This window comes from Onychomys torridus, chromosome 6, assembly GCF_903995425.1.
Source record: "Onychomys torridus chromosome 6, mOncTor1.1, whole genome shotgun sequence".
Lineage (NCBI taxonomy): Eukaryota > Metazoa > Chordata > Mammalia > Rodentia > Cricetidae > Onychomys > Onychomys torridus.
In genome coordinates, this window is record NC_050448.1 from 92,311,773 (window position 1) to 92,438,014 (window position 126,242).

At 41.2% G+C, this 126,242-nt stretch overlaps 1 protein-coding gene across 1 annotated transcript; it reads right to left on the reverse strand.

Moving 5' to 3' along the window:
- Positions 1–2,331: 2,331 nt before the first annotated feature.
- On the reverse strand, positions 2,332–74,937 carry Agl (amylo-alpha-1, 6-glucosidase, 4-alpha-glucanotransferase). The gene is made up of 34 exons (XM_036190378.1): positions 74,747–74,937; positions 74,039–74,188; positions 57,973–58,183; positions 56,318–56,484; positions 55,282–55,485; positions 52,871–53,052; positions 52,624–52,735; positions 51,975–52,098; positions 51,219–51,321; positions 51,033–51,130; positions 49,649–49,788; positions 47,859–48,046; positions 46,002–46,125; positions 41,708–41,871; positions 41,198–41,299; positions 40,947–41,102; positions 40,681–40,831; positions 39,023–39,147; positions 38,824–38,936; positions 38,348–38,482; positions 29,390–29,520; positions 24,818–24,954; positions 24,440–24,573; positions 23,454–23,629; positions 19,630–19,732; positions 16,727–16,952; positions 16,261–16,372; positions 12,603–12,738; positions 10,685–10,797; positions 9,851–10,062; positions 8,117–8,214; positions 4,524–4,611; positions 4,289–4,422; positions 2,332–2,622 (listed from the first exon to the last, which is right to left on the reverse strand). Exons 2-34 carry the CDS (start codon positions 74,118–74,120, stop codon positions 2,505–2,507), a joined length of 4,599 nt encoding a protein of 1,532 aa, XP_036046271.1. The 5' UTR covers positions 74,121–74,188; positions 74,747–74,937; the 3' UTR covers positions 2,332–2,504.
- Positions 74,938–126,242: the final 51,305 nt, after the last annotated feature.

A 126,242-nucleotide genomic window follows, 5' to 3' on the forward strand; every position in this document is an offset into this window, starting at 1 on the left:
TAGTGGCAGAGTTGCAGTTGCTGGTTCTGAAAGTCATGGCTTAAAAGGCAGCAACAATTGAAAAGTACATGGGGGTTGGGATTTAGCTCAGTGGTAGAGCGCTTGTCTAGCAAGTGCAAGGCCCTGGGTTCGGTCCTCAGCTCCATAAAAAAAGAAAAAAAGAAAAAAAAGTACAACAACCCACCCAAAATAATGAAACCAAATATATTAGAAAAAAGCATTAGCTCTAATGGCGCATTATCATTCCCTTATCATCCAGGGTTGATAGAAATAGAAAATAATGGCCCAAACCAACACTGATTCTCTGAATTCACTACACGGGTGCACGGAGGGCTTAGCAAATGAGGCAAGTTTGACTGATCCATTTAGGACTCTTAGGGATTATAGAGTCTTAGGTTACCACTTTTAATCCAAAAATAAAGAGACAGAATGTAACTTAGAAAAATGAAGCAACATGAAGCAAGGCAAAACCAGGACAGATCAGCTTTGGTGATTAGATGCTGTCCTGTGTCTTTATATTGCTCAGTAATGTAACGGAAAGTGAAAATGTCTTTGGCTTTTTCAGAAAGGACGTGTTCACATCACATCCATTTACTACTGTATCTGGGTGTTGGTAAAATGTGGATAAAATTCACTGTAGTTAAGATCTGTCAAAGGAGTACAGCTGCTAACAGATGCAGGGACGCATCACAAGCTTACCTCACTCCTAATCTTGACATCACTCCAACACTCCCGACTCTCTCTGCTCCTCTTGGTCCTGAACCCCGTGCATCCCCATCTCTGGATATCAATCACTCACTGACCACAGGGGAAAGTAACTGGTAAATGACGGAGGAAAGCAAAGCCAGTCCTTTAGAAAAGACTTTTATTTTGACACACAGACATATAAACATTTGCTCACCAGACAGAGTAGCTGAAGACACAGTATTACCACAGGCGACAACACTCATCAAAATGACAGGCTTCATGTCTCCTCAGGCATCTCTGAAAACTCACCAAGATGTCACAGCATACTGGTTAAATGGGTAAGTTTACTTTTCATTTAGTACGTAAGATTGATTTGGATCAGTGAAAACCCAAGGCACAGACCATTTGTGAAATGTAAAATAGAAACAACTGTTTCTGCAGCATCCCGAAGGAATGAAGTGTTCTACCTAAGTGCTCTTGAGTCAAATGGCAATTACCCTTTTACAGTCTAAAAGCATCACCTCAATTCCTGTGGCTGGGATAATGTCAAAGATACCTTCTGAGACTTACATAGAGCATGCAACACACAGCACTGTTCTTTCATTAATATCCTCAAGAGGAGCACTGTACCCACCAAAGCATTTTCTGAGGTGGGTCATGACCCTACTGTAGATAAGCTAATATGGCTAATTTGAAATCCTTCCTTCCTCTTCCTCCCCCTTCATACTCCCCTCCCTTCTCTCTTGATGGCTTCAGGGATAGAATTCAGGGCTCTAACACATGCTAGGCACTCACTCTGCCACTAAGCTTCATCTCTAGGCTTTCTTTCTCCTGCAAAATTGTCATAAATATGCCCAGTAATTTCCATTTTGAAAATGTACACTATCTCATAGTGGGAAATTGGAATGAGTCATGACTAATTTTACAGCATTGTTTTATGTCTTAATGCTCTGTTTCATATATCCAATTAATCTTTAATGCAATGTTATATACTATGTTAAGTATAGTTGGCATTCCTTGTATTGAAAACGTAACTTACCAGTGAAAAATAAAGCACATTTTGAAGCTCTGTGCTCTATTTAAGAACATATACTGCATGAGATTACTTCCATCCTTCTACACTCCTAAAGCATTACTAATGTGCACTGATTGCATTATGCCAGGCATTGAGAATGCTGTACCAAAGGGTAGCCACTAGTGAAACAGTCTATGGAGAGTGCTGATACACAGCAGGGCTTAAGAGCACTTCCCCGTCTGTCCACGACACACTCATACAAATTGAAGATGATACACGGTTTCTTTTTTTACTCCGATTTGAAGAATTCTTTCTGAACACAACAGCAGTAACCTTCTATAGGAAATGATCGTTTTTCTTGGATTCAAACCAAAACAATGTGAAAATAATAGGCAGGGGATGTAGATCAATTGGTAGAGTGCTTGCCTAACAGCATAAGGCCCTGGGTGTTGTCCCCAGTACTGCATACACTGGGTGTGGTGGCACACATGATATTCTTTAAGAAAAAAAAGTCAAAAGGAGAAAAATAAAAGTCACTAATTTTTGTTTGTTTTGATTTTTGTTTTTTTGACACAGGGTTTCTCTGTGTAGCCCTGGCTGTCCTGGAACTCACTCTATAGAACAGGCCGATCTTGAACTCACAGATAGCTACCTGCCTCTACCTCCCAAATGTTGGGATTCAAGCAGTGCGTCACCAGCTCCTGGCTATGAGTGAAATTTTTAAAATGAGTTGAGCTTCTATTTCATATGAGCTTGCATTCACATCAAGTGTTCACACACTGCCTACGTATCTATGAGCCAACTATAAATCATAGATGGTCTCAAGAGCAGTGGCCATAGACCAGGCTTGCGTCTCACAGCTGAAAGGACAGTACTGGCCATTCTCATTGGTGAGTTCTGGAAGTCCTTTCCATGGGGATCTGGAAAAAGAAAGAAAAGCATTTTATGAGGCATAATTTAATGTATATGAGCAAAGTATGCAAGTCCTGATGATTTTTGCCTTTTACTATAGAAGAAGCATCAATTAGTCATTTGTTACAAAATAAACAATATTCTAAAGGTATAAAGGTATATATACCAAGAATTTATATGTAAATCATCTTTTGATATATTCTATTTTGTGATTTAATACTAGCACATACAAATGAATCTTTCATCATTATTATTTATGTTTTTGTTTATTGAGCTAGAGTCTTGTGTAACCCTCGTTGGCTTGGAACTTGTTATGTGGCTGAGGCTGGACTTGAAATTGCAGTAATCTTCCTGTCTCTGCCTTCTAAGTGCTGGTACCACAGGTGTGTTTCACTAGGCCCAGCTTCATGATTAAAACTTAGAAAAAAAGCTATCATTCCAGAAAATATATAAATATAGATATAGATATCCTCTCAGACATAGTTTTAGCCTTTTTTGTGTTTTGAGATAGGGTCTCATGTGGCTCTGAACTCACAATCTTCCTGTTTTGTTTTCCCATGTGCTGAACTTATAGGCAGATGCCCCCAGGCTGGCAATAATTTCAGTCTTTCAGAATAAGTTTATGACTCAAACTGTAAATATATAAGAATATTATATGTGAACTAGATAGAACTAGAAAACTAAATGAATAGTGTAGAGACATTGAGAGTTATAATTAGGAAAATGCCAATTAGTTCCTTATTCTACAGGACACCAAGCCAATTGAAGACATACTTATTCTCGAATACTTAGTCCGTTTTGTACAGTATCTAAATACTGACAGCAATCCCATGAGATAGGTGCTGTAACTATTGCTACATTTGAAGAGAGAAGAGGGATGCATGGAAGTCACATAACTACTGACAGATCTCAGCACCACCACAGACTGTTAGTGCATCTAACTGATGCTCTGTAAGGAAGCAGAGGCAGTGTGGCCGCTTAGACATTTAGTCCAAGCAATCAGAAGTAGACACACTTAGGTGTAATCTGGATATGGAGTATTAAGGTAGACTTTGGATGAGTTTCCACCATCTTAGAAAAATACACAGCATTGACTCTGTTTAATTTACCTATCATCAGAACAAAGAGTATAAGAAATACCATTTGAAGCCAGTGGTGGTGGCATAAGCCTTTAATCCCAGCACTCAGGAGGCAGAGTCAGCCTGGTCTACAGAGTGAGTTCCAGGGCAAGCTCCAAAGCTATACAGAGAAACCCTGTCTTGAAAAACCAAAAAACAAAATAAAACAAAACAAAAACCCAAAAAAACAAAAAACAAAAACCATTTGAAATAACAGTCAAGAGACCAACTGATATTCTAAGGCTAATGAAAATTATTACTTGATAAATGAATCACCTCAAAAGACCCAACCTGAATACTTCTGAATACTTCAAGTATTTTTATGTATTTTAATCATGTCCAAATTATCAGTTATCTTGAAAATTAAAGACTATTCCACAAGTACAGATCATAAAATATAAGATCCTCAAATTAAAACCAAAATACTTAAGGGAGATAAAAAACTACATGGTTGAGTTCAAGTGCAGATGCACACAGCATGAGAAAGGAATTCTGAGGCAAGCTGTTTACGGGTTATCTAACACGCTGACTGGACATTAGTCATGCAGTAACTTACCTCTCAAGATGAACATAATGTCTGGAAAGGACATTTTTGACCAAAAACACAGTCTTTGCAGCAGTCTCTGGGCCCATCAATTTTGAAAAATACAACTTTGCACGAAGAAAATACCCAATAGGCCACAGCCACTCCTGAAATATGTAAACATAAAGGGAAAAAAGAATTATGAGTATCCAAATTTATTTCAAAGCCAACTTCAATTGAAAACTGAAAAGAGAAAAGAAGTTCTTACAGGTCCTTGGTGGTAATTGAAACCTTTAGCGAGATTGTAGTTGTCATTGTCTAGGTCATTATCATAAACTCCACAGTAAACCAGATCACTGCAAAATGATGGGAGTCTGAGGTCAGCAAAGGCCAGGCATCCCGGAGGAGGCATCAGAATTTCAACAGCAAAGGCCAGGACAATGATCATCTTCCCTCTCAATCTACAGAGCGAGCTTGCTCGGCATTAGTACATTACTTAACACAAAATTTGTATATATTGAGTACAGAGGACTTTAATAATGTGTTCAAAAAGTCAAGTATCCTTATGTTTTCCTTCATATTTAGAGCCCAGATGTTAATTTATATACAGTTGTTGGTTATGATACTAGAGGAAGGAGTATACAAAGGAAAAACGAAAGGAAGAAAAAGACTAACAGGTGGTCAGGGAACCAGGAGAGGAGTCACAGAAATATGTAGGAAAATGCCATAATCACACCTATTTGTATGCTAATTTAAAAAATAATAAAAAATATTGAGGCATCTTGTCTTCAAGGAACTAGTCTATAGTTTAACCATCTCACTAGGCTTTTAATAATATGTGTATAACACTGGGCAGTTGTGGCGCACACCTTTAATCCCAGCACTTGGGAGGCAGAGGCAGGCAGATGTGTGTAACATTTAAAATGTCCATACAGTTATTTGAATCAGTAAAACATTAAAGATAAAGTTTCACTGGTTATAGAGCAGAAAGGCATTTATTTATTTATGCAAATCATTTATCTTGTGATACCTACTGATCAAACCTAGGGTCTTATCTGTGCTAGGCAAACATCTCACCACTTAGCTACATCCTTAGTCCATGCAAGAGTCTATTTTATTTAAAAACAAAATTAGCATACTGTCAGATTATAACAATCAAATATACATACTGCTATAATATATAGAATTTGTAACATAGTTATATACTGAACAGTGTTACAAACACTGCCAATGGATGAGTTCTGCATATTGAGATTTAATTAAATTGTAACTTTTAAAGTCCTGTTTAGTGATCCAAAATGTCCACATGTGCTTTTACCATAACCCTCAGTTCTGATCAGCACAGTTTTCTGTTTGTTTTTTGGGAACAGGAGTTTGAGACAGGGTCTCACTATGTGACCTTGGTTGACCTGGAACTTCCTCAATAAATCAAGCTGGCTTTGAACTTATAGAAATCTTCCTGTGTGTGTACACCTGACCAGTTTTTAATCTGCTCTGAATATGTAAGCATACAGAAAATGACAAGTATTTGCATATAAAATTTTGCACATAAAGGATGAAATCGAGCCAAGCATGGTGGAACTTGGGAGGTTAAAATAGGAGGATCAGGAGTTCAAGGTCGGCTTCAGCTGTGTAAGATTTAAAAAAAAACAAAAAGAGCTTGGTGTGGTGGTACACTCACAAAAAACACCCATAGACATAAAAAAACAAAAACAAACCCCCCAAACCCAGAAAGGCCATTAGAAATTTAATTTATAAAAGTGAAGACATTTGCATATGCAAACTGTAAACTAAAACAGAGCTACTTACTGATTTAAGTAAAAAGGGTAGTGTAGTTATAGAGAGAGACTGCTGGAAAGGACACACTTAAGCTTTCTTCTATCATCACTACCAATAACTAGACAGTTGCGCATTATTCAGCAGTGTGGAAGGAACTATGTAGCAGGAATCTTAAATGGTCTTATTAATAAAATCAAACCTGAGGCCAGTTATTGGGGTGAATGCTGGAAGATCAGAGAAGCAGATCAAGCCACAGCTTCCTCACTTTGCCAATTCCTCAGCTGATCTTGTTTCCTCAGACTGGAAGCTTCTGAGTTCTCATCCAAATGGATCTCAGCTGAACTGCTACTCAAAAGCCTAAAACCTTAACCAGCCAAAAGCTTAACCAGCTTTAGTTCCTGGTCTTCATGCCTTATATACCTTTCTGCTTCCTGCCATCACTTCCTGGGATTAAAGGCGTGTGCCACCATGCCTGGCTGTTTCCAGTGTGGCCTTGAACTCACAGAGCTCCGGATAGATTTCTGCCTCCCAAGTGACAGGATTAAAGGTGTGTGCTACCATTTTCTAGCCTCTGTATCTAGTGGCTGTTCTGTTCTCTGACCCCAGATAAGTTTATTAGGGTGCACAATATTTTGGGGAACACAATACCACCACAGAACTATCAACAAAACAAAACCCAGATACTGTTGCTGAGCTCCTGGAGAGATGGCTCAGCAGCTAAGAGTGCTTGTTGCTCAGGCAGAGGACCTGGGTTCAACTCAAGCACTCACATGGTGGTTCACAACTATCTGTAACTCCAGTTCCAAGGGATTCCATGCCCTCTTCTGGCTTCCAAGGTCACCAGACATACATGTGGCACACAGACATATATAAAGGCAAACCACTCATACACATTAAAAAAAGAGAAAAAAAAAGATGGCCTTTAATTGCAGGGTGTGGTGCTGGGGTCTTAGCCCGGGGTCTTGCATGAGGTAGGCATGTGCTCTACCATTGAGCTCCATCCTCCCAACAGCTCTCCCCCGCCCCAAGACAGGCTCTCCTGTGGCCAGGCTGGTCTCCACCTGGTTAGACAGTGGAAGATGACTGTCAACTCCCAATGGTCCTGGGTACAGGTATGTGTCATCATGCTGGCTTCAAGAGATATTTTTAAAAATGATTTACTTTTGTTGTCTTGGGAACTGAACTCATGAGATTTTTTTTTTGTGACAGTGGTACTGGGAACTGAATCTAGGGCCCCCTTCCACACACCAGTGAGCTACATCCCTAGGAAGATGGGTTTTGTGTTTTGTTTCTCTTTGTTTCTTCTTTCTAGACAAACTTGCTTTTGTTCCTTTTTAGACAAACTTAGGTAGCTGGAACTCCTGTGGTCCAAGCTGGCCTGGATTAATCAGCAATCCCTCTTGCTAAGCTTCCAGGAGCTGGTGTCATTGTACTGAGCCTCCACACTCAGTTTTGGTTCTTGAGACAGGGCCTGGCTAGCAGTCCAGATTGACTCTGAACTTGTGATCACCTTGCTTCAGAATCCCTAGTGCTAAGACTCAGATGTTAGGCACCAAGCTTGAGTCTTCTGCAATACCCCCAGAGGCCAGAAGAGGGCATCAGATTCCCCTGAGCCTGGAGTTACAGACTGTAGTGGGTCATCATGTGGATGCTGGGAATCTCTCCGGGATTTGTGATTATATGAACACAAATTGCACAAAAATGAGTAGAAATGACTTGAGTAATAGACAAGAGGGGAATGACGCTTGATTCTTGGATAAAGGGATTTAAAGTAACTTCTTTTTCTTTATACACTGTTGGTACTTTTTAACATCTACAACCATCATGTATTACTTTTACAGTCAGAAAAGAAAAACTATTCATGACATTAACTTTTATACATTTAATCTTTCTAAGTTAATTAGTGAATACAGGAGAAACCAGAGGCATGTTTAATACACACAACAAAGGGGCAGATGTTTTCAAAAGTTTGAGTGTGTTTTTTGAGAAGTTATTTGTAAATAAGTACAGGATGGTTAACATTAATCTATGTGGATTAAACACAGTATCAACAGCCTTCTTAATACTTATATTCCAACTTACTCTGGATCTAAAGTTTTCATGCCAAGGGGACCAAGCAATTTTTTTTCTACAATTTCCAAAGCCTTCCAAGCTTTTTCAGCAGTAAAGAGCTCAGGGGCCTGATAAAGGTAAAACAAACAAACAAATAAATAAACAAACAAAACAAGCATTTTAATAACACAGAAAATTAGTTCTTACCTATATAAGTTAACTACATAAGTTACCTATATAAGTAACTGAAAAGAAAGAAAAATTTAAGAATTGGTATGGGTCAGAATCTGAGAATGGACATCAGACAAATCTAATCCTCCCAGGCTGAATCTGAATGCCTTTCTCAGTCTGAGAAGCTGGGAAGGCTCACAGAGTGACCATTCCCTCAGGGCACCACAAGAAGGAGTTCCAGACCCCAAAAGGGAACCACAGCTCCCACAAAGGCAGAGGTTGCCTCAACCCATCACTTCATTTGCAGAAGCCCCTTTAAGAGTACTTGAACTGTCGGGCAATGGTGGCACTCACCTTTAGTCCCAGCACTTGGGAGGCAGAGACAGGCAAATCTCTGTGAGTTTGAGGCCAGCCTGGGCTATAAAGTAAGTTCCAGGACAGCCAGGGCTGTTCCACAGAGAAACCCTGTCTCTAAAAACAAAAACAAAAACAAAACAAAAAAGGTACTTGAACCTCTCCCCCTCTCTTCTTGGCCATAATGAATTCAGAACTTGTACTCCCACAGTGTATGCACTTTCCTGGGATATGTGGAAGGGAGAAGTCTGCATCCACGTTAATAGTGAAACGAAGTGAACCATGAACCAAACCAAAGCCACCTCTGCAAGTTTACACTGTCATACCACTATAATCGGCAATATTCTACTTAGTAATCTTTTTCACAGCCAAATACCTAGGGAGGCGTGGACAGACACAAAGCTTTCCCAGTCCACTGCCCTTACGGCTTTATTTTTAGACTGAGATTTAACAACAAAAGAGAATCAAGAATTCTTAGCTAGGTTGCTGGAGAGATGGTGCAGTGGTTAAGAGTACTGGCTGCCCTTTGGAGGTTACAGGTTTGATTCCCAGCATCCACATGGTGACTCACAACTGTCTGTAACTCCAGGCTCAGGGGATCTGATGCCCTCTACTGGCCTCTGGGAGTATTGCATATACATGGTGCACAGATTTACTGCAGGTAAAACACACACCCCCAAACAGTAAAATAGTTAAATAAATTATTATAATAATTTATTTACTTGGTATTATATATTATTACTTATTATAAACAAAATAATAAAAACCATTCTTACCCAAATAGACCTAATGAGAGGACAATGCAAAGGAGACAGAATGTGACTATAAGTGGCCTGTGCTGAACTTTCCCACTGGGGCACTGGGAAGCTGTTTGCAGCACCAGCTTGTGCAATACAGATGCCCGAGCTTTTAGGAGGCAGGGGTGAGGGCTGAGGCTACCTGAAGCCGCTGCTCTGGCCCAAGCAGCCTAACCCATTCAGCCCGGGTGTGCCACAGAACAAGGACTGTGGAGTGCGGGACACTGCCAAGTGTTTTGTTTCTCACCATCCACTGTTTTCTGGTTTTGACACTAAACGTTACAGATCAGAGGTGATATGCATAGCTAATTCCTGAAACTATATAAAATTTTCCAGAAGGCAGTAACTTTTTACAGTGAAATGGAGCTTAACAGAAGGACAAACAGTCCCTTAGTAAATGTGTCTTGATGTTTCTGAAGTTTGAGAGTAATACATCACCTACCACGACCATTGCTATGGTGAAATTAGGCCTGAGCTGATAGTCACACCAAGGACTTGAAGCTCCATAGCTGTCCTTGTAGATGCCACGTTTGTGAACCAGATTCGGATGCTTCTCGTTAGGGTCTGAAGGGTCTTCAGAAACATGAAACAGCTTTTCAAAGCTGTTCTGTATTTTTCTGTTCCACTCATCATATGAGACTGTTACAATTTTTCCTGAAAAGCAATAAGACATGGCAGTTCATCTCAAATATCTGCTATTGTCTAAACTCACAGTCAGCTTACTTATGAAACAAATCATGTATGTGGCTACTCTGGAGCGAGATATGCTATAAATTCAAAGACTGGGCACCTCTCCTAAAAAGAATGTAAAATGGCTCAGGAATAACTTCATATTCATGACATGTGGAAGAACATTTCACATATATTGAATCAAAAATACAATTAACTTTATCTACTTCTTTTTACTTTTTAGAAAGTTTAATGTTGTATGGGTAGCTTAGACATTATTTCTATTGCATAGAAATTGTTTCAGAAAGAGATGTCAAGATTCCAGACTGTTCACAGAATGTAACTTGCTCACCAAGTGAGGGAAAGGAAAGTGCAATAGGGCGGGCCTTCCTCCCAGGTCAGTGGGGCGCTAGTGACCAGCTTGGTTACATAAGCACCCCACTGCCTTCCTCTCTCAGGTCAGTGGGGCTCTAGTGACCAGCTTGGTTATTAACTTCCACATTGATAAATTAATTATTTTTCTTTCTTCTTAAAATTTTGCATCTTCAATCCATTGATGGAAACAAAGGTCACCTTGTATAGTTCCTTGTAAAACAGAACAGCTTACCATGTCTTCTCACTCTGACTTCATTATAAGGGAAAATATTTCTCCTGGACAATTCCAGCAACCAACGAACAGCAGATTTACACATGGCCACGATTTCTACAGCAGACCCGTCTCTAAAATTAAAAAGACTTATTCTCTATGTTGAACTTATTTAACCATTATTTAAAGGGGCATTCAGTAAGTAATTTTGGGTTGGGGATATAGCTTAGTGGTAGAATGTTTGTCTAGCAGTAAGGAAGTCTCTGGGGGCAACATAGAACCGAACTGAACCAAAACAAACCAAACCACCACCACCAATAAATGTTGGTGAATATTAAAACCAATTCATCATACAAGCAACTCTCTGTCCCCACATCTTCACTATAAAGTAACATGTATTTTATCATATAAGAAATCTCTTCCTTTACTATTATAGTATTGCTTATGTTCCTAACATTTTAAAAAAGACATTTTTATTTTGTGTCTATATGTGTCTCTAAGGGTATGTACTACATGTGTGGGTACCCCCAAAGTCCATAAGAGTGTTGGATCTCCTGGATCTGGTGTTATATTTGGTTGTGAGCCTCTTGTCCTGAGTGCTAGGAAATGAGCTTACAGACAGCAGCAAGCTCTCTTCAGAGCTTGGCATCTCTCCATCCCCTCCTAACATAATGCATATATAAAAAATGTATCCATTTCTTTATTTTTGAGACAGGGTCTTTTTATTTAGTCTGGCTGATCTGTTTGAAGATAAAAATCTTTAATATGAAAATAGCTTCTGGGCTGGAGAGATGGCTCATCTATTATGAGCAAATACTGCTCTTTCAAACAACCGTGGTTCAGTTCTCAGCACCCACAGTGGGCAGCTCACAAGTGCCTGTAATTCCAGTTCAGGAGAATCAGATGCTCTCTTCTGGCTTCAAGTAGAAAATAGTTCCTGAGCTTCACTCAGTATCAAGAACTTCTAATACATGTTCATAACTTTTGAAACCATAAATGAAAACCTCTTAAATAACCAATTAGAGATAAAAGGTTCAGAAAATAAAAACTTTTTTTTTTTTTCCTGAGACAGGATTTCTTTTTGTAACCACCTTAGCTGTCCTGGAACTTGTTCTGGAGACCAGGCTGGCCTCAAATTCACAGAGATCTGCCTGCCTCTGTCTCTTGAGTGCTGGGATTAAAGGTGTGCACCACCACCACCAGCTAAAAAACATTTTTAAAAGATCAATTTCAACTAGATATTTTCCATACTTGTAAAGATAGGTAGGAGTAATAGAATCTTTACATTGTACAAAGTTCAGATTAAGAAGTGAGTGTTTTAGCCAGGGATGGAGAGATGGCTTAGCAGGTAACGGCCCTTGCTGCCCGGACTGATGACCTGGGACCACATGGTGGAATGAGAAAATTGACTTCTCCTACAGGTTGTCCTCTGACCTCCAAACATGTGCTGTGGCATGCACACAACCCCCACCCCACATACCCCACAGAAAATTGTAACAGTTTTTTTTTTTAATTTTAAAGAAAATGTCTTAAGCACAGGGATAATGAATTATAAAACGTTTGAGATTCTTGTAGAGGTGCAAACCCCCTGAGGTCTTCTGGATGAGAACAGATTACTTTCCTTGATGACTTAGACTAAGAGGGCTGTTAATCTGTATAGGGGAAAGGAAGGGCTGAGTGGAGGAGGAAACGGAAGAGAAGGAGGAAGGATGACAGATCTGGACTGATTTAACTCTAGATCATGGATAACAGAACAGAAGACTCCATGAGTAAGTATGTTTGTCTTTTTTTTCCCTTTTTTTTGCCAGAGCTGAGGACCGAACCTAGGGCCCAAGCGCTCTACCACTGAGCTAAATCCCCAACCCCGTAAGTATGTTTGGAAAAGGAGCTGGTGCATTACAAGAGCATCATTGCAGAAGCGGCGTAAAATGAACTCTACCTTGGGGTGGCTGGGATTCCTCTGTTTCTAGCTCGGTCACTTTCTCCCATTTTATCCATCCATGTGCCACAGTTGAAGCGATTTCCTCCATAAACAAATCCCGTTTCTTCATCAACCCCTGCAGTTATATTGAAACCTAAAAAGGCAAAATAAGCCACTTATAAAACAGTCATGGCGGCACAGGTTTGCAATCCGAGGATGCAGGAGGCAGAGGCAGGTGTGTCAGAACACGGTCCAAGGAATGACGCGTGGTGAACAGAGCCTTGGGGAACTTCGAGAGAGGCTCCAGAGAAAGGCAGAGGGCCTTTACCTCAGGTGCACTTTGTTCCCTGGGTTGTTCCTGGATGTGGTTTTGTGCCTCTTGTGACAAACATTTAAATTCAGTTGATATGATATGTTTATTCCTGTTGGGTGTCAGATCACAGCTATGACCAATTTGGTCAGCATACCTGAATCTGGATAAAATCTATAGTACATGCCAGCCAATTGTGTTTAACCTGGTCTGTCCTAAGAAAGCTCTGGGAAAGGGCTACTCTGTTCATATTTAGTATGAGCTTACTGATGTTTATTTTCATGTTACTCTGAACTCAAATAACCTTCCTTGGATCATTGCTTTGTTACATTTGTGTATAAAAGTACATTAAAATGGAAGTAAGGTGTCTACAGCATTAGACTGTAGTCCGCCCCATTCTTTCAGGTCCTCAGATCCCAACTCCAACAGAGGAGACCTAAACAGGTCGACAGAAGTCAACACAGGAGGGTCACATGAGTTTGAAGCTGGCTGACACAGTGAGCTTGAGGCTAGGTAAGCCTACACAGTGAGACTCTGTTTAAATCAACAATAGCAAAGAACTAAAAATCATTACATTTTATGATAATACATACATATACATTTCATTTCTCTTTTTAAAAAAACTCGTGTGTACACGGAACTGCATATCATGATGTTCATTCTAGAGCACTGCTTACATTAGCAAAATCATAGGTCACCACTTAGCGGAGGAACGGTTTAATGTGTGTACACTAGAAAATGCTGTCCTTTAAATTAACAAACCGGATGCACAGGGAGCAACTGATGAGTCAAAGACAAAATGGTTTAGTAAAGAAGTTACAAAAGGTTACATAAAAAAAAACCAAAAACCTTTTCAAAAGCTGGGCCTTTAATCTCAGCACTCGGGAGGCAGAGGCAGGTAGATCTCTGGGAATCTGAGGCCAGCCTGGTCTACACAGTGAGTTCCCAGAAAGCCAGGGCTACACAATGAAACTCTGTCCCAAAAAGAAACAATCAGTCAAACAAACAAACAAAACCCAAAACTAAACAAAAGAAAACAAAAAAGAAAATATAGTAAAATATTAATATATTTCATTTCAATGCCAGATTCAAAGGAAAAAAATATTTTGTTTACTTAAAGTTGCAATGTTTCATAACAACAACAACAGCAACAAAACCCTAAAATGTCTCAGAGACACCATAAAAACATTCTTTAGATTCTAAGCCTATTTTCAGTGACTTCTCTTAGTGAAGGATAAGAATGTATCAGTGATTCTTACCAATTAACTTAGGTAAATATTTGTGTATTACTACTATACATAATAAATCATCATGAGTTTGAGACAAGTTCTAGGCCAGGGAAGGCATCATGGCAAGATCCTGTCTTGAGTCAAAAGTTACATACTGAATATTCAATTTATATAATATTTTCAAAGCCAGGTATATAGCCCAGACTTTTAATCCCAACACTCAGGAGGCTGAGGCAGACAATCACTGTGAGTTCAAGACTAGCTTGGTCTACATGTGAGTCCCAGGACACCCACAGCTACATGGAGACCAGTCTCAAAACAAACAATGAGTTTATAAACATGTTCAAAATAATGACAACAGTGTAGGGAGGCAGAGATTAGTAGAGAGACACGGGTGGAGCTGGAGTGGGTCTGTGGGATGCAGAAAATGTGTGTGGTGCTGCACTAGGTCTCCATCTTTAGATGGTGGTGGGTCCATGAGTCCACAGCCCAGGAGTTGATGTGAGCAGTGGTGGAAAATGAGTGGGTCTACAGTCGGGCCTGCAGCATCATACTGCACTTCTTGATCCTGAGATTTTACTTCAGTTCTATTAGACATCCTAACGGGTGGGGAAGGGTTTGCTGTACCCTATATATCACTTTTACAAGTTTTTATGGATCTGTAATTCTTTAAAAATTATAATTAAAAACTCATATAAATCATATTTATAAGACTAAAGCAAATATACACCAAAATCATCAAAACCATTCCCAAAGTGAGTAGGAGTGAGGGGAAATGAGATAATCAGCCTGGTATTGGCTGGCCTTAGGCTAAATGAGTTAGGAGATGTAACTACTTTAACTTGATATACAAACACAGCACTATAGAGGTGCTGGGGCCAGCCTGGTCTACACAGAGGAAAACATGGCTGACATCCTCCCTCTGCCCCCTAGCAGCTCTGGGAAGCCAACTTTCTAGTCCTCTCATTTCATAAAAATGGGAGTAATGTAACATATTGTTTTACTTAAAAATTCTTTCTGGTATTTGTATGTGTAGAATGCATGCATGTGTTCCCATGTGTGTGCTGGTGAACACACACACATGTGCAAGTGTGTGTAGGCCCAAGGTTGATGTCAAATCCTCCTTGCTCCCCCTTCTATCTTTGTACAGTCAGGGTCTCTCAACCAGACCAAGCTCCCAGTATGCTACGCTGGTCACATGAGCTGTCTTACTTGTTCAGGGACACCATGCCTCTGCCTTCGGAGGCTAAATTACCATCAGGCTCACCTGGCATTCACATAGGTTCTAGAGATCTGAAGTCCAAGTCTCTCACTTGTTCTCCACACATTTCAACTGCTGAGCCATCCCTCAAGCCCAGTGTAATTTACTCTTAATGTCTCCAGGAGTTAAGGAATGACATTGATAAAGACATCGTAATACCTGACACATAACACTCAATTCACGGTATTATAATTTTTTCTTCCTTCTTATGTTTGTTTGTTTGTTTGTTTATTTATTTATTTATTTTGTTTTGTGACAGGGTTTCTCTGTATAGCTCAGGTTGATCTGGAACTCACTCTGTAGCTCTGTCTTCTGAGTGCTGGGATTAGAGACATTCCTCACCATACTGGGCTTTCTGTTTATGTTTTTGAGACAAGGTTTCACTATGTAGCCCAGTATAGCCTTGAACTCAAGACAGTCATGTCTCAATTTCCTGAGTGCTGGATTATAGGCATGTGCCACCATAACTGTCAGAAAAAGTAATTCTAACATTGTGATTATAAGTTGTAACACCAGGGGCTAGAAAGATGGTTCAGCAATTAAAAATACCTGTTGCTCTTGTGGAGGACCCAAATTCCATTCCCAGTGGTTCAAAACCATCCCTTTCTCCCGTTCCAGGGGCTCTTCTGACCTCTGGAGGTACCAGGCATGTATGTGGTATACATAGATACTTGCAGGTAAAAAACACACACTCACACTCTCTCTCTCACACATATAAAATAAATCATAATGCCAATATTATCTTAAAAATTGGCTGACAAAAGATGTAAACTTTTATCTTTTCTTTAGCTACATAGACTGGAGAGATCAGGAACAGTGTTTGCCTTTCTTAATTGGACGGCACCGGAAGTCTTAACCATGGAGTTGATTACATACCCTCATCTTTCATGTTCCGGTCTATCTGTGGACCAGCATTCCTCTCTCGGAACTGAATGCCCTGCATGTGCCTTTGCATAGCTTCCTGTATGACTTCAAACAATGGTTGATCCTGATGGAGACAGCAAGAATGTTTCCTCTGTTAGAAATGGATTACACTCTTATTTCCCCCTAAATCCCTCTACTCTAGTAACAGATAGATTACTGGCGATATACTTTGCTAGAGGAGGAAGTAAGGAGTGGGGTGGGGCTGGGAAAAGCAGCGTTTCCGTGCTCCCACACTGTGTGTGTTTAACCAAGGAGCAAGTCTTACCTCTGTGACTTCTCACAGTGTCAACACTAAATAAAGGCTGATACTGATTTTTTTCTTGATATTTGCATTCTTATGACTTGGATTCTTAATATTTTACATTAAAAAATAAAGTTACATTTCATTAAAGACTATATATTAAGAAGTGATTTTTACCAGTGTCCCGGCAGGCAAAGGTGCAGAATCATCCGTTGGATACATTCTGGAAACTGGGCATTTGAGGATGTCTAGACCATTTGGAACCATATTACAATAGTCCTGAATACACTGCAGCCACCACCACACGGCATCCCGACAGTTGTACCTGGCATAAGTTCCTTCACCCAGGAGGTTAGGAATAAGACCATGCCTCAGGGTACCAGCAAATGCTAAAATAATATTCCTAAAACAACAGAAATAAATGGATCATTTTCTATGAAAACACTTATAAAATTGAAGGAAAAGAAAAAGGTCACTTTTTTTAGGGGCCTGGGAGATGCCCCAGTTCCCAGCCTAGCTTTTCTCTCTGGTAATGGGGGGGGGCTTTCCCTTTCTTTAACAAGTTTTTCATCTTTGGGGTCAGGTTCCCAGCTGGGATTTACAAGGACTGCTTTAACTTCTATTTTTAAAAAAGACGTATTTATTTTTGTTATCTGTGTATCGGTGTTTGCCTGTGTGTACATGTGTGTACCACATGTGTATGGAGCCCACAGAGGTGAGAAGTGCGATGGGTCCCCTGGAACTGAGGTACAGATGTTGTGAGCTGCCATGTGGGTGCGGGACTGAACTCTCCAAGAGCAGTGAGTGCCATTAGCCACTGAGCCATCTCTCCAGCCCTAACTCCTGTTTTTAAAATTTGTTATTTTCATATAGAAGTAACCCTCTAATTACTTTATTACTTGAAACAGTAGATATCAGGAACAAAGTAAATAGGTAAGAAAATGAATGAACAGAAACAGGCCTTAAAAACCGTAATTTCTCCCAGCACACAGAAGGGAGAAGTAGGAAGATCTCTGAATCCCAGGACAGCTGGCCTACATGCTGAGTTACAGGATGTTTAGAGCTACATGGGAAGAGCCTGTTTTAAAACAAAGAAACAAATACAACAAAACCCCAAACAACAACAGCAAAAGTCAATGATAACTCACATTAACAACTGAAAAATGAAAGTTTGTCTTCTATGGTATTATTTCAGTACAAACGAGAACTTAGCCTGTAAGATGGAGTTGTACTCAGGAAGAGCTTGTATGGTCTAACTAGCATGTGTGGTTGAACTAGCAAAGGTAAGTGGAGAAGGCTGGGCCTTATTATGTCTCAGTTTAATACTCATCCTCCCCACCTTCTCTTTGGTTTTGATGTTGGTTTCCTGAGACAGGGTGTCTCTGGGTAGCCCTGGCTGTCCTGGAACTCACTCTGTAGACAGGCTGGCCTCTGTCTTGAGTGCTGGGATTAAAGGCATGTCCCACCACTCCCTGGCTACTACTTATCTTTAAATAGTGCCATGGGAAGCTTTTAGTCTAGTTTTGTTTATAGGCCACACAAAAGTGATGGACCATAGTATGACAATGCAGGATCTAGATGGCTGAATGTAAAATGAAGAGACAGACATTTGTAACAGCACACAGAAGTGATAACCAAGGGTGGGGACCATTATAGCAATGATGGAGCGTTCCCCATGTGGCAGAGAGCCTTTCGGGTATTTTAACTGCACGAGTCATCTAATGCAGGAGGTGAGTACTCTGACCAGCCCACAGAAAGCATGAAGGGAGGATGCCATTTGTCGGTGGTCTGAACCAGCATTAGGAGCTCGCCACACCACAGGCAAAGGCCTTTGCCACTGTATGTTGCTGAATCCTGATTGATTATACCTGACTCTTACACCATGGACTTAGGGGATCTAACAGGTAAGCAAACAGCCCGGCAGAGCAAATTTTAAGACGTTTTACTATTTTATGTGTGTGTTGCTGTTTGGCTTGTGTCTATGTCAGTCTTCCTGGAGCAGTGCTGGCTGAGGCAGAAGGTGTCAGATCCCCTGGAAATGGAGTTACTGATGGTGTTCCAAGAATGCTATGTGTTTGCTAAGAACCAAACCTGAGTCCTCTGGAAGAGCAGCCAGCTCTGACGCACTGAACCATCTCGCCAGTTCCCAAAATTCTCACAAGTATTTTTTGTTATTTTTTTGTTTTTTTTTGAGACAGGGTTTCTCTGTGTAGTTTTGGCACCTGTCCTGGATCTTGCTCTGTAGACCAGGCTGGCCTCCAATTCACAGAGATCTGCCTGGCTCTGCCTCCCGAGTACTGAGATTAAAGGCGTGCACAACCACCACCTGGCTTCAAAAGTATTATTATTATTGTTGTTTTTATTATTATTATTGTGTGTGTGCGTGTTTGTGTGCATATTTGTGCCACAGTACATGCGTTGAGGTCTGAGGACAACTTTGTGAAGTCACTAACCTCTATGTGGGTATTATAACTAGTAGTATATTTATCCTTTTCTTTTCTTTTTCTTTTTTTTTTGAGACTAGTTATGTAGCCACGACTGTCCTGGAACTCACTTTGTAGACCAGGCTGGCCTTGAACTTACTGAGATCTGCCTGCCTCCACCTCTCTAGTTCTGGGATTAAAGGTATGTACCACCATGCCCAGCTAACAATACTCTTTATGAAGGTAGAAAATGGTTCTAAAAAAATTTTTTTTTAGATAAATTCACAAATACTGAAGATGATCTGACCTATCATGGAACCTAGTAACTTCAAAGTTGTCTTCACTTTGAAATTCACTAAACCTATTAAACAAGCATATGAAAACTAAAACTTTAGACTCTGAAGCCTATGAGAAAGCTCAATGGGTAAAGGTGCTTGCTCCCAAGCCTAAGGCTGAACTCGGTTTCTGGAACCCACATGTTGGAAGGAGAGAAAAACGACTCCACATGTGCACCATGGCATGCCTGTGCTCCCCCCCACACAAACGCAAACCAAATAAAAAACAGCTCAGGAAGTCATACTTTGCCAATGTTGACAGGAGATGGGTGAGGGAACACGGAGCTGCAGATCTGCCTGGCAGCTCTGCAGAGCCTCTTACCGGGCTTCTAAGTAGCGTCCAGTGAGCAGCAACATCCCTCGGAATGAGATGAAAGTGTCCCTCCCCCAGCAGCGGAAAAGACCGGAAGAGAAGTGAGGCAAGCCTGGCAAAAGACAGCAGAGTGGTGTGTCAATCATAACATTATGCTCCATCCCACAAACTCCATCACCACACGCTTTAGGTTTGGATTAAAGGGCAAATTAGAAGGAGCCTGCAAACCTTCCAAAATCCTCTACAGCAAAATATATGTCTGCACTTCACATCAGCTTTTATGGGATGAGGCTCTATGGGCATATCTGACTCTGAAAGGCATCTGTGACCCAAAGGAGATTAAAGGCAGCGCTCAGCAAGAGTTCTACAATTCAGTTACATCTCAGCTCTGAACATATTTTAATTTGTCTTTGAATCTAATGAACTAAAAGCTTAAAATTAGAGATCAAATATTAACATATAAAATGACATAATACAACTTTAAATATACACTTTGAAAGATTCTGTCCTGACTCTAAGGGCAATAAATAAATATAAACAAGAAATTATTAGTTCAGTGATAGCTAATTAAATGTTTATTAATATATCTACAGTGAAAGTCTATCACCAAATTTCCCATTATTTTACAATAGATGGAGAGACAGACAGTGCTATACTTACCTCACACACATGTATGTATATAGTTATATACACTATATATACTACATAACTATATGTAATACAGTAGATATACTAATAAACTATAGAATATATGTACTATATATAGTACATAACTGTATATATACTTACCTCACACACATGTATGTATGTAGTTATATACACTACATATACTACATAACTATATGTAATACAGTAGATACACTAATAAACTACAGAATATATGTACTATGTATAGTACATAACTATATATATACACTTACCTCACACACTATGTATGTATATAGTTATATACACTATATATACTACATAACTATATGTAATATAGTAGATATATGTACTATATATAGTACATAACTGTATATATACTTACCTCACACACATGTATGTATGTAGTTATATACACTACATATACTACATAACTATATGTAATACAGTAGATATACTAATAAACTACAGAATATATGTACTATATATAGTATATAACTGTATATATAGCTATGTCAGAAATAATTTTAAGTCTTAAGTGTGGTGGTATTGTGTTCCCCAAAATATTGTGTGTTCCCTGAAATAAACTTATCTGGGGACAGAGAACAGACAGCCACTAGAACAGAGCCAGAAATGGTGGCTAGAAAATGGGTCAGAGCAAGCCATAACAGAAGTTGGGTGGTGGTGGTAGACACCTTTAATCCCAGCACTTGGGAGGCAGAGCTAGCCGGATCTCTGAGTTCAAGGCCACTTTAGAAACAGCTAAGCATGTGACCCATGCCTTTAATCCCAGGGAGTTGGGGCAGAAAGAGAAAGGTATATAAGGCATGAGGACCAGGAACTAAAGGAGTTAAGCATTCAGGCTTTCGAGCACAGTTCAGCTGAGAGCCATTGGGATGAGGATTCAGAAGCTTGCAGTCTGAGGAAACAAGACCAGCTGAGGAACTGGTGAGGTGAGGAAACAAGACCAGCTGAGGAACTGGTGAGGTGAGGAAACTGTGGCTTGTTCTGCTTCTCTGATCTTCCAGCATTCACCCCAATAATCTGCCTCAGGTTTGATTTCATTAATAAGAACTTTTAAGATTCATGCTACACTTATGTTTTCATATAAACAATTTCTGAAGATAGAATCTTCATATTACTAACTTGAGCATTCCAAATAAGAGTAAACAGAATTAAAAGCACCATTAGACATATTTTTTATGTTGTCTCCAAAATGATGTACAAAATACCCTCAAACACACTACGAGTTATTTAATGGACAGAGAGCTGAATTTTTGCCACTGATTACAGTGTAAGAAGCTAATACGAGCACAGAAGTCTGAGCACAACAGACTTTCCTGTTGTAACTAAACATCTTACATGCAACATGTGCGGACTCAAGAGTGAGTCTGATTAGCATGCCTTAAATACCAGCTGTATACTAATGTTTAAAATGAAGTGACCTGGGCATCACGGTTCGAACCTCTAATCCCTAAGTTCAGGAGGTGCAGGCAGCTGAATCTCCAGTTTGAGGACAGTCTAAGCTACACAGTAGGTCTCTGTCTCAACAAGAACTACAAAAAGTGAAAGCTGGGAAACCTTTAGCACTTATATGTAGACATGTTTGTTACTTTTTTTGTCCTCTACAAGTATACAACTTATAAACCAAGTATTTTGGGGGTGATTTCTATGCTGTCAATTATCATAAATGTTAATTACATTTTTCCTGCAATACTATTACAAAAGGAGGCATTACCATTTTAAAATGAACTCCATCAAAACCTAGTGGCAAATCTGCATATCATTTTACTTTTTTTCTAGTATAAATTAGGCAAAATACTCCCTTAAAATATTAGAATACTAGGACCTTTATTTATATTTGTTACACTACATATAAATGTTATAAATGTGATCACCACATGATTTGTAAATAAATACATATATTCTGGGGTATTTAATAGTAGCAGTGCACAATCACACAGGTTGAGGTTATTATTTTATGCAATAGGCTTTTAAGAATTGGGTTTTAAACCTGAGTTTTCCCCACAGGTGTGTTTTTCCCACACTGTTCCAGTTCCAGCACCTGCTTGGACTTGGGAAATGATGGCTACCAGAACCATCAATCAAATGAAAGTCTGAAACACAATTAGAGAATTTAAATTGACTCTTCGTTTTTTTTTTTTTTTAAAGATTTATTTATTTATCATGTATCCAGTGTTCTGTCTGCACATATCTCTGCAGGCCAGAAAAGGCCGCCAGATCTCATTACAGATGGTTGTGAGCCACCATGTGGTTGCTGGAAATTGAACTCAGGACCTTTGGAAGAGCAAACAGTGCTCTTAACCTCTGAGCCATCTCTCCAGCCCAGACTCTTCATTTTATTCCTCCTTTTAATTAAAAACTATTTTGTGCGATGCTGAGGAACTGAACTTCTTAGGCCTTGCACTTACTAGGAACTGCTTTCCACCTTAGCACTAAGACATGACTTTCATGACCACTGTCAAGGAAGGAAAGGTCATGTTGTTGGACACCACGAAGTCTTTTATCTGACCTGAACCAATGAAAAACTGAGCAGAGGGAACCACACAGACAATATTACCTCTTTGCTGTATTTATATACTTCAGTTTCATTTGAAAAGCTGTAAACTTTGAACTTTACTTTACCAAAACCCCAAGAAGCAACGGGAAGTTCTAAACTTTAGTGGCCTCAACTACTCGAGACTTTCTCAAAATACAGAAGTGTATTAAAAAGAAAAGTCTTCCTTTGGGCATGTTTTATTGCTTGGATGTTTTAAACCTACTTGCACGAGATGGTACCAGTAGATATGGCTAGCAGTACTTGATAGCAATGAAGACGTGATTAAAAAATCATTTAACATGTTTCGTGTTTGGTAACTGTAATGTTACAAAAATTAAGAAAGAAAATCAGGGAAACTGTATTAAGCTACATTTAATTATAGATATTTAAAATGCCAAGAACTGGAATTTAACAGACACCTGCAGAAGAAAGGATTACCCAACCACAATAAGAACACATCTAAGTGTCTAGTACATAGTTACAACTAAATAGTGAGAATTATTATCATGAGTGAGCAGCTCTTAAATCATCAGCTTACTAAGCAGTGGCTCAGAAACCATCATCTCCCATGGGGTTTCCTTGTTGGACACCACAAGCTTTTACCATTTGCTGCCTCTAACATCCTTACCTGCAGCCAAGGAGACACAGCACTGCTCCTTCTCCTTCGTGATCTCGTTTAGCCTGTAGGGCACATCTGGGAGCACCGGAGAAAGAAGGGGCAGACAAGGGCACTTCCCCACTCCACACATCTGGACGGAACCCAGTGAAAGGTGTTTCACGAAGGTTGAACCATTCCGAACAAAGCTGTAACCAAGTGGCAAGTTGAGAGGTCATCTGCAGAAACACTACCTTGTCAGCAATTTTATTATATGTCCTTTTGCCAAGTGATTTTTCTACAGAAATGTGTAAAATGGTAAAATACTTTTATGTATGTCATTTAACAAGTTAATGAATAAAACAAGTAATATAAAATAATTTTGTTTTTTCCATATCATATTTCACAGGCTTTGTAGACCAGATTTAAATCCCACCCCTAACCTCCCACCCCCAGCTGGGGACTGGACCCAAGACCTTATGCTTGCTAAGCAAATGATGCTCTACTGAGCTAGACACCCAAACATCCCCACCAATTTTTAAAACTGTATTACCGTATATGTGTACATGGTGTGTGTGTGTGTGTGTGTGTGTGTGTGTGTGTGTGTGTGTGTGTGTGTGTGTTTGTGTGTAGGGTGCTTATCTTGTGTGCATGAAGCCCTGAGTTTGACACTCAGTGCCTTATAAACTGGATGCACACCCATAACCCCAGCATTTGGAACTGGAGGCTGGAGGATCAGAAGATAAGATCATCCTTGCCTACACAGTGTATTCCAAGTTTTCAATATATGAGACCCTGTCTCAAAACAAAAATAAACCCCACCTAAACTCTACATTTGGTATTGCATGTTCCAGACTAAAGGATGCTAACACTACTGTCCACCTAAAAAGTTTCTCAGCTCCAAACCTGTGATATGATAGTTCCTTACGTTTTGGTCTTTTTAAATCATGTACAAAATGACTTTCTATATACAGATTCCACACAATTATGCCCATTTACTCAAGTTATATTGGGTATACCTTGACATCTGCTTCCATGCTACATCCAGCAGAGTGGTGTATGCACCAATTAATATAGCATCAAAGTAACAGGGGATAAGGTATCGTGGGATCTGCTTCAGGTAGAAGAACATAGCCTGTAACCATTTACCAACCTGTTATAGAAATAATTTAAAAGTTAATTTGGTGTGTTTCCAGGCTAGGTATATTTTAAGAGTTGAATCTACACATGCAACTTTGCTAGCCAGTAACCCATTAATCATCTGACTACTCTTTAAACCTGAAGGATGATCAAGAAAGGAAAATAGTCCAAGGAAACTTGAATACTATCTGTAACAGGCTAACATATAATTATTAGTGTTCCCTTGATTGCTTTGATTAGAATATCACTCTACTTACTTCAGCAATATTTCCTGATCGTGAAATAAGCCGGCCACTGACATAGTCAATCATCCAATCTCCAGACCTCAAATTTTCACAGAATGGATGTCCCAAGTCATTCTTTGGTCTTATTTCTGCCAACACGGACATTAATCCTGGAAATTCAGACATTATTACTCTGTTGGAAAAGTCAAAATGTTCTCATTGCTTAGCTTGTGGTCAGTCTCCAAGTGTTTGGGGTGAACATATATACAGGCAGACATAAAGGCTGCTCAGTCCACAATGGCACTTGGTATGGTTGGAGATATGAATCAGGGTTCCTACTTCACCCAGGCCACAGAGCCACAGAAGGAATCCCACTGCTTCAAGAACAAGAGAGAGCTTCCAGAGAGGGAGGACTTCCAGGACTGTGCTCATTTGTTTATATTTAATATTATAATATTCAAATGCAACTGGCATGATTTCTCTACCCCAAAGCATCAAATGGACAAGCCTGGGTATTTCTGTGTCAGTAAGTGGTAGACTAATATTTAGAAAAGAATTAAGGAAATCACAAAACTGGTTTAAGAGGAAGCAAGATCATAATGAAACAGCTTCAGAAGCAGCTTTTGGAATATAACAGGAAATACAACTAAACAAAATCACTACTTGAGCTATTGGACATACAATGATTATTTATGCAGACTTCTCTGCTAGAGTCAATTAGCATTCCTATGCATACAGCAGATGCTGTAACTTTGTTACAGGATGATTATACTTTCATCACCCAAATAATCATTTCTACCTTAAAACAGAATTTACTGAATTTTACATGTGTGGCATGTTTTGAAAAATTAAAAACAATGAATTTAAGATGTAAGTTTTTTTCCCTTCAAGGAGTTTCAAAACAAGATGGATAACAAGGCAGCGTAAATACTGTTGTAAATGTCCCACCTATGTCCCGGTGCTTTCAGGGAAGGGGCTCGCTGCTCAGCACTGGCTGGTGCCCCTGCTGAATCATGGAATGACAATGAAACTCTTTCAGAAAACAGAGCTGACAGCGACCAGTGGGATGCAATGGCTGTACAGGAGGTAACAAGAGGGTAGAAAACTGGCTAGCTGGTTTAGAGAAAGCACTTGGGTGGTAACTATGGAGATTAAAAGGATATGGTATGTCAAAGTGAAGCCAAGAATCCACAAATAACTAACTGGTTGTTGAGAATCTGGAGCAGAACCATGAAAAAGTTTCCTAGATTCCAAAATAACAGAACACAGGGTATTGTAAGAACTGGGGAATGGAATTTTGTTCAAGGCAGGAAAAGGTCAACGCGGTGGCTGAGTCTGACTTAACTTATGGCTGTTATTAACAGTCTGCTAGGAAAATGCTCTGGGCTGCCCAAACTGTCAATGACTGACATAAAGTAAAAACTAATCAGATAAGGGCAATTTTATTTAAAAAGAATGAGCTGAGCCATTTCATGAAACATATAAGAGAATTAGCAAAGAACCAGAACAAGGACAGGAAAGGAGATTTTACCTTAAAACTGGTAACATACTTAAAAACTTTTTCTACTTTTATTCATGTGTATGTGTGTCTCTCTGTGTGTGTGTGTTATGTGGTATATGAAAACAGTGCCCAGGGAAGCCAGAAGAGGGCATAGGTCACCTGAAACTGGAGTTTCATGCAAACACGCGCACCTCAGGGTGCTAAGAACTGAACATAGGTCCTCTAGAAGAGCAGCAAGTGTTTTTAATCTGAGCCATCTCTCCAACCCTAGCAAATGATTTCTGAGTGCTTATACTCTGAACCAGGCCTAAGTATTTCATGAATATGAGCTGTTTTAATTCTAATCATGACCCCTTGTGGTCCATGATTACGGTGAGGAAACTGAACCATGGAGAGTTTATCTACTGCAGGGTTCTATAGCTGGTCAATGTAGGGGTCTAGTTTTAAAATCTGGCTCCTTGTCTTTGTTTTTTTTTTCCCAAGACAGGGTCTCAATATGTAGCTTTTTCTGTCCTGAAACTCACTTGTACACCAGGCTAGCCTTGGATTCACAGAGATCCACCTGCTGGGATATGTTTCTTAACCACAGTGAAAACATTCACATACACAAAATAGACTAATTCCAGCATGAGGTAATATTTTCTAAAGACCTAATAAGAAATACAGTAAATAAATACAAGTGTCATCCTGAGGACAAAGAAATTACTGTGATAAGCAATAACTAAGAAAGGCTTCATAAAGCTGGCTGTGGTCATACATGCATGTAATCCCAGCATTTAAGAATAGAGGTAGGGGAGGGGTTGGGGATTTAGCTCAGTGGTAGAGCACTTGCCTAGCAAGCGCAAGGCCCTGGGTTCGATCCTCAGCTCCACATACAAAAAAAAAGAATAGAGGTAGGAGGGTCAGGAGTTTAAGGTTATCCTTAGCAAAATAGTGTCTTTGGGGCCAGCCTAGGCTACATGAGACACTCTCTCCAAAAATAAAAATGAAAAAGGGCTATATAGAAGATATAAGAAATAAGGTGGTCTTAAAATATCTTTTGGACTTTACTTTTATATTGTATGTATGAATATTCACCTGAATATAAATATGTACCCCATGTGTATGCAGTGTGTGTGGCATCCAATCCTCTGAGACTGGAGTTACAGATGGCTGTGAGCTACCATGTGGGTGCTGGGGATTGAGCTCCAGGTCTTTTGAAGAACAGCCAATGCTCTTAACCATTGCTCCAGCCCATAAGATGGTCTTTAAAGAAAGCTCAGACTTAGCCATGATGGAAATGCAAATTAAAATTACATTGAAATTCCATCTCATTTCAGTCAGAATGGCTGTCATCATGAAAACAGACAACAGGGCCAGGGAAATGGGCCAGGTGGTAAAAGGCATGCATGTGCCCATATTCATGCTTACACAATAATAACAATAAAATTAATTTAAAATAGAAAATAACCAACAAATGCTGGCAAGGATGTGGGTGGTGGTGGAAGGGAACCCTTCACTGCTATTACTAATGGGAATGTCAGTGTGGGGCCTCCTGAAAACACTAGAACGAGAACCACCTTATGATCCAGACACACACCACTCTTGGGTTCATAAAGAAGGAATCTTCAGTCAGCACCCCACAGAGATTGCATATGCACATGCACTGGGGCACTATTCACAAGAGCTAAGATAGGAAAAGTGGAAGATACATACAATGGAACTTTATTCAACTGTACAGAATGGAATTGTGTCACTTGAAGAAAAATACATGGAACCAGAAAGCATCACATTACATGAAATAAACTAGACTCATACAGAATATTGCATGCTTTCTCTCATATGTGGATTCTAAGTTAAAATCTCTCTCTCTATCTCTCTCTCTCTTTTTTTTTTTTTTTTTTTTGGTTTTTTGAGACAGGGTTTCTCTGTGTAGCTTTGCACCTTTCCTGGATCTCACTTTGTAGACCAGGCTGGCCTCGAACTCACAGAGATCCGCCTGCCTCTGCCTCCCGAGTGCTGGGATTACAGGCATGTGCCACCACCGCCCGGCAAAATCTCTATTTTTATATCAGGCTCATATGGTAGCTCTATAAACACTTATATATTTCAACTATATAGGAAAAACCAAACATGCAGCAAAAAATTTCCAATTAAATATTTTATTTACAACTCAGTCTCATTTGACTTTGAAAAAGTAGCATAAACTCAATGTCAAGGATATTGTTTTGTTACATAATAAACCAAGACAAGAAATATTTATTGAGGTTAATGTTTAAGAGAAATAAACGTCCTTAATAAACTAGCAGTTTTAGGGAGCACTTACTGAATGAACACTTTGTCACATTCTGTTTTTAGTATTTTATATGAATGATCTCATTTAATTAAGTAACATTACTTACAGTTTGTTTTTTTCTCCTGAAACAAGGTTCCCCTTACAGCCCAGGTAGCCTCAAATTTTCAACTGTCCTGTTTCAGCCTCCTGAGTAGTTGGGACTACAGTCTTGTTCCACCATGCTTGGCTATTATTAATACTGTTTTGTTTGAGACGGGGTTTCACTGTACAGCTCTGGCTGGCCTGGGACTCACTATGTAGAACAAGCAGGCATTGAACTCACGGAGATCCACCTACTTCTGCCCCCCACATACTGAAACTATAACCATACACCAGAGGTGGCTCAGTGGTTAAGACCACTTGATGCTCTTGCAGAAGATCTGGGTTCAGTTCCCAGCATCCACATGGCAAAAATCCACTGTATCTCCAATTCTAGGGGTTCAAATACCTAGTACCTCTGATAGGGGAATCTAATACCTTCTACAGCTTTTGCAGGCAAAAGGCATGAACATGTATGCATACATACATGCAAGCAAAACACTCACACTCTTAAAATAAAATAATCTAAAAAAAATAAAGCACGCATTACCACATGCCTGGTTCTAGTACTCATACTTCAGTGAGGCAGAAACTGGAGTTAGAAATGTTATGCTATTCACTAATGGTCAATCAACAAGGAGCCATAAGTTATAATTTGAACTCAGGTGTCCATATTCTAGGCTTACATTCTTATTTCTATGAAGATGACCACTAAAGAAAAAAACAAAGCAAGCTTTGTCCTTATACCTACCTTGGAGTCCTGCATACTTAAGGGACGACCAGTTTGGTATGTTATAACAACCTCCACCATCTTCCTGTTCTTCTGATTCACATCGGTAAAGTACCTGATTTAGCTCAGCCAAAGTCAATTTAGAGGCAATGCTAAGAATTAGAAAATCAAAGTGATTAATAAATACACTGACATTTCATTTACGTAAAGTAAAAGCAAAAGAAAATCTGCACTATAAATATTAAATGTCTTAGAAATACATCATTCTAGTTACTTTTCTGCCACGATAATAAAACACTGACCAAAACCGACTAGGGGTGGGGTGGTGGTTTGAATAAGAAGGACCCCCCAGGCGTGTATATTTGAATACCTGGTTCCCAGGCCAGTCTGTTCTACGGATTTCCTCAACTGAGGTGCCCTTTTTGCAGGTGACTCTAGCTATAACAAGTTGACAATAAAACCTAATCAGTACATATATATCCTAGGAACTCAGCATTTAAGTAAACATATACTATCATACTATATCACAAGTAATAATTAAGGGGCAACATGTGTTAGAAATTAAATAAGAGCTAATGTCACTCCTAAACTAAGTTAGTAAACCTAGAGGCAGCCAAAAATAAAGAATTTCATCTATGTGTCTATGTGCATGTGTATGCAGGAGCCTATGGAGGCCCAAAGTGGGCATTAGATTCCCTCAAGCTGCATCACAAGCAGTTGTGAGCCACCTAACATGGGTCCTGGGAACTGAGCGCTGGTCCTCTGCAAGAGCAGCAAGAGCTGTTAAAAGCTAAAAAGGACTTATTGGGAAATGTTATCATTTTTACTATTCTCTACAGAGAAAATATTTTCCAGTTTCAAATAACCCTGGACTTTTGAATTATAACTTGTTTTTATGTTCAAGCTATCTGTGTATTACTTCTCCTGCAGTGTACTTGAAATGTTTTTACATTCAAATACAAGGACAAATACTACAGAATTGTATTACAGATGGGCGGCAGTGGCACACGTCTTTAATCCCAGCACTCAGGAGGCAGAGCCAGGCAGATCTCTGTGAGTTTGAGTCCAGCCTGGGCTACAAAGTGAGATCCAGGACAGGCTCCAAAACTACACTAAGAAACCTTGTCTCGGAAAAAAAAAAAGAATTGTATTACATGAAATATATATAACATACAAATTCACAAAACAGAAAGATGAGACGTTGTCTCAAGAAGGAGAAGGAGGAAATACAGAGCAATGGTTTCCTGACTACAGAGTTTCTGTTTTGTGTGATGGAAAGCCATAAACGGACAGTAGTATCAGGACATGATATCATGAATGTAATAAGTCAACACAATTAATGTAATTAATGAATATCATAGAGTTATTGAATGGATGCTGCGAATGTAATTAATGAATAGCACAAATGTAATTATTATGAGTATAACTAATGAATAGCATGAGTGTAATTAATATCTTCAATGTAATTCATACCACTGAATTGTGAACTTAAAAATGGTTATAATTGCAAATATTTAAAAGATACGGTGGAGTGTAATCACCACACATTATATGTGTGTATGAAATTGAAGACATGAAATTAAATTAAAAAGTGGTGATGGTGTCATGGCCCTATGAGGATGCTGGACTAAAGTCTATCAATCTGTGCAAACGGGCAAATTGTACACTATGTGAATTATTTGTCAACAAAGATTTTATAAAATGTAAAAATGGGAAACACTATTACAATGGAAGGAGGTTGGTCTCTGATAATACACTAGATGGTTTGAAAATGGAACAATTAAATGAGAGGATAATTAACTTAGATGGGATTGATGTAATGTCAATTATAAACATTATTGGTTTGATGATTCTTACTTTATCCCTAAAAAAGTTGGTTTATATGAGTGCCAAACAAGATACAAGTCTTAGAAAAACTTATTAAAACAGATCATAGAGATATTCAGATCCAGACAGAAGAATTTAAAGGAGAACCAATCTCAACATTGCATTATAATATTACAGAGAAAGAGCCTAAGGTTTTCAAACAGCCAACCTTAATTTATCCAGTAACCTGACAGGAACTGCCAAATGATAGATATCCCCAACACTGTGTAAGCTGAATGGACTCCTGTGCAAATGTTAGATTTGAGGAAATTCAAAGAAGTAATAGTCTCATATGGCATGCACTCACCGTTTGTGAGGCAGATGTTAAACTTATGGTCAACTTGTAATAGAATCATCTCTCAAGACTGAAGAAATTTGGTTACAGAAGTCTTAGAGGCTGGTCCTCAATTATATGGAGGACCTGGTAGAAGGATGAGGCTGAACAATGGTGTAGGGGTAGAGGTGTTGAAATTTGCCAAAAACAGCTTTTTGGGGAGGATGATTATGCTGATATACAAAGACAATCTTTATATGATGACCACACCCTAGCTTTATGCCACATGGCAGCCTTGAATGCTTGGGACAGATTTCAAGAAGTAGGAAAGAAAATTGAATCTCTTACTAAAGTTATACAGGGCCCCAAAGAAACCTTCACTGATTTCTTACAAAGACTGACTTCAGCAGTAAATAGAATGACACTAAATTCAGAAGCCAGACAAATAATAATTGAATCTCTGGCTTTTGAAAATGCTAATTCACAATGCAAAAGGGTAATTAGACCATTAAAAAGGCAAGATCAGCACCCTTGAAGGAATGGATCTCAGATACAATCAATGTTGAATCTCATGATCATGGTGATGACTGAATAGGAGAGTGATTTCCAGAGGTTTGAAGAAAAGTGGTAATGTCAAAAGTTTTAATTGTGGTAAACAAAGTCACCTAAAAAGGGACTGTAAACACGGAGTTCCTAGAAATAATGTTTTTTCAAGGAATAATTCCAACAGAATGCCCCTCCCTTCTGGATTATGCAGAAGGTCTGGCAAAGGCAGACATTGGATTAACGAATGTTGATCAACAAGGGACAGACAAGGTATTCCCTTGCCTTTCCCACTGGGAAACACTCTGAGGGGCCTCTCAAAGGCCCCCAGGCCAAATTCCATTCAGTCTTTTCCTGTCTTCGCAGAAGAAACTCCTTCCCAGAGCAATTAAAGAACCTAATGCCTATTGTAAAAAACCATACTGATCTGGATGATAGAACAGCTTTAGAAAGTAAAACAAAAATTTAAGTAGAAACCATAAATCAAAATTGATAGATTAGATTTGGAAACTCCCCAAAGTTAGGGTTGGGGAAGGGTTTTGTTTTTGTCTTTTCAGGAAAATAAAAATAACCATCTTGAAAAATTTAAAGATCGCTGGACAAATAAGCATCCAAAGACGGAGAACTATCTGGAAAAAAATACCAAGTAAAGAAATAATCTGACCTAATATAATCTTTGAAATCTTCAAATGGATGTTGGGGCTCCACAACAATGATTCCACATGGACTGTGATAACACCATTAACCTGACAAACACCACCCAAAGATTGGTTTTGGACTACAAACTGCTCAGGACAATTTCAAGATGGCTAGTTGAAATGATCCAGCTTCACAGACTCCTCTAGCTAGAACGTGACAAGCCCTGCACTTTCCTATTATGCAGAGACAACAAATGATACAGCTACCTCTCCCAGGACTTGACAACTAACCCAAAATGTTTCTTTTCAGGATCCGCTAAAGATGCCATCGTCCCCCCAGAGAGTAGGAAGTAATTTTAAAAATATGACACCAGCCGGGCGGTGGCGCTCGCCTTTAATCCCAGCACTCAGTTTAATCCCAGCACTTGGGAGGCAGAGCCGGTGAATCTCTGTGAGTTCGAGGCCAGGCCTACAGAGAGAGATCCAGGACAAGCACCAAAGCAACAAAGAGAAACCCCGTCTCAAAAAACCAAAAAAAGAAAAAAAAAAAAAAAAAAAGAATATGACACTCACAGTCCCAAGAGGTGAAGTGGGGTAGTTTTTTTGGTCCTTCAATGGGTTATGAATATTTGTCATTGTTTTGGTGATTGACTGCAAGTTGTTATTGGTAATGGTCAGGAAAAAAAGCCAAACAAAGGAGATTAGATTATGGGTTCTTGTTTGAAAGAGAAAGAAAAAAGACGATATAGATATGATAAGATAAAAGGTAGATTATTGAATCTACTTTTAAAAAGCAACTATAGTTTTAATTATTTTACATTGGATTGGATTTTTGTATATTGTATACACTGATACAATGTTGAGATTTTTTTTTTTTTTTTTTTGGTTTTTCGAGACAGGGTTTCTCTGTAGCTTTGGAGGCTGTCCTGGAACTCACTTTGTAGACCAGGCTGGCCTCGAACTCACAGAGATCCACCTGCCTCTGCCTCCCGAGTGCTGGGATTACAGGCGTGTGCCACCACCGCCCAGTGTTGAGATCATTTTTGATGGAACATACTGTACATACATTTCTACTGTTGTTCAAGGTATTGTACCCATATAGTTCATTTAACAATGTAATACAAATTGCTAGTCCTTGAAAGTTATTATTACAAACTATTTAGGATAACAAAGAAATGCAGGTTAGTAGTTAGTTACCTATTATAATTGATCTTGGAGTCTTTTTAGGTATGTTTTCAAGGTCAAACATATATTTAGATAGACAGGTCATCTTCCAACACTTCAGAGGTCTACATAATATGGCATTTAAGATGCTTTAATAACCTAGATTCTTTTTTTTTTTTTTTTTTATGACAATGAGACAAGTCTGCTCTTGGCAGCACCAATCTACTTCAGAGAAGATGATGGACATCAATGAAACTCCATATGGAGTTTACTTTCTTTGTGGTAGAAGTTAGCCACTGGGTAAGAAAGTACCCTTGCCTCAACTGCTGACAGTTTGCTGTCCAAAATGGACAATCAGGACATAAAAGAAAGGACTACCAGCTGGGTGGTGGTGGAGCACGCTTTTAATCCCGGAACTCAGGAGGCAGAGGCAGGTGGATCTTTGTGAGTTCAAGGCCAGCCTGCTCTACAGCACAAGTTCCAGGACAGGCTCCAAAGTTACACTGAGAAACTCTGTCTAGAAACAAAACAAAACAAACAAAATGGACTGCTAAACCTCACTAAGACAAGGTAGGAAGGCCTTTAGAAAATCCTGGTTCACAGAAATGTCTGTCTGATATGCTATTCCTATAGGTTGAGGATGGATGTCCCAACATTGCAGAGGAACCTTGAGTGACTGTCCAGGCAGCCAGCTGTTTCTGTCATTTCTCACAGTTTTTTGGAAGTCACTTGTTTACATTTCCTGCTTACTCAGTTAACAGTATTTCCTTCTTGGGTCTCTGATGGAGTTGATGACTAGATAGTTATAGTTTCCTTGTTAACAATTTCAGAAAAGAAACTCACTAAAGAGGTATAAAGTGTGTAAGTTTGAAAGACACCAAAGGTAGTTTTTGGTTGGTAATACAAGTTAGGATAGAAAGTGAACTAGATACAACACTTTGCATTCACCAAAATATGATAAATAAAGGAGTATTTTCTCTGAATTTGTCAATTGTTAATGGGCTAGACATTATTAATGTAATTCCCCCCCACCCCCCACCCCGAGACAGGGTTTCTCTGTGTAGCTTTGCGCCTTTCCTGGAACTCACTCTGTAGCCCAGGATGGCCTTGAACTCACAGAGATCCGCTTGCCTCTGCCTCTCGAGTGCTGGGATTACAGGCATTCACCACCACCGCCCAGCTTATTAATGTAATTCTTGACTGATATATTATATATAGTTATTGTACTTTTTGTATAGCATTTTTTAATACTAGTTATAACCTTCTTTTACTATTGTAGACAAAAAAGGGGGAATGAGGTGATATATTTGTAATCTAAGAAATAAAGCTTGCCTGAAGATCAGAGGACAGAGTTAGCCACAGAGGGGTCAGGCAGAGGTGTCACACATCTTTAATCCTAGCACTCTGGGGACAGAGGTAGAGATCTGTCTGGATTTCTGTGATTTTAGGCCATACTAGGCCACATGAGACTAATCCAGTCTAAAGAGAAACAGAACCAGGCAGTGGAGGCACACACCTTTAACTCCAGCACTTGGGATCACAGACCTTTAATCCCAGCATTAGAAAGGTTGAAACAGGAAGTGATATGGTTAGGAAGAGAAGGGAATATAAGATGGGAGGAGACAGGAATTCACTCTCTTGCAGATCAGGCTAAGGAGCTGGTGAGGTAAGAGGTGGTGGCTGTGGCTTGCTCTGCTTTTCTGATCTTTCAGCTTTCACCCTGACATCTGGCTCTGGGTTTTTATTATAAAGATTTAGGATTCGTGCAACAGTGTGGCTTTGTTAGAGGAAGCATGTCTAGGGGTGGCCTTTAGGGTTTCAGAAGCCTAAGCCAGGTCCAGTAGCTCTCTCTCTTTCTGCTGCCTGTGGATCCACATGTAGAGATCACAGCTCCTTCTCCAGCACCATGTCTGTCTGCTTGCTCTCATGTCCCACCATGATGATAATGGACTAAACCTCTGAAAATGTAAGCTGCCACCCCAGTTAAATGTTTTCCTTTCTAAGAGCTCCTATGGTCATGGTGTCTCTTCATAGGAACAGAACACTGACTAAGACAACAGTTGAAATTGTATTTTCTTAGTCTTCTTAGTTGCCCAGGTAATTTCACTTCACACAACCAGCTTTTTCTGTGAACACATATCCTCTTGAATATCTCCCTTTCTCTTGTTTTGTTCTGTCTCAAGTTAGAAAACTGTTGTGCTTTGCTCCCTTCCTATAGCTCCAGTTCAAGAACCAGGACCATCAAATAAGTGAGCAGGCCCAGTGCCCTTTCCTCTCTAGGACAGTATTTCCCGGCACATAACCAGTAGACTCCTTGCACAAAAAGCACGCAGGAAGCTTTAAAACACAGACTTTTCTGTTCTTACTTTGAAATAATCTGAGTAGGTCTAAAGAGAAATGTCTTTTTTTAAAAAAGATTTATTTGTTTATTATGTATACAATGTTCTGTCTGCATATATTCCTACACTCCAGAAGAGGGCACCAGATCTCATTATAGATGGTTGTGAGCCACCATATGGGTGCTGGAAATTGAACTCAAGACCTCTGGAAGAGCTGCCTGTGCTCTTAACCTCTGAGCCATTTCTCCAGCCCAAGAAATGTCCTTTTTTATATAACATGCTAGAGACATGCACAACTATTCCATCACAGACTTTTTTGGTAGGTAATTGCTTCACTAGAATATTTTGAATTAAGATCCTCAATGTATAAAAACTCCAAAACAACCAAAATATTGAACACTATAGAAAAACAGGCTACTGCATAAAATGACATTTAGCCAAATAAATACAAATGGATAAAACATTAGTTTAATATTTAAGACGAGATGTTAAAGTATTTCATATTTACCAATTTGATTAGTAATCCTGACCAGGTACTATGTGTCAAATACTGTGCCAGGTGATTTACATAAATAATTCTTACGACTCTTTATAAAAGAAACTCTAATTGTAATAACTGTTCAAAGTGTTACTTCCTCTTTTCAAATTTAATTTAATTTGATTTTTTTTTTTTTTGAGATATGATTTCTCTACATAGCCCTGGCTGTTCTGGAATTCACTTTGTAAACCAGGCTGGCTTCAAACTCACAGAGATCCACCTGCTTCTGTCTCTGCCTTCCAGGTGCTAGGATCAAAGACATGTACCACTATGCCTCACTTTTATTTTTTGCAGGATCTAATGTAGCCCAGGCTGGCCTCAAACTCACTATGCAGCCAAGGATTACACTGAACTTCTGATCATCCTGTTTCTTCCCTTGAAGTGCTGTGATTATAGGTGTATATTCCTATGTGGCACTAGGGAATAAACCCGGGGATCTGTACATGCCAAGAAAGTATTCAACCAACTGAGTTACAACCCTAACCGGTCTATCTTCTCACAGCTCGTCAGAGTCTGAAAGAGAATTCAAACCCAACTTATGCTCTATTTTTTGTTGATGTTTTAGAGACAAAGTCTCACCAAGTATTCCTGGCTAGCCTGGAACTCTATGTAGACCACACTGGCCTTGAACTTACAGGATCCTCCTGCCTCTGCCTACTGAGTGCTGCATACTTTGTGCTCTTAAATATAACCTTATAATAATATACGTTCATTATTGGCAAAGATGAAACTCTTACATAAAGCTGAACATGCTCATTAATATAATCTTTTTTTTTACAGAACTGATTAAAAATTCCAAATATGTGATATATTCTAACCCCAAACTCCATTTCTAGAAATTTAACTTACTGCCAGTGATAGCAAATATGCTAAGCAGCTATCAGATGTCAAGCATGGTGTCACATGTTTTCCATGTCTTACCCTGTTTAATTTTAAGGGGTAAGTACTACTATTAGCTCCACTGTCCAGAAAATTCAACATAACTTGGCCAAGATGATACTGACAGTGTTGAAGCTTTAGCTAAACTTAGGTCTAAAATGGATATTCTTTAGCACTATGTGGTACCACATAGCAAAGGAATATTTAAAAGCTTAGCAAAAATCAGGGTACCAAGATACACACAATAAGGAATAATTAGAAGCACTCTAGATATCTTAGAGTGGATAATTACTAAATTTATTATGACAGAGCTATATATAAAATAATAATATGTTCACACTAAAAATGATATGGTAATCAGTATAATGTATGCAACTAAATCTTAGAGAGATTAGAAAAATCATGCATGTGCAGGCAGATATATATATATATATAGATAGATAGATAGATAGATAGATAGATATAGATATAGATATAGATATATAGATATAGATATATAGATATTTAGAATCCATAGAGAAAGAATACATAAGCATGAAAAGGAGCACCAGTGAGCACACACACAAATGATGAAGTGATAGGCTGAAAAGTTAACAGTGGCTGATGCTGGCATCAATGGCCTGCAGACCACACTTTAAGTAGTAGCAAGGAGAGAAAGCACGCTTAAAACTGCCCAGATCAGGTTGGGGTAGTGCATCATTGTTGAGGTGTTAGATCTATAAAATAGGGAATACTTACGAAGCGAAGGGGGTTTTTAATATAGGATGTGAGTTGTCAACAGCAAGGCTTCCAGATTTAAATTGAGAGCTGAACTGGGTCAGGTGATTTCGAAGAATTCCAACAGCGACTTGAGCATGTGGATCAAGACTAACTCTGAATAATGTTGATTTAAAAAAAAAACCAAACAGGTAACTTTTAGTTTATTCAAACCTAACAAGATACACAAACTATTTTTTCTAGATCTTTAAAAAATGTTATGTGCCTCTGTGTGTACAAATTGAATGCGTGCAGGTGCCCAGAGAGAGCAGAACACCTCAGATTCTCTGGAACTGGAGGTATAGGTGGCTGTGAGCCACCTGACATGTTGCTGGAAACTGAATCAGGTCCTCTACAATATCACCAAGCACTCTTAACCATTGAGCCATCGCTCCAGACCCCCCCCAAAATATTTTCAATATAAGTAAAGTCAACCATTTGAACTCTAATTAACATACCTGAATATGATAACACTTCCTGGTGATAGATTTTCAAATTCTATTTCCTGAATATATTCATTGGGACCCTTTGTAGAAACTCCAGCTTGTTTGACAATTTTACTTTCATGAAGCTTGAAAAAGATACAGAAAACCCATTCATTAACTAATTTAAATTTCTTAAAATATTAAGCACAGTGAAAACCAGAACCCCAAATACCTGGATGTGCTCTCTGAGCTCCACCGCCACGTCTGGCATTCCATTGATTGAGCTCCCATCTTTTTTATACGGTTTTGAATTCCTCTCCACAGTTCTAGCTTCAAGAACTACTTCTTCAATTTTGCCTAGGAAAATATAAACATTTTAACAAAAACTATTCTAAAGTACATTCAAAACTTAACGTTAGGAGAGACTCTTTAAAGATCAAATACTCACACAAGAGATGAAATTACCATTTAGTGAACTGGATAATGGAAATGTTCTGAGAATGGTCAGGATCAACACAAATCTTGAGACAGAATGTGTTCTCCAAGAGTGCTCTAAGATAACTATGGAGCTGGGAGTGTAGGTCAGTGGTGCAATGCATGCTTTGCATGAGTAATACCTTGGGTTTAAGACCCAGTACCAAAAAATACTAAACAAACAGAAGAAAAACTTAAGTAAGGATATTAGCAAAGACTGGAGCAGACCACTAAACATAAATACATGAAGTTAAAGTGGGTTATGAATATTTGACCCTAAAATTCTTTAGGTTGACAATTTTTGTTTTTGTTTTTTGAGACAGGGTTTCACTGTGCAGCTCTGGCTGTACTGGATCTCACTCTGTAGACCAGGCTGGCCTCAAACTCACAGAGATCTGCCTGCCTCTGCCTCTGCCTCCTGAGTGCTGGGATTAAAGGTGTGCACTACCACTGCCTAGCTAGGTTGACAATTTTTAAAAGTTGAAGTCATAGATATTTAGCAACTAGCAAGAAATATAGAATATGGGCTGGGGATGGATGTGTGAATCTGTAATCAGAGCAACTTGGGAGGCTGAGACAGAACAGCACCTTCAAGTCCAGGGCTATCTGGTAGATTTTAGGCTAGCCTGTATGACTATGGTCCTGTCACCTTAAAAAAATACATACATCAGACACACACACACACACACACACACACACACACACACACACACAGAGTATGGTTGTTTTTTTAGACTCTTCATTCTATTAACAAGCAGTTGCTATTTGTGTAAGAGTATGCTGTGTTATACTACACTATCTAAAATAGTAAGGAGTAAAATGCAGACATCTAGCAAAAAGTCAACCAACAATAAGGGAAGATCTCAGGGACATATGAATGTCAAAGAGAGACAGACTATGTACTTAGAGGTAGGACTTCAGTCCTTGAAGGCTATAAATAATAACAATATATAGGTAGGTAAGAAGACTACATGGAGAATGGTGAAAACATCTACTTGGCTGAATGCGAGACTGACAGAAGGCTAGAATGGTAGATGAGGATGGGTTACATGAGCAGTCTTAATATTTGCCTTTTAAATATACACACGTGTATATATGCATATATATAGTACATGTATATATGCTATGTACACGTAAAAATGGAAACACCGACACATATGTTATCCACAGTATAAGGAAACACATGTTTATATATATTAGGAAAAAAAGGGATACATTAAAATGCAAACAAAAATATTTCACAACTCAAACAATGTTAACGTTCAGGTATATTCTTGTCTAGATTTTGTTCCATGCAGTAAAATTGCTCCATCTAAGTTCTTTTCTCAACCAAGTTTGTGTGTCATGTATGACATATAAAGACAAAGTGCCAATGTAACTTCGTGATGTAATCTACCAGTGCTCGGGTTGGATTACCAGGGATGCACATTTGAGGCACTTCTTTGCTGTAAAATGAAGTCTTGGGATTCCTAAAAGCAGTCCTAGACACAGCGACAACCGACTGGTGGGTGCTCGGTGAGTGCCTCGTCACCGCCACTATGTCCTCATCCACTTGGTCCACGTACACCTGAGAAGTGGGGAGAATCTGCTCAGAGCCACGTCGGGAAACAAGGGCTCAGTTCAGAAGGCCTTCCTTTGAAATGGAAAGTCCAGAGGGCAATTTTTAAAATTTCATTTCTCACCTGAATGAAACCCTTGGCTCCCAGCTCTTGATGGAGTCTATTGATGGCACATCTGGCTGCAATAATCCCACTCTGGACATTAACATCTCCTGCACTTGATGGCGACGCACCAGGATTCCACTTAGTATAAAATCGTTCTTCAGCGACCACTGAAATCTGAAGAGGTAAAGCTTGGTCACATGTACATGATAATTACAATGAAAACGTGGATAAAAATGACCAGTGCTGCTGGTCAAGTGGATTAAACACACCTGATGGGGCACTAGCTCATCATAGCCTCTTGTACTTCCACTAGCACAGCATGCCATGGAAACAATCGTGGTACTTGGAAGAGCATCGTAGGCTGACCTGTGCTAGAAAAGAAGAAAGCAAAAGCTACGTTCCTTCAAATGCGAAGTGACATGCACACTCCATCAGCCCAGCGACGCCAAAGAACAAGTACGGACACGCTCTGTAAGGCACGTGACTTGTTTCAAAACAACAAAACACTTTAAAATCAAGGCATTTCAGGGTGGGGGATTTAGCTCAGTGGCAGAGCGCTTGCCTAGCAAGCACAAGGCCCTGGGTTCGATCCTCAGCTCCGGCAAAAAAAAAGAAAAAAAAAAAAAAATCAAGGCATTTCAACCACTGAAAAAGTATGTGGATATCATTGCCATCAAGGACCAGATGTGTAGTTAACAAGCCGGATACATCTACACAGATGGCTAAATATTAAAACATTTAGCAAAATAAGGCAGCATAAGAAACAGGTTGGTGCTTACCACAATTGGACACTCATTATCGTGGGTAATGTCCATAAACAGGGCATGCGCAATAGCTGGCATCAGAGGCCTCAAACAGGGCTGCACAAAGGACCCAACAGGTTCCCCTCCGTACCGGTAAACTAACCTGCCCTCTTCATGACTGTTGTATGCACTCATTGCCTCTGCAGACAGAACAGAGCAGTTTAGTAACCCTGTTTCTCACAATGTCCAAGAGAAGGCTAGATTCTGAGCATGACTGACTTCCAAGGCATATCAACATTATTAACAGTGGAGTTAAGTCATTAAGCAAATGTCACCAACTCCAAGTGACCAACACAACTACAACTTAACTGGAGAAACAACTTGAGTAGAAAAAAAAAGGGTCAATAGCTGTTAACTGGGATGCTGATTATATTAAATCTGTGGGAATATATCTAAAAAATGCATCATATAGTAGTAGGTTAAAACAGATCTGTGTATTTTCAAAATATACAAATATGGTTCTGGTTTTGAGTCAGTAATTTACCACACCTACCTTACTCCCTTTCTCACTCACTCTTTCAAATCAATTAATTAATTTTGTGGACATATTGTGTGTGCACAGGTGCCACCATATGTGTACAAGTCAGAGGACAACTTTCAGGAGTCTGCTGTCTCCTTCCACCATGTGGGCTATGGGGACCTAACTCAGATCACCTGGCTTGGGGACAAGCATCTTTACTCACTGGGTCATCTCACCAGCTTTCTTTCCATTTATTATCTATCTATCTATCTATCTATCTATCTATCTATCTATCTATCTATTTTTGGTTTTTCGAGACAGGGTTTCTCTGTAGCTTTGGAGCCTGTCCTGGACTAGCTCTGTAGACCAGGCTGGCCTTGAACTCACAGAGATCCACCTGTCTCTGCCACCCGAGTGCTGGGATTACAGGTGTGTGCCACCACTACCCAGCCCCTTTTATTTTTTGAGACAGGATCTCAAAAAATGTATCCTAGACTAGGCTGGTAGTCTAGGTAGTGCAGGCTGGTCCTAAACATGTGATCCTCTTGCCTCAGTCTCCTAAGTGGTGAGATTACAGGTGTAAACCATCATACCTGGCTTCACTGGTCTTTCTGTTTGAAATTAAGTATCTTAGTACAAACTAGAAATTTACCTGTTAAAAGGAAACTCATTAGGTATTGCATATACAAGCTATTACATGCCTTATAATCCACTTAAACAAAAGCAAAGCATCTCATGCTGTGGAACAATCCTCTTGTACACTGTAAAGATTTGTCACTCGAACGGGTTTAATAAAATGCTGATTGGCCAGTAGCCAGGCAGGAAGTAACCAAACTAAGGATGATGGGAAGGAAATAGGCAGAGTCAGGAGTTGCCAGCTAGATGAAGAGGGAGCAGGAGATGTACATGCCATGCTAATAAAGGTACCACAATGTGGCAAAGCATAAATAGAAATATAGGTTAACTTAAAATGTAAGAGCTAATTAGTAATAAGCCTGAGCTATTGGCTAAACATTTATAATTAATATAAGCTTCTGTGTGGTAATTTGGGAAGTGGCTGCTGGGTATTTGGGAACAGGCAGTTGGGACAGGAAATATCCCTTTACATATGGCGTTCCAATGTGTGGCCAAAATCTCCACATAAAACCCGACAAAGCTTAAAAAAGGATTCTAAACACATAAAAATAGAGTCAAATTCCACTTCTTGGTAACTGCTTTTTCTCTGGTGGGGTCTGTTTGCTGGCAGTGAGTAGAGGCATGGCTCCTTTAAGAGATGGTATCCTGACAGCGTTAACAGCAAAAACCATGCAGCTCTTTTAAGAGGTCCTGTTACCAAACACTTAAATGGTGTTTATGAGTAGTGGGTGGCACAATACTTGATGGCAATGTGGACCCAGAAACTTCTCAGAGTTGGGGTAATAAACGTGACTTGCTGGTACCTCCACCATGAAGCTAGGCTCTCAGAACCAAAGAATGAGGTGTAGCCAGCCACTAAAGCCACCACTTTGGTCCTAGCCATGCCTCTTAGCAGTTTAAAGATTCATGTGGTCAGCAAGATAGAGATATGCAGTAAAGACAGATTAAGACAAAACAAAACAAAACAAAACAAAAAAAACCAAAACCATCAAGACCTCTAAATGGTTCACAGTGTGTTTAAAAATATATGTAGGCTTGGGAGAGAAAAGAAAAAGGGTAGAAAAAGTCCTTAAAAAAGAAAGAGTAATAAAGAAACTATAACATGTAAAGATAGAAAATAAACAGAGTCTGGATTATGTATATTATTGTGTTGTCTTTAAAATTTTTGGCTAGCCAGGCGGTGGTGGTGCACGCCTTTAATCCCAGCACTCGGGAGGCAGAGCCAGGTGGATCTCTGTGAGTTTGAGGCCAGCCTGGGCTACCAAATGAGTTCCAGGAAAGGCACAAAGCTACACAGAGAAACCCTGTCTCGAAAAACCAAACAAACAAACAAACAAACAGATGTGTTACTCTGGAAAAGAGGTTCTGCTTTTATTTCCACAGGAGAGGCTCTGGATTCATAGTGGGCTAAGAAAAATCAGGTCTGATCAAGAAAGACCCCCTGAAAAAAAATCTCTGATGGGAACAGATGACCCAGATGATCCTTCATCTCAGAGCGCCTCTGTTGCAGTTTCCTCTGAGTTCTGCATCCAGAACAGCTTCAAGGCTGCTGCTGAGATGATCCAGCCTCACAGACTACTCTAGCCAAGACTTAATCATTATCCTAAATTTTCACAGGGTCCCTCAAAGGTTATCAGCACCCCCAATCAGCAGGAAGTAGTCTAGAGAACTACGCCTGCATTCCCAAAATATTGGTTACAGATGTTTGCCATTGTTTAGAGGGGGTGGTTAAAAGTTGTTATTGGTAATGATCAGGAAAAAAAGCTGAACAAAGGAGATTAGATTCAGGGATCTCATTCTAAAAAGAAAAAAAAGGGGGGATATAGAAATGACAGGATAAAAGGACAGATTACTGAATCTACTTTAATCCATAAAAAGCTATTAATCTCAGAATATTTTACATTGGTATGGATTTTAGTTTACTGTTCCAAATTTAAAGTTAATTTTTCTACTCTAGCTTAGGTTATTATGCTTTTACAGCTCATTTAAAAATGTAATGTACAATTAAATACAGATTAATAGTCATCTATAATAGTCAAACTTATAGTCATGTCAGGTATGTTTTGAAGGTCATACACATATATTTAGATAGATGATCTTCAAACAATTCAGACTTACAGAATATGGAATTTAATATGTTTAATAACCTAAGACCTTTCATAACAGTGAGACATGTCTGCTCCTGGCAGCACCAATCTACTTCAGAGAAGATGATGGGCATCAAAGAAACTCCACATGGAGTTTGTTTTCTGTATGACAAAAGCTAGCCATGTGGGCAAAGAAACCGGCCATGCCTCACTTGCTGACAGTTACTGTCCAAACAGGATAGAAGGACACAAAAAGCAATGTGATGGCCGAACTTTGCCAAGACAAGGTAGGACAGTCCTTCAGAATCCCTCTTCACAGTGAAGTCTGTAAGATACGCCAGGCCTGTAGGCCAAAGAGGATGACCCAATGTTACAGAGGAACCCTGGGTGATTGTCCAGACAGACTGATGTCCCTGTCAATATGTAATATTTCACCCTTCTGGGGTCTTTGATGGAGTTGAAGACTTAATGGTTATAATTATAGTTTTCCTTAGTTATATGGATACAAAACTTTAGGCTCACCAAGATACGATAGATAGTTAGGTATTTTCTCTAATTCTGTCAAATACAGATAGACTGGCTACTGTAACTGTAATTCTTACTTGATAACCATTTTTGTTGTATATAATCTTACATAATTTTATAGTCTATGTTAAGGTTAAAACCTTCTTTTTAATTAGACAAAGGGGGAAATGCTATGGAATAATCCTCTTGTACACACTTGAATTAGTTTAATAAAATGCTGACCGGCCAGTAGCCAGACAGGAAGTATAGGCAGGGCGACCAAACTAATGATGAAAGGAAATGGGTGGAATTAGGGGTCATCAGCCAGATGCAGAGGGCGCAGATGGACGTGCCATGCTAGTAAAGGACTGCCATGTAGCAGAGCATAAACAGAAATATGGGTTAACTTAAAATGTAAGAGCTAGTTAGTAATAAGCCTGAGATATCATCCGAACATTTATAATTAATATAAGCTTCTGTGTGGTAATTTAGGAAGAGGCTGCTGGGTATTGGGGAACAGGCAGTTGGGATAGGAAACATCCATTTACAATCTCAGACAGGAAATGGACTTCAGTGAGCCTACCTCTTATTAAGGAACTGATGCCCAGTCTAGTAACAAAGATATTGTCCAGCTCTTCGCTTCCTGTGAACAGCTCAGCCACTACATAAAGATTGGGCTGTAATTTTCTAGCAGCATCCAGCATGTACTGCAAAAAGCATAGTCACAAATGTGAAAGACAGAAGAGAGCAAGACGGAGAGGGGAGGAGGGGACAAGACTAGGTGTGGATTTGACATGAGATGCGTACAAGGGAAACACAAAAGAAATACCAAATAAAGTCTGACGTGCACATGTGAGACAGCATGAAAGAGATCAGCACTCGTGGAGGTCCGAGGGTTTACAGAGAACAACAGTGAAAAGAAGATTAGGTTTGCAGACACAGGGACAGAGGGGAAGGAAAAAGAAAAAAGGAAAATGTTAGTGTCGTTAACAACACAGCATGTGACACTGCAATTCTGCCAGACTTCCCCTGTTTTTGTTTTTAATACCTCTATTAAGATTATTAATCTCTGGGTGGCTAATTAAGTCAGAACTGATAGTTACATCTGATGGTGAATTATTTAGTAAAGGTTAGGCTAAACCCATCCTGTAGATGACAACAAATGCCAGCACCTTACCACTTCTACATGTGCGTGTGTAATGCATATGTAAGATTGGTGCTACTGATTTACCAGAGAAACAGGTAATAGTGGTTAATAATCAGATTGTTACCAATTTTTTTTGAAGGAATTCTTATGCAGAGGTTAGTAAAATACCTGCAATTTTATCAGCTAAGAAGTAGAATCCTAGAGGACTTTGCCATTTAAAATTTAATTTGCTATATAACATTATAGCAATGTTACAAATATGGCTTTTTTACTGTTGCTAAAAGCATAGCTGAAAAAGACTCTCTGCTTAATTTTTAGAGGTAAATAATGTTCTACCAGCCTGGTTAATGTTTCTTATCAAATCCCCCCCAATTAAAACCATCTAGAATCACAAAAACACATACACACACAGAGAAAATGTGAACTAAATGAGTTAATGTTTTTTATATAAGCACTTTTTCTTTTCATTTTTTGAGACAGGGTCTCTCTATGTAGCCCTGGTTGTCCTGGAACTCACTCTGTTACCAGGCTGGGCCTCAAACGCACAGAGATCCCCTGCCTCTGCCTTCTAATGCTGGAATCTAAGGCATGAACCACTAAATTGGGCTTATAAGAACATATTTCCACAAACTGTCACTTTAAAAACTACTAAAGATAAAGTTATAAGAGGTGAGTACTGACATTGCTCAAAGGCCCAAAGAACAGATTACAGTTAGCTTTCATTATGTTTCTAAAGATGACTGATTAAAAACGAAATTAAAAGCCAAAGTTGAATAATCACTATAATGTATAATACACTATTCAACTTTACATTTAAAATACATATTGGAAATAACCTAAAAGACACCTTAATATTTTATATATTGTCAATAAAGTTATCATGCATATTATTACATAAAATTATAATCTTTTTTTCTAATTTAAAAACTAACTTACTAAACATTTTATAGCCTAGTATTCTATAACAGTTATATCAAAAGATTGTTAGAGGCTGGGCATGGTGGTGCACATCTTTAATCTCAGCACTATACAGGCAGAGGCAGGTGGATCTGAGTTCGAGGCTAGCCTGGTCTACAGAACAAGATCAACTAGGGCTACATAGTAAAATCTGTCTCAAAAAAAATCAAAAACAAAACCAGGTTGTTAGAATTAGATAAGCTGTCGTATGTGTCGAACATTACCACTAAATCAACAGCAGTGCACAAGAGCAGAGTAGACCTGCATGGCAGGAACTTCAAGAAGCCACGAGATGTCACTCTATTTCTTTTGTCAAGGGCAAGGAGTTGTTCGTACCTCAGCCACGTGAAGAGGCGTGGAGTGGCAGTTGTCAAGACGCACTCCCTGGAAATAAGTGGCAGTTATCTCGGTGTACTTCTTCATGTGTGCCCACAGATAAGGACAGTCCTCCGGTTTATTCCCATAGCGCAATTTAACACTGTCACCCCAGCAAATCAGTTCTCTCCTTAAATAAACCTCTGAGCCTGGAAAAGAACAATTGCCTTCAGCGGTGCATGAAACTAGAGGACAACAATTATCCCAAGGAAACAATGCTGTTTTCAAACTGCTATTTCTTCCATAAATGGTATTTTGGCTAAATTTAAAAAGTTATTTATGATTTTATGTTATGTGTATGGGTGTTTTGTCTGCATGTGTGTCTGTGTACCATGTATGTGACTGGTGCTCTCAGGGGCCAGAAGAGGGTGATTGATTATCTGGAACTGGAGTTACAGGTGGTTGTGAACCTCCATGTAGAGACTAGGAATTGAATCCAGGTCCTCTGGAAAAGCAACCAGTGCTCTAAACTGCTCGGCCATTGCTCCAGTCTCCTGGATAAAATTACATCTAAGATGAGGATGAGAATACAGCTCAAGCATACAGCACTTATGTGTGTAAAAGGCACTGGGTTGAACTCCCAACACTTTGGGGTGAGAAAAGTAAAATGACATAGGATGAAGTTTTAAGACAGCAATTTAGCTTCTAACTATTTTGTAAAAAGTTCTAGCTTCAGAGTCCCCTAATATACAAAGTTCAAGCTCTTTCTCGAGGAGAAACATTTACAGTGATATCATTCTGCTTTTAAAACTTTAGTTCTTGTTTTGAGAGAGGACTTTGAGCAAGTTCCTGGAACTCACTCTATAGACCAGGCTGGCCTCGAACTCATACAGATCCGCCTGCTTCTGCCTCCCCAGAGTTAGCATTAAAGGGGCGTGACACCATGCCCCAAAGTTTTACACAAATTTTTAAAGCTCCAGCTCTACTCTTAAATTCTCCTTGCCACCCCTTTTAGCAACAGGTATATTAAAACCATGGTATACAGCAGAATGGCTTCTTTCCTTTAGACTTACCAGACAAGGGAGGACAGAAAAACCTTAACTCAAAACTGTATTCTTTAAAAATAAAAACAATTTTTAAATTAACTGTAATGTTACTAAAACAAAGTCTTAGCCCTGGAATTCTGGGGGAGAAAAATACAGCAATGGGTTTCCTCCAGTGAAGAAGGTGGACACTGAGGACGACCGTCTCTAACTTGCCTTCCTTTCCAGTCAACTTCCCGGGCCAATAAGTGAAAACATCTTACAACGTAGTCTAACAAAAGTGGTTTCTAACTTATTTTAAAATGCAGTAGAGGGGCTGGAGAGATGACTCAGTGATTAAGAGTCCTGGCTACTATTCCAGAGGACCTGGGTTCTACTCCCAGCACCCACGTGGTGGCTCACAACTATCTATAAATTTAATCCCAGGGTATCTGACAGCCTCTGTGGGCACTGCATGCATGTGGTACACATACATACACACAGGCAAAACATCCATACACATTAAAAAAAGCAATAGAATATTCTGCTTAAACTGAATCCTAAGTAGACTGATGCTATATGAAACAGACACATGACAGTTTGAGAAAATGAGAGGCGGGGGTGAAGGAGACACATTCGCTCTCAAACTGATGCATTTCTGTTACCTCTAGCCAAACAGTTTAAAAACCAAGAACCTACTGTAAAAACAAAAACAACCAATAAAACAGATGCCAGTTTGAGCCTTCCACAAGCTCGCCCCTATCTAGAGAGAAGGGAAAAGTCAGAGACCTGGCTCAGCAAAGTTGCGAAGGGGATCATCGCCCATCACCCATCCATTGTGTGCCATCAGGAAGCAAGCTTTATCTGGGAGATGCATCATGGACTCTTCTGTGGATAAGGCCATTTCTTCAAAGGGGAAAGTAAAATACCTAGGGAGAGAGAATTAAAAGAAGGTGCACACAAAGAAACTCCATGAAGAGAAGGAGAAGGAGCACCATTAAGATGAAAAAACTGAAGAATAGCTAACATTAAATAACCTTCACAACTTCATAGAATTATAGAGAAACCACTGAGGATTCCCCACCCTTTAGCTGCCTAACATACACTGTGCACTTCATAAAAGGTTGGTTAGTTTTATGTTTCAGATGAGCATTTTGCCTGAACATACCGAGTACACTGTGTGTATGTCTGGTGGCCGTGGAGGCAGAAGAGGACAAGGCGTTCCGTGGAACTGGAGTTATGGGTGGATCCACCAAGCAGAAGCTGGGAACTGGGCCCAGGTCCACCGCAAGAGCAGCAAGTGCTGAGCCATCCTTCTATCCCTGATGCTGCATGTTTTTATGTTAGGAGCTAGGTGCTTGCTCTCTCCGACTAGCACTGAATTTACTACTGCTGAGTGCGATTCATGCAGTGTTTCCAAAAGTTCAGGCACTGGAACCTTAACTCCTTTGCCCCTCCCCTTCTTTAGACACAGTCTCACTTTCCAGCACAGGGACCCTGACCTTGGACTTTTCCTGTCTCTGCTTCCATATTGTGGGATTACAGACATGTCCCACCACACCAGGCATGGAGCCTTAATTCCTTAACGTAGTGTTGTTAGGAGATGAAGCCCAGTGACTGGTGTCCTGGTTCTGCGCAGGACACCCTCAGGAGTGGACGAACATCTTTCTCTTCTGGGTGAGTTCTTGCATAGGTATCATGGTGGTGGGTTTTCAGAAGCCACCTTGTGTTTTGTCTTCCATCTATACTCACTTGCCTGTCACCTTCCTGCCATCAACTGAGACAGACCAGCCCTGGCCAGAAAATGAGCAGATACTGCTGCCATGTTCTTAGACTTCCTGGCCTATGGACCTTGAACCAAATTAAACTCCCTTTCTTTATAAATTACCCAATCTTGGGCATTCTGTTTTAGCAACAGAACAGACTGACATTAAATATGCAGTTCTCCAGAAATACCAACATAAATAAATGTAATTTGGTTCAAATTGGTGAGTTTTTCTAATTAAAGACTTGTCTGTCAAAATTAATCAGTAATAAGCCTATTTCTGAATCAGAACTTCTATTTCAATATACTGTATTGAAGAAAAAGAAACATTTATATCAAGTTGAAAAGTTAAATGTTCTCAAGTTTTGATTATCATCAAGAGGACATTTTAAAAAATAGAATGTATACCTGGTAACTAAAGGATGTTTTCTAGTGACGGGCCCTAGTTTAGGGCCGTGGCCAGCCAGTCGTTCATAAAACACGTTTCCCAAAAGACAATTAACAGCCTAGAAAACATTGAATTATGTTACAATGCCAGTGAAAATGCCAGGAACTCAGACTCAAAGAAAAGCAGCGATTCAGAGCTGGCTGGACCTGTTCCTGGTGGCAGCTGGTGAGGTGGTGCTTCTCTGCATTTAACTCCTCAAGTCTCTTCCGGAACCAGTTACAGCACTCTTCAATTGCAGCTGGCCCAGTGCTGGCAAACAGGAAAACAAGCGTTAGTGCTTGCAAAACCCAGACTTCAACATTTCCCACCTAGTGTCACAGAAATCTAAACACCGTATCAGGACTGAGGAGCCTTTTCAGTTGTAAAAATTTTAATTACACATTTAGCAGGATGGCCTGACACAGAGAATGCAGGAAAGGTCAGGTGTTGAAATTGTAAAAACATGGCAGATTTCTTTATTTTATTTTTAAAAATATTTTCTTTTCTGTTTTTTTTTTTTCAAGACAGGGTTTCTCTGTGTATCTTTGCACCTTTCCTGGAACTCACTTGGTAGCCTAGGCTGGCCTCGAACTCACGGAGATCCGCCTGCCTCCGCCTCCCGAGTGCTGGGATTAGAGGCGTGTGCCACCACTGCCCGGCTTAAAAACATTTTCACATTTATTATTTATTAAGTATGTAAAAGTTGTGTATGTGTATGGGTGTGCATAACGTGTGTGTGGTGGTCAAAGGGCAGCTTTCCAGAGTGGATTTTCTTCTTCTGAGGATCAATTTCACATCGTCAGCAAGAGCCTTTACCTACCGAGTCGCCTCATCAACTCCTACCTTTATTCATTTTCTATAAAGGTGTTAATGAACAGTATCAGTATTTATGAGTAACATTACTGGGCAAATGCATAACATACTCATGTGGTACGAAAGTCGCCAGTGCGATGTTCATATCGACAGCACAGCCGAGCCGTCTGTATTCAGGGTCCTGAATAATTTTCAGATGTTCCTTTGGATCAGATTTAGTTACTCTCCTGCTTTCTGAAAGAAAGAAATAATGGTATTTTAAATGCAAACATTGACAGAAGATTATAACTGTCTCTTTTTAAATTTTTCAGTATATAACTATTTCATAGAAAATAAAACAAAAAGTTAACACGGATATTTCCTTCCTCCCTCCCCCTCCTACTTACACACAAATGTGCTTCTCCCACCCGAGTGCTAAGATTAAAGGCAAGAATCACTTTGCCAAGAAAAATTGGAGTTTTGTATTGTAAAAATCCCACAAACATTATGCATAAAGATTTAATAATGATGCTAACTACAGAGAAAGAGTCATCCTTTAAGAGTAACCTTAAGGCCGGGTGGTGGTGGCACATGCCTTTAATCCCAGCACTCGGGAGGCAGAGCCAGGGGGATCTCTGTGAGTTCAAGGAAAGGCGCAAAACTTCAGGTTTTTTTGTCTCGAAAAAGCCAAAAAACAAAAAAACCAAACAAACAAACAAAAAAAAGAGTAACCTTAAATGTCTTAAAAACAATAGTGACAACCTAGTTTAAAGCCTTTACCTTGAACGAGAAGTGTTCTAAATTGCTCAACTGCTTTGTGAACGTCTACTTGGAAAAACTCCCAGAGCTGAATCCTTGGGAAAATGTCCTCCCAAATTATTTTCCGAATGCACTGAAAAAGTTCAACGTCAAAAACAACATAAAATGAATCTGGCCACATTCCTTTCTCCATATTCTACATATTTCCACTTATATACAGTTAATTTGCTCTTTGGAAGTTTGTGGGTGGTCTTGTGCACACACTTACATTCATGTGTTGATCATTTTCAACCAAAGCGGGGACTCCTTTTTCTCTGTACTTCCCATCTGCCACATCACAGGAGAAATGCCAAAGAGCTCTGTCAAGGACCCAGGCAGGTTTCAAGTGTGGAGAATTAACAAGATTATATGCAGATTCCGGATGTTCGTGGATCCACTTACTGTTAGTAGCTTAAAGAAAAGGGAAGAACACATCTTGCAGTCAGATTGGACTTTATAATCACTATTATTTCTAGTTTATTTTTATTTAGTAAGTAACTTATTTACTTAGTGTTTATTTGTACCTACAATAAATAAACAGATGAAAACAGGATACACTAAGAGCACAGATCATTGTGGTTTGTATTTATTTATTTAGTGATTTTTCAAGACAGGTTTTTTTTTTTGTGTGTGTGTGTGTGTGTGTGTGTGTGTGTGTGTGTGTGTGTGTGTCACTCAGCCTGGAACTTGCTCTGTAGACCAGGCTGCCTCAAACTCAGAGATCTGCTTGCCTCTGCCTCCTGAGCTGGGATTAAAGGTGTGTACCACCACTGCACGGCTTGGTGGCTTGTATTTATAATCCTAGAATTTGGGAGGCTGAGGAAGGATTACCACAAGTTTGATGATGCTTATCCTGGTCTACACAGTGAATTCCAGGCCAGCCTGGGCTACAAAGTGAGACCCTGCCTCAAAAACAAAAACAAAGAAAAACCAAACAGTATACTGCAAGTCTCCTGTGTAGCTAGTTGTGACCAGAGACAAAATTCTATGTGATGCATTGTGGGCAGAGTAATTACACCAGCTTGTATCTTTAAATACTTGACTTCTCCACTAAGTGTGGCAACAGGATCCAGAGCAGCTGTATTTGATTAAACATTTGAAGTGAAGTGTAGGAGATGACGGAGCAACCCAGAAGAACCTGGCTCACCATCATGGCTGAGCGAACACTAATCTTGGAATGCCTGTCTTCTGAAAGGAATAAATGCAATTTCTTATGAAGTGTCTTAATGAGCCACTGCCTAAGCGGTATTCTCTCCCTATTTGTAGCTATGTGTCTACACGTGGTTTGCTAATTTGATGTGAATGTTACCAACACTGTCAGTTTTCAGGTGGTGAATATGGAGTTACTGAAATACAAAGTTTGCACTGTAGACTCTGAAGCCTGGTTCCAAAGTATGTGCAGAAACATCACATTTTGGAATGTATCTTTTTGTTTTGTTTTTGAGACAGGGTTCCTCTGTATAGCCTTGGCTGTCCTGACCACACTCTGTAGCCCAGGCTGGCCTACACTCACAGAGATCCACCTGCCTCTGCCTCATGAGTGCTGGGGTTAAAGGTGTGTGCCACTACTGCCCAGCCAGAATGTATCGTTTTAAAATCCAACTGGTTTGCCATTACGATTAGAGTTTATTACCAATAGTCATGAAATATATATGCTTTTGAGTATCTTCATAATTTCTATGGCTACTTAGGAAAAACTTTATGAAACAGCTACACCCCAAAACTGCTCCATCCAGAATTTCCACTGCTGACATATGTAAAGCAACGGTTTCCAGACTGTCCACACTGCGGTACACACAGTGGATCCTTGTAAGGCACATGGGGTTAAGGAGGAAGGCCAGGGCCACAGGCCCCATGGGGCCAGGCAAGCTGCTTTGAAAGGTAAAGGGAACAAATATCTCTGTAGAGGCGGCTGTCAGGAAAACACCACAATTATGGGGAACCCAAACAGTCTAGCTTTACTCTTTCAGTAATTTAGATGTCGACCTACACTCCTTTACCCCATAAAGGATTAACTCTGAGGATTTATCAATAATTTTCTCTTCAATAATGACTGCTGCTGTTGGGGACAGAGTCTCACAATACAGACCTTCTGATTGGTCTGCAACTCAGTGTGTAGCTCAGGTTGGTCTTGAACTCACAGTGACTCCCTCACCTCTGCCTCCCAAGTGCTGGGATTGCTGGCATACCCACCATGATCAGCATTATATTTTTAAATGTGTGGTACAGAACAAGGGCTCCTGCTGTACAGAATCCCCTTGTCAGTCTGAAAAGTACTTATATTCAGGTGGGAAAAATGTCTAGCTCCCTCACATGCTCATTCTCCTATTTCTGTAAGCACCACATGCAATGTACTTTCATATTGACTATATGTTCACCTAACACTGGCATTATTCTATAAAATGGTTTTAAAATCGAAGGCCTCTTAATTGTTTTTTTGATCTTTAGAATGAATGTTATATAACAGTCAGGGACATGCCTAAGTGGCAGATAGCTTGCTTTCTTTAGCATTCATGAGGTCCAGTGTTCAATTCCTCAGACTGTAAAATACTACTAACAACAACAATTTAAAATCAAATGAAAATACTAATAAAAACAATAAGAATTTAATATTCACGCTGAAATCACTGAAGTGCATACCAGTATGATTGTAGACAACATCCGTAATACAAAGAATATTCCACTCCTTTTTCAGTTTGTCTACTAGCTGCCCAACATCATTCCAGGAATATCTTTTATTGGGTCTTGAAAAGTCAGGATTTAATTCTAGCTGATCAGCAAGGGAGTAGCATGACCTAGACAGTCCGAGAGTCTGTAGTGGGGTGAAGTGAATCATGTTGTAGCCTACAAGTAAGAAAACACAGACCACCTCATGAAAAGGCAAACAGATCACCCTGACGCTAAGCAAGGTATAAACATGAGCTTTCTCATCAACAGTAAGACAGACATGCCAATAGAAAAGGAACCAATGGCTAGGGTTCAAGTCCTAGCTGTACCACAACAGACTGTCACAAATCCACTTATGGCTTCCAGGCTATCACTGTCCTCATCTATAAGAAGTAATGACATGAGCTTTCTGGTAACTATCACCACAGTGCTTAGCTCTTACTAGGTTCAACTGGAATTGCTGACAGGACAGAGCCGCACGTACACAATGTCGTACACAAGTGTAACACTTTAAATGTTCCATGGGACTTGTGTTCACCAGAGTTATGCCACTGAAACTTTCATTCCCTTCTTTATAGTATATTGAGCATGACACCAGAATGTTGATGCTAGTCTATCTTACTTAAGAGGAAAATACAACCGAGTTTCATTTTATTCTTGGCGTGTCCAGCAGCATATGCCTTTTATATAGAAAAGGGATAATCAATATTGGCTAATTAAAATCATATATGATGACACAATTTTCCTTCATATTTTAATAACTTTATTACAAACTTTTATGTGCCAAATAAACCTTATAAATAATAATCATTTTACTTTATGACCAAGTGCCCACCTTTGTTAACCTGACCCACATAACCTGGTATCTGTAGGAGCTGTGGATTTTATTTTTCTCATTACAGTAGTAAGCAAGATTAAAAGGAGAAGGAAAGCCTTTGAGATCTATATCATAGCAACTCCTTTTAGTTTTAAAACAAAGAAAAGAAAAGGAAAGCAAACTGAACACTACCTGATTCCTTTGCAACCCTTAGTCGGCTTTCCCACTCATCAAAGGGTCCTAAACACTTTGCTAAGTATGTCTGGAGAGTAACACAGTCCAGAGGTAACACGTGGTTATCAGCTCCAACACGTAAAACAGGATCCACGACTATGTAACCTCCTCCACTTTTCTCACTCCTAAGGGAAAATAAACCAAAACATTTTTAGTGAGTTAGAGGAAAAAGCATTGATTCAGTTTGATTCTATCTGGAGGGTTAATTGCCCATTTAACCCTCCCTCTGTCCCTCCCTCCCATTCATCCAGGGTCTCATATATTTACTATATAGTAGAGGAAGACCCTGAACTCCAGATCTTCCTGCCTCCATATATGCAGTGATGGGATTATAGGCCTGTGCCACCACACATGGCTAAAATGTGTTTATTTATAAGTATATAAAAGTAATTTACAGGGACTGGAGAGATGGCTCAGGGGTTAAGAGCACTGGCTGTTCTTCCAGAGGTCCCAGGTTCAATTCTCAGCACGCTTTTCCATTTCTGGTATACCATATACCCTCATACAGACATGCATGTAAGCAAACGCCAATGCACATAAAATAAAAATAAATAATTTTTAAAAGTCATTTACAGGGTTGGGGATTTAGCTCAGTGGTAGAGTGCTTGCCTAGCAAGCCCAAGGCCCTGGGTTTGGTCCTCAACTCCAGGGTGGTGGGGAGGGGAGTCATTTACATCTGGGTGGTGGTGGCACATGCCTTTCATCCCAGCACTCAGGAGGCAGAGGCAGGTGGATCTCTGTGAGTTTGAGGCCAGCCTGGTCTACAGAGTGAGATCCAGGAACGGCTCCAAAGCTAAACAGAGAAACCCTGCCTGAAAATAAATAAATAAATGAGTGAATGAATGAATGAATAACTAAATAAATAGAAAAGCCATTTTCAAGGTTGCACTAAAACACACTATGTATTTTCTTCCCTTTTCTTATTATGTGTTTGTGTCTGTCAGTGTGTGGCTATGTGCACTTGAGTGAAGACACCTGTGGAGCCTTCAGAAGAGGGTGATGAATCTCCTGGAGCTGGAGTTACAGGAAGGAGGCTGCGGGCCACTTGATCAGTGAAGGTTGGAAACAAAACTTGGGTTCTCAGTGAGAGCAGTTCAAGCTCTTAACCACTAATTCATCTTTCTAGCCCCCAAACAGGTATTTCCGATCCTTTCTCAGCTACTATAGATCTCCATAGAATAAAATATGACATCTACTATCGTTGATCTATTAGAAAATAAATACACTAATAAATAGTATCTTCTAAACAGATGACAGGAAAAGCTTGGAGTTTAACTACATACAACTTGAATGTACAATGGGCTAGACAGTGACCTCCTCAAAACTGAAGAATCACAGCCTAATCATAGCTCAAGAAAGCACCATAGTTAGGCAGGCGGCTCATGCTTTTAATCCCAGCACTCGGGAGGTAGTGAGGCAGGTCTCTGAGTTCAAGGCCAACGAGGAAGTTCCAAGACAGCCCGGGCGGGCAATACAGAAAAACCCTGTCTGGAAAAAGCAAAAAAGCCAAACAAACAAACAAAAGCCCTGTAAAAACTGCATCACCCTGGTTCACACAGTAACATTTACAGTCAGATAACTTAAGTTGGAGAATGCATTAACTCCTGGCTTACCCTTGAAGGAAGTAGTACTGAAAAGATCCAGACTGCTGCAGATGAAGTTTACAGTATTTATCGGAATCATCTTCTCTTTCTGTTGGGTTTTCCCAATCCAAAGAACGGAATTTTTCTCGATTAAATGCTTCCCCAGGAAATGGGTAATTCGTATACACAGTAACAGCTTTCCCTTGTAAAGTTGGGCCTAATCGGAACTGGAGTTCAAACCCTACACAAAAGCATTTGAATAAACCACTTTAATAAATTCACTGTAGGACTCAGCATTCAAGCAGCTATTTTACTTAAAACATTATAAAAACTTATGAATTTTCAAGTACACTTAAGATAATCTACCATACACAATGTTACTTTTGGAACTACCTGGCATTTTGATTTTGCTGGACTCTCTATTTTAGCACCCCAGAAGCGTCTCCTTTGCAGCATCCTCCTTTCCTTTCCCTGCACTCTGATTTCTAGTCACACGCTGAGTATACAGATTCTTACCTGACGTCGGACCCTAAGCCCCCACCCCTCCACTCGGAGCCCTTACTGCTGCCCTTCAATCAACACCTAGAGGTGGGTATCCAGCGGAGATCTCTGCGATTTCACAGACCACAATGGAGAAAGTGAGCCCCTATGTCAGAGAATGGAATCAACTGTATGCAGAATGTAGGAGATGTCACAAGACAGCTGTCCTGCTGCACAGAGAAGCTGAGCAGACCGCAGTCTCAACAAGCATTCTGGAAGCGTTGCAGTGAATCTCTTAAACCTGCTCAAACTCAACAGTGTGCCACAAACACACTACTACTACTACAAACACAGTGGCAGCCTCTAGGGATGGGAAGTACTAGCTTGCAGTATTTGTTGACTTCCTTACAGAACTACCCCACCATGGATGAGCTAAAGCTACCAGACACATCACTGAGCTCAGAATTGGGAAGGGACTCATGCAGTTGGTTCTTATGAGCCAGCACATTTGCCAGCAATGCACTACTGCCTATGTCCATACATCTCATGATTATTAAAGCTCTGTGAATCCTGGAAGCCAAGACATGTCCACTTTTACCAAAGCTAGGCTGTTTATAGGAAAACGTATCCAACACTTCTTTTCTATGTCACAAATATTCTGCTATATGATGGAAAAAACACAAACATTATAGTTGAAATTACAGTTAAGAAAAAGTTTAGGTTGTTTTAAAAAATTATTTTATTTTTTGAGATGATAATTATATAATTTAACCCTTCCTTTTCCTCCCTCAATACACACCCCTCCTTGCTCTCTTTCAAATCAATGGCCTTTTTTTATTGTTGTTACACACACACATATACATATTCCTAAAAACATAAATACAACCTGTCCAGTGTTGTGAGCATTGCATGAAGGTCCTTCAGCCCGAAGATCTCTAGAGAAACCATTAATGTTAAGCATAGAGGGCTGTCTTTCCAATAGAAAAGAAGAAAAACTGGTTGTTCTTCCATCCAGAATGCTGAGAGCTGGAAGTGATTAACAGCCTGGTGATCTGTGTCATCTGTTGGGCCAGGCCATCTCAAGTTCTCACAACCAAGACCAGAGGCAGCTAGTAATCTAAATGACACTTATAGCCAGAGGCTCCCCCAAGTTCCCATAACCAGGACCAGAGGTAGTTAAAAGCCCACATGAACTCTACATTATCTGTATGGCTGAGACCAAGCCAGACCCTTAGGCCTTAAGTTAGTATAAGTAGCCTATCTCTAGGATCCATCTTCTTGAAGGAAATGACATGTACCCTGAGTTGATTTCAATGTAATCATGCTTTGTGCATTAGGGATTGTATTAAATCAGGAAAATTTTTTTTTTTTTTTCAAATTGTACTGGGCTTAAACATATTGGGAATCAACTGCCTGTTATTAGAGTTCCTCAAAGTTGGATCCAGGTTGATGAAAACCTACACCAGGTTTTCATTCTTATCTCTTTGCTGGTTTGCTTACCTGCCTGACCGTGCAGGAACCCCCTTAACTAACACCCAGGTTGTCTATCCAGATCTGCAGAACATGGCATTTCAAATGCTTAAGCTTCCCATAATAGAATGAACTGCCCCCTCCTAGCAGAAAGCCTTAAGGGATCCAAAGAAGACAGATGGGGCATGACAACTCCACCTGGATTGTGGTAATGCTAACCGCTGGGCAAAACTGTCCCAGGCCTCACTTGCTGCCAGGGCTCTGCTCAAACTGTGGACATTGTTTAGGTTAATTTCCCAACTTTGCCTCATCAAAGTAAGGTCAGTCTCCCAAGTTGTTCCTTTACAGAAAAATCTCAGACCTGAGTCTGGCAGGCAAAGGCCTAAGTAATAATCTATCCTTCTCAGACCTCTGAGGATACTGACTGACTGTAGCTCTAACAGCAGCAAGCATCCAGCTCCTTCCCAAGGCTTCAGCTGCCTTCTCTGCTCTCTTCATGTGTAAAACTCGGGTCATAGGCCTCATTTTCCTAGAGCTACTACTAGGTTGTGACACTATTTACCTTGTTGCCAGACTCCAAAAAAGAGATAAATTCACAAAAACAGATTTCAACGTAACTTCTTTACCATTCCTATATTTAAAGGAATTTGCTTTACAATGATTGCCCTCAGTAATCAACCACTTGTGTTTCCTGGTGAATGAGTAGATAGAAAATAGGTGTTTTAAGGTGTAAAGTTTGGGGCTGGAGAGATGGCTCAGAGGTTAAGAGCACTGACTGCTCGTCCTGAGTTCAGTTCCCAGGAACCACATGGTGGCTCACAACCATCGGTGATGAGATCTGGCGCCCTCTTCTGGCCTAAAGACATATATGCAGACAGAACACTGTATACATAATAAATAAATAAATCTTTTTTTTAAAAAAAAGGTGTAAAGTTTATGTGAAGATATGAAAGCTTAAGCTGTGAGGCTCTAAGAAAATGTTTTAGGGTCTAAGGTGTTTTATGGTGTATAAATGCAAGTTATAAGGGCCTGAGAAGGTGAAAGTTTAAGTTGTGATAAGAAAGTGACTTAAGCTGTGTAAGTCAAGTTACTAAGGTATATAAATGCAGGTTGTGAAGGTCTGAGGATGTGAAAGCTTAAGCGGAGATAAAAAGATGATTTAAGGTATTACAAAAAGGAAAAATGCTTCCTTCCAATTCCTTTCTCACTATGCTACTGTTGTATCAAGGCTTCAAAAGTTCTGAGTCTTCACATTAGTCAGTGGAGTTCTGATAAGCTATTAATCTAGTCTGATAAACCATGATTACTGTCATAGTCACAAGCTCAAGATTTTAAATTCCCTTTGGTTGTCTTCTAAGTATAGATTTAAAAGTGCTTCTCACTGTGCTAAAAACATCTGTCTAATCTATATACACCCAGTCTTATAGACACAGGAAAGAGTGTTCATGCTTTTAACCCAGAATCACTTTAGGTCCCCAAGCTTTTAAAAACTGTGACTTAAAGGCATGAGTCTACTGCTTTTTCTAATATGTGAATTTCAGTACAGATTACAAACAGCAGTAATGCTAACGTACCTATAACTTTTATCTCCTTTTATCAATTAAAAAAAATCCTTGTAAGCTTCAAGGAACTGACAGGTTAAATGGACTCTCACAGGTTAAATGGACTTCAGATAAGTACTGTCAATCAATAGCCTGTTTTCCCACAGCCTACTCCTGAGGGTAGGAACTCTTCCCCTTTCCCTGGCCTTGGGACTCTCCTTCCCCAGCTACCAGGACCATGAGCCTTAAAGCACCAAATGTACACCTAAGGAAAATTTCCCCTGAAATCCTTAACTTTGCCTTCTGTTCCTAACCTGTTTCAGCAGACTTCCAATCGGTTAAAGCCTGCAGACTGCTCCGACTGCTGTCTGTACAACCCTAGCCCCACATTGTCCTGAGAGCCTGGACAGCAAGTGAAACAGCCTGCTCTTCCCGGTGTTGGCCACCATTCCAGCTTCTTAGGTCTCCCTACGATGCCCAATGTCAGCAGGAAGTGGTCATAGATAATTATGTTGCTCCTTGCCATTCACTTACTATCAACAAAAGGCTGGGATGTTAAGTTTCCAACCCAGGGCAAATGCTGAGGTGCCTACTCAACACATCAAAGCTGGACCTGGCCGCCAGGTTCTCCCAACAGCCCAGCATGTACAAAGCTACTTGTATGTATATGTTTTCGGGGCTCGATAACCTATTGGTGTGCTCTTCTCTGGGGAAGTCTATTTCTCTGCTCTCAGCATTTCTCAGTGCCCGTCGTTCTCTGTGTGGGGCTGAGGCCTCCTGAGCTTTCCCCGACCCACGTTAGCACGTCTATTGTAGTCATTCTTGTTCAGCTCCGACTTCTATATAATTATCAGAATATAAGATTTATGACTATATCACGTTGATTAGATACACAGGACATATAAGTTTTAAATATAACTCACTGTGGTGGCACTTGCTTGTAATCCCAGCCCTTAGGTGAGAGGCAGGAAGATCAGGTGTTTAAGGCTCTATATTTTTGACTCTATAGCAATATCAAGGCCAGCCTGAACTATGTGAGACCTTGTTTAAAAAAACCCAAAATTTTATGTAGGGATTTATGTCAATTCACGATGGACAAGAACAACTGAAGAAGGCAGGAAGGAGCAAGTTCTGATGAATAGATTTTTTTTGGTGTGTGTGAGACAGGGTTTCTCTATGTAACAGTCCTGGCTATCCCGGAACTCGCTCTGTAGACCAGGCTGGCCTCAAACTCAGAGATCCACCTGCCTCTGCCTCCCAAGTGCTGGGATTAAAGGTGTGCACCACCACCGCCGGCTAAGAGTAGAATTCTTAATGCTTAAGAAATGTATTTACTGAGGATAAATATACTGTCAGGTATGGAGGTGCATGCCTTGGGAGACAGAGGCAGCAGATCTCTGTGAGTTCCAGGCCAGCTTGGTCTACATAATGATAGTCATGTTCCAGGATAGTCATGGCTACATAGAGATCCTGTCTCAAAAAAGTTAAAAAAAAAAAAAAAAAAAGGAAAGAAAAAAAGAAATATACTAATAGTTATAATACTTATGAAACATCCCACAAAATTAATAAAACTTATACCCTGAAGATCTACCCTATAATAGTAAATAAAACAGCTATGTCTTATGTTCTTTTAAATTGTACTTATCTATTTCATATGTGTCTATGTATGTGCATGCATGTGTATGTTCCATTACATAAGAGCGGAGGGCAGAAGACAACCTGCAAGAATCAGTTCTCTCCTGCATCCACATGGGTCCCAGGGACTGAATTCAGGTTGTCAGGCTTGGCAGGAGGGGTCTTTACCTGGGGCCAGTTCACCCACCTTTTAAAGAATGATGGTTGCCATAAGCAGTGAACAGATCAAATAAATAAGAAAAAAAAAAAGATTATATGGAGACAGGAGGATCCCTATGGCTTACTGTCCAGCTAGTCTAGTCAGGTTCAGTAAGAGATCTTATCTCAAAGGGGAGAGAGGGGCTGCCTCCACATTCACACATGTGTTTACTTGCATGTACCTGAGAAACACACACACACACACACACACACACACACACACACACACACACACAATCATTCTGCTACAAAGATATACCTCAGTCTGTAAAGCATTTGCCATCCAAGCATGAGAACCCAAGTTTGATACCCTGAATCCATATGAAAAGCTGGGCATGGCAGCAACTCACAGCTTAACATTAGGTCGAGCTTGGGGAATCTGCTAAAGAGAGGGAGGAAGGATTGTGGGAGCCAGAGGGGTTAAGGACACCACAAGAAAACTCACAGAATCAGCTAATTTGGCTCCTAGGAACTCACAGAGTCTGAACCAACAACCAGAGAGCCTGCATGGGACCGACCTAGGCCCTCTACATATATGTTACAGTAGTGTGGCTTGGTCTACTTGTGGGGTTCTAATGATGGCAGCAGGCCTATCTCTAATGCTTTGGCTGGTTCTTGGGAACCTGTTCTTCATGCTGGTTTGTCTTTCCCAGCCTAAATACAGGGGAGTGCTTATTAGTCTTACTACAACTTGATAATGCTATGCTTCGTTGACACCCATGGGAGGCCTTCCCCTTTCTGAACAGAAACAGAGAAGAGGAGTGGATTGAAGTGGGAGGCAAACAGAGGGGGGAGGGAATGGAAAGAGAGGAGTGTGGTGATGTGTTGTGTCCCCCACTATACTGTGTCTCCCAATAAAACTTGCCTGGAGATCAAAGGAAAAAGCCAGCCATTATATTAAACAGAAGTCAGGCAATGGTAGCACACGCCTCTAATCCTATCACTTGGCAGGCAGGGATCTGTCTGGGTCTCTGTGAGTTCAAGGCCACACTGGGGAACAGAGCCAGGTACGGTAAACACACACCTTTAATCCCAGCACCAACCATAGAGGTCTGGAGGTCTGTACAGACAGATAGGAAGTGACAGAGCTGGGCAGGAAGAGGAAGTGATATGGCTGGGCTGAGAGAGCAAATAAGAGAACAGAACAGAAAGGCATATAGGCATGGAGACACAGGAAGTAGCTCACTTTGGAAGCTACAGAGTTGGTGAGGTGAGGTTGGCTGTGGCTTTTCCTATTTCCCTGATCTCTCAGGTTTTCACCCCTTTATCTGGCTCTGTGTTTTTTTATTTAATAAGACCGTTTAGAAAACCATCTAGAGGAGGGAGGGGAAACTGTGGTGGGGATGTAAAAGAAACAAATTAACAAAAAAAAATCTGGGCCTGGGAGTGCCTGTCTGTAATCCCAGCCCTGGGGCAATGGAGACAAAGGACTTCCTGGGGCTCCCTGGCAACCCAGCCTAGCCTTATTGGCAATGCCAATCCCATCCTCAGGAACAACACCCAAGATTAACCTGGCCTTCACATGAACATAAACACCTGCACATACATGTGCACCTGCACACATGTGGACATGCATACACATATGCATACATATACATACAAAGATTCTGAGAAAAAGCAGTACATGGTAATATGTCTCTGTGCCCCATTTAGGCCACAATTTCAAACGCCTCTATTATATCTGATGTTCTGGATCAGTGGCCTTAGATGCCAATTTGTTTGGAGGTACTATGAACTGCACCCACTAAGATGGAGAACTGAGCTGCTAAACTTCTTGTTCTGACTGCTCCTACAGCTAATCCCCATCCTTCAACGTTCCCCCGGCCATCTTATTTCCTGAGACATAACAGCATTGATATAAGGATGATCAATGACCTTACCTTACCAAGAGAAAGACAAAGTTGCCTGTTTGTCACTTTAAATCAAGCTAAAAACCAGCGATCCTCACAAGGAAGGCGTGTTGAGAGTGAGATACGAAGAAGATCAGCACATGGCTAGTCAAGCTGTAAGCACAAAGACGGTCTTGAAGGAAATCGGAAGTGCTTTCCTGGTGTAAGCGCACTGCTGGCATGCTGCAGTGGTCTGCATGAACAGCCCACACAGCCACAAAGGCTCCTTTAGAGCGAGGCCTTAGCTAGCTCCTATTCTGACAGCCAGGGGGGGCGAGGAGGCTGAGGAGGACGGTAGAAACTGGCTCATAAGGCGTAAGAAAAGGAGTCACCTCTCTGCTATAAATTCCATCTTGAAAACAGCAAATGCACACACAGCAGCTGCAGAGCTGGCTCAGGTAACTTCTAAACGTGGTCACTGAACAAGAGATGTTCAGCGTAGCTGAGACAGTCTTACATCAGAGCACAGTGGCAGCTATGTCTTCCACAGCTTCGGACAACAATGCCTAGCTCCAAAGCTTCAGGGATGGGTCAAGTCTTCAATAGTGGGGTGCAGCTGGTGACGCTCGGACTCCACAGGACTGCACTAAATCTACTTTGCCTGGACTCTATAGACAGATCAAGCCCTGGAGGACAGTTTATAGTAAGGTTTTTCAGAATATTTTATAATCATTTTTGACATCTTAGCTCCGAAAAATGAGTTCTTTTAAACTATTACTGCCTATTGACAACGAGCTAGCCATTCCTCCAAGAGCACTGGAGGAAACATAAAATGAGATTAATGCCATGCTTGCTAATACAATACGCTATAACATCTACAGCCTGGGGATGAGGGAGTAAAACTGACTTTCACATGTGTCTTATTTAAGGAATATAGTTTGTAAGGCCACAGTGCTATCAGTAGTGACATTTCTGCTGGATTCTAGATGGCATTAACAGTATTTGTGACTCATGAGTGACAATAACAATAACACCAATGGGAAGAAGCTGAGTTCCTCTTCACAGGTAGCTGTGAGGGGTAAAGACTTTGGCAGCAAAGTCAGATACAGAACTGGAAGTAGTGTCAGAAGATATGACTGAATTGTTACAATTTTAGGTTAAAGTTTAGTGAATGATTCTTGTTTTGGTTTGGTTTTTTGAGCCAAGGTCTTACTCTGCAGTCCTGGCTGGCCAAGAACTACTTGTACAGATCCGGCTGGCCTCCAGTGGGCCGTGATCCTTTTTCTTCTGATGCCCTAAAGCTGCCATCACAGGTTTTGCCAGGAAAACAAAGGATTTAGATATTCTGTAAATCAGTCGATAACACGGTTTGAGAAGGCTGATGCCCATTTCTTAAAAGAAATTCTACTATGGATAGCATGCTATCAAACAGCATCTTTCAAAATCTTTCTGGAAAAAAAAGGTATGGCTGAAACATAGAGTATGCAGACAAATACAAAGTCCACACAATAATACAAGCACAAACGGGTGGACAAACAGGTTACAAATTATTCTGATAGCTTTTTATATTCCTGTAATTTTACAATTGGGAAAATAACTGTAAAATTAAAGTTGTATTAATAATAGATTTAAAAATAACTGCCTAAAGGTTAAAACATAGTTGGTGTGTGGTGGTAAACACCATTTAATCTTAGAACTCAGGAGGCTGAGGCAAGTAGATCACAACTTCAAGATGAACCTGGGTACATATGGAGTTCAAAGCTAGCCTGTGCCATACAGTAAGATCCTGTCTCCAAAACGAAACAAAAGCTGTGTGTGTGTGTGTGTGTGTGTGTGTGTGTGTGTGTGTATGCGCGCGCACGCATGCCTGTGATCCCAGCATTCAGTAGGCAAAAGGAGAAAGATCACCAGAAAGGCAAGGCCAGCCTAGTCAATACAGCAAGTTCCAGGCAGGCCAGGGCTAAAAAATGCCATCAGAAAAACAGAACAAACCAAACCAAACAAAAGCCCCATCTCATAGCAAGACCCATCTCAATCAATAAATGAAGGAATACATTGTGATGTTCAGAATTATAAATATCTACATATTTCTAAGAACAATTAAATTTACCATCAGGAAAAGTAGTACCATCTGGAACACACACAAATATCAGAGGTACTGTTGATATTTAAACAACTTGCCTTTTAAGTTTATACAAATATTGCTTTAGTAATTACACAATGATTCAGAGAAACTGTAGTACAAAGGTTAAAACTCACCTAAACTCTCTCAAGCAGTATCTGCAGCAATGGATTATCTCAAGCAAACTTGAGAGAGAAAAGAAGTATTCTTCAAATATAAATATTTATTTATATGTAGCAGACATGTACACTGTTCTTACAGACTATATAAGTTATGAAACACCAAAATAAATGTAAAGGGGCTGGAGACCCATTTTCAGTTCTCAATACCACCATGGCGCTTATAATCCTCTACTACAGTTCTAGAAGATCTAGAATCCTCTTTTGGCTTCCATGGGGACCAGGCATGCACAAAGTACATATACATATAGCAGACAAAACATTGATACATATAAAGCAGACATCAATAAGAAAACAGTATGACTGAATATTCATTACCTTTGAAAAGTTCACTATTATTTAAAGATGTATTTTTAATTATCTTATAATTTTAAAGTTAAATTTCTTAATTAATTATATAATAGTATAATAATTATTTTATATATTTTACCTGCATATATATATGTGCATTACATGCAATTTGGGTGCCCTCAGAGGTCAGACAAAGGCATTGGATCCCTTAGAACCGGAATTATGGATGGCCATCTACAACTGTGTGTGTACTGGGATTGAACCTGGGTCTTCTGAAAGAGCAAGTGCTCTTAACCTCTGAGACACCTGTCCAGCCCCTAACTATTTTTACTGTATGTATATATGTATGTGGCTATATGCACATATGAGTACAGGTGTCCTCAGAGGCCAGGTATCTGAAACTGGAGTTACAGGCAGTTGTAAGCCACCTAAGGTGGGTGCTGGAATGAAGTTGGGTCTTCTGTGCAAGCAGGAAGCACTCTCCACCTCAGCCATCTCTCTAGGCCCCCAGAATTCACTAATTTTTTAAGTCTTAGTTTAATATTTTGTAATAATGTAATTTAAATATTACAAATTCTGTTTACTCTCATAATTGGTTTTAACAGCCTCAAATATTTAAAGGAAAAATGCATATAAAGGAATCCAAACACAAGTGAAAAAGTTCTTGGTAGTTATAGATACTAAACCATGACCTTCATCTTGAATCCCATTCACCTATTATATACTTTTGCTGAAATCTGGCTAGTAAATGTCTGTTTTTCTTGACATCTAGTGATTATTATAAAAAGCTAGTCTATATTTATACACTAACTGGAAAACCAAATGAAATCTTTGTTTAGAAGCCTAGAAACAGATTAGAAACTTTCCAAAGGTGGCAGGTATTCACTTATATTGATAAAAGGTGATATGGTAACAAAAGGCTGTCTAAAGTAAAACATCAGAACACATTGCGATAATAAGGGAAACTTCATCTTGCCCAACACATTTCTACAAATAAAGTTTTATTGGCACACAAGGATACCAATTCATTTATGTCTTGTTTACATTTACCTCAAAGGGTCAAATAAAGGTCTATTTGTGGTTTTTTGTTTTGTTTTGTTTTGTTTTTCTGATGATATTTCTAAGTTTCACATGATGGAAGGCTGATCATCACTTCTAAAAAGGATAAATCTCAAAGAGGAATAAGTTAGTCTCAGTCCCCCCACCCCAACCTTCCCTGCCCACCCCTTCTTTCACTCTGTTTTACTTATTCTGTAGGCCACAGCTGACCTAGAACTTAACAGGGATCCACCTGCCTCTGTCTCCTAAGTGCTGGCACTAAAGACACATGCTACCATACCTGGCTAGATTAGATAATTTCTAAGTAAAAGAGAGTTGCCCATGGTCATTTTTCCTCCTGTTATGAAATTTTGGAAAGAGAAATTTCTAGTTTTTAAATTTTAATCTACTTTTTTTGTGGGGTTAAGGATGGTGTCTAGGGTCTCATGCATGCTACATAAGCGCTCTACACAAAGCCACATCTGTATGATTTAAGACAATATAACTTGTCCACCTAGTTCAGATAAAGGTGCAATTCAGGGCACAGCTCTTTGGACTGAGAGCCTCTACCTTTTCCAAGGATGTCTTTTTTGTTTTTAATTCATCTAACGAATAGAAAGCATCAATGCCAATTCATATGTTACCAAACTGAACCACTCCCCAAAGACTTTCTTTCTTTATCCCAGCAGAGGATTAGTAAATATCCCCAAAGCACAAAGCCACTCTAAACTGCTACGTCAAATCACTAAAACTGAACAGGTTCGAGACAGTAAGTGAAATACCTCTGCTAAAATTAGCTTGGGTCACACAGTACATGGTGTGGCTATCTTGCTCATGTTAACACTAAGAATGCTTTGCTTGCATCAGCCACAGCCTTCCTGTAAGCAGCTACGTAGGAAGACAAGTGATTGAATTACTACTGTAAACAAAAATTCCCCATTAGGGGCTGGGTTGATGGCTTCAATCAAGAAACCTTTGGGGACTGAAGTGACTCAGCAGGAGAAAGCATCGATTGCTGTTGCAGAGGGTCTGGATTCGGTTTCTAGCACCCGGATCAGGCAGCTCACAACTGCCACTAATTCCAGTTCTAGGGGATCCAGTACCCTCTGGCCTCCGATGGCACTGAATGCACATGGTGCACATAAATTCATGCTAGCAAGCAAACATAAATATCAAATAAGTAATAAATAAATCTTTTTTTTTAAAAAGGAAACCCAAACCTGACCACAGCCTTGAGACAGCGTATTGGGATAAAAAAGGAAACCCTTGTAAATGAACATTATTTATTTACTTATTTATTTTATTTTATTTCATTTCTGAGACATGGTTTCTCTGTGTAGCCCCAGCTATCCTGGAACTTAACTCTATAGACCAGGCTGACCTCAAACTCAGAGATCCACCTGGCTCTGCCTCCCCAGTGCTGGGATTAAAGGTGTGCACCACCACACCTAGCTGAACATTTTATTAAAAACCAACAAACAAAGTAACAATTGGGCTCACAGGTTGGCTCAGTAAGAGTGCTTGACACCCAAGTTGACAAACCCAAGTTCCCACATGTGGAGGTAAGAACCAATTCCCCAAAACTGTTGTCCTCCGACCTCCATATTTTCAGTGGCATGAGTATCCTTGCAGTCACATATACATCACACACACGCACACGCACGCAAAGTAATAATGATAAATAAATAAACATAAAAATTGTAAATTTGGTCAACCTATGAAAAACTGGAAGAATTAATTTCAGGTTTAAGGAATTGTGTGTTAATTTTCTGACACACAATGAGACAAGGAAAATAGAAAAGACTATAATTTAATTAAAACAGATAATTACTTGAACTTTTACTTGAATGTGAAGAAATTATACAGATGTCAGTGTTGAAAATTATAATTGGTTCTTAGGATGAGAAAATAAAACACAGAGAAGGGTTTGAGGACCAGTCAAATATGAAAAACCAAATATCACCAGTTTTTTTTTTTCCTTTACATTTGTCAGCAACTTCTGTGAGTTTAAGCTTTTCTTATCCTGTCTCCCTTTCCAACTCTGATATCATTAAGTTCTTATCTTTAATCTAGTATGTCTGTTCATTTGCTTTCTTCATTTTTTTATGTGTAATGTATGTGCAGGCATGTGTACCTGTGACCACGCATGTGGAAGCCATTGACTGATGTTGGGTGTCTTCCTTTATTCTTCTCTGCCTTATTTTTTTAAGAAGCAGGAAGAGGGCGTCAGATACCTGGCACTGGAGTTCTAGGAGGTTGTCAGCCACCATGTGGGTGCAAGAGCAGCAAGTGTCCTCAACTGCTGCACTGTCTCTCAAGTCACAATGACCTTAGTTTTTGAGAAGGGCCTCTCACTGAACATGAAGCTCACTGATTGGTCAGACTGGCTGGCCAGCAAGCCCCTAGATCCACCTGTCTCGGTCCTGGGGTTACAGGTGCATGCCACTAACCTCAGTTTGTATGTGAATGCTGGAGATCTTCCCTTGGATGGTCCAGCAGGCACTTTATCCACTGAGCCACCTCTACAGCCCAGTTACAATTCTTTAAGGAGGAGAGGGACAGAATTTCACTATGTAGCTCTGGTTGGCCTGGAACTCTATGTAGCCCAGGGTGGCCTAGAACTCACAGAGGTCCACTTGCCTGTGCCTCAGCATGTAGCTAGGGTAGACAGGATCTTTTTTAAAGGACCTTTGTTTTTATTTCTTGTTCCCTCTATTCAATACTTCCTTCACATTATAAATTGACTTCTAAAATAAGACTATTTTAGAATTATTACAGAAAATGGACAGATTTACTGTCTTTATCTAGTGTTATAGAGTGAAGCACATTAGTCTTAATAGACCCTTTAGCTTGTCTCTTCGAGCAGCTAAGCTGAATTTCCGGTTTGGGCTGGTTTGCACTGGGGTTAAAGAATTAGTCGGCAAGCATTCAGTAAGTGTTGCCTGTAGCACTAAGTCTGGAAGGCTGGCCCAGCCTGATGACGTTCAGTTTCTAGTGGGGTACCATACGGCCACCAAGCTTCAGACACTGCCTCACTGTCAGCACTCAGCTGATGGCGATCAAACCACCGAGGAAGCAAGAAACTAGAGGAGGCCTTCGCCAAGGCTCACGTGATGACTGAACGACGTAAAAGGACAAATACTGAGAGCCCTGACAGGAGAAGGGGTGTGAGCACAGCATGAGAAAGGCCACCAGAGATGGGACGAACAGGACAGACTAGGAAAGCTGTAAATATTCAGACACCAAAGGCGGGGCACAGCGAGATTCAGCTTCGGTAAGAGAAAGTGCGGCCATTCAGAACGCCCTGGAAGTCGGGCAGGGGTTTAGAATGAGGTACCCATGAATCAAACGGGAAGAGACTGAGTAAGGGGATGACATGGCTCTCTCTCATTTGGTCAGATGGAGGAGACACACAGGGAGAGGTGTCAGAAAGGAATTACAGACTTTAAAGAGAGATTGACAGTTAAAGAGGACACATCATTAAGAATGCTTAAGAATCTAGCCTGGGAAAACAGGAAGACAGAGGCATCACTGAGGTTTGGTAAAGAGGTGATTTAGAACACGTTAGAGGAAAGTATAAACTAACAGCACTACCCCTGACTAGTCCACAGAACAGTGTCAGAGCAAAGCTAAACTCCAGGGAGTGGACTGCTATGCAGAAAGCCCGATACTACTTAGGGCTTTATCACTACAAAACTACATGTTGCTAATTTCCAGTCTTAAAATTGAACGCCACAGGAGAGTAACATATCTCTACAAGGATATTAATGCTTAACATTGATATCATTTTCCTAACATCGGTTTGTTAGGAGCCAAGCAAAAGCAAGGCTGCTTCGGAACCCTTGTCATAATACTTGATTCAAAAACTTCCAAGAAGAAAGGGACTCTTGAGGCCTGTGTTTCAAAGAGAGTCCTCGGCAGAGAGGCAAGAGATGAGGCTGTGAGAATGCATCACTATTGGCTGGTAGAAGTTCAGAAAAGGAGGGAAACCCAGCAGACACTGGCAATTGATTGAAATGTGGAAGGAAGAGAGCCTGATGAGAGACACCAAGCTGATGGGAAGGGCTGAAGGTAGCAGAGGGGTACAAGTCAAAACCAGGAAAAGTGCAGAGTCAGGAGAGCCACAGTTGAAGCCAGGACTTGGAGATCCAAAACCCTAAACACATTTGGAAGAAGGGGCCATTCAGCACCAAGAGAACACAGCAGATGGTTGAAGTTTTCAAAAATCTAACTTTTAAAAATTAAACAAGAAAATTCTCCCAGATGCTTATCAATGTTCATTTAATACATTCCCGAAGAGCTGATTTTTTGTCTTGATACATTAAAAACTTTCTACTTGTATTTTACAAGTTATATAAGTGGAATGTTTTCAGTACTGAAAGTAATCTGTTAGCTTGTCTTATAGAACTGCAATTTAATCTTTGATCTTACTTTTATTTATATCTTTTGGTCATGCTGGGGTTCAAACCCAAAGATCTTGCTTGTATTAGGCAAGCACTTTACCACTGAGCTATATCCCTAGCTCAATACAGTTCTTTAAACAATAGCTCAAACATGTTTCAACATCACCTGATCAGATTTCCCACTTTTTATTTGGCTTTATCTTCTACTTGCTTAAGAGACTTCTGATATAAGCAGTAGCTACTATACCATACTTACCTGTTATACTACATAGTATATACTGTACTCTGTCTCACCAATGCTTAATTAAGTTCAATAAAGGAAAAGCATGTGCTCTAAAAAAGCAACACCTCAGACTATATGCAAAGCTAAACTATATATGACTTAACAAGTTATAACAATAAATGCTATTGTAAATAGCATGTTCAATCTTTTAATTGCACATGTTGTTTCTACCACCTCTTTTTCTCCCGGGACTGAATCCAGTTCTTGCAGACTAAGCAAAGGTTCTATCCCTGAGTGACTGTCCATGCCCTGTAGTTTCTGCATTAGGTAGTAGTTGGCAACAAAAGGAACTGAGCTATCATTGTTCTAACATGACATATATATTTTTAAACAACATACGCCTTCATTAGTTGCCACTAATGTGAAACACAGTATCTTGGAACAAAGCAAGCTAAATCCAGGAAATTTCATCTAACTTTAAGTGTGTGTGTGTGTGTGTGTGTGTGTGTGTGTGTGTGTGTGTGTTCATGCAGAGGATTTAATCTCAGCCTCATTTATGCTAAGCATGCATTCTACCACTGAGCTATACCCAACATCCCCAGCCCCTAATTTTAAGTTAAAAAAATTTAATAGACTGTCAATGCATTAAAAGATACAAAAGTGCTAATCAAACGACTTGTGACCGACCTTGTTCAAGTCTGTAGAGGGTCTTTTCTAGCTTTTCCATGTCGTTCAGCAGTAAAATTCGAATCTGTCTACTGTGTTCCATTTTGGCTGCCGGAGGATTTGAACTCTTTCCGTAGAATTAAAAGGAATCCAAAGCGGAATAAGTTAGCCCTGTAAATCAATTAGGTAATTAGGGTAATTAGGAAAAAGAAAATACGAGCTAAAGCTCTCTAGAGTTGACAGCGGCACTTACTTACATGTCCTAGCTAGATTTAAAGCCTAGACGAGCAATGAGAAAGAAATGAAACCTAGTCGGCAAAATCCAACAAGGGAGAAGAGTTTCTTCTCTCTTGGAGCTGAACAGTAAAGCCAGAAGCAAAAATATAGATTCTTACAGTCAAACCAGAACAGACCAAAAAGCTAAAGCATTCTCAGAGAAAAGCAACGCATCCTGGGAAAGCCTGGAGTTCAGAGGCAAAAACTCCGTCCCAGAGCCAAAGGGCCCTGAAATCTCCAAATGGCCCCGCAGCCTCCAGGAGATCAGGCTGCTCAGGGAACAGGTGGAAGAGCACCCCGTTCCCAGAGTCGGGTCTGAAGCCACCAATGGGGAGGTGATTAGAGAAGGAAGCAGTTGCTGTCCCGGGAATAGCTGGGGCGGCATTCGATGTACAGAGCGGCTATAGATAGAAAGAATGCGCGTCCAGAGCCGGACGCATTCCAGGCACTTACGAGCGGGACAGACGTGCGGCGGCGGGAGCGGGAGCCGGGCACAGCGGGAACGCCGGGACGAGCGGCAGCCCGGGGAGGGCAGGGCGCCGTCAAGGGCACGGGGAGGGACACTCGGACCCAGGCCAGGTGACAGAGACAGGCCGGGGCCGCCCGAGACTCCGCCCCGCGCGGCCCGAGGACGCTCCGACGCCGCTCGGCCGCCGACTAGACCGGGGGGCGTGGCCCTGCCTCCCCGCCCACTTCCGGGAGCCTTCGGTCCCGCTAGCGCAGACCACTGGTCTCGCGAGAGGTGGGCGCGGCGGGGTTTGAGGGGTCTGCGTCTTGGAACCTTGTATGGTCATGACATCAGGGGGCTCCTTGATGCATCGTCGCTGTGAATTAAAAGTGCAAAAGTGAATTAAATAGCAAAGATAGGCGGGGACAATGTTTAGGGAAGTTCTCTCTGTAAAGAAAATGCTCGTTAGGAAAAAGCAATTTCTTAAGGCATTGTGCAAGTCATCTAACTTCTCTGCAGCCTAATTCCTAAAATGTCATTGACACCCCCCTCAACACACACACACACACACACACACACACACACACACACACACACACACACACACACACACACTCCATAAAAATAAAATACCTGAAATGTTTCAGAAAATAGTGTATGTTCTGTAACTAGTCAATAACAGCTACAATACCGTAGGAGATGCCAGGTGCTCTTGCAAGTCCGTCGAATGAGTGAAGTTCTCTGTGATGGTTGGTTTTAATAACTTGCCACAGGCTAGTCACTGGGAAGAGGGAACCTCAACTAAGAAATTGCCTCCATCAGATTGGCCTGGGGGCATGTCTGTGGGGGCATTTCCTTGTTCTATGGTTGCAGTGCCAACCCTGCACAGATGGTGTGAGTTCTCTAAGAAAACAGGCTGAGCAAACCATGAGGAGCAAGCCAGTAAGCTGCACTTCTCCTCGGTCTCTCCTTCTGGTCCTCCCTCCAGTTCTTATCTTGAGTTCCTGCTCTGACTTCCCCCAATAAGGGACTGTGATCAGGAAGTGTAAGCCAGATAAACGCTTTCTTCCCCCAGCTTGCTTTCAGTCAGGGTTTTTATCACAACAAACATGCATTTTTGTTACCATTGATTTAAAGGTAAGGAAACCAAGTCTGCAAAAGGTTAACTAACTTGTTTAAGGCCACTTATTGAACAAAGGAGTGAATGTGATTTCAAGCGTTATCCGAGGACGACGCTGACATTTCTGTGGCTTGGTATCTATAAAGACTTGGTGGTAAATTGGAAGATAGAGTTTGCTTTCTAACTTGTAAGGACATTCTGGCTCTTCTAGGACAGTCTACTGCAAGCCGCAAAAATATACAAAATAGGATTTCAGCTGATTATGACAAAGCTAATACCTGGAAGTAGCCAAGGGCCTTCCAGAGGTCAAGCTAAGGTTCAAGGAGCCTTGGTGATATTTGGCTTTTAATTATCAGCCGTTTCCTGCAATGAGTTTCTTGTGTGCTATTGTAGCTTTACCATCATTGCTTGGGCACCATTTGCCCTCTACTAAAGGAATATTTACATAACCTTGTGCACTGACAGCTGTGCACAGCCAGAACCCCAGTTCAAGCCTCCCTGTAATTATCATTATTGGCAGCATCTGGCCAGGACCATCCCCAGAAGGAGGAAAGTAACTTATCAGAGTTACCTCTGTACTCTCTAGGGACAGGCTTAAGTGTCCAGACTATCCATTTGAGAAGGCCTGGTGGATGTGCCAACTAAGCTTAACTTCCTTCTTTCCCCTTACCTCTAGTTCCAGATCTCCCTTTAACTATCACCAGAGGCATCTAGCTGTGCACAGGTTGCCTAGTGACTGAATATACTTTCCCCCACTCTGCACAAAAAATGGCAGATAGCTTGGACAGATAGGAGCCACAGGAAAAAAAGAAAGCAGTTTTATTTTCTCCCATTGACCTAGCAACTTATAGATTCTTAACATTTTCTACTAATGACGTTTAAGACTATAGTTGGGCACATAAAATCTCTCTTCTTAGATATTACCCGAATTTAGCTTTTAATGAATTCATTTCCCCATCGGTCACTTCCCTTTGGGGTTGCAAATGATCATTAACGGTTATTGCCCCTCTATGTGATTCTTATCGCCCCTGGAAGCCTGGCTTTGCACTGCCAAGGGATTACTGCTTGTAAGTGTATATACACCAGGACTTCCAGGGCATGGGAAGATGGAGAAGAGAAAAGAGAATGGAAGAACTAGATGGGTAAGAACTTGAGAGGAACAAACTGAGATGGGGAAGAACTAATTTGAAGGGCTAGAAATGAGTACTAGAGGAACGAGATGGGAGATGAGGAAGAGCCAGATGGGGAAGAACAAGATGAGAGAGAAGGAGATGGGAGAGGAGCTGATATGGGAAAGAACTAGATGGATGAGAACCTAGAAGGGCAGAACTAAAAGAAGGAATTAAGATAGAACCTAGAGGGGACAACAGATAAATTTAAAGAGAAATTGGGCAAGAAAGGAGCTAAAAATGAAAGCAGAATATAAGCTTGTAGAGAGAGATCTGACAGAATAATAAAGTGTATGGACTAAGGAGTTTCATGTACATAGATTCATTTCTTCTCATTGAAGATTAATTATCAGCTGATTTTAGATTCTTCCCAGACCCTGGAAAGGGACTATCGAGGGGCTGGACCCCCGTAGTCCCCAATAACAGTCATCTCAGGATTTCCTCTGCAGGAAGTCTGCCTGTCCTCTTCTTCCTGGGGCAGGTTTGATGGTCTCCCCACCTGGGCTCTTAGGAAGTGTGGAGGCCAGAGCGTGCCCTCTGTGAATAGACTACAAACTATTGTGTGACCATAAAATCCCCTAGTTCAAGGCTGCCAGCTAGGCTCAGCAACACAGCAGGTCTTCTTATGGGGAGGGTTGAATGGTAGGCGCAGATGACCCAGCTACCATACTCTATTGCTGTATGTTGTATTTCTTAGGGGTTTTGTTGTTGTTGTTGTTTAACATGATCAACCTAAGTTTTCTGATCCCTGATCTTCCCATCTGAAACAAGGATCATACCCACATTCTCTGGCTTTCATATGATACAAATTCATCAGACTGTCCTATGGCCAGCTCATTATGCTGCCCCGACCCTCCCCCACTGACTGGTGTTCTCCAGGCCGCCCAAACTAGCCTTTCCCATTGTCCTTCGTCCAGCAAAACTCTCACAGTAGTGCTCAAATCTCAAATAAATAAAAGAAGTAAAGTATATTGAGGACATAATTTTTTTTTTTAGAAATGAGTTGTTCTGATGAAAATGCAAGAATTTTTCAAGATTTATGAAATCAACTCAACTTTGGAGGTTTCATATTGTGAAGTGAAGGGAATGATAAATGACAACTGATTTGGTAGGATGTGCCTCAAAGGGTAGTTTTACAAGTCACATAATACGTTGTTTGTTTGTTTGTTTTTTTTTTTTTTCTAAAGGAGAGAAGTCACAGGAATGTGCTATCCGTGAAGTTCTTGGGATGCCAATGACTGTAGTCCACAGTACCATAGCACCATGTGCATGCCAGCAAATGTTAGTCACAAACGTGTTAGACACATTTGTGGTGTCCTGTACATGCAGGATCTATATATATACACAACGGTGTCATATTATAGCTGTCAGGAGAAAGTCCTTGAGGAAATTCTAGTAGATAATCTCAGCTACTTTGTAAGGATACTGGTATTTCCTCAACAGTGATGTTTGGGGAGGGAGGACGTCAGTGGTCAGAAGAGGCTCCGTCCAGGTCTGTGCATACGTTTCCTGAGATGAAACAGTTTTAGGGGACTGTGCTGGCGAGTTTTATGTCAACTTGACACAAACTCTAGTCACTTGAGAAGAGGGAGCTTTGATTGAGAAAATGTCTTGTTGTGGAATATTTGTACACTGTGGTTGGTTTACTAAAGAGCTGAATGGTCAATAGCTAGGCAGGAGAGGACAGGCAGGATTTCTGGGGACAGAGAGGAAAAGGAGGAAGAATCTAGGTGTGTGATTCAACCAGCAGACTCAGAGCAAGTCAGATGTGCTGTACTAAGAGGTAATTGAGCCACAAGGCAGAACATAGATTAAAGAAATATGGGTTGCTGGGCAGTGGTGGCATGTAGTTATTGTTTTCCTGCCTGGCCCACAGTCAGGACAAATCTCTCTCACCCGCCAGTCCCACAGTCGCTCAGACCCAACCAAGTAAGCACACAGAAACTTATATTGCTTACAAACTGTATGGCCGTGGCAGGCTGCTTGTTATCTACCTTTTCTATCTTAAATTAACCCATTTCTGGTGTCTATACTTTGCCACATGGCTTGTGGCTTACCAGTGTATTTACATGTTGCTTTTCATGGCGGCGGCTGGCGGTGTCTCCTCCCAGCCTTTCTCTTCCCAGCCTTCTCCTCTTCCTTCTCCCGCCTACACTATCCTTCCTGCCTGGCCACTGGCCAATCAGAACTTTATTTACACAGAGCGATATCCACAGCAGTGGCACACACCTTTAATCCCAGCACGAGGGAGGCAGAGGCAGGCGGATCTCTTTGAGTACAAGGCCAGCCTGGGCTACAGAGTAAGTTCCAGGAAAAGGTGCCAAAGCTTACACAGAGAAACCCTGTCTTGGGGGGGGGGGGCGGAGAATGGGTTAATTAAGTTATAAAAGTTGGGAAAAAGCCTAAGCTAAGGCCAAGCTTTCATAATTAATAATAAATCTCTGGGTCCTTATTTGCCAGCTGGTGGTCCAAAGATAGTCTGACAAGAAAGCTTGATATAATGCCTCAATAAGATCTGGCTTTAGGCAGGCCTGTAGGGCAATTTTGTAATTAGTGACCAATATGGGAGGGCCCAGCCCACAGTGGATGCCATCCCTAGGCAGTTGGACCTGGGTTCTGTAAAAAAGCAGGCTGAGCAAGCCATAAGGAGTTAACCAGTAAGCAGCACCCCTCCATAGCCTCTGCATCAGCTCCTGCCTCCAGGATCCTGCCCTGTTTGAGTTCCTGTCCTGACTTCTTTCAGTGAGGAACAGTGATGTGGAAGTGTAAGCCAAATCAACCCTTTGCTCCCCAAGTTGTTTTGGTTATGGTGTTTCATCACAGCAATAGTAACCCTCACTAAGATGAGGGCATTAGGTATGAGTAGATTCTAGTTCTATGATTATCTATATCTGAAAATGCACAGCCTGCCTTATTTGCCTTATATAACCTTCAATGTTTTTTTTCTTTTTATTAGTATATGTCATATTTTAAAAAATAAAACTTTTTTAATTTTGATACTCATTTGTTTCTAAAATAATTTATTCTGCTTTTTTGCAATACCCAGCTACAGCCAATAAAGAGAAAAGAGGAATCCAGGAAAAGGAAGTAGGATTGCTAGCTAAGGAACAGGAGGGTGTGCATATTATGCTAAGAGGTGATTTTCAAAATGGAGAGTGCACAGTTGAAGGACAATGGACTTTGGAGACAAACAACCCTGGGCTGGTTTTTAATACCTCTGAATTAGTGATGAACCTGTAAGATGGGGAGAACACTTCGTTTTCAGGATCAGATGTGAAATCAGACGAAATTCAGAATGCAAATGAAGACAAGCTTGATGACTCCTGTCAACAGACAGTGGGCTGAGGTACGAGGATTGAGCCGTGAGTCCCAGGCCAGCCTGGGCTACATAGTAAATTCAGGGCAGCAAGGAGAAACTCTGTCTCAAGAAAACAAAAATAAAAAAGTGAAGTTGGTTTTGAAGTGTCGTTTAACTATAAGGTAAGTTTTTAATTAGTCATAGCTTTGAGGGGGAGAGCGGTGTTGCGCTGTCCCCGTTGGGTGGATGGTGCCGTCACACAAACTGGATGCAAATGCTCTGAGAGATGACCGGCACAAAGGGGTTCAAAAAGAATCCCACTCTGAGAAGAGGGGGGCATTAGGGTAAACTTCGTCTCAGTGTTTGATCCTAAACCATCGGAATCAGGAAGGACAGAACCTAAGAACAAAATAAAGATCAGCCAGCAATAAATAGGTTTAAAAAAACATACAGAGGGACTGGGGAATGATGCAGTGGTTAAGAGCACTGGCTGTTCTTCCAGAGGATTTGGGCCCCATTCCCAGCAGCCACACGGAGGCTGACAACTGTCTGTAACTCCAGTTCCAAGGCATCTGACACCCTCTTCTGGCCTCAGTGGGTACCAGGCATGCCACATGATACATATATACATGGAGGCAAACACATACATTAAAAAAGGAAAAAGTCTAAAAGAAAGAGAACAACAACAACAAAAAATCATTTATTCCCAAGCAAGCCGGGCGGTAGTGGCGCACGCCTGTAATCCCAGCACTCTGGAGGCAGAGGCAGGTGGATCTCTGTGAGTTCGATGCCAGCGTGGTCTACAAAGCGAGTTCCAGGGCAAGCACCAAAACAACACAGAGAAACCCTGTCTTGAAAAACAAAAACAAAAACAAAAAAATATTCTCAAGCACTAATATAACCAATTAGCTCAAGAACACCACTTGCAAACACCAGAATTTAGTGGTGTGGTTTTCTTTTTTTTCCCCTATGAAAGATCTTTTAAGCATTCCTCAATTTAAAACCAAGTAGTTTTACCCTTTCAAGTAGTTTTAACTTTCTATTAAAACTGTGGACTCCATAGTTTCTATTAATGCAGGACTACAAGTTGGCAGTTTTGGTTGAGAAGAAAGGATCAGGGAGGGGGGTGTTGAAGCTGTTTGTCTATGTTTGTAATGGTTATTTCAGATAAAAATAGCAGTAGTTTAAATAAGAGATCAGTTTATTCCCGTCTTACATGACAGTAGAGGTAAAGAGATCAATGCTGGTGGAACACCTCTGGGATATCCAGAACTCAGACTCCCACCTCATCGTCCTCCTATTTACTGGATCAACCTCATCTTAATTGTGCGGAGGTCTTCTGGGACTGTGGTTATCATAGCCAAGCTCATGCAGTAGGGTGAAGAAAGATAAAAGAACAAATTCTTCTGAAGGAGAATTCCTTAAAAAGCCATGACATCTCTGTAGCTCATCAGAACCTCTAAGATAGCGGTACACGGTCTTTAGGCAGCCCTGAGACTAGCCAAGCCTGGGTTTTGTCAAGGACAGAAAGAATGGACTTCCTCACGGAACTAGTAATATACTCCAGCTTGCTCTATGTTTTCAACTTTGTTACCAAAAGATACACTTTGCAACAATAGAATGGAAGGCCACTAGGGAACCTCTTTAAAAAAAGAGAGGGGGGGGAGGGAGGGAGGGAGGGAGGGAGGGAGGGAGGGAGGGAGAGAGAGAGAGAGAGAGAGAGAGAGAGAGAGAGAGAGAGAGAGAGAGAGAGAGAGAGAGAGAGAAAGAAAGAAAGAGAGAGAGAGAGAAAGGAAGGAAGAGAAAATGTCGAAAAAGGGAAGAAGCATTCTTTAGTTTTGGATCAGTGTTTGACACTGAAACTAAACAGACATGAATTCAGCCCGGTCCTGGTGGGGGAGGCGGCTTCAGATCTGTCAGTCAAAAGGGCTTGCTGAAACTAACCCAAACTGGGCCGACTTCCTGCCCAGGCACAGCCCAGCTGATGGGGTCATGCTCGATGCGTGCTCATTCCCAGAGGGCTGCACAGAAGTGAGCCAGCTCATCGTTTTCCTCCAAACATGCACCATCCAGAGGAGCCATTCTGCCTTCCCAGAAGAGTGGATTAAAGAGCAAAGAGGACCTTGGCTGATGGTTAGGGAAGTTCCCTCTGCAAAGCAAAGTTAGGAAAAAGCAGCTTCCTCAAATACCGTGAAAGTCACATCACCTCTTTGAATGCTAGTTCCTAAATTATTAGTGCCCTTCCAAGGTCTGCAAAAACAAAACACATGAAACGTTTTGAGAAATAACATATGTCCTGTAGCTAGTAATGACAATTACTAATTAATAAGCACAAAGGAGATACCAGGTCCTCTTCTAAGTCCCCTTTATGAATGAACTAAACCTCCAAACACACGTTGTTATCACCTTGATTGAAGGAAAGATGAGGAAATGAAGTCCCTAAGGTTAAGTAACTTGCTTAAGGCCACCCAGTTGACAAGGGGACAAGTGTGACTTCAGCTGTGTTCCTGGTGATTCTAGTTCAGTAAACCCTTTGTTTGAGGACGCTGACATGATCCCTGTGACCTGTTAGTACACTTCATAAATTGAGGCAGGATGCTTTGACTTTATATATAGCTGTGTCAAAGTTTGTTTTCTCGATTCTAGAGACATTCTGGCTTTTCTGTGACAGACATCTCAGGATGTCCCCTTCAGGAAGTCCGTCTTCCTTGCCTTCCTCCTTCTATGGGCAGGTTTTGTGTTCTTCTAGCTCCTTTGCTATGTTCTATGCAGCCTGTTTGTTTAACTGTATCCATTTCTGCAAGAGGCTCTAATACACGTATTGTCTGGATGGCAAAATTATACACTATTTACACTGCTTAGGTATAAGTTAATATTCTATTCTTTATATTTGTGTGCTGCGTCTGCGTGTGCATGTGCGTGTGTGTGTGTGTGTGTGTGTGTGTGTGTGTGTGTGTTTGTGTGTTTGTCTTGGTCAGTGCTCTGTTGCTGTGAAGAGACACCATGACCATGGCAAAACTCTTATAAAGGAAAACATTTATTTGGGGCTGGCTTGCAGTTTCAGAGGTTTAGTCCATTGTCATCATAGCAGGAAGCATGGCAGCATGTAGGCAGACATGATGCTGGAGAAGTAGTGGAGAGCTCTATCTCTGGATCCACAGGTAGTAGGGAGAGAGAGCCCGACTTGGGTTTCTGAAACCCTTGAAGTCCCCTAGTGACACAGTTCCTTCAATAAGGCCACACCACTCCAACAGGACCACACAATCTCTCTCAGGTAATGCCACTCCCTGATGACTAAGTGTTCAAATATATGAGCCTGTGGGAGCCATTCTTATTCAAGCTACCACAGTAGTATCTTTTTGTAATGTATGTATTTAGATGTGTGTGCCCATGGGGTTCTAGTCTATCACTATCTATTCTCTGGAGACAAGGTCTCTCACTGAAACTGGAGCTAGGCTGGCAACCGGCAAGCCCAGAGATCCTCTGTCTCTACCACCCACACCACCCACAGCACTGGGATTACAAGTATATGACTGACCTCATCTCATCTGGGTGCTGGGGACTGGAACTCAGGTCTTCCTGCTTGTACAGTAAGCGGCCATCTCTGCAGCTTTGAGATGTATATTTTATTTTATTTTTTTTAAGATTTTTTTTTAATTTATTATGTATACAGAACTCTGCCTGCATGTCTTCCTGCGGGCCACAAGAGGGCACCAGATCTCATTACAAGTGGTTGTGAGCCACCATGTGGTTGCTGGGAATTGAACTCAGGACCTCTGGAAGAGCAGTCAGTGCTCTTAACCACTGAACCATCTCTCCAGCCCGTATAGTTTATTCTTAAAAACACCTCTTAAGGTTTGGAAGACAGCTCAGTTGGTAAAATGCTTGCCACATACTCATGAAGACCACAGTGGTGTATGGTTATAATTCCAGTGTCAAGGAGACAGAAGTAAGACGATCCCTAGGGCTTGATGGCCAGCTAGTCAAGCTTCATCAATGAGTCCCAGGTCCCTTTGAAAGTCTCTGTCTCAAAACATAAAATAGAAGATCCTAGGCTGGGCATGGTGGCAGGCATATCTGGGTAAGTTCAAGGCCAGCCTGATCTACATAGTGAGTTACAGGCAAGCCAGGCTACATAATGAGAGCCCCCCCCCCAAAAAAAATAAAAACAAAACAAAACAGAAAACTCCCAAGGAATGACTCCTGAGGTGACTGCTGGTATCCATATGCATATATGTGCACTCACATGAACACATACAAGAATTTCTGATTGCCTTTATTTTTCCCAACTACAGATCAGAAAACAAAAGCCATTTGAGCATTATCTACTTTGAAGCTAATTCTCGCCATACTTAAATGATCTCTTTATCTGTTCCTCTTTGAAATAATTGCTCCTCTCTTTCTATGCCCCACCCCAGCCCCTCCACACACAGAAAGGTGCCTGGCACACAGAGAAGAGTCTCATACAAGCATGAATGTGCTGGACTTTGTGCAGGAAGATGCCTGTCTAGCACTGCTTCTGGCTATGCAGTTGGCACAAGCTACTGATGGCTGCTGCTGATAACTTCCTTATTATTCTTTCTTGGCTTCAGCAGAGTATAAAGTTGACCACCCATTGTGTGCCTCGGCGTTCTCTGATACCCTAGTTTCACTGTGGAGCTCTCTGTGCATCTAGGTCTTTTCCATTTCATATGCCTGTGCTGGAATCAGCTCAGTGGTGCCACGGTAGATTGGGATGGTTGGTTTTAAACTGTCAACTTGACAAAAACCTATAATCACCTGGAAAAGAAATATCAATGAGGAACTGTCTGAAGTAGGTTGACCTGTGGGGATGTCTGTCGAGGTATGTGTTGTGTTGTGATTATACTAACAGGTGGAGGTAGACCCAGCCTAAATGGGAGGCACCACTTCTCGGGTTTGGGTCCTGGGCTGTATAAAAAAAAGGAGAGAGTGAGCTGAGTGCACACATGCCTTCCTTCCTTAGCTGTCTGTTCTTGACTGGCTGTGACTCGCTGATTCCAGTTCCTGCAACCTCTGTTTCCCAGGTGTGACAACTGTGATGGGAACTAGAATAAACCCTTTGCTCCCCAGAGGTGTTTTTGTGGGGGGTTTTTAATCACACCATCATAAGAAAGACATGAAGACAGCTTCCTAAATCATGTGTGGGAGATGAAATCAGCCAGGGGCTGATCTCTGTGGCTTATCTTCTTAACCATTGGGGACCCTTTCTTTTGGACCCACCACCTCCATTGTTCGGCTTAATATTGCGCTCTACCTAAGTGCAGAGCCAAAGATCTGAAACTCTACTCAATAAACAATAACTCCTAGTTTTCCTCTGCTAAACCCCTGGTAAAGTTACGGCTAGCATGATGCTAACCATAAGTACTTACTGAGTGTTCCAAAGCAGCACCTTTCTTAATTATTTTGGTTAGTTTTAAGTTTGTCTTCTCAACTATGACTTGGAGATGAATTAATAACTAATTTTGCCCATTCTTTGCCAAGGTCAGATGGATGGAAAACATGTCACCAAACAAAACTACAGCCGTGGCAGAATTTGCACATCAGGTTTCCTGACATAAACATCTCTCTCTTACTTAGAGTGAGTCTCCTTTCTCAGGACACACTGCTGTGTGTAGCAAGCACTTAACCTCTTGGAAGGACTCAAACAGCAGCAGCACATGCGCACTCTGGCCCTTCTACCCCTCTCTATCGCAAGAGAGTGCATGCCTCAAACTCACTAGGTTTCATAGTTAACGTACTGGGAAACATAAATATGAAATTGGGTTCCATGAATAATGCAAAAGTAAGCAGTTACATCATTTGGCTTCAGAGTGTTGATTTAGAATTGATTATAAAAGAGGACTGTCCTTTTGTTTTCAGTATGTCATTATTGGTTGCTTACTCCTTTCAAAGCAATACAGATTCCTGAATTATTCAAATCTGAACAGCCAGCCAGGTCGATAAACAGCAAGTAGGTGGGAAATAGAATGTAAAGCCAGAGTTAGAACTAAAGGTATTTTGATCAGCTTCTCAAAGTAGATGTTTGTTTTATATAGATCAGCGCATACTATAGTATATGTAGATAAAATTAATGAAGTATAATCTATTAGTGATATGCCTGCTGTGTGACTCAGTGGCCAGAATACACTACCTCACCAGAGCACTTGTCAGGGGTTTTCACTGCCTGTCAAGTAAACTCAGGAAAGGTCAGTGGTGTGACCACAAAGGCCAATCTATTTTAACTGCCGGAGGTTAAAAAAAGCCCTCTTCTCAATTTACTGTGGCCGTGAGAGTCGCTTTCCTGCTTACACAGTAGCAAAGGGGTGGTAGATGCTGAATGCAACAGAGTAGAAAGTCAGCAAGACATGAAGCCAGGCTAATCGGCCCTTGGGATAGTTTATTCCGTGAACCTGGGAATGTGACCTGTCCAGGCATAGTTTTCTTTTCTTTTTAAGTGTTTTAATGGAAAGACTGTAGAGTTTCAAACACAATGAAGTTACACTTGTTAAATGTGTGTATGTGTGTGTGTGTGTGTGTGTGTGTGTGTGTGTAGTGTGTATGAAAGTTTTAATTTGGTAAGCATGGTATTTTGAAATGCAAATGTATGAAATGTACATTACATTCTGATCCAGTTCAAAATTTAGACTTTGGGTGTGTTTCGTTAATCATGCCACATTTAGTTATTATAATCCCTGGAATCCATATTGGCCTATCTCTGATTTCTCAGGCTTTTAATTCTTTGATTAGAAAAAATAAAATTTCAACAAACGCTATTACCATTGCTCTTGGTTGCCCACCCTAACTAAAATAGTAAGACCCTATTACTGAAAACATCACACATTTCAGTTGCAGGACACAGAAAAGTCACTCTTGAACTGGCCAGAAAACTCTCCCTGCTGGCTAGCTTTCTCAGTGTTTCAAGATGATGCCCAGACTGCTAGGGGAGAAAAGACATCAATGGTCTAACTCAGCACTGAACCCTGCAACCTGGTAGCCAAGATGAGCCCCCTGGTGTAGTAATGGAAAGACTGTTAATGGGGTAACCAAATACTCCTTTGATTGGATTTGAGGCCCTTTCCACAGGAGAACTTCATGCCTGATACTGTAAATGTGGCCAAAAGTCCTGGCCTGGGAAATCACAGGTCCCAGAGCAAAGCCTATTGAGGTTGCTTTTCTAAACGGTCATGTTGTAAAATGGCCTTCTAAATATTTGTGCTTATATCCATAGATTTGTGCTGCTCCCAAACTTGGTTCAGAGAAGCTTCTTTTTCCAGTGGGTAGTAGTTAAAGCAGAGATGCACTACTGTTGAAAATGCTGAGAATAAATGGCTCTAAGTGCTCCATGGACCATCTGTATCAACCTTCACTCAGAAGTTCAGAGAAAATAATGGCAGAGGAGATAGAAAGAATGAAGAAGTGGTGGTGGTGCACGCCTGTAATCGCAGCACTCAGGAGGCAGAGGCAGGTGGATCTCTGTGAGTTCGAGGCCAGCCTGGGCTACAGAGTGAGATCCAGGACAGCCAGGGTTACACAGAGAAACCCTGTCTCAAAAAATTAAAAAAAAAAAAAAAAAGAATGTAAAAGTGCTTTGGAATTCTGTCATCTGGACATGATGTGCTGTTACACACCTAAACTCATAGCTCTCTGGTCACCTAAATGAGATCAAATTGGTTTAAAATTCTAGCATGGAGAGGAAAGGGACCCTCCAAAACCCCACCCCAGTTGAGGAGATACTGGCAGCTGATGGCTGCTAAGGGAGAGAAAAATCACTTCTCCTTAGGAGTGTGGCCACTGGTACATTCCTTATTTCCAGTGGATGATCCCACACACACATGCGTGGAATATTTCTTTAGACTGTGTGAATATATGTCACTGTGATTGGTTTAATAAAGAAGCTGACTGGCCAATAGATAAACAGGAGAATGCTTGGAGGAAGAAGGGTAAAGTCTGAGGAGTCCCCAGGAGATACAGAGGGAGCAAGACACGCTAGAGGACAGATAAAGCCACAAGTCACATGGCAGCACATAAATTAATGAAATGGGTTAATTTAAGTTGTAAGAGCCAGTTGGTAACAAGCCTGAGCTATTGGCCATGCATTTGTAATTAATATTAAGCCTCTTTCTGGTTATTTGGGAACTGGTGGGTGGGAAGGAAAAGTCTGCCTACCCACATCACATAAGGGCAGCACTAATTGGATTCAGTGGGTTAAAAAATAAATAAATAGGGTGTTGTAGATATGGCTCAATGATTAAGAGCATTTGTTGTTCTTGCAGAGGACCTGGGTTCCCAGTACCCACATGATGGCTCACAACCATCCCTAATTCCAGTTTTTGTGGAACCGATGCCCTCTTCTGATTTCCTTGGATGACATACATACACATGTTGCACATATATACCCACAGGCAAAACACTCACACATAAAATAAGAAATCTAAAAATTAAAAAAAAAATGTAGATAGAGGATATGAAGTGAGCAAAATGAGATGGGGGATTCCTAGGGGGAGATGGAGGGGAAGAGTGAGGGAATGATACGACCAAGATATATTGTATACATGCATAAAAAATTTCAAAGAATAAATAAAAGTAGAAAACATTTTTTGGAGAAAAAGTAAAATAAAATCTAAAAAGCAATGAAAATTTGTGGCATGCTACAGTTCTTTTGTGTTATGTCTTTAAATTATTTTATTTATTATTTATTTATTTATTATTGATGAAATGTATCAATGCTTTGCTTGTAGGTATGCATATGTAGCATGTGTATGCCAAGCACCCACAGAAATTAGAAGAGGGCATCAAATACCCTAGAACTGGAGTTACAGATGGTTGTGAATGATCATGCAGGTTTGAGGAACCAAACCCAGATCCTCTGCAAGAGCAACATATGCTCTCAATGGCTGAGCCACTTCTCTGGCCCTCCTTGTGTTCCGTAGCTTGGATTTCACTATGTAGAAAGTGAAAGAAAATTCTGGCCTATCTCCACTTGTCAATACAAGGAGGCATGGGAAAGCCTTCTGGCATAAAGACTTCCAGCAAGCCACCCTTTCCTGTAGAATTTACAGAAGTCCTGGAGCCTTGGATGGAAGCGCTGACCCTCAGTTTAGTGTGGACACTGCATCTTCTATCACATAACCCTCCCACGAGGAGCGGGTCCTCCACCGTGGAACAGTGGTGTGGGAAGCTTCAGGATGCTTTTCAGAGCCATCCTCTCTCTCATGACAGGCTCAACAGGGACTTGCTCACTACTGTTAAAACAATAATGTGAGAAACTGGGGTGGTGGCGTATACTTGTAATTCCAGGGCCTGGAAGGCTGAGGCAGGAGGATTTTGATTTTGAGGCCACCCTGAGCTACACGATGAGTTCTACTCCACACTGACTAGTGACATGTTTCTCAAAGATGGAAACAAATAGAACTGAAATCTCTTAGTCCTAGCCTCCTGGGTATCTTGTGTCCGTGTCTTCATTTGAGTTACTGTGAACTTAGATCAAAATGGAGTTTCTTAGCATCTGTGAAAAGTATTAAATATGTTAGCTTATGAGCACTGTGGGGACAGTTTATAATTTTTACACGCATTTCCTAAATTTCCTACAAGTAAACTGTCCTCTCATATGTTAAACCTATGGTAGATTATGTCATCTCTGGGTGGCCAATTTATTTCCTTGACAGTTTAATTATTGTGTATTTCCTGGATGTTTCCTCAGTGAATTGAAGGACCTTATATAACAATCTAGTTTGTTTACCATATGAAACACAGGAAAAGTCTAAGTGCTGAAAGCACGGAATTCGCTTTCTGGCAAGGAAACACGTGGTTCAATAGCGCTGGTGCCAACGCGAGGACTTAAGCATATGCAAGTTTGTCACAGCTTTTAGAAAGATTAGTTTTATTTGTAATTATAAGTATATGACGTGGGAATGTGCACATGAGTGCAAATGTCCAGGGGTGCTGGAAGGAGGCATCAGATTCCCTGAAGCTGGGGTTACAGGCTGCTGTGAGCCACCTAATGTGAGTTCTGGGAACTGAACTTGGGACCTCTGGAAAACAAGTATATGCTCTTAGCCTCTGAGCCAGCTCTCTCTAGACCCACAAATTCTTTGCATTTTATTTGGTGTCCTTATTAGATGTCAAGTAGTTCCCCTAGGTCTTAGGGTTTAAAAGATCTAGTGGGGTACGAAGAGTTATTTCATTTCTCTTGGCTGGGAGACGTTGCTATTTAAAGTAATTTATTCATCTGCTAAGTTAAACCTGTGATCTTAGTGATAATATTTGATACTTGGACAGTACTTTAGAGATTTTCCAAGCATTATGGTGTTTATGGTTTAATTATCACTACAATCTTATAAAAAAGACATTTCTCAACTCCATGTTACAGGCAGAAAAATTAGGTCTAAAATCCAAAGTGAATAGTCAAGAGTAGAGGGCAACTAGAAATCAGAGTTCTTAAACTTCTGGCATGGTCACAAAGTAATCATGGAAATAACATAGACCTGGGTTTAATGATTGGGTTATGTGACTAATTTTTTTTTTTTTTAACAAAACCAGCATAATGTCAGAGACAGTATGAATCCCACCAAGACTGGCCCACACAGGCAAGAATTCCTGTGATTCTAGCCCTAAGTTTCACCACATAGACAAATGCTATCATCTTGGTTGTCAGGCTTCGAGTTAGACCACAGATAGCAGATCCCAACAGCATTTAGATGAAGAGGTTGGGAGTGGGTACAGGACTGGCTGTACTCCCGGAGCCTCAGGAGTCAGTTGTCAAGGGTTCTTTGCTACTCCACAAACTCAGCTGCAGAATTGGAGCACAAATTAGGACTGAAGTAGTTGCCCAGTTTACAAGATGGGGAATCATGGTGAGAACATAAGCGTGGAGTCTGGGGAGAAGACTTTCGACTTAATAGGTCAGTGAATGTAACCCAAGCATGATGCATGATGCATGGGGGGAACCAGATTCCTTAAGGTATTCCAGGCAGGCCTTAGTATGCTGAGCGAATGACTTTAGTCTTCCTTGATGGCCAGAGCACAGGTGGGCAGAGAGCAAGAACCACTCTTTGGCACCTGGGTACATGGTTCAATTTACACAGCCTGTGCTTTATCTGAGACTTTAGTAGTTCTGCTCATGTAAGCCCACAGATTTACCACTGTGGAATGTCCATGTTAGACATGGGTAAAACATGTGTCACTGAATTTTATGATAATCCCACATGTATTTTCACGGCATGTCATCAGATGAGTACATACTGGGCCTATATCAGAAGTTCTACAGATATTCTCATGGCAGAGTTATGTTAAGTGTCATTATGGAAAAGTAACAGTTTAATAACTGACAAGTAAAGCTTTATTTCCCCCACTTCCTCATGTCGGTACAGCTATCCAGTTCATAGTTGAATGCAGAGAGTCTCTGTTCGGGTTCCCAGGACGCTGCAGTAAGTTGGGAGTTATCAGGTCTTTGCTACTCAAAGTGTTACCCTGGGCCCAGCAGCACTGGCACCCCTTGGAAGCTTGCTGAGAATGCAAAATCCCAGGGCTGTAGAGATGGCTCAGTGGTTAAGAGCACTGGCTTTTCTCCCAGAGGACCTGGATTCAATCCCCAGGACCCACATGGCAGCTCACAGCTGTCTATAACCTCTGTTCCAGTGGACCCAACATCCTCACACAGATATACATCCAGGCAAAAAAAACCAATGTACATTTTTAAAAAAATACAGAATCCCAGGCCTGATGCTACACACTCGCTGAGTCAAAAAAAATCTATCTTAACAACATCTTCACATGATAACACGCTCACATGTGAGTGGCACGAGGCAGCTTTTATGCCGTCAACCTATGTCTCCTTACACCTCCATTTTCTAAAATTGCATTTATTTATTTACTTACTTGTGTGTATGTGTGGGTGTTCATGTGCCACAGTGTATGTGTGGAGGTCAGAGGACAATTTACACATGTCTGTTCTTTTCTTTCATATGTGTCTCAGGTACCGAATTCCATTTGCCAGGCTTGGCGGCAAGTACTTACCTGCTGAGGTACCTTGCTGACCCCCTATTTTCATATTTAGGCAACTCAACTTTCTACTTTGCTGACATCTGCTGACCGTTTTACAAATTTTTTAAAAACTCTGAAACTTGTCACGTTGTGCACCTTAAGCTGTCCCTCTCTTGTTTTGCTAGAGTAATATGCCTCTTTCTTTTAAACCCCTCACATTCCCCACGCTTCTCTTCAGTGATTTTTGTTTTACTGTGGTTTTGGAGACAGGGTCTCACTCTATATTCCAGGCTGGCCGGGAAGTCACTAGGTAGGCTACATTGCCAAACGTGCAGCCATCCTCCGGCAGCAGCCTCCCAACTGCTGGAATTACAACTATGAATTGACGCACCCAGCACTAAAAATGCAGCCCGGGCTGGCCTCCGAATGGAAATCCCCTTCCTCACCCTCTTCAACAATTTCCCTCCTGGCTAACTTACAACCACTCTCCAAAAATGTTTTGTTTGTGGGAACAAAGCATGGCTTTAGCTTTCAGGGGAGACGTTTGCTCTCTGATTGTGGTTTTGGGTAGGTTCACAGCACTTTTTACTTGAAGACAATAGCTACTTTGTGGCTCTTACTGGGAAGCTCAGTTTTTGTTGTTTGATGTGCCATGACATAGAAATTCTGACCCTTAGAAGTATCCGTCCCACAGTGGCTGTGTTTTTGTGTTTCAGCCTCGGGCTTTGCTATTTTATTCCATGACTGCAAACCGTTTAAGGAAAAACCTTTCCTTCCCTCCTTCCTTTTATGTACTGTTTGTTTCCTGAGACAAGGACACGAACCCAGGCTGGTCTGAAAATTCCAGCTCAGACTGGTCTTGAACTTGCAATCGTTGGTCTCAGTCTTCAAAGTGTTGGGATCATAGACTGCACTGGGCAAGGAAAAGAGAATCTTTTTAGAAAACATTTGTCACTTTGCTTTATTATTTTAAAATCTTCATCTATTCTCCTTTTTAACCTGTGGGGATGCACAGCATTCTGTACCTGTGGAGGACAGAGGGTGATATTATGGGTCCGGTTCTCTTCTTTCACTTTAACTTTTTTCCCTTTAGTTCTATCATCTTTGTTATACTCGGGGTTTAAAAAAAGAAACCGTGATGGAACATATCGCCATCTTGGAATTCAGGTATTTCTGCATGCATTGTTTTTGCTTATACAACTAAAATCTCGTTCAGAAATACACTCTATGAATTAAACTTAAGTCACTTTGTGTGATAAATGCCAACAACATCACGGCTTGTTTCCTAAGACTCCTCCATTCTGAAACCATATCCTCTGTTTCTTCATTTCCTCTGCAGACCACACAGGATGGGTGAGGCAATAGCGAGAGAATGCTAAAATGCACTTAGAACAAGGTAGTTGGCGTACTGAAGTAGAATGAGGTAGAAGAGACCAATTATTAGATACCGATTTATTGATTTACTTCGTAGCTTACTTAAGACACTGCTGTACTGCCTATTTGCCAAGCATGACTTGCTGCCTGGAACAGGATGACCTGGAAAACAAGCTAAAACAATGGATCGTTGCCCTTAACAACCTGCTGACCGCTGTGTCAGCGTCTGTAAAGCCTGGTTTGCCTACCCCACCTGGTTTTGAGAATAAAATAAAAATGCAAAGTGGACTAGCCGACAAGGCTCTTCAGGAGCGGTCTGACTTCCACTGGCGACATCTCCCCTCCTCTGCTCTTACTGGTGCCGGGTGCCGATTTCAGAAAGAGTCCCACAACACTACCATTCACCGAAGGACACATGCAGTTCCCTCTCTCAAAGTGATCCCAGTGGCTAATTCTTGGCTGTCTGAACCAACGGGCCATCTGGAACCAAGAATCACCGTGCAACCAGTCGAAGAAACCGCAGCTGAGCTCAGCTTCCTGTGAGGCTGATGGCGCCATTTCCGTCTTTCAGGAACTACAGTGTCCTGTGTTTTCTCTCATCTCTGGGCAACCAATTAGCTTCCAGCCACCTCCTCTAACTAACAAGCACCAAAATCCAGCCAAAGATTCAAGCCGTGAAGATCGTTGTCACACTTGCTGTCAGAAAGCAATGGCGAGTGCTATTTCCTTCACAGTAAACCGGAGCGAGTATCCATCAGAGAGCCCTGCCCTCTGGATACCTTTCACAGAAAAATAAAAGATCTTGTGGTTTTTTTTCCTTGTTCCAGACACTTGTAGAGTTTTTCTTTTGTTGTTCCTTCGCTTGCTGCTTTTTAAGTTTGTAGGGTCTCCTGAAGCTAGAGTTGTAGGTGGTTGTGAGCTGCCTGATGCGGATGCTGGGAAATGAACTCGAGGCTCTGGAGAGCCATTTCCTTAGTCCCTTGTTTGTCTTTGTATTTCAGGAGAGATTTTACAGAGCCGGGGCTGGCCTTCCATTTCTAATCCTCCTGCCTCCGCCTCCCAAATGCTGAGACTATAGGCATGTGCTACTGCACTTGGCCCATGAGAACTTTTTAAAAACACTTCGTGTTGTCCTAAGAATATAATTAGTTCCAAATTTGTAGTCCATCCAAAATAACAAGAAAAATATTTTAAATGCACAATTTCTGATTTAGTATTATTTTGATATCAGTTTCATCTGATTTTATTGAGGCAACCAAGTGTTTCCAAGTCAATGAAAAACAAATTGTTGGGTGGTGGTAGTGCAGGGACTTTAATCGGAGCACTTGGGAGGCAGAGGCAGGGGGATCTCTGTGAGTTTGAGGTCAGCCTGGTCCAGATTGAGTTCCAGGACAGTTAAGGTGGTTACACAGAGAAACTCTGTCTCAAAACCACGAACAAAACAAGCAAACAAACAAATAAAAAAGAAAGAAAGGAAGGAAGGAAGGAAGGAAGGAAGGAAGAAAAAGAAAGAAAGGAAGGAAGGAAGGAAGAAAGGAAGGAAGAAAAGCAATTAAATTAATAAAAATTTGGTAAGCCTAGATAAAACCTTTCTTATGTATTTTTTTAGAAAACCTGGAAATGAGTTATCTGAATTGTAGTGTAATAAGCATTTTTGGAAACCAGGTGGTTTCCAGTTCATTGTTTTTATTACAATTTACATTGTATCTAAGTACTTTGTTATTTAAGTAGCTCATTAAAAATCAATTTCTGATGGCAATGGGGGGCTGTTTCTAGCAGCACTTTCATGCTCGTCTCCCATTGTAAGAACAAAGGTTTGTTTTGGGTACTGAAAATACAACTGGAAAACAGGAATATCTAAATCCTGACTCATGCTTGTTATAATGTAATAGTGACCCATGGACAAATAAACTTTTCAATCATCTAAACATAAAAAAAATGTTAAGTGGCCAACCTGAAGACAGTATGTGAAGAACATATACCTTTTCAAATTTCTCTTACAGGAACACAAGCAAGGATACTTGGAGATAACTAATATAGATGAATAAATAAGGAACACTGTATAAATCAGTCATGCAACAAACACCCTGGAGAGACTAGTCAACTATTTTTAACCATCCTGTTGGCAGATTTCAACAGACAGCAGCTGTATTAGGTGGACAGAGGCTGCCTGTGCGTGTGGAAAAACACCATGTTAACTCTGTTATTTTTAGTTGTGAAACCTTCTTTTTAAACTCTAATATTAGAGAGAGAGAGAGCTAGACAGATACACATACATACATACACAAACAGACACACACATATACGCAGAGAGACACAGAGACAGACAGACAGACAGACACGTAGACACACACACACACACACACACACACACACACACACACACAGAGAGAGAGAGAGAGAGAGAGAGAGAGAGAGAGAGAGAGAGAGAGACTATGTATGTGCAAGGTCCTAGACTCAGCCCCCAGCACCAAAAATTAAAGTTTTAAGAACACACTCAAGTCGAACGCTCTTAAAGCTTGGGTAAAAATAGCTGCTGTTAGTGTTGCACAGCACTCAGCCCTGTGATCTACAAGCTTACATTGGCAGCAAGTCTGCCATTTCCCCAAAAACCTCCTTACACTTGCCCAGGAATCCTATGTCTTTTACTGTTAACACTTCTGAGCAAGTGAGGGTGTGGGTGATTGATCTTGTTTTGTTTAAAAGTTTTCACTCAAGGTGGAAGTATATTACCATATCTATCTCTGCATCTATATAAATCTACGTATCTGTATCTATGTAACTATGTATGTATTTGTATATTATATATGTATGTACATATCTACCCCCCCAGCCCCCCAGTGTGTGTCTCTCTTTTTCTCTTCTAAGTTTATCGTCTATTTGTGAGGTAAGTCTTGTCTATGTCTTCCAAGGCAGCTGGCATACCAGCAGTTACACCCCTGTGCACACACTCTCACTCCCTTGGTGTTATGCTTGTTGAAAAGGGGTCTGCTGAAGCTGAGCCTAACATCAACCCCATTGCTTATCTCATTTCTTCCCTCAGCCACTTTTCCTAGAGTGAAAATCTACCGAATCTCCCCAGGAGGGCAGCCTCTGTTTAGATTCTGCAGTCTGTTAGGTCATCGACTTTCTGTTGCTAACTCCTAACCCCTACAGGTTGGATTCCAGTAAGCAACACCTCCACAGTCCTGACTTCTCCTGAGTGCAGATTTGCGCCTAGGGGGCCAGCTTGGGCCAGATGCCTTTAAATACTGCCTTACCACTGCAGGTTTTTGTCTTGGCTCAGTGCCAGGACTTGGTCCCTCCTTCATGCTTCTGTGATGACCGTATCTAAGAAACTCGAAGAGTTTTTCTGTGACGAACCACAACCCATCTGAGTGGCCTATCTCCAGATCTGAGAAGAAAGGAGAAGCAAACATGTCTGATCTTTTGACACTGAAATAGGATGTCATTATTTGCAAAGTTCATGTTTGATAATCTCATAAAAGAAATTGAACCCCCCCACCCACCCACACACACATATACACACACAAACACAAAAAAGAAGGTCATAGCTACCTACTGTCAGTCACAATAGCTCACAGGCCATGGGCTGGACATGCCAGGAGGGGTACTAGTTTCTCCCTTTGTAGGTCTCAAGTCACCTTAGCAAAATTCCTCTTCCTCCAGCTTTACGAAGAAGCCAGGCTGCCTTCGTGAAGAGGGTAACAAATCCTCACACGTTCTTCCGAGGTGAGGCTGCGCCGATCTTACTCGATTGACTTTGCAGAACCACAACAGAAGGTCAAGATTGAAACTGGGCACGGTGGCGCACGCCTTGAACCCCAGCACTTGGGAGGCCGAGGCAGGGGGGCGTCTCTGTGAGTTCGAGGCCAACCTAAACTACACAGTGCATTTCAGGGGAGCCAGAGCTGCAGTGAGATCCTGTCTCAACAAACAAAAACCAAACAAGATTGTCTGTTGCTTCCTCTCATTCCGAATCACAGAGTGGTCCAGATAATAACACCAACAGCAGTAAAATGAAGTAATGGCAAAGTACTGGCTGAGCTGGGTAAAGCTAGAACCAGTCTGAGGTGAGGACTGAGTGGCCTGGATACCCTTGCTGCCCCAAGATATCCCGTTCTGTCTGAAAGGTCTGGACTGTCAGTTTTTAAAATATAATCTGTTCATCCCCCCCTTCCCAAATACGTGTTCAGCAAACTTACCCTTAAACAATTCCATCACTTTCTGTGTAAAGAGACACCCTTCTCTTAGAGCCTCTTTCTGCTGCTGAAGATGAACCATTTTCTACACTGCCCCCTACAAAGGTCAAGGGGACCCACGTGGTTGACCACTTGGGTAAATTCAGTACAACAGGATTCCAGGCATCACAGGATGGCAATGAGTTTTTTTCCTACTGTTCCATAATTTTGTATGAGTCCAGAAGAATTTGGTTTTCTATATTCTGAAGAGAAATATTGAGTAGGTCTCATACCTGCTTGCCAGTGTTTGGGGGAAGCCTAGAGGAGTCCAGGGTTTTGTCAAAACTAAGTCACTGGGGAGTATAATCTGCCTTGGGAAGAGTGCTGAACTCTCTCTCTCTCTCTCTCTCTCTCTCTCTCTCTCTCTCTCTCTGTGTGTGTGTGTGTGTGTGTCCCTGCAGTCAAAGGTGTGCTTGCTCTAGGAGACCTAATAGAAGAAACTGCTGAGCCTGTGAGCAGAAGAGAGGTGTCTTGTTTTTGAGATGGTTGCTGGCTGAGCTTCAGAACCAGCATGTCCTCTCGGAGCTGTCCAGCAAGACAATAGAATTTGGAGAAGAGTTGCCATGTGCTCCTTTGGAGTTTGGGTCAAAAATAGAAATGCATATTTTGGGACTAGAAATTTCTGAAGTAATTCAAGACATCAACCAGATGAGGTCCCTCTGACCTCTGTGGAGCAGCCTAGAAAATGACCAGTCTCCAGTTTCAGCAGCAGAAAGGGGATTCTAAGAGTGAGTCTGTGGGAAGAAAATGGTTACCAAGAAAAGTGTTGGAATCGTTTAAGCATAGATTTGATGGAAATGTGTTTGGGGAAGGAGGATTTGAAGACAATGCAGCTACCCATGTTCAACATCTACTTCAAGACATTCTTCTCATAAAACCTTCATTCTCTGCTCTCTTCCATGCTATCTTTTTTGTTTTTCTCTTTGCATTGCACTCTATCTTATATTTGCTTTCTGATTATTTTCTGTTGTTATTGGGTTCTGACCTTGACTGGAAGGGCATCTGCAGCAGGAATCATTGATTTATTTGTTTGTTTGTTTATTTATGTATTTTGACATTCTTCCATCGTGATGAATGACAGGCTTGCAATGATCTCATTGATTATATTCAATTATAATCAATAGCCACTTAGAGCCCACAGCCCACAGTGAATATAATCCCATATACTTGCAATGGTTTTAATACATTTATTTACTTAGGTAAATGCATGTACATCTGCACACCAGAAGAGAGCATTGGAATTCATGAAACTACAGTTATAGACAGTTTCGAGCCACCCTGTAGGTGCTGGGAACTGAACTCAGGACCTCCAGAAGATCAGCCAGTGCACTTAACCTCTGAGCCATCTCTCTAGCCCCAAAAATTTATTTATTTATTATTATGTATATAGCATGTATGACTGCAGGCCAGAGGAGGGCACCAGATCTCATTACAGATGGTTGTGAGCCACCATGTGGTTGCTGGGAATTGAACTCAGGACCTCTGGAAGAGCAGTCAGTGCTCTTAACCTCTGAGCCATCTCTCCAGCCCTCCAGTCTTCTTAATGAATTTTTAATCCTGCTACATACTCCAAGGAAACTGTGACTACCACTTGAAAAAAAATCTTTTCCTATGACCCCTTTTTGATTCAGTTAAGTAAGTTAACCTGATTATGAGCCAAATGCACTTAATACATTACAATTATTAGCCGGGCGGTGGTGGCGCACGCCTGTAATCCCAGCACTCGGGAGGCAGAGGCAGGTGGGTCTCTGTGAGTTCGAGGCCAGCCTGGTCTACAGAGCTAGTCCAGGACAGGCTCCAAAGCTACGGAGAAACCATGTCTCGAAAAACAAAACAAGCAAACAAAACAATTACAAATTATTATAGGAAAATCCTGACTTTGTCATAATCTGATAAATAAGATATTTGGGGGCTGGTACTGGCAATAAATTGGTAGAATGCTTTCCTAGCAGGTAAAAGCCCTGGGTTTAGCCCCCAAGTACTACATGAACCATGTGTGATGGCACATGCCTATAATCCTAATATGTAGGAGGTAGAAGCAGGAAACCCTTGAGAAGCATAGTAAGTTTGAGGCCAGCCAGGCATGAAAGTAATAATTAAATAAATAAACAAAACTCCAAGTATTTTCAGCCCTCATTTTACTATAATGTAAATTTATTTACATTTATTTAATGTAATTATTACAGTTATAATCAACCTGATGAAATCTGAAGGCTTTAGGAACTGGTCCCACAGACAGCTGAAGGGACATTTGATCAAATACTGTTTCTGTCCTCCTTCCAACTCCAATCTGACTAGTTGCCAAGCTTTGGGCTCTGTGTCCAAAATGATCCAAAGAGTCTGGTCACCTCCAATCTCACATTACAGAACTTGGGTGGCAGACTCATTTACATGCTCCTGCCTCTGCTCATTTCCTTCTCCAGCTAATGCAGTAAAGATAACCTCAGGGCACCAAACTGCAACCATGTTGCATTAGGGAATGAAACCAAGTCACTTTCTCTTGGATGAATCAAGCGCAAATTTAAATTCTTCGATTCTCTCCCTGATCTTTAATCTGGCTGTCATTTGTAGTCACGGGTCTGTAGTCCGTTGTTTGTCCCTCAGAGAGGAGTTTGCTCTGCATTTATTGGACAATACAGAGCACATGGCCTGAGAAAGGGTTGAGGCTTCCTTACAGACGTCTTTGACAGAATTTCACAAGGGAAGAGGTCACTTTACTGATTCAACGGACGCAAAAGTGCTCAGCACTGCAAACATACATTGTCAAGCTTTCTCCATGTTGTTTGCAAAATTTATGGTGGATATTTGTTTTAAGGTTGCTTTCAACTTATTTGCTGTTTCTGGCAAGTGGTTACCACAATACGTGCATATATACATACATCCATAATTTTGGATCAGGGACATGGAAGAGTCTATAACTTAAGATTAAAGCTATGGAGGGCTAGAGAATGCCTCAACAGTTCAGAATGCTTTCTTTGTGAAGAGGACCTGGGTTCAATTCCCAGCACTCATTTGACAGTTAACAACCATCTGTCACTCCAAATCCATGGGATCTGGCACTCTCTGTGGGTCTACATGGGCACCAGACACATGGTGCACATACATACATGCAGGCAAAATATTCATGCCTATAAAATGAAAATAAATAAAACTCTAAAAATAGATTAAAGCTATCATTTAACTTAAGTTGTTGAAGCCGATTGCATGCACAACCCAAAGTGGTTACTTTGTTCTCTCAGAAGCAGGTTAAACTTAAATAGGCCCAGTCCATAGTAGGACAGCAGGTTGAGCATGTAGTCTTGAATGATCTCAAGGCGTCTTATTAACTTTGTTGGCAAGATCTGGAAAATAACTTTTATTTTTAATGCAAGAGATGCTTTCATAAAAATGTACCACTACAGTTACCCTTGTCTGTTCACACCATTATAACAAAATGCCACGTACCATCTACCTCACAGTTCTGAGGCCTGGCAAGTCCAGGATCTAGGTTCCTGAAGATTCGATGTCTTTTTTTTTTTCCCAGAGCTGAGGACCGAACCCAGGGCCTTGTGCTTGCTAGGCAAGTGCTCTACCGCTGAGCTAAATCCCCAAGCCTAAGATTTGATGTCTAATGAGGATTTATTTCCTGCTTCACAGATGATGCCTTTCTCACTGAATCTTCACATGGTGGAAGTGGGCAAGTATCTGGAGCTTCTTGTATAAGGGCACTAATTCTGGACCAACCAACTCTGAATGAGACTGGCTTTACACCACACCAACCATCTAAGACTTAGATGTGACTTAGATGTCTGGGGCTGTTAGTATTGGAGTATTGAAGTCTTAAGCCCCTGTTTCAGGGGGTCTCGTGGCTCCTCCCCAGGACCTTCGCTGTCGCTGTAGGAGTTATGGAGAACACAGCCCTTGCTCTTTGTACGTAATAGATTAGGAACAGTGCTTTGGAAACGGAGGAGGAGAAACACCTTTTTTCCCATTCAAGGATCAGACTGAGGAAACTGAGTTGCCATAAAAGGAAATAAACTTGTTCTCACGTAGAGGAAGGCGTTCGAAACACAATCTCCTGGTGTCTGCTGCCACCATGTGGTCATGTCCATTTGTTAACTTGAAACTTGGGTTTTCGTTATAAGGCTGGTCCTACGCCCAAAGAAGGAATGGATGAAGTACCAAGAATTGAAAGCTTGTTTTAAGCACCCGTTGGCCTCAGTTTGTCTCCCACATCATCCTAAGTTCCCTTTACTCGCGAACGTACAAGTTGCCACTATTAAATACCCTTTCCCCCTCACGGTGCACTGTCCTAAATCCATGCTTCCATGTCCATGCCCTCCTCTAGCTTGAGGCACAGAAACCCCCAGATAACTCCCTATCATCACTGACCTCTAATATTTATGGCCTATGTAATCCCCCGTTCTCTTTAGTTTGAATGTACACGGCACCTGTGACTTTCATTAGTAGAATAGAGCAGAGGGGATGGGGTGTCATTTCTGATTATATCATGTGGTGTTTATAATGTCCATATTACTACCAGGCTGTCTCAATCTCTTTCTGGGCGTTCATATGTGACTAAGTAGCCACGCTTGGGGAAGCAGAGTGACAAGGAGCTGAGGGTGGTGATTGCGGTCAGCCTGTCAGGAACGGAGCCATCAGGGCAGCAGGACACGGGCAGTCATGTTTTGCTATCAACCATGTGAACTTGGAAGCAGGTCATTAAGCCCTGGACAATACCTGGATTTCAGCCTCCCGAAAGAGTGAAAAACCAGAGGGCTGCACGAGGCTGTGTCCAGATTCTGTAAAGGAAGAAACAGTTGCTATTTTCCTCTCTCTCTCCTCTTCTCTCCTCTCTTTCTCTCTCTCTCTCTCTCTCCCTCCCTCTCTCTCTTATTTATTTATTATTTCAGAGCTGAGGACTGAACCCAGGGCCTTGCACTTGCTAGGCAAGCACTCTACTGCTGAGCTAAATCCCCAACCCCACAGTTGCTATTTTCTACCAGCAGGTGCATGAGGACCTTTACCCATCAACAGAGAACCAGAACACAGATCTTTGGTTTTACCTATTACCTCTCTGTCCACAGGACTGCATCACACATCCTAGTATGTGTTTCCGTCTGCTGTCCGTTGCTGTGATAAACACCAGCAGCTTGGGGAAGCAAGGGCTTATTGGACTGACATGTCTCCACCACAGTCCATCATAAAGGGAAGTCAGGGCAGGAGCCAGAGAGGATCACCACTTACTGGCTTGCTCCTCATGGCTTACTCAGCCTGCTTTCTTCTTCTTCTTCTTCTTCTTCTTCTTCTTCTTCTTCTTCTTCTTCTTCTTCTTCTTCTTTTCCTCTCTCTTTTTTCCTGTTTGGTTTTGTGAGACAGATTTGTAGCTTTGGTGCCTGTGCTGGATCTCACTCTGTAGACCAGGCTGGCCTTGAACTCACAGAGATCCTCCCAAGTGCTGGGATTAAAGGTGTGCACCACCACAGCCCAGCTCAGCCTGTTTTCTTTTGTGTGACCACTGCCCTGAGTGACACTAACCACAGCGATCTGGGTCCTCCCACATCAATTATTAATCAAGAAAATGACCTACAGATATGTGCACAGGACAGCCTGGTGGAGGCAGTTCCCCAGCTGAGGTCCCCTCTCCCCGGATGACACAACCCTGTGTCAAGTTGACTAAAAACTAACCAGCACAGAAGGTTTTTAAATTAAATACGATCAACAAATAACCATTTGGTTTAGAATTGTTCTTGGCCTCCCATCAAGATTCTGGCACCAAATCAGCTTGCTGGGCTGGCTCCTTTAGGGAAAATCCTCTGTCAGAAGGTATCCCAGCTCCGTGTGTGCGCGCGCGCGCGTGTGTGTGTGTGTGTGTGTGTGTGTGTGTGTCAGGATGGGGGGGGCACTGCAATGTAATTTACCAGCTAAGTTTAGACAGGCTGAAATCTAACCCAGCAGTTGGCTAGACTTGACCTGAGGCTGAGACCTCATCAGACACATTGTTGCAGCTGTCCTTACCATGACTGACAGCAAACCACAGTCTTCATTTTTAAAAGATTCTTCAGGCTGGGCATGTAGATTGGTGGTAGAATGTTTGTCCAGTATGTGAGAGGCCTGGAGTTTAAGTCCCAGAACCACCAAAGAAAAAATAAAGAAATAAAAAGGTGCTTTGTTCTTATGGGGGGGCACTGGGTAACATCGGAGTGGGGCAGATAGGCAAAACTGGGGACCGGAGTGTCATAGACAATCTGCTCAATCTCAGATACTACTGGGAGCTTAAAAACAACAACAGCCGGGCGGTGGTGGCACACACCTTTAATCCCAGCAGATCTGTGAGTTGGAGGCCAGCCTGGGCTACTGAGTGAGTTCCAGGAAAGGCGCAAAGTGACACAGAGAAACCCTGACTCGAAAAACAAAACAAAAACAAACAACAACAACAAAAACTGTTCCCAAACTTAATGCATGCCATCGGGGAGGTAGTTGGTTTTTCTTTCTTTCTCCTTCCTTCCTTCCTTCCTTCCTTCCTTCCTTCCTTTCTTTCTTTCTTTCTTTCTTTCTTTCTTTTTTTTGTGGAGCTGAGGATCGAACCCAGGCAAGCACTCTACCACTGAGCTAAATCCCCAACTCCTATTTGGTTTTTCAATAGCATGCTTCTGACAGATCATGCTAGCAAACGTAAAGAAAGTAACCTAGAACGATTAGTTAATTATGAATTAGCTTCTAGTCAAAACCATGTGCTGGGGCTGGCAGACGACCCTGCAGGTGAAGGAAATGACCTAAAACCTGAGGTCCACATGGTGAGAGGAGATAATTCCAGCACCTTGTCCTCTGACCATGACATGTGCACTGAGATGTGCGTGTCCCCATATGTATACACACTAAATAAACGCTAAAATTTTATTTTTATACCAAATACATCTTTTAATTGATTCTAGAGTTTATAGGGGATCATCACCAAGCTATTCGGTTTTTAGAATTTAATTTTACTCTTTTTATTTTATTTTGTTTTATTTATTTTTTATTTTTTTGGTTTTTTCTTGAGACAGGGTTTCTCTGTGTAACTTTGGTGCCTGTCCTGGATCTTGTTGATCTTGTTCTTAAACCAGGCTGGCCTCGAACTCACTGAGATCTGCCTGGCTCTGCCTCCCGAGTGCTGGGATTAAAGGCGTGCGCCACCACTGCCCAGCCTGTTTGTTTTTTAAGTTGGTCTTGAACTGTGTAACTGGTCCTCTTGCCTCTGGGACTGGGTTTATGCTTTGCCAGTGATTGAACCCAGGGCTTTGTGTATGTGAGGCAAGCACTCTATCAGCTGAGCCACCATCCTAGTCTTAATTTTTTTTCCTTTTCCTGAAAACCAGAACTGCATTGACTCAGCTCTGGTCCAGATGCTGAGCTGTGTGTGTGTAAACCTGAGACATGTTCTGTGGTCTTTTTTTTTTTTTTCATAATTGAAATAAGTTTAGCTGTAAGTATGTTTGAATTCATCCAAAGAGGTGGTCCATAAGGGAGGGAGGTTGTTGTGTGAAGTCCCGTGCAGAACTGATCAGTCTATACAAGCAACCCTCCTGTGTAACTTGCAAGCACCGTATGTTCCAATGTCCTGACTAAAATGACACTACACCTGGACTGAGACCTGCCACATCCCAGCACTTCAGTCTTTAGTCCTTGTTCCTCTCAACATAAAGCAATCCCCGTTGTCCAAAGAGGAACAAAAGACGGAGTTGATAGGTTTTCCTGGAATTCAGATGAGGTGTCACAGTGCAACAAACAAACACACAAATAAATAACTGAAGATAGGGGAGACAATTTTCATTCTAGATATAGAGCTTAGGACAAGTTTCAAAGCTCTCACAGCAGATGTTTACTATGTCTGTGGGACATAAGTGAAGACCACCTGAGCTAAAGCCCAGATGTACAAACTGGACCAAGAAGGCATGGGAGGAATATTCATGGTAACATACACGCCCACGGCATATTGGATCTGTAGCACAAACCAAGATCCTACCACTCATGACACTGAGCACCCTAATGTCTTTTAGTTTACAGCAAAGTGGGGCTACACAAGGGGGGACTTGGGTAGGCCTTTAGAACACTAAGACACATGTATCAAGCCAAAATTGTGGGAGCCAGGGGACAAAAATGCAGCCACTGGAAGACCCAAGGTGTGTGAGTTTAAGTGGAGGAGTTGTTGGGTTGAAACTGGAGGAAGGAAGAAGTGAACATCTGCTCAGCTGGAAACGGGAGAGAGACACCTGCTGCCGAAGGAAAAGTGATGAGTTCTAGGAAAATGGAAAGATCTACGCCACAGACACATCTTCCTGGCTTCCATGAAGTCGCATTTGATTATGTCTTTAGAATTTGGCCTATGGGAGGCTACCGAATTACACTTATAAAACAGTGCATCGGGCACTGTTGAGGTGCAGGACACAACAGGGAACACGATGATAAACCAGGAAGAAACTGTAGCTTGTTCTCCTTGGGACTGATCTGGGACCTTGGCTCTCTCCTCACCTGTCTGAGGATCCTGCTGGTGGCCCTCAGATCCCAGCATTGATGGGTAACCCAGGCTCACGCTGCCAATGAGAACATCCTCTGTATGTCTGGTTATGTCCAGGACTTGTCTGCAGCTTGGGGTTCTGTTAGGGGATCACCCACCTTTTGTTTGCATTTTTCAGTCTGCCCTAGTGGCTGCACTTAAAATTTCTCTATTTTGTGCCTTCAGGAGTGCTTAAAGTTCCCTCACTGCTCTTGTGAAAAAAAAAATTGATTGACTTTTTGGTATTTGGGAGCTAGCAGGAAGGCTTGGCTGTTTTTTTAAAGACAGTTATCTACTCAAGGTAAGGCTGGGTTAATGACAAACTGTTCTTTCACAATATGCCCTGTGAGACTTTCCATGGCCTCATTCTTAAGTAGCAACAGGCTCCTTAATCCTTCCACGGTTACAGGAAACCAAGAGAAAATGAAGCAATGATTCCTGAGGAAACAAAATTCACAGAGCAGAAAAATACAAAAACAAAACTCTGTAAACTCACAAAAATGTAGGAAACTATTGAATTTGTAAGTACAGACAATAAGAAGCAGGCTATGATAAATGTCACAATGCATCTATAAAATAAAGACAGGCAACTAAAATTTTCAGAAAGAACTGCTCAAGAAACACATCCTAAATTGAATCCAATATATAGCAGAAAATCAGAAGACAATGAAAAACTGAACAGATTCTAAGCTATTCATAGAAGCAACTGACTGTTGTCTGGGTAATTGGGTGAGATGTGTGTTTCTTCATTCATAGAAATAACCAGTGAGGGACCAAGATTAGTGATCAGATCATATAGAAGAGAATAGTTAGAGGGCATAGCAGGAACTTAAAAAATGTCTAAAGGCATTATATATATATATCAAGGAAAGCATAACATTGAGAGAAGTGGAGCCCAGCGGAGGTGATGCACGCCTTAATCCCAGCACTTGAGTGGTAGAAGCAGGTGGATCTCTGAGTTCAAGGCCATCCTGGACTACAGAGGGAATTCCAGGACAGCCAGAGCTAAACCGAGAAACCCTGTCTCAAAAGACAAAAAACAGAGAGAGAGAGACAGAGAGACAGAGACAGAGATAGAGAGACAGAGACAGACAGACAGACACAGAGACAGAGACACAGAGACAGAGATAAAGAATGAGAATCACCATCAAAAAAACTGAAGAAGCCAGGCATGGTGGTACACCCTTTTAATCATCGCACTGTGGAGGCAGAAACAAGCCTTTGTCTGTAGTGGGTACCTGTTCTACCTATGACCTTGAAGCACCAGCCCCTGGGGCATGGCCTTGGAGAAGAGCCCTCTTCTCTCCTTCCTGGGCTTGGATGGTGTGGACTGACTCAGGCTGCAGGAGCAGTGTGGGGCAGGACCTCAGCCTTCCAGGACCCTGTGACGATTCACCTATTCTGTTTAGTGAGTTGTCTTTTCCAATTTATGTCCTAATAAGTTAATTATACCCCTTAAGCAGACCCCCTTGGATTTATCGATATATCTGGCCTCTCCCAAAAGGCTTTATTTTCTCAGGATTGTGGATAGATTGTAATAGGATTGGGGGTGGAACAATAAAATTTAGACTTAGGATTCTCTTTTGGAAAAGAAAAAAGGGAATAGAAAGGATAGGATATTAAGGTAGATTATTGTATCTACTGGTAAACTAATTTAGCAGACTTAAATAATTTGCACTGATATGGATTCTTGTATATTGATACAAATGTAAACTATTTTTCTATTCCTATTTAAAATAATTTGTATGCTGATACAAATTCAAAAGTATAAATTGTCATATTGTACATATATTCCCATTCCTATTTTAAATATTTTGTATATTGAGACAAATGTAAAATTATATTTGTCATACTGTATGTATGTTCTACCTCTGTTTAGGATATTTAGTATATTGATTTATGTTAAGGATATTGTTGTCACATTGCACTATATATCTTTATCTCTGATTAAGATATTTTGTCGGGGCTGGAAAGATGGCTCAGAGGTTAAGAGTACCAACTACTCTTCCAGAGGTCCTGAGTTCAATTTCCAGCAACCACATGGTGGCTCACAACCATCTATCTGTAGTAAGATCTGGCATACTCTTCTGTATACATAATAAATAAATAAATATTAAAAAGATATTTTGTATATTGTCACAAATTTGAGATCATTGTCCTTATACTGTACATTTGTTTATAGATTATTTACCTTGATAATGTGATGCCTTAGTCTCTAGATTATTTAGGTAGATAAAACTTACAAATTAATAGTTACCCATGTGTAGTTAGAGTTTTCTGCCTGGCCCACGGTCAGGACAAATCTCTCTCACCCGCCAGGCCCATAGACACTCAGACACAACCAAGTAAACACACAGAAACTTATATTGTTTACAAACTGTATGGCCATGGCAGGCTTCTTGTTATCTACTTCTTCTATCTTAAATTAACCCATTTCTGTTAGTCTATAAGTTGCCATGTGGCTTGAGGCTTACCAGTACCTTACATCTTTCTTGTCATGGCAGCGGCTGGCAGTGTCTCTCTACCCAGCCTTCCACTTCCCACAATTCTCCTCCTCCTTGTCCCGCCTACCCTATCCTTCCTGCCTGGCTACTGGCCAATTAGCACTTTATTTATTTTAACCAATCAGAGCAACACATTTGACATACAGAACATCCCACAGCACCCATGCTTGTCATATCTATAGTTATATTAGTTAGGGTTCCCAGATTTACAGAAACATCTGTCAGATGGATAGGTAATCTTCAAACAATTCATAGACCTAGAAAATATGGCATTTAAATGTTGTGGTAAATTAGAATTCTGTTGACATGAGACATGATTGCTTCTGGCAGCACTGATCTACTCCTGAGAGAATGTTGGGCTTCAAAGACATTCTGTTTGGAAGTTTGTCTTCTTCTCGGCACAAAATGGCCTGCTGGGCAAAGAACTGCCTTTGCCTCAACTGCTGACAGTATGCACACTCTTCTTTCCGGATGAGCAGGACACAAGGAAAAATGACTGCTGAACCTTGCCAAGACAGGGTAAAATGGTCTTTCAAAAATTCCTGCTTCTGAAAATGGTCTGTTAGACATTCTAGGCCTGTAGCCAAAAATGGATGCCCCAAACGCTGCTGAGAAACATTAGGTGACTGTCCAGGCTGCCAGCTGCCTCTGCCAATTCTTGAAATTTTCAGAAGTTGCTTGCTTGCACTTTCTGTTTTCTCAGGTGATGTTATTTTCCTTCTCAGGTCTTTGATGGGGTTGAAGGCTAGATAGTTGTAGTTATAACCCTCTTGTGTCTTAGCTAAGAACATTTTAGGTACTAAAGTTAGATATTCAGGATAGGACAGCTATTGGAGTAATGTCAGTAACATGACATTTACTTGTGGTCTGGATATTTCTTTTATATTTTGTATATGTCTCTTGTTTGATGTTATTCTTGGTGGTTGTATTTCTGTTTTGTTTATGTTATTACCTTTTCCCTCTTCTGGACAATACTTGATAATCATTCCTATTGTATATAGTCTTGTATTAGGTTAGAACTTTCTTATTTAGACAAAAAGAGGGAGAAGTAGTGCATACCTGTCCTACCTATGACCTTGAAGCACCAGCCCCTGGGGCGTGGCCTAGGGACTACCCGTAAGACCTGAGAGGCACATAAGCTAGTTCTCTTCTCTCCCTCCTGGGCTTGGATGGTGCGGACTGACTCCGGCAGCAGGAGCAGTGTGGGACAGGACTCAGCCTTCCAGGACCCTGTGACGATTCACCTATTCTGTTTAGTGAGTTGTCTTTTCCAATTTATGTCCTAATAAATTCCTTATACCCCTTAAGCAGACTCCCTTGGATTTCTTCCTATAATTCTCTTTGAGTTAAAGGCCAGCCTGATCCACATATGCAGTTCCAGGACAGCCAGAGCTACATAGAAAGACCCTGTTTTCTTTTCCTTCCTTCCTTTCTTTTTTAGAACTAGAGAAGATAGAGAATATATATATAATTCAGAGTTTGAAGCCCAGTGATGGAACCCAGAGGAATCCAGAACAATCACTTTTTATTTGTTTCTAATGCAGGGTCTCACTATGTAGCTCCAGCTATCCTGGAACTCCATATGTGGACCAGGTTAGCCTTAAACTGGGATTAAAGGTGTGTGCCACCGTGCTCAGCTTGTATGTTTTATTTTGGTAAGAGCAGAAATCTGGACACGGTAATACACACAGAAAGAAGATAGAACAAAAAGTCACAAGAATAAGACATCCATAAGTCAAGTTCCTAGATCAGGAATAGGACTTTCCTCTGAGTCCACAGAAGGAACCGACTTTGCTGCCTCCTTGATTTTGGATTTCCAGATCCCAGAACTATGACATCACATGTTTCAGCCGTATAAGCTGCCTAGTCTGTGGGACTGTGGTGTGCCAGCCCTGACAAACTAGCACAGGTGGTTTTTATGGCCTGAGGTGGGGAGTGAGCGGACCCCTAAGAAACAAAAAGGATCCTTTTAGGGTAGCAGAAGTAATCTGTGCCTTGACTGTGGTGGCTACAGGACTGCATACGTTTGTCAAAACTCAGAGCTGGGCACCAAAAGAGAAAAATTTTACTCTACATAAAATTGTATCTACATAGAATTACATATGAACCCAACATGAAAAATGAACAGGATCACTAGATTAATAAAAACAAAATAACTCCTTTTTTTTGTTGGCACACATTCTATGTAAGCACTGTACTGCTGAGCTATACATCTAGCCATCACAATGGTTAAATAAAAGTGTGTATGTTTGTGTGCGCACACAGATGGAGACCAGGGGTCAAAGTTGACGTCTTTCTTTATTGTTCTCTAACTTGTTTGTTGAGACAGGATCTCTCATCGAGCCTGAACCTCACTGATTGACTAGACTGGCCAGTGAGCTCCAGGGACTCTGCCCTCTCCGCTCCCAGGGCTGGTGCTTCAGGTATGTGGAGAACAGTGAGTAAAGAGGACATTTATAGAAGCAATTTAGAGCAGTGGTTCTCAACCTGTGCATGGAGGCCCCCTTGGGGTTTGCATATCAGATATTTACATTATGATTCATCACACTAGCAAAATTACAGTTACAAAGTAGTAACGGAATAATTTTATGGTTGGGGGTCACCTCAACATGAGGAACTGTATTAAAGGGTTGCAGCTTTTTTTTTTTTTTTTAAGATTTATTTATTTATTTATTATATACACAGAAAAGGGTACCTGTAGATGTAACCGTCTTGTTAAATAAGAAACACAGAGCCAATTGCAGAGTTAAAAGCCACGAGGTCAGAGCAAGAGCTGAAAACCTTACCCTTCACTGGTGCTCTGTCTTTCCTCTCTGCAAGAGAGCTACTTCTGTGTCTTTCTCTTTTTTATAGACTTTCTGTTCTGCCTTCTCATTGGTTGTAAACCCAGCCACATGACCTCCTCGTCACTGCCTGTCTGTACAGACCTCCAGGTCTTCTATGGTTGGTATTGAGATTAAAGGAGTGTGTCACCATGCTGGCTCTATCCTTGAACTCACAGAGATCCTGTCTAGCTCTGCCTCCCAAGTGCTGGGATTAAAGGCATGTACCACCACTGCCCAGCTTCTGCTATGGCTTGCTCTGACCCCAAAGGCAACTTTATTAACATACAAATAAAATCACATTTCATTACAAATAAAATATCACTATAGGTGCCAGATCTCATTACAGATAGTTGTGAGCCACCATGTGGATGCTGGGAATTGAACTCAGGACCTCTGGAAAAGTAGTTGGTGCTCTTAACCTCTGAGCCATCTCTCCAGTCCAAGGATTGCAGCTTTAAGAAGGTTGAGAACCACTGCCTTAGATAATGGGGCAAAGGCTGGATTGTGTGTACAAGATGCAAACTTCAGGGGCTAGAGAGACAGCTCTTTGTTTAAGAGTGCATACTTTAGGCAGGAGATACATAGGCAGGAAGTATATCAGCATGTATGCTTACCCCTTATTGGATAAAGGCAGGAGGTATGTAGCTTTGTGGGTTTTGCTTTTATAAGCCCCTGACTAACATAATTCACAGTTATTCTCTGGGAATCCCAGGTATGGACCTGGCCAGTGTCCATCATCCTGGATAGTACTTAATAAAGCTTGCTTCAAATTTGGTTCAAAAGTTGTGGTAGTAGCCTTATTCTTGACTGGTTGCATTAACATTTGGAGAACAACTGTGCCAAAGTTTTTGGAATGTATCCTTCAAAATAGAGTGAAAGTATGTCTGACTAAGAAAAGTGTCTTTGGCTGATTTTGGTGGTACATTCTTTTAATCTGGCACTCAGGAGGACAGTAGAGATAGATCTGCTTCACACAGTGAGTTCCAGGCCAGCCAGAACCACAAAATGACACCTTTTTCTTTTTTTCTTTTTCTTTTTCTTTTTCTTTTCCAGAGCTGAGGACTGAACCCAGGGCCTTGAGCTTGCTAGGCAAGCAGAGACCCTATTTTTTTTTTTTTTTCTTAATGGATCTTTGAGTTGTTTGTGGTGGTGCACATATACAATTCTACCACTTGAGAGGCAGAGGTATGAGGATCACAGCAAGTTCAAGGCCAGCCTGGTCCATGTATCAGGTTACTGGCAAGCCAGGGCTCCTGGTGAGACTACTTGAAAATGAATAAGAGAAAAACAAAAACCAGCAGTATCTAACGGGATTGCCATCTATGAGTTCCTTTTTAAGGAGATAGTGCTGTTTGCCAAGATTAGTGTCCATATGCCCAGACAATAAGAATGTGCTCAACCTTTGTGTGATGAAGGCCACACAGTCTCTCACATCTCAAGGCTACCTGAAGGAGCAGTCTGCCTGGAACACATTTCTACTGGAGGGAACCCAGTATCTCAGAGATTGTGTCCACCTACCTCCTGAGATCGCACACCTGCTGCTCTGCACGTCAGCCGCTGAGACTGTAGGCTTTGGCCCAGAGGGTGAATGACCTGCAAGATTTACAAGAGGGGAGGTGGACAGAGATACCCACAGAAGGAGCACTGTGCCCCAGGGCACTGACAAGGACATTGAGACAGGGGCTGACTCAGCAACGGATTTCTAGTTCAGAGGCAGCTTTGGTCCTGGACTTGGTCAGCCACCTCAGGGAAGGTGGAGACAATTGTTTCCTGTTGAATAAACTTAAAGGAAAAATAAAAACACTGTAACGTGGTCTAGAGAGAAACGTTGTTTCCAAGTTTTCCTGGCTTCATCATGTTTCCCTGTTGGTCAGTATGGTGGTTTGGATAATATGCCACCCATGGTATCTAGGCATTCAGGTACTTGATCTCCAAACTGGTGGCCTTGTTTGAGCAGGTTTAGAATGCATGGCCTTGCTGGAGGAAGTGTGTCACTGGAGGTGGGCTTTGAGGTTTTAAAGCCTTGTGCCATTCCCAACGCATCCTCTCTGCTTGATGCTTGCAGTTTAAAGATGTGAGCTGTCAGCCTCAGCTGCCCCCTTGCCTGCTTGCTGCCAAGCCTCCCTGGTTGGTGATGAACGTTTCTCCCTCTGGAACTGTAAGCCCAAATAAACGCTTCCTTGTGTGAGCTGCCTTGGCCATGGTGTTTTGTAACTGCAACATAAAAGTAACTAAGAAATGCAGGATGAAGAGAGAGAGAGAGCTCTGGTGATGTTGCTTTCTTTGCTCTTAGATAGGTAAAGTTGTCAGTAATTCAGATAAAAAATTTACCCCAGGGTTGGGGATTTAGCTCTGTGATAGAGCGCTTGCCTAGCAAGCACAAGGCCCTGGAGTCCATCCTCAGCTCAAAAAAAAAAAAAAAAAGAAAGAAAAAAATTTACCCTGGGGAGTGTCATCATTGTCATCATCAAGATACTTTTTTCTTTTAAATTATGAAGATTTTAATAATCATCATAAAAGCTGCCAAATCTCTCAACAATACTACAAAGCGTGGTGAAGGTCACCAAGAGTGTTGGTTGCACCATTTCCTGGCATGTAGTGGTTCCTTCAGTGAGAACAAAGGCTCTCCTAAAGTGTCCACATAATTATGCACTGTGGCTTCCCTTTGTTGGAAGTCTTTACTGAATGGGGACGCTGAGGCACAGAGTTAAAGGAGCCGGCATGAAGTCAGACTACAGGATAAACACAGGAAGGATCCAAATATCTGTCCTTCCTTTACGTCAATGTCTTAAAGAAACATCTCTTTGGTTCAGAGATGACAGACAGCCCAACATTCAGTCACAGCACAACTTTCCAAAAGCCTGGATAACTGGTGAGGCCAGTTCTCAGCTCTGCTATTGGTTGATGGGAGGTAAGAGACTGGAACAAAGGTGAGTGTTGAGAGCAGAGGCGAGATGGGGTCAGGATCAGAACAGGAGCACAGAGTACGAAACCTTCTGGCATGTTAGAAGTCAAAGCACATTTGCCAAGGAAGAGTAAATCGAGACCAGTGGGAGTCTAAGATAAAGCCTGTGGGCAGGGGTGTGGGGTAGAATACCGGGCTGTAATTGTCAGGCTAAGGAACCCTTCCCCCTCCTTGTTCTGTGAGTCACGTGTGTTGATGTGGTCACTGTGTCATAGTCTCGAGTTGCTTCTGTGAGTTCCATCCCTGTCTGACTGGCTGGTCTAACAACTGGGACATCACTCACCGCTCTTTGGCTTCCTTCTTTCCTTCCTCAAGGGCTCTTCATCATGATTCCAAACTTGGGGGCCAGGGAGGTGGTAGTGGGAAATACAAGGCTTGTATGAGTCCAGCACGATGTTTCTGCACCCATCTCTCTGTCTATCTATTTATCTGTGTGTCTATTAAGGTATATATGTGTGTATGTATAGTTGGTAAGGGATATTTTGTTTTATCATTTGCTTATGAGGCAACAACTATTTATATATTTTTATTTTTTGCTGCTGATTAAGAGCAGGACACGTGGGATTTCTTTAATATATATCTTTTTATTTCCATATTTATGAAATATTTGTTACAACAAATAGTTAAATGCTTACTGTACACTGACATCATCATCAATATAAAAGAAAATGAAGGCAAAAATCGAAGGTTTCTAACTTCTAGGAAATAACATGCAGGCATATCAAACAAAGAGTGAATGACATTTTAAATTTTTACTTATTTATTTATTATGTGTATCATAAAACACAGGTAGAGATCAGGGGACAACTTTTAGGAGTTGGTATCTCCTTCTCCCATGTGGGTCTCAAGAATCAAATTTAGGTTGCGCGGCCTAACAGCAAATGTCTTTGCCCTCTGAGCCATCTTACAGGGCTAAGGAGATGACTTTCGGAAGGGGACTCTGACCCATGGGTCCGGCAGTATTCAGTGTGGGAGTTGGGAAAGAAGAGGTCATTCCAAGAAGGGGGAGCAGAGTGGACACAGGTGGAATTCTTGGTGAGCTTATACATTTGAGGAGTTTCAAGCAGTTTTGTTTGCTTAAAGATAGAGAAGAGGAGAAGAGAACAGCTAATGATCACGAAGAAAAGACAGGTATAAAAACTGCCCTCAAACTACCACAGGGGTGCCCGCTCATTTGCAGCTAACTAGATCTAGATTTAAATAACTTCACAGGGCCAGAGGAAGGGCGCCCAGGGATCTGACCCTGGTGGGCTCTAGTTTTATCTACCTGACTGATGTGGTGTGAAGCTATGTGTGCTCCACAGTTTGTATGTGCGTTATGTGTGTGAGGAAGGGAGTGTGGTGTTTAGGTTAGATAGAGTCAAATCTAGGCGTTTACAAAATCTTTGTACCTTTCTTTACTGGGCAGGTTTTTACACCCCACCCTGCCCCAGCAAGGTTGGTTATCTCTGGCAGAAGATTTACTTCCTTCTTGAAGATAGTATAGAACTTGATAAATAAAATGAAAAAGGAAAAATAAAGAGTGTCCTGATGACTAAAGTGTGATGACTAGATAGAGAGAGAAAGTATGAACTTATGAGCCCGGCTGACGAGTCCTTTTATATGAAAGTCAGCGTAGTTGAATCAACCGCATCTCAAAACCAGAAGCTGGAAAGGGGCAGTGGATGGGTGCAAACGATTCACAGGAATTTTGATTATGCAAATTAAAAGTACAATAATATCTGTGGCTTTGCTGCTAAGGCAACCAATGGACACTTTGATGGGTTTTAGTCTCTGAGACAATAGGTTGCTGGTGAAGGTGAGGCCCAGGTACAGTGGTGGCATCAGAATATTGGGGATGCCAGGACTGTGGGATGACCATGAAGACAATAGCAGCTGTGGAGAGGAGCTGGCCTGAGCATAGGAGACACGCTGGGTGTGCTGTGGAGGGCAGAGCCAGAGAAGTGGGGCTGCCCAGGCCACTGGAGCCAGAAGATTGCAAGTGAATCCTACTTGTCCAAAACTGAACCTTTTACACTGTTAGATTTTGTTGCCCTGACTCTTCCCTCTTAGAATAAGAAAGTGTTAAACTTGTTTTAATTTTATAAGGGCCCACACTGAGAACTTTGAACTTTCGAAGAGACTTTGGATATTTTAAAGAGGCTAAACTTTCAGAGTATTTGAAATTTTAAAGACTGTGGGATTTTTTTTAAAAGTCAGAGTATTTTTCAAATAGTGATATCAATATCAATATGAGATCCTGGGGACAAAGAAGAAAGTATATGTTCTTGTTTAATAGTGTTGTGTTGTATTGTAATAGCCTGTAAGATTTTGGTCCACTTGACATAAACCAGGGTAATCCAGGAAAGGGGAACTTGAATTGAGAAAATGCCTCCATTAGATTGGTCATGGGCAACTCTTTGAGGGCATTTTCCTGATTAATGTTTGATGTAGGAGGGCTATCCTACTGTGAGCTGTGCAACCCCTGGGTAGGTGGTCCTGAGTTGTATAAGAAGCCATAGGAAGCAGCTCTGTAAGCAGCACTCCCCCATGGCTTCTGCTTCTGTTCCCAGCTCCAGGCTCCTGCCTTGACTTAGTTCTTGTTCTATTCCTCAAGTTATCCACATCATCACTTCTAACTCAATCGTTGATACCTCACTCTTGCTGTTCTTGAACTGTCTTATTTGGTTTCTTGCTTTAACCCCCATTTCCTGACTGGTTGCTTTGATACAGGCAGAATAGATCTGAACTCCTTGGTTGGATACTGTTGCCCTGTGAGGATCCCACATTTATATCTGCAGTTAAGTTTTATGCAATTAGACACTTTTTGGGGAAGGCCTTTTGCTCTGTATTCAAGTGTAGGATATAGAAGGTAGAAGGACAATTGCTGTCTCTTCTGGGGTTGAGGAGCAGGAATCACTGTCCATTCTACACATCAGTGAGACACAAGCCCTCCCCCGTCCCATGCTTTTTGTCTAGGACGCCCTTCTTCCTAACCACTGGGAAATTCCTTATTTTTCCTTCTCAGGGAAAGACTCACACAAGCACTAGGACTTTCTTTCTTGGCTTCCACACCTTTATATGAAAGTTTCTATAACAAAGAAGCAACCATTTACACTGATTAATACATTTCTGTCTATTACACTGAACGGAGGGCTCCTGGGAATTGAGAGCTTGTCTTACCTTTGTGTTTACTATTAATCAAATTTAAAATCCTATAACTTTGAAGGTTTACTTAATTGAGGTGGAAAAGTTTATTACAGAAATGGCTAAATGTGCTGCCAGAGCTTTAGTTATAAATGTTGCCTTGATTATGTAATGTTTTGGCTTAAAACAAATGACACTTTGCTAAACTGATAAATTTTTTCCTTCTTGCTCTTACTGTAAATGTGTGTAGTCTTTTTCCAGTATCGGAGACTACTTTACATCTTTATATATTAAAGACCCTCAAAATGAGATGAGTCATCTCATACATAAATGACCTTTTTCACATAGTTCAAGGACCACTAAACAAAGTTCTGTAGTAAAGTCATACCATTCTTGTGTTATAATTTGGTAAGTAAAAAAATGAGATTAATCCTGATTAGATTTAAATTCCATTTTACTTTATTAATTTTTTGGTTTCTTTTTTTAACATTTGCTTTAGCAGATTTAATAATAATAGGACAGAAATTTTAGTGCAGTGTAACCCTAATTCATAGGAAATAGAAGAGGCCACTGACTATAATCACCAAGATTTTTTGCTTTGTGTCATGTCTAGATAACCAACTGAGATTTTATTATCTTCTTGGTGAAGCTGACTCAACTTCAATATTGCACTTTGGTCAGTGGTACCATGCCTGTAGCATTTTGTTACAGAATGTTCACATTGTCTGCCACTAAATTAAAATGGCAAAAGAGAAAATTACACAGTTAAAGAGGTTGAAAAATGTCTATTATGCTTTCGTTACGGCCGATAATACCAGCCTTCAAATGAACTGCAATGAAAGTGGATTTGAGGAGGGAAAGCAAAACAAGAGGCTGCCTGTCCTACTACTTAATTAAAGGAAGACCTGGTGTGTATTTAATATCTGCGCTTTGTTTTGTTCCTAGAAATGAGACATAAAGGTAACAATAGACTCCCTGCTGCAGGGGTTGCTTCTGGTGAGTGTAAATTTCCATCCATTGGTGTTGACTCCCAGGGTCATGTGCTGAGAAGTGTTCTGAGGCTGTTTGAGTTCAGGAACAGAATGAAGAGTATTTAGTGACTGCATGGCTGTGGGGACGGCAGCTTACATATGTGTTTCTTGTCACTCTAATGGTAGTTATTAAACATAGTGTTGGAAACCAGTGTTCAAGACCACAGGGCTTCCAGCGTGATGAAATATTATATCATGCAATAATATTCATAACCATCCTACTTATGTATACAATTTTTCTTACACAAACAGATTAGGAGGTTAATGGATGGACTGATAGCTAGTTATTAATCAGTAAAGCTGGGATTTCAACCCAAATGGGACTGATTTTAGAAAGTATGATCTTTCACTTGGTAGAGAAGTCGTTTTTGTCTATTAGTTACCAGGTCTTGCTGAATAGCCCAGGAAGGCTTCATATTGACATTCTTTCTTCCTTAGTGTCTTGAGTGTATTACAGGCATATGCCTAGATTCATGAAGGAACAATTTTTAGTTTCAGTTACTAGGAAAAATCCATGAGTATATTAGGGATTTTCCCAACTTGGAAGACTAGGTTATTTTACTTAGCATAATGTCCTTAGGGTTAGTCACTGTGTGGCACATGCCATAGTTTCCTCCTTTGTCTGGCAGAGCAAGATGGATGTGGTGGTGTACTCCTGTAATCCCAGCACTCAGGATTCAGAGGCAGGAAGACTAATGAAAGGTTCAGGCTGTCCTTATCTACATAACAGGATCCAGGTCAGCCAGGAGCAAATGGTAAGATCCTGTCTCAAAGCAATAACAAATACAAACACAGACAAAAAATGAAGAAGAAAGAAGAAGAGGAAGAGGAAGAGGAGGAGGAGGAAGGAGAAGAAGAAGAAGAGGAAGAAGAAGAAGAAGAAGAAGAAGAAGAAGAAGAAGAAGAAGAAGAAGAAACTGAAAAAGGAAATGGAAAAGAAAAAAGGACAACAAATGGATAACTAATATTCTTAATATTCTCTATTGTCTGGACATACATTTTATATACCTACCTGTTGCTAGGCCTTTGAGTTGCTTCCTTGTTTAGCTACTGTGAATAGTATTGCAATGAACATGGTGTTTAATCATTTCCTTAAGTCACTTCTTTAAACTACTCACTAAAGATTTTCACTATCCATTAATAAAAATTAGATGTGACTTGTAGGTGAAAAACCCTTATCTATACTACATGAAGGAGGTAAAGCATGGGCATCACTACCATTGAGTGTGAGGTTGCTGGGCATGGGCACTACCAGCTGATAAACAAGGGAAGAAGCTTCCTCAGTAAATGACTGTGAATATACTAGTGACCCAATAGAAATTAAATCCCGACATTTTGGAGACCAGAAGTCCAGAATCAGGATCCTTGGGCCAATGTCAAGTTTTTACTGAGCCACATTCCTCCTCTTCTTTTGCTGTCCCAGTTTGTCATGGCTGCTGACAAGCCTGGGTTGTGGTCATTCTCTATATCTAGTCATGTAGCCTCTTTTTGTATGTCACTTTCCTCTGCCTCTCTCTTCTAAGTACTTCTGACTATATTTAGAACCTGTATTTGTCTGACTGTAGCTCATGTAGTGGCATTGTTTTGAGAGGTGATAGGAACTTTAAGAGGTGAAGGCCTAGCTGGAGAAGGAAGGTCGCTGGGGTGTGCCTCTGCAGGTTATATATAGCATGTCCTTTCTTTTCTCCCGTGCTTTTTGAACATCATAGCTATATTAGTCAGTGTTCTCTAAAGGAACAGAATTGATAAAATGACTCTCTGTCTTTCTGTGCCTTGGTCTCTCTGCAATATATATATATTCTATTAGAGTGGTCTGGGTAGTTCAATGATGCTGTCTTCCAATTGAAAGGCCAGAGATCTGGTAGTTGTTCAGTCTACTAGACTAGATATCTCAACAGTTTTGATCTGGTGCTGGAGTCATGCAGGATCTCTAGAGAGCTGCCGGTCTTCTGTCTTTGTTGGAATCATGAAGAGGTATGTTCTAATGTCAGTGAAGGAATGCACCAACACCATGATATTTGTTGCCAGTGAGTGTAAAAGTAAGCAGGCATAAAGCAAAGGCTTCCTTCTTCCATCCATGGTGGGCAGCCACCAGAAGGTGTGACCCTAATTTTGGGTGGATCTTCCCACCTCAAATTATCCAACCAAGAAAATCCCTCATAGGCATTTGCCCAGCTTTTTGGGTTTTAGTTGGTTCCAGATGCAGTCAATCAAGTTGACAATCAAGATTTGCTGTAAGTTATAGCAGTCAGGCTTCACTTTAAGTGTTATTAAGTGTGCTGGACTTCTTGCCTCTCCACTGATGAGACACTTCAACCAGACTCCAGGTTGGGGAGGAGAAGAGCTTTTTTCCTTTCCATCGTCATAATTTTCTATATTGCATGAATTTTTTTCTGTTTTTCTTACTTGTTACCTATCTCTTTTTATCCACCAGAAATCTGAATTTGGTATTTGAAAGAAAAAAAATCAAAATCAAGAATACCACCTAAACCACAAACAACAAAAAGAACAAGAAACAACCCAACCCAAGCAAATGAACACCAGCAACAGTAAAGTCCCGCTGTCTGAGGACTTCAGAGACACAGTTCAGGTTGCAGGCCCAGCTTAGCCCTCATTTAAGAAGGCAAGTGGAGAGAAGCCAGGTAGCGGTACAGGCCTTTAATCCTAACACTAGAGAGGCAGAGGCAGGTGGATCTCTGTGAGTTCTTGGTCAGCCTGGGCTATATAGAGTGCTCCAGGACAACCAAAGCTGCATAGTAAGACCCTGTCTCAAACAAAACAAAACAAAACCCTAAACAAACAAAACAAAAAATCCCAACCAAACAACAACAACAACAAAACATGGAGGACAGGTAATTTGCCAAAGACGATCTCATGCCCTTTTCACTTTATTCCTGTGTCTTTTTAATTGTTTTGGTGCTGAGCACCGACCCCAGCACATGCCAAGCACGGGTTCTACCACTTGGCCACACACCTAGCCTTCCTCTGCCTTTTGCATTCATTGATCATGATGATAATGGTTTTTTGAGACATGGTCTGTGTTGCTCTGGCTATCCTGGCACTCACTATGTAGACCAGGCTGGCCCAGAACTCACAGAGATTCACCTGTCTCTGCTAGGGTTAATGAACAAAGTTTGCCTGATTGTGGAATTGAGAACAAAGCCAGTTTAAGTTCTGTGAACTAGATGTTGTAATTTTTGTCCCTGGTCAATATTCTTTTCACTACATTTTTATTTTTGAAAAAGTCATACAAGCAACAATAAAGTATTGTTAACATGTTAATAAAAAACAACCAAACAACAAATATTGTTGGCTTGTAATATGGCAAATTTTTGGGTGCATTTAAGTTTGACAGAGCCTTTCTCCACCCATTGGTAAACTTTCTTTGAGTGCTAAGGTCCCAGAAAACTTGATGATTGTTGTAGCTGAGAGCCAGTGGCTTCCAGGTAATTGTCTCTGGAATGAAGGGATGAAATTCACCGGCACAGAGGGAGAGTTTAAGTGAGATGTTTATTATAGATTCTTAGGTTGCAGCTGAAGACAGAGTGTGGAAAGAGCTCCTCGGGATGGGGTGCTATCCAGCTGCCAGCCTGGGGGCTTTATTAAGGCCTTGTGGCAGAAACTGATGCGTCCTCTAAGTTCTAGCCCCACCTTCAGGATTGGCTTCCAAGAGGTGACAGGAAGCCAGGAACCAGAACTCTCTTCTGGCATTCCAAGGATATTCTTGTCACATGCTGCTCACCTGAGTAGTTTCTATTTCCTGTTCTCAGGACTAATAGATTTTCTGTACCCCAATAATAGGTTTCCCCACCAATGCAGTAAGCCAGATCAAGCGGAGTTGAAAAAGTAGAAGAACAGGTTTATTTGAGCAAAGCAACTCCTGGGCAGATTCTCCAGTCCCAGTGATCAAGGCTGGAGAAGTCACAGGCTGGAACTAAAGCAGGGAGCTTTTTATATAGCTTATAGGCAAGGGGTTGATGATGTGTCCTCCACAAGTTGGGTTAATGCCCAAGTATGGTCAAAAGCTGAATGTTTTATTTAGGTGGGGACTTGGGCGGTTGACAACTTCAGGGGAGGAGCTGCAGTAGTCGTCAAGAGTGAGGAACTGGGCTTTTTGGTGTCTCCCCTTTGTTCAGAGATTCTCTGAGTGGGTGCTGTTTGGAGCAACAGGCATGGAGCTATTTGGTTCATGCAGGGGCAAGCTGGAGGTTCCAACCGAACATTCAGGTCCTTGGATTGAACTCAGGTCAGCAGGCTTGGTGGCAGCTGTCTTTTACCAACTGAGCAGCCATTTTTCTGGCCTGTTTTCATTTCTCTACAAAAGTACTGATGAATGTTGCCCAATAAGCAAATGTGTCTTTGAGGTTGTTACCAGATTTAGGGTCATAGGCTCTGCCTCACGCAAAGCCAGATTTGCCTCTTCACCCTCAACATGCCAATTAGAAGAGCCAAATTAGTAGTGAACAGTAGAAAGATTTATTCAATATGGCGGTGCTGGGAAGAGGAGCAGAGAGACCCAGGGATCTCTCCAAGGGCATCTTTGGGGTGCTGGTAAATAGTTCAGGGTTGCAAAGAAACAGACCGCCATTCCAACTGAAGTGTCTGGATGAGGCAGACTTTTCTCTTTGATCTTCAGAAGGAACACACCTAGACAGAAAGTTGTTGTTGTTGTTGTTTTTTTTTCATTTGTGTTTGGTTTTTATTCTAACTCAGGTGGTGGCTGTGTATTTTCCCCATTGGCTGGGGCCTGAACTCACAATCTGATTCAATTGACTGGTCTGAAAACAATTGGCACACAGGAAATGAGAGAGTAAAGAGAAAGGGGGGGGGATATCACTGCTCCAAGGAGAAGAAGGTCACATAGAGCAGTGGGTTTTGTGTAAACAAAGGTTTTTACTGGGTAAGGAGGATTACAATATCTGCATAAAAGTCTTACAAGGTGGGAGAAATAAAAAGATTTTATCACGGTCCTAAGTAAAAGTTGTACAGCATTTGACAGAAAGACTCCTATTGGTATTTCTTACAAAGGGGAAGTTTACATTGAAGTCAAGAGATATGCACAACTAAGCAGCGTGGCCAAGGCGTGGTCTTCTTCCTTTCTGTCCCGCAAGGCTACAAGGACAAGTGGTAAATGTCTCCTGGAGACAAGTTTCTTCTCTGGCTGTCCCCACCACTCCAGCTTTTTCCTTTCCCTGGAGGAGTTTCCTGGGAGAACTCTAATTTCTTGGGGCCTTTTGTCTCAGTAGTTAAGGGATGTAAGGCAGGCTAAGAGTTATAGAGGGGCCCTGACGATAGATTAGGAAGTGCTGATTTGGAGCCTGTGAGTGGATCCACTAGAGTACTTCCAGTGTCTTGGATTTCAGACTCCACTGGACATTTGAAATGAACTTGGCCTCTTTTGAAACAACTGATAAGAAGCTGAAGAAGGAACAGGCTGTTGAGGGGAACAGCTGGGAGTGGGTGATAAGAGCAATCTAGCTGTGGACTAGGAGGGAAGTGATCGGCCGGGAAGGGTGTCTTTGGAAGGGGCTAGCCTCTTCACTCAGCTCACCCAACAACTTCCAAAGAGCGCTTTGCTACATGAGTGCAGTAAGTTAACGAAAGCATTATTTGTTTTATAGACTTTTAGCGTAGTGCCGTCATGCAAAGTGAACAAGGCAGGTCTAATTACAGCTGTAGCTAAGCCACTGCCTTGCAGCAACCAGTCTCCTAAACCTAATGAATAAACCTAAGGACATTTGTGCTCCTCGCTTTGGAGATCAGAGAATCTCTCCAGGAACATCCTGCAGGGCCTGAAACAGTTGAAGCTCTGAGTGTCTTCAGAGGAGGAATTTGTCTCCAGAGAGAGATTAGGAACTTTCCAGATGACCTTGCCAGAGAGATCTGGAGCTGAGACAGTGGTGGGCGGGGGGGCCACACTTTGACCCAACTGCTTTCTTTCTATTTGAACCCTATCCTTTTGTCCATCAGGGAAGACAGACGTGGTGTGTGTGTGTGTGTGTGTGTGTGTGTGTGTGTGTGTGTGTGTGTAGACCGCCTTGTTCCTCTTCCCTATGTAGTCAATTACATTAAATAAATCTTGCCTTTTGCTTTTCATTATTAGTTCAGCTTTTTAAATTGGCTTATGGAGGAAGGGTGGCCAAATGTGCCTTGTTGGGGCCTGGGTTGGACCCCAAGCCTGTGGCTTCGAACTGAAAGTCAGCTGACTTAGTTGAAAAGTTTTAGTGTCCCAAGCTGCTGCTTTAGGTTGGAAAACAAGATCTGAATTCTCTTCACTTAAATCTGCTCTTTAATCTCCTTGGGGCGTTGGCTGCAGTGACCGTAGGGGTGGGGGTGGGGTGTGGGGGGAGTGTTGGTTAAGTGTTGCTAGTTCTTGCTATGCAGTTTAGAGGTGGGTGTTCTTTCCTCTCTCTTCTCTCTTTAAATGGATTTAGAAAATGTGTTGAGCAATGGGTATCCACAGGTCAAAGCATGCCTCGTAATCTTTTCCCCCAGTCGGCAAAGGTTAACCAAGGATGGAAAGAGGCGTGGTTAACATTTTCAAATACTGTTCTTTTCCTTAGCCCTGAACATTTTCTTCTGCAATATAATGCAAGATGGGCTGGAGAGATGGCTCCATGGTTAAGAGCACTGGCTGTTCTTCCAAAGGTCCTGAGTTCAAGTCCCAGCAATCACATGGTGGCTCACAAACATCCGTAATGAGATCTGGTGCCCTCTTCTGGCCTGCAATCATGTCATGTAGGCAGAACACTGTATACATAATAAATAAATAAATCTTTAAAAAAATATAATGCAAGACACAGAGCAAAGGCTTAAGAAAAAATGGAACGAAACAAATCCCATGCATTTCAGGTAGCACTTTACAAAGCGAAGGAGTTCTATCACATCTTAAAATTCGTGTACTCTGACTCCTTCTGCAATTTTTTATAGGTGACTGAACAGTTTGTGGAGTGCTGCCAGAGTTTAAAAAAAAAAAAGGTGTGGGAGTGGGGTGGGGGAGTGGTGACGGATCTTTAATCCCAGAGGCAGAGGCAGGTGGATTTCTGTGAGTTTGAGGTCAGCCTGGTCTACAGAGAGAGTTCCAGGACAGCCAGGGCTACACAGAGAAACCCAGGGCTAACTGTAAATTCTGACGGTAAATTTGAATTCCATATTCAACCAATCATCATTACACACACACAGACACACAGACACACAGACACAGACACAGACACAGACACACACAGACACACACACACACACCCCTTTTAGCATGTCTCAAATACCGCATAGTTTACTATACCCGCTGCAAAAATGAAATCCCAGTGGAACTGGGTATCCTATTTTTTTTTTTTTTTTCTGAAATTGGCTA

What these genes read in the sequence shown, in the direction of transcription:
- Agl (XM_036190378.1), bottom strand. Translation starts at nt 74,120, where the DNA reads ATGGAACACAGTAGACAGATTCGAATTTTACTGCTGAACGACATGGAA. An exon ending in CTTTGCCTGCCGGGACACTG is followed by an intron (nt 16,373 to 16,726) that starts GTAAAAATCACT and finishes TGTCTCCATCAG; the next exon opens with GATCAACCATTGTTTGAAGT. An exon ending in CATTATGTTCATCTTGAGAG is followed by an intron (nt 2,623 to 4,288) that starts GTAAGTTACTGC and finishes TTCTTTTTCCAG; the next exon opens with ATCCCCATGGAAAGGACTTC.